This window comes from Apodemus sylvaticus, chromosome 3 (genome assembly GCF_947179515.1).
Source record: "Apodemus sylvaticus chromosome 3, mApoSyl1.1, whole genome shotgun sequence".
Classification (NCBI taxonomy): domain Eukaryota; kingdom Metazoa; phylum Chordata; class Mammalia; order Rodentia; family Muridae; genus Apodemus; species Apodemus sylvaticus.
This window is the reverse complement of record NC_067474.1, coordinates 147,059,881-147,198,141: the sequence shown is the minus strand read 5'-3', so window position 1 is coordinate 147,198,141 and position 138,261 is coordinate 147,059,881. Positions and strand designations below refer to the sequence as shown.

At 50.4% G+C, this 138,261-nt stretch overlaps 8 protein-coding genes and 1 pseudogene across 25 annotated transcripts in view; 5 read left to right on the top strand and 4 right to left on the bottom strand.

The window, feature by feature from the left end:
- The window catches only part of Pigv (phosphatidylinositol glycan anchor biosynthesis class V), a 13,945-nt gene extending 9,736 nt beyond the window's left edge, over window positions 1–4,209 (top strand). For 8 of the 10 annotated variants that reach the window (XM_052177637.1, XM_052177640.1, XM_052177642.1 and 5 more), the window contains one exon: window positions 1,154–4,209. In XM_052177637.1, coding sequence (XP_052033597.1) covers window positions 1,154–1,429 — 276 coding nt within the window. In that variant the 3' untranslated portion in view covers window positions 1,430–4,209. Of the gene's footprint in view, window positions 1–610; window positions 775–1,153 lie in introns of those variants that run through there. The other 2 variants (XR_007977120.1, XM_052177639.1) reach the window with 2 other exon arrangements.
- A 17,562-nt stretch (window positions 4,210–21,771) lies between these two features.
- Window positions 21,772–53,073, top strand: Zdhhc18 (zinc finger DHHC-type palmitoyltransferase 18). 7 transcript variants are annotated; one of them, XM_052177646.1, is made up of 10 exons: window positions 21,773–22,216; window positions 28,558–28,718; window positions 39,816–39,965; window positions 41,133–41,270; window positions 41,380–41,428; window positions 42,438–42,540; window positions 44,864–44,976; window positions 46,090–46,189; window positions 48,281–48,358; window positions 49,177–49,262. In XM_052177646.1, the coding sequence occupies exons 1-9, from the start codon at window positions 21,885–21,887 to the stop codon at window positions 48,320–48,322; spliced, it is 1,188 nt and encodes a 395-aa protein (XP_052033606.1). In that variant the 5' UTR covers window positions 21,773–21,884; the 3' UTR covers window positions 48,323–48,358; window positions 49,177–49,262. The 7 variants fall into 7 exon arrangements, with proteins under 7 accessions (XP_052033603.1, XP_052033606.1, XP_052033608.1 ...); XM_052177648.1 differs by lacking the exon at window positions 49,177–49,262 and adding an exon at window positions 48,850–48,931; XM_052177643.1 differs by lacking the exons at window positions 48,281–48,358; window positions 49,177–49,262 and adding an exon at window positions 48,850–49,150 and having other exon boundaries at window positions 21,772–22,216.
- Window positions 53,074–53,081: 8 nt separating this feature from the next.
- On the top strand, window positions 53,082–54,388 carry Sfn (stratifin). The gene has a single exon (XM_052177655.1). It carries the CDS (start codon window positions 53,082–53,084, stop codon window positions 53,934–53,936), a length of 855 nt encoding a protein of 284 aa, XP_052033615.1. The 3' UTR covers window positions 53,937–54,388.
- Window positions 54,389–65,998: 11,610 nt separating this feature from the next.
- On the bottom strand, window positions 65,999–71,333 carry Gpn2 (GPN-loop GTPase 2). Of its 2 annotated transcripts, none has more exons than XM_052177654.1 (5): window positions 70,844–71,333; window positions 69,841–69,997; window positions 69,039–69,199; window positions 67,741–67,871; window positions 65,999–66,354 (listed from the first exon to the last, which is right to left on the bottom strand). In XM_052177654.1, exons 1-5 carry the CDS (start codon window positions 71,183–71,185, stop codon window positions 66,282–66,284), a joined length of 864 nt encoding a protein of 287 aa, XP_052033614.1. In that variant the 5' UTR covers window positions 71,186–71,333; the 3' UTR covers window positions 65,999–66,281. The 2 variants fall into 2 exon arrangements, with proteins under 2 accessions (XP_052033614.1, XP_052033613.1); XM_052177653.1 differs by having other exon boundaries at window positions 70,775–71,332.
- Window positions 71,334–71,423: 90 nt separating this feature from the next.
- On the bottom strand, window positions 71,424–80,660 carry Gpatch3 (G-patch domain containing 3). 2 transcript variants are annotated; one of them, XR_007977118.1, is made up of 8 exons: window positions 80,197–80,660; window positions 77,212–77,633; window positions 75,543–75,717; window positions 74,788–74,847; window positions 72,936–73,060; window positions 72,586–72,713; window positions 71,749–72,079; window positions 71,424–71,467 (listed from the first exon to the last, which is right to left on the bottom strand). XR_007977118.1 is itself a non-coding variant. In XM_052177633.1 (7 exons), exons 1-7 carry the CDS (start codon window positions 80,645–80,647, stop codon window positions 71,863–71,865), a joined length of 1,578 nt encoding a protein of 525 aa, XP_052033593.1. In that variant the 5' UTR covers window positions 80,648–80,660; the 3' UTR covers window positions 71,424–71,862. The 2 variants fall into 2 exon arrangements, 1 of the variants encoding a protein (XP_052033593.1); XM_052177633.1 differs by having other exon boundaries at window positions 71,424–72,079.
- A 15,551-nt stretch (window positions 80,661–96,211) lies between these two features.
- On the bottom strand, window positions 96,212–99,634 carry Nr0b2 (nuclear receptor subfamily 0 group B member 2). Its single transcript, XM_052177656.1, has 2 exons — window positions 99,069–99,634; window positions 96,212–96,681 (listed from the first exon to the last, which is right to left on the bottom strand). Exons 1-2 carry the CDS (start codon window positions 99,619–99,621, stop codon window positions 96,440–96,442), a joined length of 795 nt encoding a protein of 264 aa, XP_052033616.1. The 5' UTR covers window positions 99,622–99,634; the 3' UTR covers window positions 96,212–96,439.
- A 7,580-nt stretch (window positions 99,635–107,214) lies between these two features.
- On the top strand, window positions 107,215–118,871 carry Nudc (nuclear distribution C, dynein complex regulator). Its single transcript, XM_052177652.1, has 8 exons — window positions 107,215–107,412; window positions 112,063–112,140; window positions 115,366–115,569; window positions 115,659–115,724; window positions 116,631–116,945; window positions 117,717–117,800; window positions 117,895–118,013; window positions 118,619–118,871. Exons 1-8 carry the CDS (start codon window positions 107,332–107,334, stop codon window positions 118,668–118,670), a joined length of 999 nt encoding a protein of 332 aa, XP_052033612.1. The 5' UTR covers window positions 107,215–107,331; the 3' UTR covers window positions 118,671–118,871.
- A 1,076-nt stretch (window positions 118,872–119,947) lies between these two features.
- On the bottom strand, window positions 119,948–131,114 carry Kdf1 (keratinocyte differentiation factor 1). Its single transcript, XM_052177651.1, has 4 exons — window positions 130,915–131,114; window positions 122,365–123,432; window positions 121,581–121,655; window positions 119,948–121,115 (listed from the first exon to the last, which is right to left on the bottom strand). Exons 2-4 carry the CDS (start codon window positions 123,398–123,400, stop codon window positions 121,036–121,038), a joined length of 1,191 nt encoding a protein of 396 aa, XP_052033611.1. The 5' UTR covers window positions 123,401–123,432; window positions 130,915–131,114; the 3' UTR covers window positions 119,948–121,035.
- Window positions 130,190–132,430, top strand: LOC127681423 (uncharacterized; annotated as a pseudogene).
- Window positions 132,431–138,261: the final 5,831 nt, after the last annotated feature.

Genomic DNA, 138,261 nt, shown 5'->3' with positions numbered 1-138,261 from the left:
AATTCTGTCTCCAAAAACTGGGGAAGGAGTGGACAGGAGCAAAGGGTGAGGGCTGTGTGAGGCAAGGCGGGGTGGGACTGCAGTCCTGGAGTGTCGGAGGGAAGAGGCTCTTGTTCGCTTTCCCAGGACAAGGGGCCGAGATGCATATTTCCATGCCAAAGCAGACCAGGCTTCCAGTTCTCCCAGCATCCCTCTGTCCCTCCCTTTCATGCCCTGCCCTCCCCAGAGGCTCCTCCCTATAATCCAGACCTTGGGGGGGGGGTGTCTGTCCATCTCTCTTCCTCTCCTCTTCCACTCTTTCTTTCTCTCTCCCTCCCCATCTCCCCTTTTCCTGTGACAGGCTTTCCTGGCCTTAGTCCTTGGGGCCAGTGAACTCACCTGAGTGCAGCTTCCCAGTAAACCTGCCTTGAGTATAATCTAAACTGGCGTGAACTGGCTCATTTCGCCTTTGGTGAAGAAGTAAGCTATCAGTTCTCTCAGGGAGCTTTCCCTAGTACAGACTGCCATATTGGCCTTTTATGGTGTCTTGAGCACAGGCATCTTGTCCAGGACTTAGGGGTGGTGGTGACAGTACAGGATCAGAGGTTTGATTTTGTGTCCAATTTTGAAGTTCTTGGCTGTCTCCAAGGAAGTCTTGTCCCTACACTGACCAGTTCTGACAGTTTGTGCTGTTCTTCGAGCCATGTAGTTAGGTGAGAGAAGAGAACCGTAATCTGTGTCTGCGACGGGATCAGCTTTGAAGTGACAGCCAGGCAAGCTCAAACTTTGAAGGAGGTGAGAGCGCTTGGAGACTTGGCTCAGAATTCTTGTGAGATGGGAAAGGTTGAACTAAGGACCAGAGACCTGCTGCTTCTCTCTGCTCTCATTCCTTGTGATAAGGAGCCTCTTCAGGCTCCTGCTTCCAACGCAGACTGCAGAGACTGTGGGTAAAATTAGACCACATAGACCTTTTGTATTGGTTGGCCCGTTACTGTGGTAATCACAGAGACTGATTATTGGGAATTCAAGGTTTGTCTGGCTAATGGGCATACATCATTAAGAGGCAGCTCTGCAGCTTTTGCTGACTTTGCTTTTCCAGTGGGATTGTTTTAGTTGTCAGGCCATGATTCGCCCAGTCGCATCACTGACGCTCCAATCCACATGACTTTTCCAGGTTCTCACACGATTTCTGGGCTCTGCCACTCCCATCATATACTGGTTTCCTGCTTACCTGCTTCAGGATGGAGAGCCACTGCTGAGGGGTGTGGACACGGCACCTCAGAAGCTGCTGAGGCCCACACCAGCACAGAAGGCCCCCAGGAACTGGGTCGTGGAACTCTTGTACAACTGGAAGACCTGCTCTCCAGTCACAAAATGCATTCTAGGCTACTTCCTGACCTACTGGCTCCTGGGACTAATTTTCCATTGCAACTTCCTGCCTTGGACTTGACCTGGAGTGTCAAGGGACAGACTGGAAGCTAATTTAACTCGGGGTATGAAAGCTCTAAGACACACTGGCTGGGACTGCCTGCACACCCCGGAGAATGCCCAGCAGGATCTCCCAAGTCTCTCTGGAGGCCAGTTAAGAAGGGAAGGTGTGAGCACAGGAGCCCCTCTCCTCCTGGGCAGGGCATTGGGGAGGGACTTCACTGCTCAGTACAGCTGTCTCAGATCGCCCTGGTCAGCAAGTATCAGGCAATCTTAAACCTACTACTGATTCATGTGTAAGTCTTTGTCTTTTTGTTTTTCAAGAGAGGGCTTCTCTGCATAGCCCTGACTGTCCTGGAACTCACTCTGTAGACTTGGTGTATGTAGGCTCCTCCTGCCTCTGCCTCCCAAGTGCTAGGCTGCCACCGAATGTGAGCCGCCACTGCCTAGCCGTTCCCAATGGCGGGTACTGCCTGCTCTAAAGGAGAGCTTTCTCAAGTTTTCTTTTTTAAAGATTTATTTATTATATTCATATGTGTGCACTGTAACTGTCTTCAGACACATCAGAAGGTGGCATCAGATCCCATTACAGATGTTTGTGAGCCACCATGTGGTTGCTGGGATTTGGACTCAGGACCTTTGGAAGAGCAGTCAGTGTTCCATTGTTCTTAACCACTGAGCCATCTCTCCAGCCCTGCAGTTTTCTTTCTTTTCTTTTCTTTTCTTTTCTTTTCTTTTCTTTTCTTTTCTTTCCTTTCTTTCTCCTTCTCCTCCTCCTCCTTTTTTGTTGTTGTTGTTTTCAAGACAGGGTTTCTTCTCTGTGTAGTCACAACGTGGTTGCTGGGAATTGAACTCAGGACCTCTGGATTGAACTTAACCGCTGAGCCATCTCTCCAGGCCCTGAAGTTTTATGATACGTGTGTGTGTGTGTGTGTCCGTGTGTCCTACAGACTATGAACATCTTAAAAACTCCTTTTTGTAATGAATTAGTTTTTCTGGAGGGGGGTGGTCCGGGGAGTTAAGGTAGGGTCCCTCTGTGCAGCTCTGGCAGTCCTAGAACTTGCTTGCTATGTAGATCTGGCTGGTCTAGAACTCAGAGATTCTCCTGCCTCTGCCTCCTGAGGGCTGGGAGTAAAGTCTGCTCCACAGGCTCTGCCAAGCTAGCTCTATGACGATAGGGGGCTGAGGCTAGAGCCCAGTGGTAAAGTATGTGAGGCCCTAATGTCAGTAATCAATGTCACTCGGTCACAGCACAGGGTCTGAGTCTTGGCTCCTGGTCCTCATTTTCAGCTGTATGATCTAACGCTACCTTCAGAGCTTTTACCTTCTCTGAAATTAAGGAGGAGACTCCTTCCCTGGGGTGTGGTTTAGGCCTTAAATCTTGAGGCTACCTTAAACAAAAGATGACAATCTCAATACCTGGAGGCTCACGCATGATCTAATCGGAAAGTCCTCCATTTCCTTTGATCGGCTGGAAACAGCCTCCCCACAACCCCTGGGAACAACTCTGAATAGACGCTGTCTTGGGTGAGTAATGACACCCAGTGCAAAAGGGTGACCCAGGATGACTGGTTTTCCATTCCTAAAGATCAGGCTTGATTGGTAGGCATGAGTCAGAGGCACCGACACCACAGCACTGATGGAGGAGCATTGTAGCTAAGTCCTCCCAGGTTGTCACAGTAGCATCTGCCCTGCTGCCTGGCTCCCTTTGGTTACTAACAGTAGTATCACTGACCAGGAGGAATGTGGTAACTCCTCTCTCAACACTCCATGAGCTGAGGCCAGAGGTGAGCAGAACAAGACCCTGTGCACACGAATAGACAGTGTCCCTACTGCGCAGAGCTTGGGCCGTTTTGAGCCAGGTAACTTTGACTCAGTGTCGTCATCCTTCTCACGCCCTCCCCACTGGGCCAAAACTTCCAATAAGCAGCATTCTTCAAAACAGATGGCAATCAGCAGTGGCTTCTGGAAAGCTGAGAGTTGGAATTTGGACACACTCCCTCCAACCGTGACAGAAAGCTCAACTTGCCAGCTGAAGGGAAGCTCCTGGCCGAGGCCCAGCACCCTCCGTGGGAGCCTCCAGCCAGCCTGGCCAACGAGCGTTCCCACCCATCACCACAGCACTAGCACAGCCAAGCACTTGGGCCAGAGTCAAATGCTACGGAAAATGTACACACAGATTGGGGCAGCCCTCTGCCTTCTGCCAAGACACCAAGTGCCCTTCTTGGCAAAAGACAACACTTCTCCCCATGTCCCCAGCTGGCAGAGACTGCTGTTGCTTCCCCAGCAGCTGCAGATCCTAGGACCCCCTCCCCCTCCCGAGAAAGTGCGTGGGCGGAGTGGGCGGAGCCGGGGTCCTTCGGTCTCTCTGCCTCACTTTGCCTCCTTTTGGGGGATAACCAGAAGCGATGGTTCCTCTCCTGGGAGGGGTGACTCACCCCCCACAGAGCTGCTGCCTGCCATCTCCCGTTTGGTCCCCAGAGCCTTCGCTCAAGAAACCCTACACCTGGGGACCCCTGCCAGGCGGCACAGCCACACCTGGAGAAGGCGGCCTCAGGCCTGGGAGGCTGGCTGCTTGGTCTGAGGGCCGGACTGACTTTATGACCAGCAGCTGTCCTTTTAGCGGCCTATTAACAGTCTTTAATAGTCTGAGGGAGGAACATGAAGGGCCCAAGGCAGGAAGCTTCCTGTTTACCCGAGGTCTGAGAATGCCGCAGCTGGGTTGGGCCGCCACGGTTTCAGAGAAAAGTCATTTCCTTCTAAGACCCTGCTAAAATACAAACCAGACACTCCGAGCACCCAGAGGTGGATGTCTTTTTGTTCTTTAATGAAGGTGGGGAAAGAGGAAGTTTTGGCGGGTCCCCCTGGGGTGGGGCGCGCGGAAGTCTGGATCTAAAAATGTAAAGTGTGGAGGCTTAAGCGATTTTAAATGGATTCTTTTAAACAGTCGTTTATTAATGCTTATTTTGGACTAAGGAAGGCCTAGCCACGCCTCCTGTCCTCAAGTGTCTTTATCGAGTTGCTGGCCAGCACACAGGAGCATTCATTAGGGAAGTGGTAAATTCTTTAAAAAGCAGCATTTTAGTGTGTGTGCGCGTGAACACGAACATCCTATAGGACACGTGGAAGTCAGAATTGCCCTCTGGTTGAGCTAAGTAAGTTCTTTTATTACGAGAGTCATGGGGATAAAACTAGGCATGCCAGGCTCGAGGGCAAGTGCCCTCACCCACCGAGCCCTCTTGCTGGCCCAGAAGTAGTATACTGAGGCATAAAGGACACTCTTTGTTATCTCTCTATATCCTTAATTTTCTTGGGTAAAGATGATGAATTAAAGGTTTAATTTGAAGATGGTGTCGTGCATCCGTGCTATCCCTGCCCTTTTGAGGTGGAGCAGCCTAATGCGGTGCACTCCTTCAATCCCAGCACTTGGAGGCAGAGGTAGGTGAATCTCTGTGAGTTGGAGGCTATCCTGGTCTACAGACTGAGTTCCAGGACAGCTAGGGCTACATAGTGAGACCATGTCTCAAAAAAAAAAAAAAGAAAGAAAGAAAAGAAAAAGGACTGGACAGTTGCCTCAGTGGTTAAGAGCCTCAAGTCCTGTTCCTGCAGGGACCCAGGTACAGCCACCTAGAGCTGTAGCTCTGCAGAGCCTGCACCGCTGTGCACATCCCCACATGGGAACACACATAAACACATTTTAAAATCTCAGGCCTAGAGAAATAGCTCAGGGGTTAAAAGTGTTAGCATTTTGTCTAGGCCCCACCCCTCAGTTACCTGGCAACGGTCAGGTGTGCCTGACTCACTATAAAAGGGGCTGCTTGCCCCTTCCACACTCTCTCTTGCTCCTGCCTTGATCCCTCTCTGTCCTCTGGCTCCTTCCCTCCCCTTCCTCCCCCTCTCTCTGCCTTTCTCTGTTTCTACTACCCTCTTTTTTTTTTTTTCAAGGATTGTATTTATTTTAAGTATGTGAGTACCCTGTTGCCTTCAGGCACACCAGAAGAGAGCACCAGATCCCATTACAGATGGTTGTGAGCCACCATGTGGTTGCTAGGAATTGAACTCAGGACCTCAGGAAGAGCAGCCAGTGCTCTCAACCACTGAGCCATCTCCCCAGCCCCCTCTACTACCCTCTTAACTCCCCTCCCCTCCCCGTGTCCTGAATAAGCTCTGTTCTATAATGTACCCCATTTTTGTGGCTGGGCCCTCGGGAAGGGAGGCCTCAGCATGGGCCAGCCGGCACCTCCTTCCCCCACCTCACCACATTCCACCAAAACACATTCCCTTTCCTTACGTGTTTATAAACAAGAAGTGCTTACTGCTCTTGCAGAGGTGAGGAGTGTGGTTCCCAGCACCCTTGTGGGCAGCTTCAGACTCCCCCCACCCCCACCCCGTAACTCCAGCCCAGGGTCTGACATTCTCTTTTGGCTTCCGTGAGCTCCTGAGCACGCATGGCATGGACTCACACAGATACATATATACATAAGAACAGTCACGTCTTCAGAGAGCTCAAAGCAGGGAATGTGTATACTATCTCTCCCATGCCCCAGTAGCTTACCTGTCACACCAGCCAGGTAAGCGCTGAGCCGGTGAGCCGCATCCCCAGCCAGAGTGACTACAGCAGACAGGAAGTGAGTCAGGGAGGAGCGCTCAGCTGGAAGGGGGCCAAGGAATCCTGGTAAGATCTGCCTTCAGAGCCAGCCCACTGTGGACTAAAGCTGTGTGAACCTGAGGCACGGGCTCAGCCTGTCTGCCCTCATCTGTGTTGTACCTAACTGGTCCCCGGAGTTCTTATCCATGAACTCAGTCACCCTTATGGTAGATGTTACTTTGGGTTTTTGGGTTTTTTTTTTTTTTTTTGAGACATCTCCTGATAGTCCTTATTGACCTTAGACTCTACACACCCCAGGCTAGCCCAGAACTCTCCATCCTCCAGATTGAGATTATGCATGTACACCACCACACACATCAGAGAGAGTTGAGTGGCACAGGTTTTTAATCTCAAAACCTAGAAGACCGAGGCGGCCAGATTTCTGTGAAGTCTAGGTAGACTAGCCTGGTCTACATAGCAAGTACCTGGATAGCCAGGCTTACATAGTGAGACTGTATCCAAAAAAATAAAAGAAGAAAGAAAGAAAAGAAAGAAACACTTGAAAAAAGAAATTGATCAGTACTGAGTGTTGTGTTTTATAAAAAGATAAGGGGGAGGAATATGTTTTGTGGAGGTGTGGGAGAGGGGTGCCTTGGCGGGCCCATGCTGAGGCCTCCCTTGCCCCTGAGGGACCAGCCACACACAGTATAGAATGGAGATTATTCAGGGCGGGGGGAGGAGTTGGGGGGTAGAGACAGAGAAAGGCAGAGAGAGAACAGAGAAGTAGACACCATGAGCACGTGGAGAAAGGGGGGAAGGGAATGAGAGGGGGAAGAGCAAGATGACAGGGGGAGCAAGAAGGCAAGAGAGAGAGGAGGGGGGTGAGCAGCTCCTTTTAATGTGAGTCAGGCACACCTGGCCGTTGCCAGGCAACTGTGGGCGGAGTTTAGACAAAATGCTAACACTGAGTATATTGACTTTTTCCATTACTTCCTAAATAACACAGTACAACTGTTTATATACCAATTCCACATTAAGTATTATAGACATATTTGAAAGATGCAAGAGAATTACTTACTTAGGTTATTTACAAAACCTATGTCATCTGTATTTTTGTGCCTGAGGTTCCCTTCATAGACCCTGGGGACAGTTCTCTGGGTCACTGAGGAGAGACTGTACAGAACATGGATAGGAATAATATAGTCGTACAGAATAGTTATAAAAATTAAATTTCGACACTTGGATAGCCTTTAGAACAATGCTAACAAAAAATAGCTGCATCTTGGAGCGTACTGTGCCATCGGCATTTCATGCGCTGGGACAGTGGACTCGGATTCTAGGACGGGTGGGGAGGCGTCCACACAGTGACTGCTGCAGCAGCGCTGGGGAGGGGAGAAGAGGAAGAAGGCACTGTGGGGCTTTGGGCAAATGGCTGCACCTCTGCAGACCTGTCTTCACATTGTGTGGAGCTCAGTCACCCTGGCCGAGCTGCTCCTCACAGTCCCTTGGAACTGGAACGGGGCGGGACTGGAGGAGCTATGCAAGGTCCTTTCCTCCCTGGGGACATCCAAGCCATTAATAGTTACTAGAGGCAGAGGGGCCCTGCCCACTCTCCCGTTGGCTGACCTAATTAAACTCATTGGTTCACCAGGCTAAGATCCTTGGCTTGCTGCTGGTGCTGTGTCTTCCTTGGGTAGGCAGACGTGTGCTCTTACCTCCAGGAGAAAGCTAATGTAACAGGCTGTCAGGACAAGGCAGCTTGGACCCCACAGAGTCATCATGCCAGCAAAAGAGTGCAGTGGGGAGCACACACATTGACAACATCATTGTCATTAAATGACCGGATACAAACAACAACATTCCTGGGGTGGGGAGAAGAAAGAAAGAAGAGCGGGGGACATAACTCATTCTATAAAGACACTTGCTGCAGGGCTGGAGAGACAACTCAGATGTCCTGAGTTCAAATCCCAGCAACCACATGGTGGCTCACAACCATCCATAATGAGATCCAATGCCCTCTTCTGGGGTCTGAAGACAGCTACAGTGTACTTGCATATAATAAATAAATCTTAAGGCCGAAGGGAGGGAGCAGATGTCCTGAATTCAAATTCCCAGCAACCACATGATGGCTCACATCCATCAGTACAGCTATAGTGCACTCATATACATAAAATAAATAAATAAAAAAGCCTCAAAACCTTTTATTTCATTTTGGGGGTACACGAGTAGCACACACGTGCAGTCAGTCGCCCTTCAGCGTGTATCACCTGGGACTGAACTCAGATCTCTGGTCAGGTGGCAGATCCCTTCAGTCAGAAACCACCCCACCAGGCCCCAATTTTTTTTAAAGGTTTCGGGTTCAATCCTCAAGAAGAAAGAAAGGGAGGAATAGGAAAAAGAGGGAAAGAAAAGGAAAGGAGGGGCTGGAGAGATGGCTCAGCGGGTAAGAGCACTGACTGCTCTTCCAAAGGTCATGAGTTCGAATCCCAGCATCCACATGGTGGCTCACAACCATCCATAAAGAGATCTGACACCTACAGTATACTTACATATAATAAATAAATAAATATTAAAAAAAAAGAAAAGGAAAGGATATTGAAGTGAGGTATTAGGAATGAAGATGAACAGAAGCTTGCCGCCACAAAAACACTTTCCAGAATTCAGGGGTTCATTTATAACAAGTCCTTTGTTGAGACAGGATCTTACTTTGTAGCCCTGTCTGGCCTAGAAATTAGTGTGTAGACCAGGCTGGCCCAGAACTCACAGAGATGTGCTTGCTTCTGTCTCCCTGCTAGGATCATAGCAGTGAGCCACTTGAGGTCCCACACCCATCCCCCCCTCTCCACACGAGTGCGCTTGCATACACACACACACACACACACACACTTGGGGGGAGAGAGAGAGGGAAAAGAGAGTTTCCAGAGATTGACTCTCTCCTAATACCAGTAGATCCCAGGGATTAAAAAAAAAAGCAGGTCACAAGGTTAGTGGCATCTTTCACCCCAACGAGCCATCTCTCTGACCCAGAAGTTTCTGTGTCGTTTACATTGTTGTCCAGGACAGGTTTGGGAACGGCTGGTGGGGAGTGGAGGGGGGTGGCAGGGGGGGTGGGAGGTGGGGGATGGAGAGGGGTTGGCTAGCGACCTTGGGAAGCCATTCCTTGTCTCCTGAGTGACTTAGCCGTGCCCTGGCTTCCCAGCTCAGGTACTTACTGAGGAGCACTGTGGTAAGGCCGGAGGACATTCCATTGAGCAGGACTGTCAGGTGGCAAGCGAGAGAAAGGTAGTCATAAGTAATTTCTTCGTTTAACCATGTTCCAAATATTGCACAGGACATAACTTAGGCTGAGAAATTCTTGGTTGTTTATCTGAAATTCAAATCCTGCACTTTTACTCGCTAAACCTGGCAGTCCCCGTGAGGAAGCCAGGCTTGGCCCGGCGCTCAGGAAGAGACAGTCTCGGATCTTTGCATGTCGGTGTCTTCCTGAGCCAAATACCTGTTTTTCCTTATAGAATACATTTACCCCGAGTCCCACATAGACTTGGTACTAAGCACACAGCCCCGCAGTCAGCTTCAGAGGCTGTTTCTGCTGGTGTGGGCGCACTAAACAAATTGTCTGCACTTCACAAATACCCTCAGTGTCCATGGGTAGAGGCAGAAAGGGTAGCGTTGGGGCAGACTTCCTTTCAGAACAGAGAACTGAGGAAGGGCGGGGCTTCGGGTCAAAACCTTTTAACCGCCAACTCAGGCAAAACAAACTGTCCCTGGGACTAGGGGAAGTTCCTTGATTCCATCGTGATTTTCCTATTGAAAGGAGTCCTTGGCCCATTGTCTGTTCTGACTCCTCCTTCCTGAACACGGAACTCTGGGAGTTGTTCCTTGACGACCCTGCTCGTGAGCACGTGGCAGAAGGGACTTGGGAGTATGGACCCCTTGGGGAACGTCCAGCTTTCGCCAATGGCTTCCCATATGAGGGTATATTGCTAATTTTAAGGTTCAGCCTGTTGGAGGCTGTGTGGAGATGGGGGTTAAATTTGCTTTTTAGGACCAGCAAGATGGTTCAGTGGTCACTTGCAGCTCAGCCTGATGACTTGAGTTCAGTCCTCAGAATCCACATGGTGGAAATTGTCCTCCAACCACCACATGGGCACAAATGTGAAGGGACACATGCAGACACACAATAAATAATTAAATGTAATTTAAAAAAAAGGATTTATGTGGGTTTTTGTGTGGGTGTGTGTGCGTGTGCGCGCACATTTCCCGAAACATGGTTTCTCTGTGTAGCCCTGGTTGTCCTAAAACTCACTCTGTAGAGCAGGCTGGCCTCGAACTCAGAAATCCGCCTGCCTCTGCCTTCCAGAGTGCTGGGATTATAGGCATGTGCCACCACTGCCCGGCTAAAAAAAGATTTATGTATTTATTTTATGTATATGAGTATATGGCTGCCTTCAGACACACCAGAAGAGAGCATCAGATCTCATTACAGATGGTTGTGAGCTACCATGTGGTTTCTGGGAATTGAACTCGGGACCTCTGGAAGCAGTCAATGCTTTTAACTGCTGAGCCATCTCTCCAGCCCCATTAAATGTAGTATTTTGTTTGGTTGGTGTTTTGTTTTGTTTTGTTTGTTTGTTTATTTCCAAAACAGGGTTTCTCTGTGTATCCCTGGCTGTCCTGGAACTCACTCTGAAGACCAGGCTGGCCTCAAACTTAGAGATCTGCCTGCCTCTGCCTCCCATGATTAAAGGCGTGCACCACTACTGCCCGCGTAATGTAATTTTTAACTGTAAATATATATAATCTTTTAAAATTTAATTATATGAGTATTTTGCCTGAATGTGCACCATAGGGATGCAAGTGCCCAGAGAGACCAGAAGAGGGTGTCGATGCTCTGGGACTGGAGAACAGACAGCTGTAAACCACCTTGTAGGTGCTAAGAATCAAACCTCCGCCATCTGGAAGAGTCGACTGTCCAGGTCCATATACATATTATAAATACCTCTATGCCGCTAATTGCTATGGCTATTTTTAGCTCTGTGCTTCCAAATCCTTTTTGCCCACCCCATTGTCTTTCCCAGCTATGAGATAAATACTGCTGCACAGAAAATCATGTAACTGCTGCCGGCAGCCTCAGTGTTAGGCTCTGCCAATAAGCGCCACGAGAGGGCGATAGTGAGGCCAGAGGAAGAAGGGCGGAATTGGCTCCTTCAACCGGCTTCCCGTTCTGTGAGGCCTTCCTGCACTTGCGGTGGAGTGAACACTAGTTCACAGCAACAGTCGCAGAAGCAGCTCCATAGCACCCCACCCGGAGATCCCAGCACCCAGCTAGTCTGGGAGCCCGACACGTGCAGAGACAGCAGGCAAGAGCGCCAGATGTTTCCAATGTCCGGAGGGCTCCGTCCAGCCCCTCCAGATGTCCCAGGCTCACTAACTCCAAACCCTTGGCGTTGCTCTCTGGTCTAGACAGTACAGATGCTGGCTGCTTGCCCATGTCTTCTTAATTTCGGGGGGGGGGGTGTATTTGTTTTCTCTTATCTGCATATGACTGTTTTGCCTGCATATAGACCAGGCTAGCCTCAAACTCTGAGATCCACCTGTTTATGACTCCCGAGTGCTGCGTGCTGGGATTAAAGGTGTGTGTCAGTATTCCCCGGTCAAAGAAAGGACTATTTTCTCACCAATATCATTTCAAATCGACAGGTTATAGTGATCATTAAAGAAGGGCTACTCAGTTTCATTACAGGCGTGTGCCACCACCTTCCCGCAACCTTGGGGTTCTGATCCTCTCGCCTCCACCTCCCAAATTCTGGGATTACAGGTGTGTGCCATCACACCTGGACCAAGGCAAGCGCTGTACCAACCGGGCTGTGCCCTCGGCTCTCCTAGCTTCAGTCTAGCTGGAGTCTGAAGAGACTAAGAGTCATCATGTGGTTGCTGAAAATTGAACGCAGGAAGTTTGAGAGCCACTGATCTAGAGTGTTCATGAACCTTCCAGGGCTTTATAGGAGGGTCCTGGCTCTGGACACCTCTCAAGGTTCATTCTCTAATTCACCTAGAGTGACTCTCAGTCCTCGTGCTGGTTCAATAGGTATGGCCCCATAGACTCATGTGTTTGAATGCTTGGCCTATAGGGAGTGGCACTATTAGGAGGTTGGCCTTGTTGGGGCTGTGGGCACTGCTAAGGTTTTTTTTTGCATTTGGTTTTTTCGAGACAGTGTTTCTCTGTATAGCCCTGGCTGTCCTGGAACTCACTCTGTAGATCAGGTTGGCCTTGAACTCAGAAATCCACCTGCCTCTGCCTCCCAGAGTGCAGGGATTTCATGTGTGTGCCACCAACCCCTGGCTCCCATGCTCAAGGTATGCCAGGTATCCCCCTGCTGCCTGCTGACCAGATGTAGAACTCTCAGCGACTTCTCCAGCACCATGTCTGCCCGGATGCTGCCATGCTTCCCACCATGACAATAATGGGCTGAATCTCTGAGATTGTAAACTACCCCAATTAAATGTTGTCCTTTATAAGAGGACAACATGCCTTGGTCATGGTGTCTCTTCATAGCAATAAGACCCTGACTAAGACAGTCCTACAGGCTGCAAGGCTTGTACTATTCATGGTAGGCACCAGCAGCCCCTTTGGCCTTGAGCACACCATCCTGCCTTAACCCAAGTCCAGGGGATATAGGCACTTACTATTGTGTCTCACTTGCTGTCCCACCACCTCAAGATATGGTCTCCCTGGGTGGTGGTGCACGCCTTTGATGCCAGCATACTAGAGGTAGAGACAAGCAGATCTCTGTGAGTTTGAACCAACCTGGTCTACAGAGTGAGTTCCAGGATGACCAGAGCTATAGAGAGAAATTCTGTCTCAAAAACAACTGACCAAACAAAAAGGTATGGGCCCATGTAACTCAGGCTGGCCCCAAACTGCTATAGAGCTAAGGCTTCTCTTGAGATCCTGTTCCTCTCCTAAGACTGCAGGCATGAGCCTTTATACCTTTACTGCATATTTTCTATGTCTAATTATGCTAAATACACCAATAGCATTATGTTACATTTGCCTGTAGCATGCAGTACAGTAACAAGCTATAGAGACCTTGGGGGCCTTGGAGGACTAGGCTATGCAGTATAGTTTAGGCACGTGTCTTAGAGTTTAACTGCTGTGGACAGACACCATGATCCAGGTAACTCTTTCCCCACCGCCCTCCGAGACAGGGTTTCTCTGTGTAACCCTGGCTGTCCTGGAACTCACTCTGTAGACCAGGCTGGCCTTGAACTCAGAAATTCACCTGCCTCTGCCTCCCAGGTGCTGGGATTAAAGGTGTGCACCACCACCGCCTGGCTTAAGGTAACTCTTATAAGGACAGCATTTAACTGGGGCTGGCTTTCAGGTTCAAAGGTTCAGTCCATTATCATCCATGGCAGCATCCAGGCAGGCATGGTGCAGGCAGAGCTGAGGGTTCCACCTCTTTTCCCAAAGTCAATCAGAAGACTAGCTTCCAGGCAGCTAGGAAAAGGGTCTAAAAGCCTGCATCCACTGTGGCACACCTACTACTCCACGGCCACACCCCCAAATAGTGCCACTTCCTGAGCCAAATAAATTCAGAGTACTACAGCGTGTATTTAGTTGTCTCACTTAAGGTTTTTAAACTTAGTTTTATTTTGTGCACGTGGGTATTTTGTCTGCATGAATGTCTATACCACATGTATGCAGTGCCCTCGAAGGCAGAAGAGGAGTGGAATTTCAGACCATTGTGAGCCACTGTGTGGGTGCTGGAAATTGATCGTAGGTCTTCTGGAAGAGCAATCAGTGTTCTCAAATCCTTTTTTTTAAGGTGTATTTATTTTATATGAATGCACTGTAGCTGTCACACCAGAATTATAGAGGGTTGTGAGCCACCATGTGGTTGCTGGGAATTGAACTCAGGACCTCTGGAAGAGCAGTCGGTGCTCTTAACCGCTGAGCCATTTAACTTTTAACTTTTAACTTTCCAGCCTCCTTATTTAACTTTTGTCTGTATACTAGATGTTTATTAATTTCTTTTTTTTTCTTTTTCTTTTTTTTTTTTTTTTGTTTTTTGTTTTTTGTTTTTTGGATTTGGGTTTTTCGAGACAGGATTTCTCTGCGTAGCCCTGGCTGTCCTGGAACTCACTCTGTAGACCAGGCTGGCCTCGAACGCAGAAATCCACCTGCCTCTGCCTCCCAGAGTGCTGGGATTACAGGCGTGTGCCACCTACGCCTGGCTACTAATTTCTAAGAACGGGTTCCCATAGTTAAATGATAAATGATTACATTTAAGAGCTGCTCTTGGAGCTAGAGAGCTGGCCCTGGACTTAAGAGCACTGGCTGCTTTTATGAAGAACCAAAGATGGATGCCAGCACCCATGTGACAGTTCATCACCATCTGTAACTCCAGTCCCAGGGTCTCTGACGCTCTGTCATGGCCTCTTCACAGGTGGTGTAGACACCACACATGCAGACAAAGTACTTGTACACATCACCCCCACAGACATGCATGCAGGCAAAAGACATGTACACATCACCCCCACTCAGAATCCTGATCTAGGTCATTTGACTCCGACCCATAGAGAAAGGTCTGTATGGTATGAAAGACCAAGAAGATTCCCCCAGAACCCCTCGATGAAGCTAGCAAGCCAGAAGTACACTCCATTCCAGATGTTACCCACTGAATTGTGTCTCCCACTTTAATTCATATATTAAATCCAAGCCCTTCCATGTGTGTCTGGAGACAGGACCTTGAAGGAGGTAATTATTGTTAAATTAGGTTATAAGGATGGCACCTAATCTTCCAGTTCTGAGATCCTCACAGAAGGAGGAGGCGGCTGGCATGTGGCACAGGTTTGTGGAGACACAGCCAGAGAGACACCCACCCCCCCACACACACACACACACCAGAAAGCAGCCCTGTGGCACCTCAGCCTTGAAGCTCTGATCCCCAGAACTAAGGGAGGCTCCGTGTGTGTGTGTGTGTGTGTGTGTGTGTGTGTGTGTGTGTGTGTGTGTTCAAGCCACGCCCCCCTGTGCTACAACAGTTCGCAGCTTCTGTCTAGGGGAGCTATGCCGTTGAGATTCCAGGTGATGGAACCGAATGCTTGGTCTGAGGATGAGGCAGCTAGATCGAGGAGATGACTGTGAACTGCTGTGAATTTAATGAAGCAGGGCTGCTGTTCTCGGTGCAGCACCACCCTTGCTGTCTGATATCCAGCTACTGGCTGGCGAAGGGTTGTTTTCCTCTATAAATTATAAGCAATGCCAGAGCTGTTTGCTTTCTACCTTGGAGACCATGATCAGGGTCCAAAGCTCACCGTTGTACTCAGAGCTCCATCAAGTCCTTGTGTTTCTGTTTTATCATAAGCCTGGACAGATGACTCTGCAGTTAAGAGCACTGGCTGCTCTTGGAGAGAGCCCTGGTTTGGTTTCCAGCACCCACGTGGTGACTGGCTGTAATTCCAATTCCGTGGAATCTGGCGCCCTCTTCTGGTCACCTTAGACATCCAACACACACAGGGAGCACAGATATGCATGTAGGCAAAACGCTCATACACATAAAACAAAAAAAAAAAAATCTGAAGCAGATGTGGTGGTGCATACCTTTAATCCCAGCATTTGGGAGACAGGGACAGGTTGATCTCTATAAGTCTGAGGCCAGCTTCAAACTGCAAAGCAAGTTCTAGGACAGACAGGGCTACAGAGAGAAACCCTGTCTTGAAAAACCAGGCAGCCCTTGAATTCACAGAGATCTGTCTGCTTCTGCCTCCCAAGTGCTGGGATTAAAAACCTGTGCCACCACTGCCCAGTCACCTTTCCTTTCTTAATGTAGCACATTCTCACACAGACCAGGCTAGCCTCAAAATAGAGGCACCCCTGCCTCAGCCTCCCAAGTGCTGTGATTATAGGCTCTGGCAGTGCCATCTGCCGCTTCTCTTTCCTTCTGCCTTCCTTAGTGCTGGGGATTGAACCCAGGTCCTCGGCATGCTAGGTAAGTGGCCTTCCTCTGAGTTCTACCCCTGACCCCTAATCTGTAGAAATCAGGATCTAGATCTTACACACACCAGTATGCAGGTGACATTTTGCTGAGTCTGACAAAATGAAAAAAGTGGGTATTTCAGATGCAAAATAAAAGTGTTAGAAATAAGTACCACCCAAAAAAATCTGATGAGTCTCCTTCTGAGAAGTATCTGGAGGCCCCAAATCCAGGCTGCATCCCAAGCTGCTCTTGAACCTAAACAGCCAGTAAATTCAATGGTATTTGATGTTTTCAAGTCAAATAGAAATGCTCTGTGGAGTCCCTCACAAGCCCCAGGTGGCGCGTCATCATGCAGAACTCTCAGATTGTAGAGCAAAGGGGATAAAGGCCGCTTGCCACCGGGACTGCTGATCTGAGCTCCATCCAGGGGACTCATCCGTGGAGGGGGAGAGACCTGACTCCCACGAGCTGTCCTCTGACCTCCACACGTGTGTTACAGCATGTGTACACACAAATAAACTAAATGCTAAGGGATAAAATGGAAAGAAACCAGGCGTGTGGAAGGCTTGATGGAACTTGAGTAAGCTGATGGTCAGGTCCCCTTCCGTCTCTGCTCCCTCTGCCGACCTCCTCCCCATGAGCTCCTTCTGTCGAAAGCCCGGTTACAGATGGCTCTGCACTGCGTGAGAGGGGACGGCTGTCACGTGACAGTTCCACTCAGAGGCGCTACTGAAGGACTGCGGTGGACTCCCCTGGAAGACTCAAAGCCCTCAGGAAAGAGATTTGGATTCCCCCCTCCGGGAGAGGATTCTTCAGCCGAGATTCTGGCAGAGAGTAAAGAGAATGCTCAACTCACAGCAAGGGGGAAAAGCTATAAATATCAACTGTCGCCTTGTGACCGCTTACAGAGAAGAGCACTGTGGGGGCAGCTTAGGTTTCCTTCATTTGTTATTGTGTGTGTGTGTCTAATTATAATTTACACATATTAGGCCAATGATGAAAGAATTATAATTATAATTGAGAACACAAATAAAACATATCATTTTCTCTTCATATCATGCAAATTTTTGTTGAAAATTAACTTTTTTTTGAGACAGGGTCTCACTGTGTAACCTAGGCTGTTCTCCAATTCACAGAGATCCTTCCTCTTCCTTCCTTCCTTCCTTCCTTCCTTTCTTTGGTGACTGTCACATCTGGGTTGCAGAAGCAGAGGGAGACCATAGTGTGGTCCATCCCAAGGCAAAGGTTATAGACCTGGGGTTTCCAGCTCCAGGAGCACAGTTCAGCAAGAAGCCGTTGGCACATGGGCCTCCTAGTGGTTCTGTTTGGGTTTTTTTGTTTTGTTTTGTTTTGTTTTTTCTATATGAGGTTTATTTATCTTATTATTTTTCAATTTTTTTTTTGTATTGAAGCTGAGGCTGGCTTAAAATTTGATATGTAGCCAAGGATAGCCTTAAACTCCTGATCATCCTGCTTCAGCTTCCAAAGTGACAAGATGACAAGTGCGTGCCGCCCTAGTTTTTGGTGGTGTTCGTGGTGGGATAAGATTGGGTCTTCTTATCTAGCCCTGTTTGCCCTGACCTGGGACATGCTATGTAGACCAGGCTGGCCTCAGACTCACAGAGATCTGTCTGCCCTTGCCTCCTGGGGCTGGGATGACCACGTGATCTCCATGTCATGATCCCCATGTCTGAGTAATGATTCTGTTTGCAGACAAGGTTTCATGTAGCCTGTGCCTCCAATAAGCCTGTGTGTAGACTGAACTTCCAGTCACCTCCACTCCTCAAGTGCCGAATTAGAAAAGCGTAGCACCACCGGGCGGTGGTGGCACACACCTGTAATCCCAGCACTCTGGGAGGCAGAGGCAGGTGGATCTCCGAGTTTGAGGCCAGCCTGGTCTACAGAGTGAGTTCCAGGACAGCCAGGGCTACACGGAGAAACCCTGTCTCGAAAAAAAACAAAAACCAAAACCCAAAAATAAAAACAAACAAACAAACAAACAAAAAAGTTGATCACATACCTCTAACATCACAGGATATCTATTATCATTCTAAAACATCACAGTGCGGAAATGCTGGACCAAAGCAAGACCAAAAACCAACTGGGAAAGCTTCAAACTCTGCATTTCCATGTCTGATGTCCAACTCCTGTCAGCTTTGATGACTGTGACACACTTCTTTCTCTTGGGCTGGTACCACTCCCTGTTAGCAGCCTTCCTCTGCAGGTATCCCACTGCTCTGACATCTCGAAAATCTTAGGGTCTCCAAAGCAACTTCAACTTTATAGCTTCTTGTTCCGATGTCTGGGATCCACACATGATCTTCTGGGCTCCTCTGAAGGGCTTGGGTCACATCTCCAGCTCTACCCTCTGTAGCGCTCTAGGCTCTGGTTGACTCTAGTCCACTGCTCCTGCTGCTGCTGGTGGTCATCCCATGGTACTGGCTTCTCCAATACACTGAGGTCTTCTGCTGCAACTAGGCTTCACCAATAACCTCTCATAGGCTCTCTTCATAGTGCCAAGCCCCAGCTTCTTTTTACGACCCCTTCAGTCCATCAACTGCAACTGAGTCTGCACCTTCACCAATGGCCTTCCCTGGCCTCTCATGGTCCTGAGTCTCAGCTGCTCTCCATGACCCCTTCAGGCCTTCAAAACAAGTACCACCTGGGTAACTCTTACACATTACCAAGTCTAGCCACAGCACAAGGTACAACCTTGGCTATCTCTGGAACACAGCTTCTTTGTGATCTCAGAAAACATTTCCCAGAAGATTTCACTTCAGTGATGCTGGTCTCTTCTTACTCACCACTAATTTATCTCCAGCTAACCAGCATCAATCGTCCCGTAGTTCCTTCTCCTCTTGATTATAAAGTATAAAGCCAGAGCCACATGGCCGAAGCTGCTGAGTTCTGCTGCTTGCTGGAGCTGGAACACGGCCCCCTCGTTCTATTTCATTATCACCAGCTTTCTGTTTTCTAACCTCCATGCTGCCTGAGCTTGGCTGTCCTGGAACTTGCTCAACAGATTGGTCTTGAACTCAGTGATCCACATGGCTCTGTCTCCTGAATGCTGGGGTTAAAGGTGTGTATCACCACGCCTGGAACTAAGCTTTTCATGGCTACTGGTCCTTAAGATCTGGATCAAAAGCCTGTGTCTTCCAGCCTCAAGATCTGTGTCAGAGTTATGACACATCATAACTCTCCATTTCTGGATTGTAATTCATTTCAGACAAAGTCAAGTTGACAACTGGGAATAGCCGTCACAATCCATTCCTTGTCAACTTGACACAAATCATATTTCATGTCCAAAGGATAACAATAACTGGGTAATAACACCTTAATATAACCGTCCCTTGTTCAACTGTAGACGCATAAACAGTAAGTTTAGCTGGGTGGGACCTTGTCCCCAAATATCACCACTCCCTGGTGGTGATAATATGTTTATCTCCTTGAACACAGATTCAGCTGAATTTCACTCCCTGGAACCATACATTTTGTATTTTTTTCTTTTTAAGCTTGCTCCTTTTCATCAAAACACTCATCATAAAGAGTAAATGTCGGCTGGAGAGATGGCTCAGTGGGTAAGGGCACGGACTGCTGTCCCAGAGGTCCTGAGTTCAATTCCCAGCAACCACATGATGGTTCACAACCATCTGTAATGGGATCTGATGCCCTCTTCTGGTGCATCTGAAGACAGTTACAGTGTACTCATACACATAAAAATAAATAAATCTTAAAAAAAAAGAGTAAACATTAGTAACCACACAACAAAATTTATACCAGACTCTTGAAACTTCCTTTGCTAATGCAATTAATCTAAATGTCTTCATTTTAGTCTCTGGCTGACTCTTCAGACAAGGGCAAAAAGCAGCCACATCCTTCACCAAAATATCAGTCAGACCATGTATTAACACTCTTGTCCTCTGAAACCTCTTGAGTCAGATTTCCGCAGTTTAAATTGCTCTCAGCAACAAAGTCTTCTGTATTCCTATGAGGATGGCCCATTAAATCCCGCATAAAGCATTCCACTGCTTTCCAAAGTCCCAAGGTCTACATTCCTCCAATTGAAAGCACGGTCAGGCCTGTCACAGCAACACCCCACTCCTGGTACCACTTCTGTCTTAGGGTTTCCATTGCTGTGAAGAGACACCATGACCAAGGCAACTCTTTTTTATTTTTATTTTATGTATATGAGTTCACTGTAGCTGTCTTCAGACACACCAGAAGAGGGCATTGGATCTCTCTCTCTCTCTCTTTTGTTGTTGTTGTTGTTTTTTGGATTTGGTTTTTTCGAGACTGGGTTTCTCTGTATAGCCCTGGCTGTCCTGGAACTCACTCTGTAGACCAGGCTGGCCTTGAACTCAGAAATCCGCCTGCCTCTGCCTCCCAGAGTGCTGGGGTTAAAGGCGTGCGCCACCACCTCCCGGCTCTCTCTCTCTCTTTTAAAGATTTATTTATTTATTTCATGTATGTGAGTATACTGCCACTGTCTTAAGCTGCACCAAAAGAGGGCATAGACCAGGCTGGCCTCGAACTCAGAAATCTGTCTGCCTTTGCCTCCCAAATGCTGGGATTAAAGGCATGTGCCACCACCACACGGCAAGGCAAATCTTACAAAGAAAAACCTTTAATTGTGCCCTCATTCCCTAGGCCAAGCATATTCAAACCACCACAGTGGTTAAGAGTACTTGCTGATCAATCATGGGCTTCCCAGTTTGGATCCCAGGATCTCAGCACCCACCTAACAATTTAGGTTTCCTACACATGCCCGTGATCGGCTCTGAGCGATGATCTGATACCTTCTTCAGGCCTCCGTGCACGTAGGCCTACCCTCTGTCTCCCCACGTGCACAGTCACACAGACACAAAGGAGCTGTCTTAGGGCAGGCAGAGCCTGATAGAGAGAGGGGTTGCCCAGCTTGTGAGGCCCTGGGTTGGATACTCAAGTGTCCCCAAACCAAAGCAATCTCTGTTTTAGCAAATGGAAGCTAAACTCTCCTCGTCAGGTTCATGGAGTACACAAGTCCTTCAGAGAAACCTCCCTGGTGAGTCCCGGTGATGAGCTCTAGTAACTTTGGGTGGAGTTTCAGCAAAACTCCCAGGCCTCCAGACATATCACAAGAAATAAGTTCCACCACCAACCTGAATGGTTTGCAAGGAGGCTGGTCCCCGTTTGACTGTCCAGATGACAACTAAGACTGCCTGATCTAGCCCTACGAACGAGCTTTGGGGGGGGGGAGGATACATGTAAAAACAATTTACTAAAATATTTGTAGATTTCCCACGTGAGTCCTAGGAAATAAAGTGTGTGTGTGCAGCTGAGACAGGGGCTCACTTGTAGCCCAAGTTGGGTGCAAATTCACCTTGTACCTCAACCTGCCCTTGAACCCTAACTGTCTCAAGTCACCAGGAGTCATAGGCCACCCCAGTAGGTTAGGTATGTTGTGAATACACCCACTTGAAAAAATCTTGGGGTCATTAGGCATGATCTCCATTTAGGGGTTTTCTAGAGCCCAGGGTTGGATTTAGGACAGCAGGGAGGGAAAGACTAAAGAATATTTCACTTATACCCCCTTAGACACCCGGAACTCTCAGAGCACCCTTACCAGCTTGCCCTCAGAATTGGGCGAGCCTGGAGCACCTGAGCTGTCCCTTGAATCTCTGGCAAACTCCTAAGGCAGGGTCTGGGTGCACGGGCGGCGGAGGGAGCGCTGGAGGCCGCATCTGCAGACCCAGGGCCGGGCGCGGGAGGCGCTGCGGAGCGAGCCGGGGGGCGGGGCGGCAGCGGAGGGGCCAACCCGAGCGAGCCCGCCCGCCCGCCCGCCAGCGCCGCGCGCGCCGCCGCTACCTCCGCTGCTCGGCCCGGTCCCGGAGCGGCCGGGCGCAGAGCCGAGGCCCGCGGCCGGCTGCATGAAGGACTGCGAGTACCAGCAGATAAGCCCCGGGGCCGCCCCGCCGCCCGCCTCCCCCGGGGCGCGTCACCCCGGCCCCACCGCGCCCCCTGCTCCAAGCCCCGGGCCCGCGCCTGGCGCGCCGCGCTGGAGCGGCAGCGCCGGCAGCGGCAGTGGCAGCGGCAGCGGCAGCGGGAGCCTGGGCCGCCGGCCCCGGCGTAAGTGGGAGGTGTTCCCGGGCCGCAACCGCTTCTACTGCGGAGGCCGGCTCATGCTGGCCGGCCACGGCGGCGTCTTCGCGCTCACGCTGCTGCTCATCCTCAGCACCACCATCCTCTTCTTCGTCTTCGAGTGAGTTCGCGCATCCCCACCCCCGCCCCCAACCCCAACCCCGGCCGCCGCTCCTTCCCCGCCCGCATCCGTGTGCCCTCGGGCCTCCGCCCGTCCCGGATCTCCGGAAAACCCCTTCTCGCCACCCGGACCTTGGGTGCCCCGCCCCGGTCACCCTCCGGTCCGCCTGCGGTCCTATCACTCACTGGCTGGTCCTTGCCTACCCCAGGCTCTTTCTGATCCATTTAGGCGCCTTTCGGTCCTGTCCTCAGACAAGTTTTTGTGTCCTTTGGCTGTGGACACCCTACCATGAATTTCCTAGGCGTCCTCTCAAGTCCCTTCAAGGTTCTTCAGGGTCCTGGCTCCCACACCCGCGTTCCCTCAGTCATGGTCACCCTAGGCCCCAAGGCAAACCCTAAAGCACGTCTGGGCCTCTCGGACAGGCCCCTCTCTCTCCAGCACTTTCCTTAGTTTCGCCAAAGCTTCTTCCCGACCCTCCCTTAGCTCCTTGGTCCTCTAGGTGTCTCCCACCCTGACTTGTCTCTTTCCCCTTTGGAGCATGCCTCGGTGGCGGTCCACCGTCAGGACAGCGACATCATGATCGGTTTCAGAAAAGAGACCTGAGTGCTTTTACACGACCGTGTCTTATTTGCCCCATGGGTTTTTGACCTTTTCCCAGTGACCTAGGGATGGCCTCCACTGTAGCTTCATTTTAGGACTGAAGGATGGAGGAGTGGCCGCTCCTGCATCCAAAGTTTCCACCCACCCTCCACCTCTAGCTGGACTCACCTGCCCTGTGACTCCTTGCAGGTACAAACTCCCCCACAGGGCACACCGGGTGAGCCCCACCTTCCCCTCCTACTTCTCTCTATTCTTTGGGCTTGGTTTCTTTTATTATTCAGTATGGTTATGAACTCCTTCTCTTGCTCCAATCCCAGCTCCACCTCCCACTAATTGTGTGGCCTGGGGGCAGTCATTTTACCTCTCCAAACCTTACTGTCCTCTTCTGTAGAATGGGGACTTTAATGGTACCCACTTCCAGCAGGGTTCTGTTGAGATTGGTATTCTGTCATGCTTACAAGCCTTTAGCTTTTTTTTCTTCAGATATATTCATCATTTATTTATTTATTCTTTTGTATCCAAACTTCTAGCACTTGATGTTGGCAGCTATTACTACCAAAAATCACTTTCCCGTGTGTGTGTGTGTGTGTGTGTGTGTGTGTGTGTGTGTGTGTGTGTGTGTGTAGGGGACATGTCATGATGAGGCTGTCCCAGCTGGGTGGTGGTGGCACACGCCTGTAATCCGAGCACTTGGGAGGCAGAGGCAGGCAGATTTCTGAGTTCGAGGCCAGCCTGGTCTACAGAGTGAGTTCCAGGACAGCCAGGACTACACAGAGAAACCCTTTCTTCAAACAAAACAAAACCAAACAACAACAACAAAAAAAAAAAAAAACCCGAGACTAACTTTCCAACCCAATTAACTGCAAGATGAAGACTTCCTTCCTTTCTTTTACAACGCTCCCCCCCCCCCCCTGAAAATGCTCTGCCCTTCCCCTGGGTCAGGAGTGGGAGAGTAGGTTCCAAGGTTCCGGGTGGTTTACACAGAGAATCATCGCTGAGATCCCAGCCTGAACCTCAGGCCAAGTTTCGTTTCCACCTCGCTATGACTGTGGCTTCTTGGGTGCTGTGGAAATGTTTTCTCCAGAGCCCTTAGGCCACACTCCGTGGTGCTCACACCCAGGCTTATGGCCTAGGAGTGCTCTGTGGTGCTTTAGGATTTCAGGGTGAGTATCTTCATAGCGGTACTGCATTGCCCGGAGCCAGGAAGGAGAATTCCTGCGCTTAGGGAAACAGACCAATCAATCACCTTGGCTTTTCTCTCCTCTTGTTACTTGGGTGGTGACTTTGGGGACGGGTTTGGTGACATCCTGTAGTCCTGCTGGGTGTTTTTGGGGTTGTTCCAAGGACTCGGAAGAGGAGCCAGTGAGGTGGACACACCTTTAGTGAGGACAAGGTTGGTGAGAGATGCTCACTCCTCGTTGCTCTGGGAAGGTCTTTGCTCTTGGGGGCGAGCTTTCCTGCTGCAGATCCTTTCGCTTCCCTGTTTGCTAGGAAGTTACGTCACAACCCACCAGGCTTCCCAGCTTCTACCCCACTTCCCATTCCACACAGCAGGCATCACCTCTTGACCTCAGACTTCAGGCCCCCGGTTCTCCCTCTGGGTTAGAGCCCCAGCTCTGATGATGGCTTCCTGAGGCGGCGGCACCCTCTTGTCCCCTTCCCCAGTCATCTTCTGCTGAGCTGTCCTCTCGCGCATTGGTCTGCTGGTTTTCTTCTACCTCAGGGCCTTTGTTTGGAGCACACTCTTGGTCCACTCATTTCAGTCTCTCCCTGTCTGCCTGCACTGTAGACACACACTTGCTTGGCCATCTCGTGCCTGTCTTTTCTTCGAGGACATAGGAAATCTCCACACTGCTGTGTATTTAGTACCCAGACCCAGTCCACGGATACGTGTGGTCAGTGCTCAACACAGCACGTGCACGGATCACTTGCTGGGAGTGTGGAGGTGCCAGCTTGTAATTATTACCCTGACTGGAAATCAGAGCCTGGGTCTTGGTGGTTCCCGAGGGCTGTACAAGTCCCAGGCTTCATTCCCAGGTCCCGGTTTGTGAGGGAACTAAATGAACTGTCCAGCAAAATAGCTAGGACCTGGCTTGGTCTGTTGGAGGGTTGGACCCGGAGAACTGTGTTGGGCAGAAGGTAGCCCACCAGGAGCCCCTGACTTCAGCAGGCTCTAGTCCTGAGGGAAGGCAGGCCTCTGCGGCCGGACTTCAGGAGCAGTATGCAGAAGGCCTGGTTTTGCTCCCTGCCTCTGTGGATCCCTGGCTGATAGATGCATCTCCCAAGCTGCAGCCCCCACTGTGTCGAATCCACTCTGGCTTCAGTGGGCTGGCCGCAGTCGGTGCCACAGACATCACAGAGACTGCTCCTGACCTGCATTGCCCACAGTGTTTAAACTTCCTAAATGTCTTCATCTGTGAAGTTTGGAGCCTGAGGTCAGAGGGTCACTGTGAAGATTTGAGAAATGCACGTAAGGTGCACAGCAGTGTAGCTAGCACATAGTAGCTCTCTTTGTGTCTGGCATTTGACAGGATCCCACCGTGTTAGTCCTAGCTGGCCTCAAACTCACAGAGATCCACTTGCCTGTGTTTCTGAGTGCTGGGCTTAAAAGTATGTGCCAGGGTGCCCAACAGAATTAATACTTTATTTATTTATTTATTATTTTTATTTTTTGTTTTTTTTTCGAGACAGGGTTTCTCTGTGTAGCCCTGGCTGTCCTGAAACTCACTCTGTAGACCAGGCTGGCCTCGAACTCAGAAATCCACCTGCCTCTGCCTCTCAAGTGCTGGGATTAAAGGTGTGCGCCACCACCGCCCAGCCGAATTAATACTTTAAATGTTTGAATTAATACATTATTGTTTGTAGCCCAGACTGGCCTGAAACCGTCAGTTTTCAAATGCCACGGTTATAGGTCTGTAGCATCATGCCTGGTTTATACGGCAGATATTGATTTGATAGTCATCATTATCATTATTGTTCTGATTATTACTTTGTGCTGCTGGGGATTGAGCTCAGGGCTTTGCACGTGGTAGGCAGCATTCTACCACCGAGCTGCATCCCCAGCCTGTAGTCTTATTCGTAACGACTTATTGACTGGGGCAGTATCTAGCACACAGTAAATCTTCAGAAGACAGCAGGAGGCGACTTAGTGGTAAAGTGCTTACCTACCGTGCACAAGGTTTGGTCTGTAATACTGAAAAAAAAAATGTGGAAGCTGCTTCCTCTCCGTGAGGGGAGCACTGCTCCTTTGATAGGTATTTCCTGGGCAAGGGATGTTGTCTGTCCCCACAGAGAAGCTCATTACTTAAAGACAAGCGACATATTCACAGACACGCAGGGTTTGGTTTGGTTTTGTTCTGTTGTGACAGGATCTTTCTCTATGGTCTTGGCCAGCCTGGAACTCGGTGTACAGGCCAAGTCAGCCTCGGACTCACAGGGATCTGCCTGCTTCTGTCTCCAGAGCACTGGGCCTAAAGGTGTGGGCTCCCACACCTAAATTCATTTATGTTTTTGTTACTTTGTCGGGTTTCCCCACCTGCCCACCCAGCTGAGGTCCAAACCCAGGGCCTTGTGCTTGTTAGGCAAGCGCTCTACCACTGGCGATAAATCTGCAGCACACGACACCCCGTGTGGCCGGTCTATGTTTACTGGGCTCTTCTTTTAAGTTTATAAGCCACTTGGTAGTGTGACTCTTGACATATGTATAGCCATTATTCCTGCTGTGGGTTTTTCTTTCTTTCTTTTTTTTTTTTTGTTTGTTTTTGGTTTTTTGGATTTGGTTTTTTGTTTTTTTTTTCCGAGACAGGGTTTCTCTGGGTAGCCCTGGCTGTCCTGGAACTCACTTTGTAGACCAGGCTGGCCTTGAACTCAGAAATCCGCCTGCCTCTGCCTCCCAGAGTGCTGGGATTACAGGTGTGCGCCACCACCGCCCGGCATTCCTGCTGTTTACTCAGAGTGTTGGCCAGGCACAAAAAGAGAACTCAGTAAATATTTGTGGTACAACTGAGTTGACTTATTGACTGACTGACTGACTGACTGACTGACTGACTGACTGACTGACTGTTTGACTGACTGACTGTTTGACTGACTGACTGACTGACTGACTGACTGACTGACTGGCTGACTGAATGACTGTTTGACTGACTGACTGTTTGACTGACTGACTGACTGACTGACTGTCTGACTGACTGACTGTCTGTCTGACTGACTGACTGACTGACTGAATGACTGTCTGACTGAATGACTGTTTGACTGACTGACTGTTTGACTGACTGACTGACTGACTGACTGACTGACTGACTGACTGTCTGACTGACTGACTGACTGACCTACCGAGAGTCAACATTGCTGGTTACTCAAGGGGCAGCCCCCTTAATTGGTAATGGCTTCCTGAAGTGCTTTGTCTGCTAACAGGATTCTGAGGCTGCCCTGCGTGCTGGGATCAGGTCTGGAGAGATGGCTCAGTGATTAAAAGTACTCGCTACTCTTTCAGAGGACCCAGGTTCAATTCCCAGCACCCATATGGTGACTCATAACCATCTCTAACTTCCATTCCAGGTGTCCCACATCTTCTGGCCTCTTTAGTCACCAGTTGTACACATGGTACATGGTCAGACGTGCAGGCAAAAACACCCATTCACAGAAATTATTAAAATAATAATAATCTTTTTAAAATGCTGAGTTCCAAGCTAGACATAGTGTTTTCTTTACATGATGTCCTAGCTCTTGGGGCTGAGGGAGGAAGATAGCTTGTGTCTAGGGGTTCAGAACCAGCGCAGGAAGCCCCTGTCTTTCTGTTTCCATCTGTGTCTGTCTGTCTGTCAGTCTGGTTTTTAACTACATTCCATTTATTTTGTATAAATAAATGTGTGTGTGCTTGTGTATGTGCCATGGTGCGAATATGTGGGTCAGAGGACACCTGTGGAGGGTCTTCCTTCTCATTCATCATGTGCGTTCCAAACCGAGGCCATGCTTTACATGCTGAGACAGCTCACTGGCCCGTTTTTTGTTTTTTTTTGTTTTTGTTTTTTTATTTATTTATTTATTTATTGGTTTTTTGGATTTGTTTTTTTTAAGACAGGGTTTCTCTGTGTAGCCCTGGCTGTCCTGGAACTCACTCTGTAGACCAGGCTGGCCTCGAACTCAGAAATCTGCCTGCCTCTGCCTCCCAGAATGCTGGGATTACAGGCGTGCGCCACCGCCGCCCGGCTTTTGTTTGTTTGTGTTTTGGCATTTTGGAGGATAGTGGTTAAAAGCACCCAACACTCTTTCAGAGGGCAGAGTTTCAGATAACCCGAGCTAGCCTTGAACTCACTACTGTAGCAAGGCTGACCCTGGACTGCTGACCCTCCTGCTTGCACCTTCTGAGTATGCGCACTGCCAGAAAAAGAAGGCTGGGTGTGGTGGGCCATGCACATTCAGGAGGTGGAGGCAGGAAAATCAAGAGTTCAAGGCCAGCCTGAGCTACTTAGAGGGTTTCAGGCCAGTTTGGGCTCTCTGGCAAGTTCTGGAGGCCGAATGGAGGAAGAGGGACTGCCTGCCAGGTGGAGTGAGGGAAGAGTATCTACAGATCGCAGCTGCCAATGGAGAGTCCAGGATTGGCTAGTAATGTCTGCCCTGGGCACTTGTGGGGAGTGGCTGCCCTCACCTCCACCGCACTTCAGGGAGAGGCACTTTTCTAGAATTACTGTCTGGGGCGGGGCCAGGGAGCCTGAGGTAACCGGAACTCTCTTCTATCCTAGCTGTCCCTACCTGGCCCGCACACTGACCCTGGCCATCCCCATCATCGCCGCCATCCTCCTCTTCTTCGTCATGAGCTGTCTCCTGCAGACCAGTTTCACTGACCCTGGCATCCTCCCCCGGGCCACCATCTGTGAGGCCGCTGCCCTGGAGAAGCAGATCGGTGAGGCTCTTCCTCCTGGCCCTCCTGTAGCGCCCTGCCGCCCGCCCGCCCGCCCGGCTTTCTCCTACACCCCTTAGCTGGGACTTAAGGATGTAGCAGTGAGCGAAGCAGGCTGGAGCTGACACTGAGAGGGCAGACAGATGGCCAGCAAGCGGGGAAACGAAGTAAGCCAGAAATGCAGGCTGCCGGCGGCGCGGAGCTGCTGCCCGCAATGCTTTAAGCCGCCTGTGTGCGTGACTACTTAATCTCCATAGGCCAAGAGTTAGTCAGTACTGTTACTCTGTTCCCATCCATTCATGAAATGAGACACAGAGAGGTTAAGCACATGGTTCAAGATCACACAGCTAAGGCCGGGCCGTGGTGGTGCACGGCTTTTATCCCAGCACTGAGGCGGCAGAGGCAGGTGGATCTCTTGTGAGTGTGAGGCCAGCCTGGTCTGCAAAGCAAGTTGCAGGACAGCCAGGGCTACATATTGAGACCCTGTCTCAGGAAAGCAAATGAATAAACACTGATGGCACAGAAAGTGTACAGGCCGTGTTTCAGACGGCAGCTGGCCCAAGCCCTGCTTTTAGACATTTATATATTGTTTCTTTTTTCCCTCCAGACTGAGTCTTGGGTAGTCTAGGCTAGCCTTGAACTCACTATGTAGCTGGAGATGCCTTCTTTTCTGCTCTGTCTGTCATCTCCTAAGTGTTGAGGTTATGGGCATCTCGGTAAATGTTTGTGTGCTTTTTTTTTTTAAGATTTATTAATTATTATATCTAAGTACACTGTAGCTGTCTACAGACACACCAGAAGAAGGCGTCAGATCCACTACAGATGGTTGTGAGCCACCATGCTGGTGCTGGGATTTGAACTCAGGACCTCTGGGAGCACAGTCAGTGCTTTTACTTGCTGAGCCACCACTCCAGCCCTTGTATACTCTATTCATTCAATCTTGAGACATTTATTGAACCCTACTGTGTACCAGATGCTGCTGACCAGGGAAATGAAAGAAAGCCACCGGAATCCCTGTCCCCCTGGAGGTCGAAGTGACAGTCCAGGGTATGAGGTAGGATGTTAGGGAAGAGACACAGGACCAGGGGAGGCCCAGGAAGGAGGTGGCCTCTGAGCAGAGGCCCAGGCCTGGGCAGAGGAGCCGGCGAGGGCCCAGCAGTGTCGGACGTGGCCTAGGAGGTCAGGACAAGCCCTGGATGCTGTGGTAAGAAGAAAAGTGTCCCTCCACAGAGGTAAAAGCGTAGAGGAGGGAAAGACTGGGTGCCTTCCTAGACTCTAGGCTGAGGAGAGAGCTGAGCCCCAGGCCAAGACCTTCATCTCCGCAGGCCCCACCCCAGCTCCTTCCTGCTGAGAAGTGACTCTCGGATGTTTGCACACCTCCAAGGTTTCCGGTCAGGTTGGCTCGTTGCCCTAAGAAGGCAGCATTCACACACAGGCGTTTAACCGCCTAGCTGGCCTGGTGAGATCTGGTGCCCCGCAGATGCCAGAGCCTAGCCATATCTATCCCCAGGAACCATCTTTACTGACTCCAGAGGGGCCAGGAGTGGGGTAGGGGAGTACCCCTCAGCTTTGCCTGTTCATACCCCTTCCTCTGCCCAGGATGGGGGCGGGGCAGCCACACACCCATGGCCTTCCTCTAGAAGCTGGCTTCCTTCCCCTTGCTCTGCAGACTGCCCCCCCGCCCCCCCCCCCCCACCATACACATCCTCCGAGTGTGCCGTGAGCCTCACAGCAGCCACTGAGTTCGCCTCCAGTCAGGCTGATCCTGAGACAGCTCAGACACAGGGGCCTGGCTACCTGGAATCCTCTGGCTCCTGAACTGCTTGGCTCAGAAGCAACAGCAGCCCCGTGTTTGCGGAGAGCTTGATTGCGTGTCAAGTACCGTCCACTGCCCTCCTTGCCGGTCTTCACATCTGCCCGTGTGCATGGGGGTGGGGTGGTGATCCCATTGGCCAGATGTGCCAATGTAGACGCCAAACAAGGGGACAAAGGGGAAGGGAGAGGAGGGGGCCCTCTTTCCACACTCCGGGCTTCGTGTGCAGGGACGGGACGGCAGAAGGATTCCTCCCTTGTATCCTTTACCAACGCTTTAGTGTCCTGTATCCTGGGCCAGACGTATGATGCAGACCCACATGCCTTCTTCCTTTTCTTTTCCTGGGCCTCATGCGGTCGTGATGAAATTATTCTTTGCTGGGGTGTACGGGCAAGGGCGATGAGGACCCAGGTGTCTGGGTCACCTTATCACTGGGTAGGAAGTTCAGTGGTGTTAGCTAAAGAAAGGGGTGGATGGAAGGATGAGAGGAATGGGGGGCTCCTGGAGGCCCCCCATGCTGCACTGGGGACGTGTGAGAGGGTCTGGTGTCTCCCAGGTACATGCAGTCTAGTGCTTGAAGAAGGCATTGGGTCCCCTGGAACTGGAGTGGTTATGAACTACTACGTGGGTACCGAACCTGAGTCCTCTCTGCAAGTCTACCAAATGCCCTTAACCTTTGAGCCATCTCTCCAGTCCCTCCCAGTATCTCCTGAGTGTTTTCCTTTAAATGGTTCCCCTTTTTATGAGACTGATCTACACAAGTTCTAGAGCACCATAGCAAGACCCTGTGTAGCCCCTCCCAAAAAACCAACAATCACTTTGAAGTATAGCCTGGTTGCTGACAAATCCCATAGGGGTCCCACATCATACCGCCTAATGGTTTGATGGTACCTTCTTAGTTTGTATAACTTTTATGTGGGGAAATCACCTTCAGACACAACGAGGCGATTCTTGAAATTCCCCTTACATGACATGGGACCGTGTATTTTAAAAGAGAAATTTATGTGAGCCAGGCTCACTTGCTCTGCCCCGAGGGTTACCATGTCAGAAAAAGCCAGGTTTCGGGGTTTCTGGCCATGTGGCTGTTGAGGCGGGTACACGGAGCTGTGTGAGGATCTCAGTATATGGAGACCTCCCTTTCGCTGGGGTGGAAGGCTGGAGAGAGAGTTGAAAGGGGAAGAACTTTCTCAGACCACGATTCACTGCAGGAAATGTCCTGTGGGGCAGAGCGTTTACAACACCAGCGGCAGGTGCCTCCCCCATTTTCTCCTGCTCCCGACACCCAAGGCACGTGGGACCTCAGCTCCTCTGGGCCTTTATGCCCTATCTACCCCCCCAAATCCCCCCCCCATCTAGGTGTTTCCCACCCCTGTTGAGCGGATGTCTGGTTCTATCTGGTACATCCCCACTTTCTGTTTTATTTTGGTTTGGATGTTCTGGGCTTGTGTGGCTCAGGCTCTGTAAAAATGCCCTTGAGCTGTTGCTCCTGAGGCCTTGGTCTCCCAAGTGTCCAGGTTATTATCCTGTGCACAACCACACCCAGTTCACATGGTACTGGGGATCAGACTTGGGCTTTGTGCCTTTGTGCGTGTTTAAGCAAACATGCTACCAACTGAGCTGTACCCCAGCCTGATTTTAAGTTTTGAGACTGAGACTCTTAGGGTAGCCAGCCTAGTCGTTCTACCTTCACCTCCCAGTTCCTAAGAGCCCAAGTTCGTGATGTCTTGCCTGGCTCTCTATGTCCTCCTCCTCCTCCTCCTCTTCCTTCTTCTTTAAAGATTAATTAACTTTAAGCTGTCTTCAGACACACCAGAAGAGGGCATTGGATCCCATTACAGATGGTTGTGAGCCACCATGTGGTTGCTAGGATTTGAACTCAGGACCTCTGGAAGAACAGTCAGTGCTCTTAACCGCTGAGCCCCCAGCCCTCGCATGTATTCTTGGTGGTGGCATTTGGGTTATTTTGTTTGTTTGTTTTCAGTTTTGCAAGACAGGGTTTCTCTGTGTAGCCCTGGCTGTCCTGGAACGTGCTCTGTAGACCAGGCTGGCCTCTAGCTCACAGATCAACATTCCTCTGCCTCCCGACGGCTAGGGTTTAAGGTGTGCACCATCACATCTGGCTCCTGTATTAAGAGCATAGACACCATCATCAGTAACCGAATAGCCATGGGCAAGGCTTTAATAAAAAACCTCTCATCTGCACGCAGTTTCACGTGTTGCCCATTTTAGAGGTGAGGAGGCGGAGGCTTCAGAAGGTTGATGAGCTTCAAAATGAAATCAGCCTGGTCCCAAGTCACGCCATGGTGTCAAGGGCGTTGATTCACGCTGCTTTCTGTGAGACCATACAGTTACAGCCTCTGTGTGAGTCTGCCCACAGGCAAAGGTCTTCCTGTGTCCCCAGGCCTTGCACTAACCCTGGCAGGTGCCAGGGGCTCCATCAACCTCTGGGAATGAACAGAGTGCTCATGTGGGGATTACAGTGAGCAGAAGTTGAAGGCGGGCTTATGGTTAACCTTTAGCTGTGCTAACAGTTGTGGAAACCAGTAGTAGATCACCGCCTAGCATGTGGTTCTGTCCCCAGCCCTGCAAAAGGAAAGGCCTCTTCAGTAACCCTGCCTAGTAGGGTGAAGTCCTGGCCCACACCAGTACTGGCCCCAGTAGCAGCCCCAGCCCTCAAGAAAGCCATTTTGTAACCGGGCAGTGGTGGCGCACACCTGTGATCCCAGCACTCTGGGAGGCAGAGGCAGGCGGATTTCTGAGTTCGAGGCCAGCCTGGTCTACAGAGTGAGTTCCAGGACAGCCAGGGCTACACAGAGAAACCCTGTCTCGAAAAAAACCAAATCCCCAAAAAACAAAAAAACAAAGCCATTTTGAAGGTGTGGAGGCCCCTGGCCCAAGCAGGCAGAGGGTGTGGGAGAGTCATTTGCCTCTCAGCCGCACACGCCTTGGGGAAGGCAGAGCCCCATTTAGTGAACTTCCTCTGTTCCTCTGAGCTTCCTGTCTGTCAGGCACCCCGGCCTGGGTGCTCACCACCTGTAGGCATCTCTTTTTCTACTGGGGGAAGAATGGGTCATAGTGGAAAGCTCAGGAACGTATCCTGGAGTCCTTCAGGCCCGAAGCGGTTCTTAGCAGTCACTCCTTCCTGCTTGTTTTCCCTCACAGGCCGAGGCCAGAGAATCCGAAGCCATCATGGGCATAGCAAGGCCTTGTCTCATAGGACCTGTACAACAATCGTGCTTTTCTTTATGTATAGGGATGCTTTGCCTGCATGGATGTTTGTGGACCGTGTGTATCTCCTGCCCATGGAGATCTGAAGAGGGCATTGACTGTCCTGGGCCCAGGGTTGTAGGAAGTCATGAGCCACCGTGGGTACTAGGAATTGAACTCAGGCCCCCAGACAAGCAGTCGCTGCTCTTAGCCACTGGGCTTCCTCTCCAGATGTTTTAAAATATATATTACTGGGATGTGCCAAGCAGACATAAGGAGTGAGCAGACATTTCTGGCTCCTGTCTATGAGTAGGCCTCTTATCTGCCACACCCGGCCTTGTGCAGTGCCTGTGTGTAGCGGAAGTGGTGAACAAGTGCATATGCCTTGGGTTCCCGTCGTCAGGATGACCTCGCCTGGCCTCAGTGGGCTCTGCATCATGTCTCCTCCCTGTTGAGCCTTAAAAGACTGAGCTTTGGGCCGGAGAGATGGCTCAGTAGTTAAGAGCACTGACTGCTCTTCCTAAGGTCCTGAGTTCAAATCCCAGAGGAACCTTGGTCTCTCCCACAAGGCAGGGATCCCTCACATGGTGACTCACAACCATCCCTAATGAGATCTGATGTCCTCTTCTGGTGAGTCTGAAGACAGCTGTAGTGTACTTATTTTTTTTTTTAAAGATTTATGTATTTATTATATGTAAGTACACTGTAGCTGTCATCAGACATACCAGAAGAGGGAGCCAGATCTCATTACAGATGGTTGTGAGCCACCATGTGGTTGCTGGGGATTGAACTCAGGACCTCTGGAAGAGCAGTCAGTAGTCTTAACTACTGAGCCATCTCTCCAGCCCAGTGTACTTATTTATAACAATAAAAAATAAATCTTTTTTTAAAAAAATCTTACAAAAAAAAAAAAAAAGCTGGGCGATGGTGGCACACGCCTTTAATCCCAGCACTTGGAAGGCAGAGGCAGGCAGATATCTGAGTTTGAGGCCAGCCTGGTTTACAGAGTGAGTTCCAGGACAGTCCGAACTACACAGAGAAACCCTGTTGGGGGGGGACTGAGCTTTTAGTCAGGAGTGGTCAACAAGCTGTCATTGATGGTAGCTGCCGGGAAGAGCAGGTGACAGGCAGCCTAGCTCAGGATTGCCCCTACAAGCCTACCCTGGCCAAACTGACCTCTGCCCTTTAAGCACCTGGGTGGCACCTGTGGGCCAGCTCTATTCCCTCTGATCTTGGCAGCTTCGCTTCCTCTGTGGCGGTTCTTGGGGAGGGGACTTCCCTACCAGAGACTGGAACAGGCTGCAGGGAGCTCCCTCCCTGCCTTGTGGGAAAGACCAAGGTTCCTCTGTGATCTCTGGGATCCAGAGAGATTTCCAGAAGGTTCGTTCTCTCAACACTAGAGAGGGTCTGTATCTGCCCTTCACTCCCAGATGGCTGATTCCAAAGGTTTCTTTGTAACTCAGTATGTGTCTGTGTGTTCCTATGGCAACAGTAACAGTGTTAGCTAATATTTATGAGGCTGGGCAGCCCTCAAGACATGGTAACTTTGTATCACCCTGGCTGGTCTCGAACTCCCAGACATCTGCCTGCTTCCGCTTCCCCTCTGCTTGAAGTAAAGGCATGGGCCACCACAGGCCAGCTTTTCTTTTTTTTTTTCTTCCGTTTTTTGTTTTTGTTTTTCCACACCAGACCTCACCTGACAGTGGTTTGCAGAGTCAAACAGGTCTCCGAATTCAAGGCCTGCCTCAAAACAATAGTGAAAAAAACCCCTTCTAGTTATGTGTAAAAGACCTGTATGAAGCAGATTTCACGTGTGCCTTGGACACCGCTGTCTAGACATGTCATTACATGTATGCAGATATTCCGAAATCTGAAAAATGCCCAAATTTAAAACTTTTCTGGTCCCCAGTAATTCAGGTAAGGGCTACCCAGCCTCCCCTGTGCTCTTGTTAAATGCTAGACATTGTGTTCAACCCACTTGGTAAATCCTTACCTAATTCTCCCAACAGCACTCTGGGATGGATTCCACTCTGGTTCATTATATCTATTTTATTTTATTGGTTTTTCAAGACAGGGTTTCTAGAGCTGTCCTGGAACTCACTCTGTAGATGAGGCTGTCCTCGAACTCACAGAAATCTGCCTACCTCTGCCTCCCAAGTGCTGGGATTAAAGGTGGGCACCGTGCTCCCCCTACCCTGGTCTATTCAGTTATTTTTAGCAAAGAACCTGAGTGATTTAATCGGCCTCATTCAGTAATCGCTTGGGCAGAGGTGCATACCCACATGTCCAACTGGCTCAGACGCCCCTGTCCAGACAGGGAGGCAGTGGTGGCAGGTAGCCAAGGCTGGGGCCGTGGGGGCCGTGGCAGGGGATTCGGGGTCTGGTATGGCGTAACACCAATAATTTGGGAAAAGCCAGGTGATCTATCTGCTGCAATGTTAGGCCCCTTTGGTCAGGACCAAGGTCAGTGGCTCCTGGGACTCCAGCCTCCCCAAGGCAGACAGGCTGGGACCACGTGACTTACTGAGGAAGAAACTGAGGTTCAGGTGAAAGGGCTTCCTGGGTAACAAGTAGAATCCCAAGAAATATTCAAACTCAGTGTTCTCTGAGCCTGCTCCTCAGCTGTCCTGGAAATGGCTGCCAGGGAGGTTCCTGTCCTCTTGGGGCTTTACAGCCTTGGGCCTTTCGTTCATCTGTTTGTCTGGGTGCGACAGCAGTTAAGGAATTTATCCAGAGCACCTGCTCTTAAGTGGAAGGGGCAGGACTTGAACCCCTAGCCTGCCTCAGACTTACAGCTTGCCTTCTTCCTCTGCTTGCTGCCTCATAGTTCTTAGCCGCAGGACCTCCCTTTTGTGTCACCTTGTCCCCCTGTCAGGAGATGTCATAGTCTAGTCAAGGGGAGGAGTCACCCACACACACTGCTCGTGTATGATCCTATCACAGCATCAAGCCGTGACAGCTGTGCTTGGTGTGGTTCGAGAAACAGGAGCCTGCAGAGCCCGAGAACAGCTGGAGGATGATAGGAGATGAGGGTGGGCCTTGTGAATCCTGGTGAAAGATGAAAACGGAAGGGGCGAGGGGTTCATTGGTGGGGAGTTCATGGGCGTGGAGTTCGTGGGTGAGGGACAGGAAGACCACAGCAGCGGCATCTTGTTAGGGAATGGATGAGGGAGAAAGGTTGGGTCCCAGGGTGCAAGGCTTCGAATACACCTACCTACCTGAGGGGTGTGTGTGTGTGTACACATGTACACCTGCACATATATGATCACAACACAGCGCTCTAATAAAGTCAGAGGAATGACTTGTGGAAATCTGTTCTTTGTATACGTTATGTGAGTCCTAGATACCAAACTCAGTCATCAGGTTTGGTGGTACAGACACCTTTACCCACTTTCCCAGCCCTTTTTATTTTGAGATTTTAATGTATATAGGTGTTTTGCCTGCATGTACACCATGCATGCGCATGCTCAGAAGCCAGAAGTGGTGTCAGGTCCTCTGGAACTGGACTTAGGGATAGCTTTAACCGCTGTATCGGTGCTGGGAGCTGAACTGAACGCTGGTCCTCTACAAGAGCAGCAAGTGCTTATAAGCATGGAACCGTCTCTCCAGCCTTGTTTATTTTTAGCATTTTTTAATTTATGAAGCAAGGATTTCTTTCGTAGCTCCGGCTGTCCTGGAACTCTGTAGGTCAGGCTGGCCTCGAACTCACAGAGATCTGCCTACCTCTGCCTCCTGAATGCTGGCATCAATGATATGCACCACTGCCCGGCTGTTTATTTATTTTTAAGAGTTTTATTTAGTCCATGTTAGCCTCGAATTTGCCGTGTAGCTTAGGATAGCCTTAAACTCATGATTGATTCTTCTGCTTCTGCCCCCCCCCCCCCAGCTACTTCGATTGCAGGCATGCCCAACCTGAACTTGGATACTCTTTAGTAGTAGGGAGAGATACTGGGGATTGAACCCAAGGAAAGTGCTTTACTTGAGCTACAACCCCCGCTATGACATGGGTTCAAATCCTGTTTTTGCTTTGTGCTGTGTGGCCCAGGGCAAGTCACTTAGCTTGTTGAGCTAAGTGACTCCCACAAATCCCAGCCTGCCTGTTCTTAATTTTCTGTTTTTGGTTGGCCTGCCTGCCTGCCTGCCTGCCTTCATTCATTCATTCATTCATTTATTTATTTATTTATTTATTTATATTTTTGTTCTTTGAGACAGGGTCTTTTTACACAGCCCTGACGGTTGTGGACCAGTCTGTCCTTGAACTCTCAGAGATCCCCTTGCCTCTGCCTCCCCAGTGCTTGGTTTAAAAGGGTGTGCCGCCACATCTGGCTACATACCGTTCTTATCTGAACACAGATCCATCACGGGTCAGTTTGCAGACTCTCATCTAATAGAACACGGAGAATTTGCAGATTTTGAGTAAATGTGTTATTTCTTCCATTAAAAAACTAGAAAGGAAAAGGTAGCTGTGACAGTTGGTTCTTTTGTTGCCTTTCTGTCTTGCATTGTAGTGAATAAACATGTCTTTTTCTAAAAAGAAAGAGGAGGAGGGAAAGAGACCCTGTAGTCCGGGCTGGCCTTGAACTCACAGTTGTGCTGCCTGCTTCACAGCATTCGGCATTACAAATGGGCATGTGCTACCGAGCCTAGCTCTGACTTGCTTTTTTGTTTTTATTACACTTTTATTCACTAGGATTTTATTTTTAATGATGTGTGACGGGAGGGAGGTGTGCATGTGACACCGGAAGTGGGTTAGACTGACGGGTGCTATAAGCCACCAGAGTGGCTGCCGGGAAGAGAGCTCAGATCTCCTGGAAGAGCAGGGCGCATGTTGGACTTCTGTCTTCCCTAGAACGCTGGCTTTGGGGAGAGGCCAGGCCAGTGGGTTGTAGATGCCAGAGGTCTTGTTGAACAAATCTTAGCAGTAAGAGTGGGAGATGGGGGCTGGAGAGATGGCCCAGTGGTTAAGAGCACTGCTCTTCTAGAGGTCCTGAGTTCAAATCCCAGCAACCACATGGTGGCTCACAACCATCTGTAATGGGATCCGGTGCCCTCTTCTGGTGTGTCTGAAGACAGCTACGGCGTACTTAGATATAAGTCAGCTTCATAGTGAGTTTAAAGCCAGCCTGGGGACACCATTCTGCCTGTTACTCTTATTTTACAAACTAGACAGCGAAGGCTCGAGTTCCGTTGAGTCGGCCTCCTCAGCCCCCATCCCCTGCCTTCTGCTACCTGTTCTAGAAAGGAAGTGCTCAGGTGCTTAGTTGCATTTTAAACATGTGAGACAGGAATCCATTTCCCTCACTGGTTGGTAAGCTCATAGGTGAGAGCACCCAGACACTAGTGACTGGACGTGAGCAGCTAAACTAGGCACAGTGTGAAGAACACAGTGGTAGGGGTGCGCTTGATGAATGGTGCTGGATGCACGTGAGCTCAGTCCATAGTAACAAACATAATAACGAACGTAACTCTGGAGGCAGAGGCAGGCAGGTGGCCACGAGTTCCAGGCCAGCCTGGCCTACAGAGTGAGTTCCAGGCCAGCCAGGGCTACAGACTGAGACCCTGTTTCTTTATTTGTTGTTTCTTTTTTTTTTTTTTAAAGATTCATTTATATGTAAGTACGCTATAGCTGTCTTCAGACACCCCAGAAGAGAGGGTCAGGCCTCATTAAGGATGGTTGTGAACCGCCATGTGGTTGCTGGGATTTGAACTCAGGACCTTTGGGAAAACAGTCAGTGCTCTTAATGGCTGAGCCATCTCTCCAGCCCCTGTTGTTTTTTTGTTTTTTGTTTTTGTTTTTTTTTTTTTTTAAAGATTAAGATGCATGTGACCTCCATAACCCTTCCCAGGAACTCTGTCCCTGGTGACCTTCTCAGGGTGATGGCCAGCAAGTGTGGTTGGCGCACAGCCTCATGCCCTCAGAGAGTGCGTTGTCCCTGCGTTGTCGCCCCCTCCCCCGTGTCCTCGGGCAGATTCTCCTTGTGTTGCCTTCCTGCCGCAGCCAGGCGCCTGTGGCGTCCAGCTATCTATAGAGGGCCCTGGGCCGTCTAGGGTACCCCCATTTTCTCTCTCCACACCCTCAGATAACACAGGCAGCTCCACTTACCGACCGCCCCCTCGGACACGGGAGGTGATGATCAACGGACAGATGGTGAAGCTCAAGTATTGCTTCACCTGTAAGATGTTTCGGCCTCCCCGGACCTCACACTGCAGTGTCTGCGACAACTGTGTAGGTGAGTGGGGGCCTCAGAGCCCTGAGAAACTGAGTCTTGGATAGCAGGAAGTCACGTGGGGGGCGAGGCAGGCAGCATCTGACATACGTAAGGGTTGTGTGGGAAGACTGTGGTATCTCTTGGCCCATGGCTGGCACATATCCTGTCCCACTGCTCCTGAGCATTGTGACAGAGACCTGGAGCCGTAACATGGAAGACAGGGTCATCTGACTGAGAAAGGAGGCAGGGAGGGTGGGAGGCTGGAGGAGCAACGCAGAGAGCACAGGCCAGAACTGAGAGCCCCCCCCCCTCGCTTGCTTTGCTCCCCTCACCCTGCTCCCCGGATGCTGTGCAGCTGGGTGAAGAGCCATGACCGTCCTCTGGAGGGTGTCAGAAAGGAGAGTCTGTATGACACCCAAGTAAGCTGAGCCATGGTGACAGTGCACAGTTCCCAGGGCAGTGACTTCATGGTGCTAGCTCAGCATGCCCTGAAGAGGAGAGCAGAGCAGGCACAGCAGGCGAGAAGTGGGTGACTCAGTGCCTGTTACTCATCTCTGCCAGTCTGCCCCACCCACTACCTCTCAGGCACCAGCCTTTGGCATAACGCCTGCAACGGGCTCATGACCCAGATTCCCACAGAGACTTTCCTTACCAGGGTGTGACTCCCACCCTCAGGGACTCAGCACTGGTGTGAGCTCAGTCCTTTGCCCTAGCCTCAGGTGGTAGCCCTGCTAGTTATGTAGCGGCCCAGCCCTCTCTGGACCCTAGGGCCAGAGCCGTTGGCACGTAGCCATTAAGGGGCCGTGGTCCGTGAGTCTGTGAAGCGGACACCGTTGGACTCCGGCAGGGGTCTGAGGCCAGTACATGGCTTCTTCAGGGACAGTGCTGTATAAAAGAACGAGAGAACAGGCCAGGAGACCTCTACCTAGTCCGAGGCCATAGGAGACTTCTTAAGGGAGTGGCTTTGTAGTTGACATCTGAAGGAGTTACTATGGAGCTAAAAGAACCCACAGGGAATGTGTCAAGCCTTGGGTGAGAACTGATGTGCAGGGACTGGGAGTAGGGTGTGTCCGAGGGAAGAAGGACCGGAGTCAGCTGGTGGGGCGGGGTAGTGCCAGCCCAAGGCGAGGGCTAATCTCCCGCGCGGTGCGACTGGGTACCTACGCTAATTCCTCCTTCCCTTTCTAGAACGGTTTGACCACCACTGCCCTTGGGTGGGCAACTGTGTGGGGAGACGGAACTACCGCTTCTTTTATGCATTTATTCTCTCTCTCTCCTTCCTGACGGCCTTCATCTTCGCCTGCGTGGTCACCCACCTGACCCTGCGTGAGTTGGGGGGAGCAAAGGGTGGAAGAAGGCTCGCCAGTGAGCTCAGCCCTAGCATAGGGCCCTGCTCACCCCACGGCCCCCTGAGCTCTGTCTTTCTTCTTCCTAGTTTCTCAAGGAAGCAACTTCCTCTCTGCTCTAAAAAAGACACCAGCAAGATATCCTTTGCCGGCTGGTCACCCTGGGTGGGGAATTGAGGTCTCTTCATGGGACAGGTCTTCAGAGTGGGATGGTAGGGCTATATCTGTTCTCTAGAGTCCACTCTACCAGATAGCTTGTCAAAATCCAGGCTAGCACTGACCCTGAATGGTTCCTCACCAAGAGGGCACCGAGAGCAGTCTCAGGAAAACATCTGTCTACAAAGGCTTGGCAGAGAGTCTATTTCTTTTTTTCTTTCTTTTTTTTTCTTTCCGAGATATGGTTTCTCTGTGTAGCCCTGGCTGTCCTGGAACTCAGTCTGTAGACCAGGCTGGCCTTAAACTCAGAAATCCACCTGCTTCTGCCTCCCAAAGTGCTGGGATTACAGGCGTGTGCCACCACTGCCTGGCAAGAGTGTATTTTGTTGTTGTTGTTTTTTGTTGTTTTTTGGATTTGGGTTTTTTTTTTTTTTTGAGACAGAGTTTCTCGGTATAGCCATGGCTATCCTGGAACTCACTCTGTAGACCAGGCTGGCCTCGAACTCCACCTGCCTCTGCCTCCCAGAGTGCTGGGATTACAGGTGTGCGTCATCACCACCCGGCAAGAGTGTATTTCTTAATTTAATTTTTGTTTATCCTGCCCTTGGGCAGTGGGGACATGCCCATGCCATGGCACACAAATAGAGATGGGGACAACTTGAAGTTCAAACTCAGGTCATCAGGCTTGGTCACAAGCTCACGTCGCCAACTGCACGCTCCTGAGGATGCCAAGCTCCCTGAACCATGCCAGGATCCTGTGGTTGGGATCCTCTCTGCCATCCCTAGCCCGGACCCTGCTTTGTCCCCCAGGGTCTCCCCCTGTCTGGGTTACAGAAGGTGACCTGCTGAGAAATGACAACTGGATCCACAGAAAGCTCCCTAGACCTGTCACTTTTAAGGGACATAGCTCCAGGGAAGGGCGAGTGACAAAAACTGAGTGCGTAGGGTGGGGGGTCCACCCTGTCCCACACGTGTCCTTGACAGGGCCCACTGTGCTGGAGTTGGTCATCTGTTTCTTCTCAATCTGGTCCATCCTGGGCCTCTCAGGGTTCCACACGTACCTCGTAGCCTCCAACCTGACAACTAATGAAGATGTAAGTAAAACTGGGTGTGCCTGGCGGGGCTGAGTGCAGCCTGCTGGGGGGGGGGTGAGTGCAGCCTGCTGGGGGGGGCCAAGCTGGAAGCCTAAGGTCAGACCCGGGGTTCCTACACACGGCAGGCCCTTGGTGTAGCACCTCAGTTGCGTTGCTCATAACTCCACAGAGGCAGTTAGCACACCAGGCTGTGCGCCAGCCCCTTGCCACTTAGGGGGTCTTTGGATGCCCTATGTCTCTTGGGGCATTACATCCCACTGTGACAGAATTGGGGTGCATACTGCCCATGGCATGACCAAGAGGTGTGGCCTATGGTGATAATGCTGGGAAGGGGCCAATCCAAGATTAATGGCAGAAATCATGACCAAGCCTTCACATCCACCTGTAGGCCGCAGTCATGACTGGGGTGTATCCACTGAGCGGCATAGTTAGAAAAGAATGGTGTAACGCTGTTGCCTCCGCCCTCCTGCTCACTGGAAAGCCACCCCAGCTAGCACCACTGAGGGCCACTGTCTCTGGTCCAGACATGACCTCCCCTCACTGTCCTGTCATCCTGTCACCTGTGTCTCCATGATTGTTGCATAACGTTGATCAGAGACCCACCATCCAAAAGAGAGCGGATCCGTGCCAGCTTGGCACGGTGGCGCAGGCCTGTTATCCTAACACTTAGGAGACTGAGGCAAAAGGATCCGTCGTTTGAGGCTCATCTGGGCTGTGTGGGAAAACACTGACTTGAGAAGAAAAAAAGGGGTGGGGGTGGAGAAAGAGAAGAAAGCAGCTTGGTTAGTGCGGTGGCACAGGCCTGAAATCCTGGCTGCTCTGGAGACTGGGGCAGGAGGATTGCTGATCCAAGGTTAGTGTGAACAGTGTCTCAAACACAGACTAAAACCACGCTGGGATGTAGGTCAATGGTGGAACACTTGTCTTCGCTCTTGGTGTCAAAAGGAGGGGGGTGGGGAGCCTGGGGAGAAGCCCAGTGGTTAGAGCGCTGGCTGCTCTTCTAGAAGACCCAGGAGTGACTCCCCGCACCCTCATGATGGCTTATAACTCCAGTCTGTGCTCTCACACACAACTCCGCCTGTACCTCTAGTCCTACATAACCAAGTGCCCTCTCCTGGTCTCCTCAGGTACTGCACACACAGGACACAGTCATCTATCAGGCAAGACCCCATATACATAAAATAAATAATAAAGATTTTAAAACAAGAAGAATAAGAAGGAGGGAGCCACCCCCAAGAAGATATACACATATTATCCCAATACTCAAAAGCTGGAAGCAAGAGATTTGTGAAGTCATGGTTGTCCCTGGCGATATAGAAAGTTGGAGGCCACCCCAGGACACATGACCCTCTTTTAAAAATAAAAATCCCATGACCTCTTGCTCTCATTTGGGAAAAGAAAACTGAACACGTTTGTTGGTCATTGATAAGGGCAGAAATGACGTCAGCCAGCAGCCGCTCCACCCCCACCTGGTTTTCTGGGTTCTGCAGGGGCTTCCCTTAGGGGTGCTTCAGCAGAAGGGACGCTGCAGCCCAGCCAGGGTAGCAGTTCTGGGTGATAGCCCAGCAGGTGTTTCCTGCTGAGCCCCTCAGTGCCTTCAGCAGGGAACTTCCCAGAGGCAGACTCTCAGTGGTCAGAAGCAACCTGCCCAAGATCAGGTGGTTGAGGGTCAGAGTGCCTCAGCCTGGTTTGTGCCCAGTCTGGCCCCCTCTTAGTTGGTGTGACAAAACACCATGACCAATAATAGCAAGCTGGGAAAGAAAGGGCTTATTGGCTCATTCCACACTTTAGCCATCACTGAAGAAGGAACTCAAGCAGGCAGAGGCCATGGAAGGGTGCTGCTTACTGGCTTGCTCAGCCTGCTTTCTTATAGAGCACAGGACCACCAGCGCAGGGGCGGCCCCTCCCCCATCAATCACTACAGGTTGCCAGATCTTAGTTGAGGCTTCCTCTTTTCAGATAACTAGCTTGTGTCAAGTTGATGTGAAGCTCCCCATCACAGGTGGTCAGTGAGGGAGGGGAGGGATGGTCTTCCCAAACACTCTCCTCTGGAGGCTTCCTTTTGGTTTTGTCTGCTGTGCTAGCTGGGGCCTGCTGACCTCTGCTGGAGAGCTGTCCCCTCCTGCTGTCTACCTGGTTCTAAATGGGTCTGCTTCCCTGGCCTCTAGGTTGCTGTTCTAGAAAGCCAGAACATGGAAGCAACAAGAGGCAGCTGTGACAGGCCCCACTTTAACCGCCCCCCCCCCCCACTGCTAGAGGGAGGGAGGGAGGGAGGAAGAGAGAGAGAGAAGGTAGCTGACTCAGGGCTTCTTTCTCTTTCCAGATCAAAGGGTCTTGGTCCAGCAAGAGGAGTGGTGAAGCCTCTGTCAACCCCTACAGCCATAAAAGTATTATCACCAACTGCTGTGCTGTGCTCTGTGGCCCATTGCCTCCCAGGTAAGTCAGGGCATGGAAGAGACCTCACAGGAGGTGGCCCCGCATCCAGAGCCCTCCTGGGAGTGCTGGGCCTTTGCAGGCCTTTCTCCCTGTGTGTGTGCACAGATTCCCTGTGCTCTCCACCCTCTGCCAAACGACTCAGAAATTCTGAGGAAGGCAGCCACTTGATCACATGTACTCATTTATAGAATAAAAGTAATGCCGAGAACCCCAGCATCGGAAGGCTGAAGCCGGAGGATTGCTTCATGTTCAAGACCACCCTAGCACCCAGTGAAACTGTTTTGAAGGATAAAAAAAGTACAAAATATTAAAAAGCCCTGGGCATCCTGTTTAATCCTGCTTCTCAGAGATAGATGCCACAGTGACTGTTAGGACCACACTTGGGTGACATGCTCTGCCTGTACAGGGTGGGGTCCCCACAGTGGCTCAGCCCTGCTGGGAAGCTCTGTGTCAGTCCTGACAGCAGGGGGCGCCAGAGCTCCAGAACAGGCGTTGACAGGCCGAGGGTGCTGCGGGGTTAAGACCTTCCTTACGCACTTGTGCCCTGTCTAGGGAGACAGGACACCGGGCCTCTGGCTGCCTCCAGGTCGCAATTGTTTTCTTGCTTTTCTCTCACTTGTAGCCTGGCTTCTTGGCACGCAGACAGCTGAGTCAGTTTGAGTTAGCCTGGGAGGTAGAAGCGGGCCTGTGGGAAGTTGGAGGTCATCTTCAAGTACTTGGGACCCTGTCTCAAAAAAAAACAAAAACATTTTGTCCTGTTGGCACATGCCCCAGAATGTCTTCTTTTAAATGTATTTACATTTACTCACCTGTATGTGCGGTGAGTGAAATCCAAGTGTGTGCGCGCACACACCATGGTGTGCGTATGGAGGTCTGAGGACAGACAGCTCTCCTTCTGTCCATGGGTCATTGGTTCGGAGTCAGTCACTTTGACCACTGAGCTGTCTCACCAGCCCCAGAGGGAAAGTCTCGACCTCCTGAATGGAAAGCAACTTCCCTCTGCTTTTCCCAGCTTTTCGAGGGCTGGGTCCTCCCTGGGAGGACTGACACATGGACGCACTCCCTGGTCCTTACCCTGGAGCTCTGATCTGTCTTGTCCTTATGTTTTGGAAGCCTGATCGACCGGCGGGGATTCGTGCAGTCTGATGCCATGTTGCCCTCGCCTGTCAGAAGTGATGATCCAGCCTATGGAGCCAAGCCAGACGCCAGCCTGGTAGGAGGCCACCCCTGAATGCCACCGAGTGCTTGTCACTGCTGCCCTACACACCTGCCTGCTGGGACCCTCCTTATGCCACCTGAGGGAAGCAGAGCTGCCAAAGACTCTTTTCCTATTTATTTCCCACCGTGTGGTTTTCTTTAAACTGTCCCATAGCTGTGCCCTCTGTTCCCCAAACCTAGGTTCCCACAGTTTAGGCCTTAGGTCCCCCCAGGCTGGTCAGTGGCAGGAGAGGAGGAGAGTCACAGCCTCTGGAGGCCACCAAGGAGACCATGCCAAGTCACTGTCTGTGCCCAGGGAGGCCCAGCATGGGTGAGGGCATGAACCCCAACCTGGAGTCACGCTTGGATCCTGGAGAGACAGGGCCTGTTGAGTAGCCAGCTCTGACCCGCAGGCGACAAGTGGGGACCCTTCCTGGGACTGCTTTGGTCTGGGGCTCCTACATTCCATTTGTGATGACCACTGGGGTTTTTTCTTTGGAAGGGGTTAGATGGAGATAGCCAGTAGGGTAGAGCTGGGGAGCCCGTAGGGTAGAGCTGGGGTACCAGCAGAGAGAGAATGGTCTCCCAAGACCAGACGAGCCATCCAGGCCCCTGCACCTCAGCTCCTGTAGAGTCCTGGGCAGCATAGTAGGATTGGAGACCTGGCTTGCCCCTGCCCACAGAGACTCTTTAAAGGATCCTTTCCTGTGTCGCCACCTCCCCCAATCCTTCCAGGTCAGGGCTAGAGGTGGGTAGGGGGGTTAGCTCGAGCTGGCAATACTTGAAACGGGTTTATTAATGATGGGTATTTTGCACAATTTTGTAGACTTCTTTTTTACATAGCCTTTTAAAAATAGGAGTTAATGTGTTACTATCTGTGTAGTGCCAATTCAAGGGTTTCCAGAAGGTTAGGTAGTTTAATACATTTATTACAGCAGATCTAGCTGGGAGGGACTGCGTGTATGTACACACATGTGTTCATGCATGCCCATGTACAGATCCGGCTGGCTCCCATGTCCCCTGGGCTGTTCCCTTTCCCCATTGCCCTGGGTTTCAAGAACAGCCTGGGATGTGGGGGACTGGGTAGGAAGCTGTGCTTTAGTAACAGCAGAGAGACCACCAGCTCCTGCCCTCTTCCCTTTCATAGAGTCCTTGAGTCTGTGCCGCCCAGCCTGCAGGGCAGGCTCCCAGCTGTGACCTGCCCCAACAAGCTGAGCTTAGGTGTGGTGGGTGGGGCAATGGCTCAGGGGATCAGCTGCCTGTCTGCAAGCCACACCCCCTCCAGGGTGTTCTGCTTTGAGTGTAGGCCCTGATGCTAGGGGCCTGGAGACCCGAGCATTTCTGCTAATCAGGAATGATAAAGGAAGAGCAGAGTGGTCCAGGAGGCCTGTGTGGGTGGTCCAGACACTTCCGGCATGGCCTCCTGCTGCTGGGAGCTGTAGTTTCTAATCAAAACCGTCTTCTTCCCCTTGGGCCTTCTGGTGGGCTGAAGCCCTTGGATCAAAGCATAGGAAGTCATTACCCAGTTACTTCCTTGCTCCCAAGGCCAGTGGGTCCCAGACAGAGCTGGGAAGTAGTGGGGTGCCCGGGGCCACTGGGAGATGGCTTCCCAGCCCTAGGCCATCCCCAGTGGCCCCCGGAGGTAGATAGGAAGGGGCTGGAGGACTCCCTAGCCTGCCGTTTGTTTGAGCCAGTATCTTTGTTCGCGCTTGTAATAAACCTTCTGTTTTTAAGAGCTGATTTGCTTTGGGTTTAGTTTTTGTTTGCTTTTATTTTGCTGAGTCCCTGGTCTTCAGCTTAGTCCTCGGGTCTTTGCTGGGAGGCCGAGAGAAGGCAGGCGGGCGGGGTGGGAGCTCTGTGGAGTAGTAGAGGAGGCTGTGGCCAATCCCCCTGTCTGCCTTCATCTTGTCTGCCTTCTGGCTTCTCCAGGACTCGGTGCCTCCTGAGTTCTCTCCTGCTGACCTCCCGCCCTGACCCCCAGTTATTGCTCAGCTTGTGTGAGACCCTAGGTCCCAGCGGGAGCTTCTCTGGTTCCCAGCCCCAACCCAAGCTCCTAGGCAGCCAGACACACTGTAACGTGGGCCCGCCTCTCTGGTATCTCCTCCAGGAGGACACTTGTCAGGACTTTGCCATCTCCTGCACAGCCTGAGGAGAGCTAACAGGCCTCCTTGCAGAGGGTTAGCTGGTAAGACCACGTGTCACGTGTCAGCCAGCAGCGTCCCATCCTCACCTCCTTGCCATCTCACTGTCTTCGCATGCCTCACCAGCCCCATGGAGTCCATCCGTCTGTCTGGTGTGTGGTGTGGCATGTGTGCTGTGCTGGCAGTGTCGGTCCCCAGGGCTCCCTCCCCTCCCCCAAGGCTCTTAGTCTTGTCCCACGTCCCCTGGGGCTAGGCTTCTTTAGAGCACCTGACTTTTCTGAAAGAAGGGGTGAGGCTGGGAAGAGTGGTCCACCTGCTCCCAGGGGCCTCAGTAGGGCCGAGCATCTGCATCCCGCTTCGCCCCTCTGCCAATCTCCGCCTGTGTTGTCTGCTGTCTTGAGCTTTAGCCCTTTACTGGGAGAGGCAGGTACTGAGATAGCCCTTGACCCACCGGGGGCCCTACAGGCTGCCCTTTTCCCCCTATCTGCTAATCCTCTCTCTTCTCCTTCTTTGCCATCCTGCCGGGACCATCCAGTGTGTGTGGGGCCTTAAGGACCTCCTCAGGACCACCACTCTCTGCCTCTCCAGGAGTGGCCTGGGGGGAGCCAGGGACCCGGCACCTCTACCTGCCCCAACGTGTGGCCCATCTGTCGCCATCTGTGCCTACAGGGTCCGTCTCGTCCCCCAGCCTGTCCTACTCTGTGCTCTCTAGAGCCTCTCTGCCAACAGCGGGCAGGCGCTGGGCTCTAGTCCCGAATCCCAACTCCTTGCTGACCAGAATGTAGAAAGCCATATGCAGCCTCAGCACAGTACTGCAACCCTGCTGAACTTTGCCCTCCCCTCCCCCATGCCCCTTCCCCAGATTTGTGAAGTGTCGAGACTCTTTAGGAATCCTGCCTTGCAGCCTCCCGCCAGTCAGCAGAGCCATAGGCCAGCCTAGCAGGTTCCTTCAGGAGTTCTCTGGGTGTTGACGACGCTGCCGAACAAGTTTGGGAACTGCTCTAAGCACAACGGGCCCGACACTGTTCCCACGCCCCCATCCCCCCCCAGAGGATGTGGAGTGTAAGCCTGTATCCTTGGCCCGAGGCACCAAGGGCTAGACAGCTCCGCACTCTTCCAAGGACCCAAGGGGAGCCGGGTCAGACCTGGGGAGATGAGCTTCGGGCGCAGGGCCTGCTCCCCTGCTGTCTGTCCACTACCTTTTGTAACAGAAATAAAGACTTCTCGCTTCATCTTGCCATAGTCTGGAGTGTGCTGGGCCACTTTCCTGTGGGATTCTGGGTAGAGTATTTAAGAACAACTGCCTCCTCGTACCCAGCAGGGGAGGGGGGGCTTGGAGAAGCCCTAAGCTGGGAGAATGCCATACCTAGGAGGGGGCTGCCAACCTCCTGTTACCAGTGGAGAGACCAAAGCCCACGGGCAGGAAGGGACCTGCCCAAGGCCTCTGTAACTCAGCTGGAATGCAGCCCTGTATACTGACCTCATTCTGCTCCATTTCCATAAATTCCACACCGTCTGCTACTCTAGACGGTCGGAGGGGGGCTACTTCACAGCATTGCCTTAGAAGAAAAAGGCAAACCGCTGAATCGCCTAAGCATCCTCTGGTGCCCCTTCCCAAAGGCAACGGGTGCACCGCTCTGAGCCACGTAACAGGACTCTTACTCACAACCAACCACAAACCCCTCTGGTCAGACTGTTGAATTTGATCATTCCGGAGACAGAAATTACCTAGGAAATTACTAGAAAAGAAAGGGTTTTGCCAGGTGAGGTCGGTTCTTTCTGACTGCAATAAGAATCCCTCAGGTTGCAGTCCAGTGGCCTAGAGAGGATGAGGAACACCCCCCAGCCCCACACTGGACTCCGGGCACCCTGGTCTCCTGTCCTGCTGAGTCAGGCGGCTGCTTCGGAGTCCCGTGCTCTGCCAGGGCCTGCTGCCTCCTGCCTGCCTGGGCCCCTGGACTTGGGAAGTAGAAGCCTGAGGCAAAGGGAGGGGACTGAAACAGGAACTGAGTCAGGCTGTGCAGGCCACAGCTGGTAGGAGTGTCAAGGCCTGGCTTCCTTGGAGGAGGAAGAATAGGGGTGGGCTGAGGGTCTAGAACCAGCCATAATCCAGGTTCCCAGCCTCGGGCCAGAGGAGAACACACCCTTCTTAGGCTTAGAAGAAGCTTCAAGGCTGCCAAGCCCCAACATCCAGGCTCTTAGTGTCCGGGTATTTCAAGTTGCCCCCAGGACTTGGGGAGGCCCTGGCCTGGCTGAGAGCCAAGGAAGGCCCTTCAGGGCTGAGAAGAAGTCTCCAGAAGGAAAGGGAGGAGTCATTGGCTAGTATGGTTAACAATTTGTCAGTTTGGAGAGGAAAACGTTTGAACTGAGGACCCCTTCTCTTCTGTGGACACCTGACTGGGCCACAGGGTAGGGATAGTTTATGATCTTTCCTCATTCCATAGAACCCAGCTCAAAAACAGGAACAGGGAGAGGGCGCTGAGATAGAGTTCTTGGAACCCCTGGGTACGACCCCAGCACCACTGTTAAAGCAAGCATGGCGGCAGCATAGAGAGAGCAGACTGGCCTAGAATTTAGATCTTCCTCCTGGCTTCTGCCTCTTAGGCTATTAGGATTACAGATGTGCACCTGTCTAGACAGGACTGGGGATCGAACTCCATACACGCTAGGCAGGGACTCTACAGCCAAGACACACTCCCAACCTGTGGTTTTCCACAGACTGGGGGCCGCATGTCTCCCCTGTAGCAAAGCCAGTCACCAACTGGAATGTCTCCTGTGTGAGTTTAAATGCTGAGACTCCAGCTGTACACCACTGTGGCCTTCCCTAACTTGATGTCTTAGTGTAGTTCTGTGTCTGTGCTGTGTGTTAAGCAAAGCACTCAAGATGTCAGGACAGAAACCCCATCTGCTTCCTGGGAAAAACCCATAAGATTAGCCAGGACCCTGAAGTCTCTCAAGAGTCCCTACTGTGGAGCCAGGCTGTGGTGCGCATGCCTTTAATCGCAGCACTTGGGAGGCAGAGGCAGGTGGATTTCTGAGTTCGAGGCCAGCCTAGTCTACATAGTGAGTTCCAGGACAGCCAGGGCTACACAGAGAAACCCTGTCTTGAAAAACAAAAAGAAAAAATGTCTGCAGTTCAGGACCATTTGTACCTGCATGGGAGAAAGAGGAGAAAGACTGAGGCCTACACAGAGAAACCCTGTCTAGAACCCCCCCCTTGTGCCCCCCAAAAACGAGTCCCTACTCTGTAGCACATTCTTTCCAGCCTGTCTTCAGAGTCTGGCCTACAGCTTCCCTCCTGGAGGCCAGGTGAGCGCTTGGACACTGAGGGGACAGGCACGGTTCCTTAATAGTCCTGGCTCAAAGATTAGACTGGCTGGGTCCCAGGGAGAAGGTTCCTTAGAAGGGACCCTGGACTCCCAGCTAAACTTTGGGTGGGGGTGGGGCACCTAAGCAGGAACATACCCTCAATGCCCAGGCTTTTAATGGGAGGGGGGCTTGAAAACATGGCCCAACCTAGCAGAGATGGAAAAAGGGATCTCCAACTCTGAGGAGGCCTCTCTCAGAGGTCAGGGGTGGGGCCTGGATCACTGAGAAGCTCTGGGAGTCCAGGGGGCTCGCACTGGCTAGAACCACTCACTGCTCCATAAACCAAAGTGGAAAGTGTCATTCCCACCTCCTTTCCTCCTGCCCTGTCTTCCTCCCCTGTGATGGCGTCCCCCCTGGGGGACCAAACTGGATGGAGCACCCAGGTGGCCTGCTTCCCAGCCTCTGACAGAGGTAATGTGAGTCAGGCAGGGGAGTGGGACAGTCAAAAAGCTAGGCCCCCGCCCTCTGGGAGCCCTGCCGTACCTGACCTGCCGACAGGCAGCTTGGAAGGGACGGTGACCTGATGTGGAGAAGCAGAGGGTAAAGTCTCAGACAAGTGTCAACAGGCCACCAACTTGAAAGGGAAAATTGTGCTGTAAGGAGGAAGGTGTCCAACAAACGTATTGGGTGACTAATTAAAAAGGCTGGGCTGGCGCGTCAGAGGCCGCTCGTTAAACACTTCATTAAGTGGCACCCTGACATGCCACCTGCGCACTCTGAGTGTTCATAGGGCATCATGGGGGGGGGGGGGGACTAGGACCCAGGGATGGAGCTGTCTTCAGGCTGACTCAGAAAGGGACCTGGTTCTCACTTCCAGCTAATGGTTCCCAAGAAGAGCCAAGCGGAAGAGGGGACACGGGGTGGGAGGGGTTTAAGGGAGCTGGCAGCTTGTGACCTCAAGCTGGTTCACCCCTTGAGACTCGACGGTTCCAACTCTACAGTCCTACAGTGCCGATTTGGGGGGTGGTTGCATCAGATCATGGCTGCTCAAGTTTTTGGGAAACTGTAAAGTTGTGCCTATTTACGTGAGTTCTCACCTGAGCTGTGCCAGCCTCTGTCCCAGCTCACTGGGCTCCGCCTGAGCTAAAGCAACCCAGTGGCTGAAGCCATCCTTGTCCCTGGAAGGACACCATGAAAGACAGTCTGATTTGGTTCATCCCAAACGCTCCTGCCATGCAGCCCTGAACAGCAGGGGGCAGTCTGGAGCCGAAAGGTGCCTGCGCGGGTGGGACCGGCCGCCAGGTTTCTCCTGCTGACAGTCCTGATGACTCACCCCCACCCCTCCCATCCCAGCCCTTTTACCTTTAAGGTAGAGCCGGAAAGGGTGTGGCGAGAAGAAGAGGAGGCAGGACCCAGGGCCCAAGCCCGCCCAGGCCACGCCCAACCCGTCGCAGGGCCATGCCACCCCAGCCAAAAGGCAGAGCCAGAGCAAGGGAGGCGCAGAACCCAGCGTTACTCTCAAGGCTGCCAGTTCGCCCGCCTGTCTGTCCATCCATCCTCGGAGTCATGGAGAGAGCCAGTCTGATCCAGAAGGCCAAGCTGGCCGAGCAGGCCGAGCGCTATGAGGACATGGCCGCTTTCATGAAGAGCGCCGTGGAAAAGGGCGAAGAGCTCTCCTGCGAGGAGCGGAACCTGCTCTCCGTGGCCTACAAGAACGTGGTGGGCGGCCAGAGAGCGGCCTGGAGGGTCCTGTCCAGCATCGAGCAGAAGAGCCACGAGGAGGGCTCGGAAGAGAAGGGCCCCGAGGTGAAGGAATACCGGGAGAAGGTCGAGACCGAGCTCAGAGGCGTGTGCGACACCGTGCTAGGCCTGCTGGACTCCCACCTCATCAAGGGGGCCGGGGAGGCGGAGAGCCGCGTCTTCTACCTGAAGATGAAGGGTGACTACTACCGCTACCTAGCCGAGGTGGCCACTGGCGATGACAAGAAGCGCATCATCGACTCTGCCCGGTCAGCCTACCAGGAGGCCATGGACATCAGCAAGAAGGAGATGCCACCCACCAACCCCATCCGCCTGGGCCTGGCCCTGAACTTTTCCGTCTTCCACTACGAGATAGCCAACAGCCCCGAGGACGCCATCTCACTGGCCAAGACCACCTTCGACGAGGCCATGGCCGATCTGCACACCCTCAGCGAGGACTCCTACAAGGACAGCACCCTCATCATGCAGCTGCTGAGAGACAACCTGACGCTGTGGACAGCCGACAATGCTGGGGAAGAGGGGGGTGAGGCTCCAGAGGAGCCCCAGAGCTGAAGCAGCCTCCGACCTCCCCGGCCCGCCTCGCCCTCCAGTCCCCCGGCCAGCAGAGAGGACTAAAACGGAGTGGGACTCTGCCCTGCCCAAACCCTGGGTGTTCCGCCACACCTTGGAAGGCTCCTTGGAAGGGGTGCAGCCAAGCTGAGGTCACCAGGGCTGGGGATCCCACTCTTTGTGGTGGGTGTTCCCAACCCAGCCCACCCCTGCTTTCTGCACTCCCCCCACTTCCCACCACTCCAGAACCCGTCCTCCCTCTGGGGCTCCCTCGGGCACCGGTTGCTTCTGGATCCTAGCAATCGAGGAGGCTCCCCACCCCTGTGGCTGAGAACTGGACTGTGGGAAGGGCTGTGTGTGTGTGTGTGTGTATGTGTGTGAGTGAGAGTGAATGAGAGGGGAACACGTTTGCTGGGTGTGGCCTTGTTACCACTCAATAAAGTTGCCCCGTGACACTCGGTCTTCTTCAGTTATTGGCCATGGGTTGCGAGTAGACTTGGAAATGAGTTAGAGAACCGGACTCTGAAACTCTGAGCTGGGGTTGTCCCTTGGGGTTGTCTGGGTGACCTGGAAGTGAGCCGAGCCTTTGGGTAGGTGCCGGTGACCTGGAAATGTGGGGAGGGTGACTTCAGGTGAGAGGCCGTCAAGAAAGTCCCAGCAGCGATTAGGCTCAGGTTAGGAGAGCAGGGGAGAGTGCGTGCAGCGGGCGGGAGCCGCGAAGTCCGGGAACTTTGGGGGCAGTGGCCTTAGAGACGAGCCCTTCACGAGTGGCACTGAGGACCTCACATTGAAAAGCGAGAAACGGTCACAAGGGCTCAGATATGAGCCGAGGGGTGCAGTCTGAAGCAGGGGCATGATGGCTCCATAAAAAAAAACAGATCTAATAAGGGAAAGCTGCCCAGGGCCAAGAAGAAGCCCGCTGGCGAGGAGCCGGGCGAGCTGGGTGGGAAGAGCCGCAGGGAATCCCGCAGAGCAGCCCACGGCCCGCGCACCCGGCAGGCAGCTACACGCATCAGCCCGCGGTACGCCGCGGCCCAATCACAGGACGGAATCTCCACAGAACCCGCCCCCGGAACACAGTTGACCAATAGGAGAGCGAGGGGCGAGTCATCCCGCCCCCGCCGGCTTGCGCTGCCCTTCGCGAAAAGACGAAGTTGCGTCCCCGCGGCCGGTGGAGCGCAGCAGGGCGGCGCCTTCCCGGTTTCACTCAGACAAGTTGCCACCCGCCCGGCCCGGGAGCTCGTCCCCCACCCCCGGGAGCAGCGGGACAGGGCGGGGCCGCGCACAAAATTTAGTCTCCGCCCTTTGAGTCATCGCTCACCTGGCGGTGCCTGCACCTGGCCGCCGGCTGAAATCGGCTGGAAAATGGCCAAGGCGCTCCTCTCCGGAGCTTCGGAGGCAGACCAGCGCCGGTCGCCAGCAGGCTTGGTCCCTGACTTAACTTTGCAGCCCGGAAAAACCATAGCACCTCCCAGGCCTCAGTTTCCCTTGTGTGTCGCTAAAGGCTGTACAGTTAGAGAAAATAAAAAGCGGGGGCACTCTGCTTAGGTCTCCAGACTTAGGCTTGAGGCTCTTTTGAGTTCTTCTTTTGAATGCTTCCTAGGCCGGGCATTTAACCCGAGCACTCGGAGGCAGGGTGGATCCATCCCGGGAGCTAGGGTGTGGCTCAGTTTATCTAACGGGGGGGGTCCGAGGGTGGGGCAGAAGAAAGGGATTAACTAAAGGAAGGGCAGGTGGGTGTGGGAGTTGGGGGGTAAACTCTCCAAAATATTACTGCTTAATTCCAACCTGTGTTAGGCCACCTAAGATTTATCTAGTATTTCTGAACCCTAATCAGAATAAGCAAGCCTCAGGTGCAGTCCCTGCCAAAGTTGACTTGGACGCTCACTGGGTCACCGAAGAAGGCTGGCTAGTTTGGCAGCAAGAGGACTCATTCAGGGAGAGAACTCAGCCCAAATTTACCCAAAGTTCCCCAGAGTCCACGTTTGGCCACGCCACACAGATGGTACTCTGCTCGTTACGGTCCCTCTTCAGGGAAGTTGCTGGACCTTTTTGGAGCATTCAGGGTCCTGTTTTCTCATTTCCTGGTGATGTGTCTGTTGGGTTTCAAGGTTCCAGAGCCACACAGAGTCTGGGGCAGGCAACTCCCCTCATCTCAGGAGGTGACCCGGTTTCTTTCCACTAGACTGGTCTGGTGACTTTCTCTTAATGGGGTAGGTCCTGGGAAAGGAACTCCTTCTGTGTCTCTCAGCGTCTGCCTGCTGTGTTGGCCCCAGACCCGTAGGACTGGATGGGAGCTGTCCTAAGGACTGTGCTGGGCTTAATGCTAATCAAGAGGAGATGTCCTGCACCGGAGGTCCTGAAACTCACTGTTTATTAGCACCAGGTTACAGCTGGTTGAGGCTGTAGGTTTGTACCAAAGTTGTCTCAGACCTTTTTGTCTATGACGTGGTTAAAAAAAATTATGGGGTGGAGAGATGGCTTGGCAGTTAAGAGCACTGTCTGAGATTGGTTTCCAGCACCCTCATGGTAGCTAACTTCGGTCTGCAACTCTATCCCAGGGGGATCTGATGCCGTTTACTGACCCCCATGGATACTAATACATTACACAGCTGGTGCACAGGCACAGCTGCAGATAAATCACCCATACAAATCAAAATCAATTTTTAAAAAGTTTTAAAAGATGGCCTTTTCCTGGTGTATATCTGATATTTAAAATCAAGCTGGAGATAGTGGAGCACACCTTTCCAGGAGAGCCCGGACAAGGAAAACAAACAAAGAAACAAACAAACCCTGTTTTGAAAACAAAAACCAAGCAAATCTTTCTGTCCAGCTGGGCTTGGTTCACACCCAGAGGCAGGTGGATCTCTGTGTGTTCAAGGCTAGCCTGGTCTACAGAGTGAACTCACCAGGACAGCCAGGACCACGGAGAGAAACTCCGACTCAGGAAAAAAGTTTTCAGTCCAGGCTGTCTGCCTAGCTGAATAGTCGAGTACTTGCTGCTGCTGCTGCTGTCCCAGGGGTCCTGAGTTTGGTTCCTAGCACCATATCCTCAGGCTCACGGTATTTCCAGCTCTAGGGGATCTTCTAGGATCTGTGGGCAACACACACACATTAAAATAAAAAAAAAATTATTTAAAATCTTCATTTCCAGCCGGGTGGTGGTGGCACATGCCTTTAATCCCAGCACTTGGGAGACAGAGGCAGGAGGATTTCTGAGTTCAAGGCCAGCCTGGTCCACAGAGTGAGTTCAAGGACAGCCAGGACTACACAGAGAAACCCTGTCTTGAAAAAACAAAAATAAAATAAAATCTTCATTTCCATTAATGGGTGCAGTGTGTTTTTTTGAGGTAATGAAATGTTCTAATTTTCTTTTTTTTTCCTTCTTGTTTTTGGACTTTTGGATTTGGTATTTTCTTTCTTTCTTTCTTTTTCTTTTTCTTTCTTTTCTTTTTTCTTTTCTTTTTTTTTTTTTTTTTTTGATTTTTGGTTTTTTCGAGACAGGGTTTCTCTGTGTAGCACTGGCTGTCCTTCCTGGAACTCACTCTGTAGACCAGGCTGGCCTCCAACTCAGAAATTCGCCTGTCTCTGCCTCCCAGAGTGCTGGAATTACAGGCGTGCGCCACCTCTGCCCGGCTTGGATTTGGTATTTTCGAGACAGGGTTTCTTGGTGTAGCTCTGGCTGTCCTGGAACTCACTCTGTAGACCAGGCTGGCCTTCAACTCAGAAATCCACCTGCCTCTGCCTCCTCCCAAGTGCTGGGATTAAAGGTGTGGCAACCACCACCTGGCTTACTTTTTTACTTTTACTTTTTTCCAGTTTACTTTTTTAAGTTCATTTTTATTTTATATTCATAGGTGTTCTGCCCGCATCTCTTGCCTGTCTGTGTCAGATCCCCTGGAACGGAACTAGAGTTGCAGACAGTTGTGAGGCACATGTGAGTTCTGGAAGTTGAACCTGGGTCCTCTGGTAGAGATTTTAACTTCTGAGCCATCTTTTCAGCCCCTACATCTTGGTTTCTATCGTCTGTCATAGAGCTGTGTAGATCAGTGGTAGAGAGTTTGTCCACCATGTGCAAATCCATAAATTCAAACCAGAAAACAAGAAATCTGAGCCAGGAACTGTGGCGCTAACCAACAGTCCCAAGTGTCTGGGAACTCCAGGTCAGTCAAGTCAAGTTGGTGAGGCATAGTCTCAAAATAAAATGTAAGGGCTAGGGAGATGTCTCAGGGGCGACGGGAGCTTGGATCCCCAGAAGCCCATGTGAATGCTGAGTGGGTGTGGAGGCCTGCCTGTAATTCCAGCATGGGGAGGCAGAGGTGGGGCTTCCTAGGATCAGGCTGACCACCTCTGCAAGCTCTGAATTTGATCAAGAGAATGTTCCGGTCAAGGGCGTGTGGGGACGGGTAGCACACACCTTTAATCCCAGCATTCTGGAGGCTTGAGGCAGTGGGATCTCAGTTCAAGGACAGCCTGATCTACAAAATAAATTCCAGGACAGTCAGGGTCACACAGAGAAAGCCTGACTCAAAACAAACAAAAACAAACCAAACAAAAGACCCTACCTACCTCAGTGAATAAGGGAGAAGGGTGAACCGAGATGACTCCTGAGATCCACCACTGGCCCCCACACATGCACAAATGCACACATACACATCACACACAAGCTTATAAAGGAAAACTAAAAATGTAAAGCATGGCTGAGGTCAGTGGAAGAGAGAGGAGAGAGACAGAGAGAGAGGAGAGAGAGAGACAGAGGAGAGAAAGAAAAAGAGGCGAGGTAAGAGAGGAGAGAGAGGGAGGGGGAGAGAGACAGAGAAAGAGAGAGAGCGAGCGAGCGCGTTCAAGCACCCAGATCAGATTTCTCTCTGGGACTTCCCTAATTCGATGGTTTTATCCTGTGTGCCTTTTCTTAGAGTGACTTCAGAAGTTTCTATGGAAGAACTGAGAACTTGGGGTTAAAGCCAGCTGAGCATGGTGACAATAGCCTTTAATTCCAGCACTGGCAAGTTGGAGGTGGGGGTATCAAAAATTTCAAAGCTGTCCTCAGCTACAGAAGCCAGCCTGGGCTACATGATATTCAATCTAAATAAATAAATTAATTAATAATAATAATAAATAATTCAAATGACACGGGAAAATTTGCAGTCTAAAATTATTATAAAAAAACTATTTTCTATGTTTTAGCTTTTTGAGATAAGGTTTCAGTCTGAAGCCTAGGTTAGCCTGAACTGTGTAGCTCAGGCTGGACTTCAAGTCATTCTTTTTTTGTTTTGTTTTGTTTTGTTTTTTCAAGTCAGGGTTTCTCTGTGTAGCCCTGGCTGTCCTGGAACTCACTCTGTAGACCAGGCTGGCCTCGAACTCAGAAATCCGCCTGCCTCTGCCTCCCGAGTGCTGGGATTACAGGTGTGCGCCACCACGCCTGGCTGGGGTCATTTTCATGTGTCAGTCTCTCAAGCTGGTTTCTGTTTTTTCTTTTTCCTAGGCAGGGTCTCATCAGCCCAGAGAGCCTTGAACTTGGTCTGCAGCAAGGGCGACTTTGAACTCCTTACCAGGCTGGCCCACCTCCCAGACCCTGGAATGGAAGGCATGTGGCTCCACCCCAGGGCTGCTCTTACATAGAACTCTCAGAGCAAGAAAGTCAAATTGGCTCTGACAATCCAAAGGTACAGGTGACAGCCACCAATATTACCTCAAACCCAACCAGCATCTTAGGAAAGACATCATCAGAAGGCCACTGTGGGTTCTTCCAGGAAAGCACAGTACTCTTCTCCAGGACACACATATACACAAATATACATATTTCATATGATTCCATATGTTTGCACGAAGATGGCTCTCCTGGCCAAGGGCTGCTTCTTCCTAGAGAGCAGGATGCAGCAATAGCCACAGTTGTCATGATGAATATGCACCAGGAAGGCGCTTGTCTTTATCCTCAGGGTAATCCACAATACCCATGACATCGTATGTATCTGTTTTACCCATGATGCACTTAGGGCTCAAAGCAACTCCATGACTTTACCCAAGGTTAGACTACTGCTTATGCTGGGAATGGAACAGGATCTGACTCTTGGGTCCATGCCATGGTCTTGGAAAAAACCACCACCAACAAAAAACAAAACAAAACAAAACAACCAACCAACAAAAAAAAAAAAAACTTTTCTTTTTATATTTATTTATTTATTATTTGTTTGTTTCGAGACAGGGTTTCTCTGTGTAGCCCTGGATGTCCTGGAACTCACTCTGTAGACCAGGCTGGCCTCAGAATCTGCCTGCCTCTGCCTCTCAAGTGCTGGGATTAAAGGGGTGCACCACCACTGCTGGGCAACAGTTATTTTCAAACTGTTCAGAAGCTGCCTCCAGGCAGGACCCAGGTGGCTTGGGTTTCCCGTTTCCACACACTGTAGCTAAAATAGCCACACATATGTCTGTTTTGTGTGTTAGGGTTTTGTCAAGCATGCATTACGATGTGCTAAATAGCTCCTGCTCTGGACTTCCCAAAAAACAAACAAACCAAAAAACCCAACCACCAAACCAAACCAAAAAGTCCCTCTAGCTGCTATAGGTCTTCTTCAGCAGAAAGGAGCCCTCTGGCGTCCTGTCGGAGCGGACCAGTTTCCAGCTCACACACCAGGTTGAGGTCTCCTGAACCTGCTTCTTTGTTCCTGCTCCTCCCCTCCAGGGGCCCACCCCACCCCCACCAAGGCTCCGTGTGGGGTGGGGAAGGCAGGTTTCTGCAAAGTACGACTCCCTCCCACGAGCCCACCTCGCTCCACCTCCCCACTGAGTCAGGAGCCGGGAATGTCTGTGGGGGCAGCAGACGGGTTTGCCACCCTGGGGGTGTCCGGGGCTGATTTCATCTCTCCTTTCCACCAATCTTCTCCTTACAGGGCTAGGAAATTGGAGTCTGTCTGGAGATAAGAGTGCAACCCTGGACTCTGGGAAGCGGAGTTCTTAAACCTGCGAGCGAGCGGGGGAGAGTGTTTAGAGCTCCGCACTCTGAAAAGAGGAGGGGGGCAGGGGGTTGGAAGACGGAAGCCCTGTCCACCCACCCACCTCCACCCGTGGTAAGGCTGACCTGTGACCTGTCTGACCTTAGAGACCTGCAGGTCAACATGGAAGCCTGTGGAAAAAGCATCCATTCCCATCTCCTTTGCTGTGTCTGACCCAGAGCTGTGTGAGCACGGGCTGAGGACACTGGCCAAACCTGAGCACGTGTGACCCCACAGGGCGGAGGGGAGCTGACTTGTGTAAGCTGCACTCTGATCTCCGCCTTTGATGTGTGCAGCCACTCACTCTCTCTCTCTCTCTCTCTCTCTCTCACACACACACACACACACACACACTATTGTTTTTCAAGACAGGTTTTCTCGGTGCAGCCCCGGCTGTCCTGGAACTGTCTATACCAAGCTGACCTCAAACTCAAGATCCAACTGCCTCTGTCTCATGGGTGTTGGGATTAAAGGTGTTCTTTTTGTTTTTTGACAGATCTCATTGTGTTACCCTGTCTGGTCTAGAACTAGGTATGTAGGTCAGGCTGGCCTCGAACATAGAAATGCCTGCCTCTGCTTTCTAAACAGACATTAAATGTATGTGCCAACAATTCTCTGAATCAGTCAACTTGCAGGAATCAGTTCTTCCCTCCACCAAGTGAGTACCAGGAATTGAACTCATGTCATCAGGCTTGGCTGCAAGCCCCCTAACCTCCTGAGCCATCTCACTGGTCCTTTTATTTTTTTTTTACTGAATTTGCTAGGTAGACATGGTCTTGTCCTCTCCATCCCCCTGCGTGTAACCCCACAGCACTGGGTTACAGGTTTGTGCCACCATGCCTGGCTTTGCTATGTTTAGGATGGACTCTCACGTTACCCAAGTTCATCTGCTCCGGGGCTTAATACATCTTTCTGCCTACGGTTCCACGATTCTGGGATTACAAACATCTCCAGTTCTGTTTGAGATGGTTTTGAAGAGGCATCGCACCCTCCACATGTGCCTCTAGGTTCTCAAGAGAACAATTCTATTTTTTAAAAAATATATATGTGGGGCTAGAGATGGCTCAGCAGTTAAGAGCACCAACTGCTCTTCCAGAGGTCCTGAGTTCAATTCCCAGCAACCACCTGGTGGCTCACAACCATCTATAGGGGATCTGATGCCCTCATCTGATGTGTCTGAAGACAGTGACAGCGTACTCACATACATGAAATAAATAAATCTAAAAAAAAAAAAACCCAAAACATTATATACGTGTGTGTGTGTGTGTGTATGTGTGTGCATGTATGTGTGTGTGTGTGTGCACGTGTGTATGTGTGCATGTGCGTGTTTTGCCTATATGTATCTGTGCACCATGAGTGTTTAAAGGCTTGCGCCACCACTGCCCAGACATAATTTTTTTTAATTTTATTTATTTAATGTTTGAGTGCTCTGCCGCATATATATCTGCCTGTCTGAAGAGGGCATCAGATCCCCTATAGATGGTTGTGAGCCATGTGGTTGCTGGGAATTGAACTCAGGACCTCTGGAAGAACAGTTGGTGCTCTTAACCGCTGAGCCATCTCACTAGCCCTAATTTTTATTTTTTTATTTTTATTTTATTTATTTTTTTTCCGTTTTTTGAGACAGGGTTTCTCTGTGTAGTCCTGGCTGTCCTGGAATTCACTCTGTAGACCAGGCTGGCCTCGAACTCAGAAATCCACCTGCCTCTGCCTCCCAAGTGCTGGGATTACAGGTGTGCGCCACCACACCCGGCTTAATTTTTATTTTTTTTAACATATCTTTTTTTCTTTTTCTTTTCTTTTTTTCTTTTTTGGCTTTTCTCTGTGTAGCCCTGGCTGTCCTGGAACTCACTCTGTAGACCAGGCTGGCCTCGAACTCAGAAACCCACCTGCCTCTGCCTCCCAAGTGCTGGGATTAAAGCTGTGTGCCACCACTGCCCGACTCTTTTTGGTTTTTTGAGGCAGGGTTTCTCTGTGTAGCTCTGGCTGTCTTAGAACTCTCTCTGTAGCCTTTCTGCCGATGACGATTTCCCTCCAGGAACACGCCTCTAGCAAAGATTCCTTCTTCCCTCCTCAGAAGAGAAGAGGAAACCTGCCAGGCGGTGGTGGCGCACGTCTGTCGGAGGCCAGCCTGGTCTACAGAGTGAGTTCCAGGACAGCCAGGGCTACACAGAGGAACCCTGTCTCGAAAAAGAAAGAGAGAGAGAGAAGAGGAAACTCAAGGAAAAGCACCTGGTGCAGAGCCCCAATCCCTACTTCAGCCATGTGCTGGCTGCTCCACTGTCCTGTCAGCCTACATGTGGACAAGCAAGGCTGACAGAAGGACGCTCCCTCAGGAGGAAGCAGATTGAAAGCCTCCGCTTCAAGCAGAGTGGGAGCCTTCCCAATAAATACATTTTGGATTAAAAAAAAAAAAAGAGCTCTCTGTAGTCCAAGCCAGCCACAGACCTACCTGCCTCTGCCTCCCAAGTACTAGGATTAAAGGTATGAAGCCCTACACCCAGCCATAATTTTCCTATTCTTACTAGGAAAGTCAAACATAATCTGAAGGTGGGTTACAGATGGCGGCCATACTGGAAAGCAGGCATTCCCGTACAGGCACATTTCTAGTCACACGAGATAGACCAGAAACCTAGACATCTCTCGCTTCCTGGTTTTTTTTTTTTTTTTTTTTTGGTTTTTTTTTTGGTTTGTTTGTTTTTGGATTTGGTTTTTGGAGACAGGGTTTCTCTGTATAGCCCTGGCTGTCCTGGAACTCACTCTGTAGACCAGAGGCTGGCCTCGAACTCAGAAATCCGCCTGCCTCTGCCTCCCAGAGTGCTCTGAGACAGGATCTCACTATGTGGTCCTTGTAACCCACCAGACCTGCCACAGCCCCTTCCTTTCTGTACTGAATGTTTCTCTTATCCCCCTGGTGTTAAGTACACCGACCAGTAACTCCTTTTGCTATCAGAAATTACACGCGTGTTTGTGTTTGTTTGAGACAGATCTGATGTAGCGCAGGCTAGCCTGTTCCCCCGACCTCCAACATCTGGAATTACATCCTGGGCATCACTGATCCTATATTCACCAAAGGGGGAAAATGCTTGCCATCACACCAAGATCTCAAAATCAGCTGTAGCTTGCTGCGCGCTCCTCTGCGGCCGCAGTGAATGCTTGCCCAGCCGAGCTGTAACGCTCCAAATGATGCCTTCAGTCCCTGCATGTGGTTTGCTCTGGTGAGTCTGATGGCTGTGGCTATTGACGCTGTTCAAAACAGACCCCGCCCTCCTCCCGAGACAAGCCATTTCCCAGCAGTCTGGGCGGCAGGATCCCCGGGCTCCAGGCCCCGCAGTTGACTCACACCCCAGGCTGTGGCTCCTGGCCTCAGTTTCCCTGGATTGCTCTGTAGGTACTCTCCCCCCACTGTGCTGGACATTAATAAGGGTGAGGCGCTTTGAACTCCTCAGATGAAAGAGGCTGGGGAAAGAGCACCCCGTTATTATCCCTCCAAAGCCAGGCGTGGGAGCGGGGCTGGCTGCCCCTCCTGTTCTCAGCTATGGCTGCCCACACTGGGAAGCAAGCATCAGCCACTTGTGAACAGACTTTCCTAAGCTGCATTCTCCCACTGCCTGCAGCACCAGCAACCCGCCACCGATCCGACCCGAGCAGCGCTTGTAGCCGCTTACAGCTGCCGCAGCTTTCCCTCTTGATTGGCCACGGCTCCCACAGGATGGTGGCTGTAACTTTTCATCAGGATGTATACCCGAGGGGCCACTCCAGAGTCAGTGGGCAAAGGGAGCTATGAGGAAACCAGTCTCTGACACTCCCTATCTTGTCTCTCTCTGGATTGCCATACGAGACATGTGAGGATTCTATATTTGCAGCCTCTTCGTAAAACGCCAAGCCCTGAACACATGTACTTGCATGCAACTGGTTTATAAAGTCTGAAAAAAGCCTTCTGACACAAGCGCCTCTTGGCCATCAGGACCTTCCAGTCTGGTTGTATGGGCAAAACTAAGTCTACATTGCCACCTACTGGTGGAAATGCAAATTACAGTTCCCCAGCAGCACAAACAGCACAGAGAAACATCACTGTTCCTAGACAACTGTCCTAATAACACGTTAAATATTTGTCCTTAAATAACTCACTTTGCACAAATCTTCTTTGGACAAGGGTTTCATACAGCCCAGACTTGTCTGAAACTTACTATATAGCCAAGGCTGGCCTTCAATTCCTCATCCTACTGGGTCCACATCTTGTGCTTGGGATTAGAGGCATTTACCACAATGCATACTTGAGATCACTTCATTTCTGAGGCTGGAGAGATGGCTCAGTGGTTAAGAGCACTGACTGCTCTCCCAGTAGGACCTGAGTTCAATTCCCAGCAACCACATCTGTAATGGGGTCCGATGCCCTCTTCTGGTGTGTTTGAAGACAGCTAGTGTACTTACACATAATAAATAAATAAATAAATCTTAAAAAAAAAAAAAAGTAACACCCTAGGACTGGAGAGATGGCTCAGTGGCGAAGACCACTGACTGCTCTTCCAGAGGTCCTGAGTTCAATTCCCAGAACCACATGGTGGCTCACAACCATCTGTAATGAGATCTGATGCCCTCTTCTGGTGTGTCTGAAGACAGCTACAATGTACTCACATACGTGAAATAAATAAAAATCTTTTAAAAAAGAGAAAAAGCACTAAATAAGGTCTGCGCGAGTCACCTGCAGATGCCTGAGCTGAAAGCTCACTGCTGGCACTGAGGAACTATCAAATCACGGGACGAGAGCCCAGCGCTCAGGCTGTAATCTGCCTGACCAGGCTGTGAGCCCAGGCTGTGAGACCAGGCTGTGAGCCCAGGCTGTGAGCCCAGGCTGTGAAGCACTAACCTGAACAAACAAAGGCGTCAGGCAAGGGCACCTGCTACCACATTCCTGACCTGAGTTCAACCCCAGAACTCAGGAGAGAACCAGCTCCACGCTGCCCTCTGACCCCACACATGTGCGCCTGCCCACACCGTGCACAGCACTTGCTTGAGCAACGCAGATCACACTAAAGAAACGCGATTCAAAAATGAAGAAACAGACTATTTGGAGGGACAAAGACATTTCTTTGTTCTCCAAATCCCTGGGTCCAGAGGCTTGAAGAAAATAAGGTCACAAAAAAGTAGAAAATAATCTCGTATCACAGCACACCCATCCACTGCAGCCCAGGTCTGTCCCCATCTCCTGGGGCCCCGAGCTCGTGGGCACCACAAAGGGCGCCTCTGTGGCTTCCTATTCAGAAGTCCTCTGCAGGGACGAGGCTTCCTCCCATGGACAGGGTTTTTGGGTCCAACCCTGCTGAGCTGTCCATGGCTGTCCAGGCCCCACGTGTTACAGCTGCATGGCCTCCTGCGCTGTGGTCTGGTCTGAGGATGCTAAGTACTTCTCCTGGATACCCAGAGTGCTGAGGGAAGGCGTGTTAAGGCTTAGACACAAGCAGAACAGGAGGGGCTGGCCTGAAGACCTCCATCCAAACACATCTCTTCTCCCCAGTGCCCACAGGTGGGCGTGAGCGGCCCCCCGCAGCCCTCCCCCGGGCTCCAGTCTCTTCCCCACACCGACTACAACAAAGGACCAGGCGCACGGTCCCCAGCTCCTGCGGCAGATGCTCTAGAGCCAGACCAGGGTGCTCAAATCCTATCCCCGCCACTCCCTTTCTCTTCTGCAAGGTCACATGAAGACCTGTGACCATGGAATGGATAGAGTCCCTTCCCCCACACCCGACACCTGGCACCCAGCAGGTGCTCAGTACCTAGAGTCCCTCATTCTTCCTACCAAGCAAAGAGTGCTACTCTTCTTGGACGCCGGGCCTCTCTCCTCCCTGTGTCAGGGACACAGAGTAGACACTGCTAACACTGGCGACACATGAGCCGTGGCCTTGGCTGTCTCACGAGGGACCGAATGTTCTACTGTCACTATTCTAGACACCTGTTCCCAAGGGCCTGACACAGGTATCTAAATTCCCATCCCCAGCAAACTGGGCAAATGTTCTGCCTCTAAGACCTAAAGGACCAGGCCTCTCAGACAGCGTCTGACCCAAGGTACACACAAATTGGTCAATCCCAGCCCCAAAGGCCCAGCTGCCTCTGCGTAGCTCTGACTGTCTGGGGCGCCCCCTGCCAGCTCTCATCTCTTCTATATGTAGGCCTGTCCCTCTCCACTCTCTGACAGCTCTGCCACCAACTCCTCTATACCCTCTCCCACATTTCCAACCAATGCCCCTTTCTCTATTTTCCTTTGTCATTTTTTTGAGACAAGCTTTTACTTTGTATCCCAGGCTAGCCTCAAACTTTTGGTACGCTTCCTGCCTCAGTTTCCCACTACTGACTTACAGGCTCAGGGCTGCCTCCTTTTTGCTCTCCCACTACACCTTACCTAGCAAGACTTTAAGCACTCTGCTGCCCCTCATTACACCCACCAAGTGCATTTTCTACACTTACAGGGCAATTCCTAAAATGTGCAGTAGCTCTCAGAAAGCCGGGAGGACGATCAAGATTAAGACTGGCCTGCACTCCACAGGCTGTGTCGGCCAGCTAGGGGTAGAGAGACCCTGTCTCCAAACACCAAAATAAATAAATCCTTCCCCTTGAGCTATTGTCTATCCTGGGCTATCCCAGCTCCCTTACCAGCCCCGCCTTCCTTCCTCCAGCCCCTTTTCCTTTAACTGTAACACAGAACGCAAATCGCACCCTTGCACTTCTCCCAACGGCCCAACGCCATTTCGCCCTTTCGTTTCCAGGCTTCTTTCTGGGGCCCTCCATTCGTCCCTTCCCGTGCTCCCCAAGGATACGAGGAGAAATGAAAATCAGCTCCCATTGCAGCAGACATCATGGCTTCCAGGCTTCGCTGCTCTTGAACCCCAAAACAGTAGCCATTGGCTTTATCCACAGCCTGTAAGACTCGCCGGATGCTGTCCTTGTCCTGAGCGGAGAAGAGAAGTGGCTCAGTGAGTGAATGGCTGCAGGGAGCTGCGCGGAGCCCGTACCTAATCAGCCTCCTCTAGCGCCACCTCCTGACTGCTCCACTGCTGAGCGCGGAGCCCGTACCTAATCAGCCTCCTCTAGCGCCACCTACCGACGGCTCCACAAGCACCTCCTTGGCCCAGCACAGCCCTGCATCCCCGTGGGCAGCTAGGCAAATGACAACTGCCCAGATTAGATTAGAAGGTCAGCTCCTCCGTGCAGTCCCCACCTAGGGCCTTCTCCTATGGGAGCCTCCCTAATCCCAGAAAACTGCCTCACTGCTCTCTTCCCGGGCCAAGCAGCCTTTAAGGTCAGAAGTGAGTGAGCACACCTTCGTGTGTCCTGTACCGGCTTCCTCATCCACACACGGCAGTGAGAACAGCCCACGTACGTCACTGAAACATACAGATGACCAGGCTGCTCTCAGTCCTCTGCACAGTGCCAGCAGGGACGGCTGTCTGTGGGGAGGGCTGGCACACTGTCACACGGCAGGAGCCAAGTGTGGTGTCAGGGCAGTGTACTCAGCCTTCCTAAGGCCCCACCCTTTGATCCAGTGTCTCGTGCTATGCTGACCCCCAGCCATAAAGTTACTTTGTTGCTACTTCATAACTGTAATGTTGCTACTGTTATGAACCATAATGGAAAAATCTGAAATGGAAGGTGTCTGCTATGTGACCCTCAAAGGGGTCACACCCCCACGTGAGAACCACTGAGTTAGAGGGGACGGTAGCTCAGGTTCCACTGAAGGAAGGACTCAAAGAAGACAATGTCTTCTGGGTTACCTCTGCATTAAAAGGATGAGACATGGAGGACGCAGGCCACCATGCAAACTCAACACAGCCACTCAGCTAAATGGACCCCTGTGTGTGTGTGTGTGTGTGTGTGTGTGTGTCACCTTGCTCTGGCTCTCTGGACTGACTCACTCATGTTCATTCACACATGGTGGGAAACACAGAGGCCTGGCGGTTCACAATCAGCAGGACTAAAGTCTTCCCTTTTTACTGGAATCACTGCTCCTGGTCCTGAAATCAAGCCAAGGACAGACCCAGGACGTCAAATCTCTCCACGCTCTTGGCATGCATGTCAGGGTGCAGCCCCAGGGAGGAGAGCTCTTCCTGTCGGGTACCTGGATGTTCAGAGGGATGAAGGAGACCAGGCTGTAGTCCTCGACAAGCTGCACTAGCTTCTCATTGAGCTGTCGGTAGTGACTGAAGAAAGGGTCAGACGCCAGGTGATCAAGCAGGTAGGAGAGGTCCAGGACCTCAGTGTAGTAGTCCAGGTTGAAGGCTGAGGAGAGAAGCCAGAGTGAGATGCTGCTGACACCAGGCTAAGGGCGGCCTCAGGCGGAGCAGCTGAGGGCACAGCTCAGGGACAGACACGTTTAGCATTTGTAAGGAGTGGAGAGCGGGACTACAGCACACTGAGAGAAGAGAGCCCCACAGCCTGGGCCGGGTCTTCTCTGTTGCTTTGTCATGATTTCCCTCAGCCCAACACTCACCCTGTGCGCTGCCCCTGCTGGCTCTCACCGTGCTCGGCCTCAGCCTCCCGAGCAGAGAGGAAGGGCACGAGCTGCTCGCAGAATCCCATTACACGCACTCACCAAGACACCTGCTGTTGCAGTGACACAATGTCACTGGAAAATACTGTTGGGCAGTGGTAGCGCATGCCTTTAATCGCAGTGCTTGGGAGGCAGAGGCAGGTGGATCTCTTAAGTTTTGAGGTTAGCCTAGTCTACAAAGCAAGGTCCAGGACAGCCAGGACTACACAGAGAAATCCTGTCTTGAAGAAAAAAAAAAAGCCCCATCTGCAGCTCGCATCTCTAAGTCAACCGTAGCATCTGGCACGGCGCACAAAATAAATGGCAAGGAGTCAGGAAGGCAGTGAGGCAGCCAGCTCCCTTCACGCTGCGGGCAGGGCAGGCCTCTTACCCAGCTTCCCGTAGTGCTCAATAAGGTCCATCTTGGAGAGGAGGTTGACGTGGGGAAGTTCCACATGCAGCATGGTGGCCAGCGAGGTACACAGCACTGAGATGAACTTGGCTGGGTCTGTACAGTAGTGAGAATCCACAAGGTGGACAGCAGTCAGCTGTGAGCAGAAGGCACAGGGTGAGAGGGAGACTGACCCGGCGTGGGAGGAGACCGCTGGGCCCTCGTCTCCCTTGGCAGACTGGTGGCCTGTGGGCCCAGTGGATCGTCCCTCAGTACTGATCTGCCTTTAATTCCTTGTACATGTGTGTGTGTGCTTTAACCATGTATGACAAGGGTTTACGGCCTGGAATTCATGATTTTTCTGCCTCCACATGCTGGGGTTGCAGGCCTGAACCACTTTCCTTGCGTCTTGCATTTAAATTCTAATAACCTACATCATGTCCTCCTCCCAGAAGATATGGGGCAATTTTACAATTTTGTTGTTCCTACTATTCTGGGGACCAAACGCAGGGACTGTGGCCTCTGCTTGTTAGACAAGATCTCTACCATTGAGCTAAATAAATCTCCAACACCTTTTCTCTGGCATAGAGTCACCGCAGTGGGCAAAGGGTTTGAACTACACCCCACCTGCCTCTCTACTCTCTAATTACACCTCTGCGCGCCAACTAGACAACCGCGAAGCCACTTTTCCGTGTCATCACTTCCGCTGTTTTTTAAAAGTCCCCAAGTGAGAACACATTCACTTTAGACAAGACAAAACTGAGTGAAAGGCCTTTCCCAGACCATGAGTCGGGGGCAGAGCTAAAATCCTATCTCAGAGGCTTTAGTTCTGCTTCAAATGTCACTCAGGCCCTATCTCGCAGTGTATCTGGGGGGCGTGGCACCTATCCGCCTCCCTGTCTCAGGGGCTCCATCTGCCCGACCCAAGACACACCCTGAGGTCCCACTGAGCCATCTGGGAGAAGATGCTGCGTAGGGCGGTGTGGTGCGTGCAGAGCTCCACCTGGCCGGGGCAGTCGAAGAGAAAGTAGTGGCCTCGCAGGGGCTCCAGCTTGGCGCGCAGCCAGTCCAGGTTGGCTTCCAGGTACTCCATGCAGTAAAGCAGGCCACCGTTGGGCCCCAGACGCAGCGCGTCCATCACGTCGCCCAGACCCACCAGCTCGCCCACGTCCACCGCACACTCGTAAGGTAGCCCTTCGTTAGCGGGGTCCAGGTTCACCACCGCCACGCGCCGCCCCAGCGCGCGCAGGAACTCACTCATGCCCAGGCAGTACGTGGTCTTCCCCGAGCCCGGGGGCCCGATCACAGCCTGCCCGAAGGCCGTGGTCAGGGCGGCCCCCGCCATGGCTGGAGCAGGCAGCCCACGGGCGCCTCCCCAAGCAAACCAAGAAAACCCAAGCCAAAAAACGAACAAACTACCCGGCAAGGAAGGGAAAAGCTCCGACTTCCGGATTCCGCCGGAACTTGTCTGGAGAGGAAGTCCCGCCTACGCGGCCGTGGCATAGGCTGCGGCTATGCTGGCGCGTGTCTCCCGCCGCCGTGTCAGTCTTGAGATTTCCCCAGGCTTCACTAAGGCAGATAGATTTCCATGCCGAGTAAACTGGTTTATTCTCGCGCAGGTCCGTTCCTAGCGAGTGGGTAGAGGTGGTTAGGGACCGCCGACCCTCTCTGGACCAATTCTCTGTTCCTTTTGCCTGGTTCATGGAGGTCTTCTTTAGACAACCCCCAAACCGACTTGACTGTGCCACAGGCCCTCCAGGTCCTCCATGTTCTGGGGCAAACCCAAACAAGCACTAGGGTTTGGAGACCAAGGAAAGGCCTTTAGGCACAAACACCCCAGGAGACGGAGGGTCTTTTTGTGAAATCATCTTTGAGGTAGAGAAACAGAGGACATGTTCAGGTCTGCACCTGCTGCACAGACTGCTACGTCCAGGCTCTTGGCTGCTTCAGAGGTCCACATGGCAAGACCTGGCTAGAGGGCTAGGTCCCTACAGCAGAGCGACCCTGTCCAAGGACGTAGGCTCACTCAGGCTCTGAAGGTTTGTCCACGGCACAGCTAGAACCCTTCACAAAAGTCATATCTGTCCGAAACTTCATGCTGGTGGGTGGCTGGCGCCGGAGCAAGGACTCCCTCTGGTCTTGGGGCAGAGGCTCATCATAGACTGTGGAAATGAGCCCCAAGCCAGTTCCACGGGGCCTCTTCAGTTGCCCAAACGGCTGTAACTTCTCTCCATGGTATCTGGATAAAACAGGGCTCTTGGTGAGAAGGCTGCTCTCTTCAAACCCCAGTAAAGAAGTTGGCAAGAGACAGGAAGTAACTACTACATATCCGGTCTGTCCTATCAGAACGGTCGCATGCTGACAGCACTTGAACCCAGGGCATTGCAGACACTCATTCCTGAGCCGCACCCCCAGCACCAAAGACAAAGCATTATCTCCGAATTCTGCTCTCCAGCCTCTGGAGAGCTCGTCAACTGTCAGGAACCTGGGACTTTCCATTCCCACAACAGACTCCCTTATGAAGGCCAAACTCAGACCCGAGGAAATGACTTCCCCAAGGGCCCCATGATCCCTTTATGTTGTAGGATTGGTTTTTAAAATGAGAATAAAGGACAGTGTCGTCTCTTTCTGCGTCTGCCCTGAAGCTGTTCATTTAGGGTGCCCACACCACTCCAACAGCAATGGCAAGAGGGAAACCAAAGAGTACAGCTGGATTATGACCCAGGGAGCCCCAGCTGCACTTACCCCAGTCCACGCTTGCATCTAGGGTGCTGGCCATCCCCGTCCAGGGCCTCAGGTGCCCCGGAGCACCGGCTGCCCAGGCCCCGGCCTTCGGCCCAGCCCTGGCGCTCCATCACCTTCCGGCCAATGCCCTGCAAAGGAAGCAGTGGGAGTGCAGAGAAGTGGCTCGGGCTCAGGTGTGGCACTGGTGCAGGGTCTGAGTGCCAGGGCAGGCTGGGCTGCGTATGAGAGCCTGCTTCAAAGGCTGTAAGGGATGGAAGGAGGGGGAATGGCGGGCAGGGAAGGAGAGGAGGGAGAAGAGGCACGTTCCTTGGAGCAGGACAAACGGGTTGTGGTCAGCCAGGCTCTCTTACCTTGGTGTGGCGCTCAAAGGCGCCGACTTGGCGTCCCATCACCACGGAGCCATCTTCCTGACCCTCGCGGAGTCTCCGTTCCAGGCGCATTTGGACAGAGTCACGGGCATCCTTGTCTCCACCATCTGAGGGAACACACCCCGTTTTGTATAAGGGTCCCTCTCCCCAGGAGGATGAGGTTCCTGGGGTCCCCTCAAAAGAGCTTGGGAGCTCAACAAGAGGAGGAAACACCGCTCTCTTCTTGAGATGAGGGACAGTGCAGAGAAGTCAGAGAATGGCACAGACGAAACCAGAAGCCAGGTTACTAGAGACCACTCAGCAGTCAGAGTGCACTGACCCTCTATGGACCCGGGCTCCTTTTCCAGCATGCACACAGCAGCCCACAACTGCCCAGGGCATCACTCCAGTTCCAGGGCATCTGATGCCCTCTTCTGCACTCCAGGGCACCGGGCACATGCTTGCTTACACACAGGCAAAACACATGCTCATATTAAGACAAAACTAATAAATCTCAGCTGGGCATGGTGGTGGCAAACACCTTTAATCCCAGCACATGAGAGGGAGACAGGTGAATTTCTGAGTTCAAGGCCAGTCCGGTCTACTGAGTGAGTTCCAGAACAGCCAGAGCTACATAGCAAGACCTGACTCAAGCAAACAAATAAACATCATTAAAAAAAAATCCTTATCTAAAAAAAAGGGCAAGGAATCATGGCATCCATCTGTAATCCCAGCATTTGAGAGGCAGAAGGAGGGTTGATTGATGTCTGTGACTTTGAGGCCAGTCTGCTCTACAAAGCAAGTTCTTGGAAGCAAGGACTACACAATGTCTTCAAAACCAAAACAAAATAAAAAACAAAAAATAAAACAAAATTCCAGGTTCTTTCTCACTTCAGAATTATGACTGACCAAAAGCCAAGCTTCTAACCAGTTAGAGTCTACTCACCCGGAACCCACTGAGGTGTGTTCTCACAGGCCCGCCACAGAGAGAGAATCCAGGGTCGGCCGACCGCTAGCACTTAACTACAGGTAGTGAATGCTCTCAGGTGCAGATGGTGAGTACAGTCAGCCTCTTTCTACAGGCTCTGCGCCTTCAGATCCAAGCAGTTTAAAACTACTCAGAGAACAACCGCATCTGAACCATCACGCACAGGCCCCCCCCCACCAATGTCCACCATTATTCCCTAAGTACAATATCAGAGCATCCATATTCGAGATAACATCTACACACAGTTTGTTGGTTCCTTCTGAGTTAGGATCTCACTGTATAGGCCGGGCTGGCCTCAAACTTGCAGCAACCTTCATATTTCACTTCCCCAGTACAGGAATAGGATCCCTGCTGTACATAATACCACTGTAGCTGCTGAGTAATTTTTTCCCCCTGGTTCTGGAGCTGAACCCAGGGCCTCACATAGGCTAGGAAAGTACCAGTGAGCTGGAGCTCCGCCCTTGATAACTTTTTTATTTGTTTTTGTTTTTCAAGACAGGGTTTCTTTGTGTAGCCCTAGATGCCCTGGAACACACTTTGTAAATGAGGCTGGTCTCAAACTCACAAAGCTCCGCCTGTCTCTGCTGGGATTACATGTGCTTACCACCACTGCCAGGCAGTAATTTTTGGAGAGAATTATTTTAAGTATGCATGAGGATGTGTAGGTCTAAGCAAGAATTACACCGCTGGGTGAGAAGGCACCTGCTGCAGATTTGGGGTCTATGGAGGTTCTAGAACCATCTCCCCTGTGCACACCAAGATGAGTGTACAGTGGTTGCCCATGGTCCCCTGACTGGCCTCTGACAAGCAGGAGTGGCTGGCCTGCAGCACGAGATCCTCCCGGGACTGCCACCCCTTGCTCGGTACCTCTGTCGTAGTAGACGCTCATATCCACGTCCCAGTCGTCGGCTGTCTGCTCATCAAAATCTACAGGGACAGAAGCATCGAGAGGCATGGGTGAGCGACTCAGAGGTCTTTGGTTCTTGGACTAGGGATCAGTCCCAGGATCTTGCACAAACTAAAAATGCTCTACCACCAACTCTATGTCCCACCCAGTGACTCCCAGATGTGAGTCAAGCTAAATCTAGAGTTAGACAAATATTCCAGATTCTAGTCCACTAATTCCTCATTCCAAAATAGGAAGACCAGTCTGCATTTAGATAGGAGGGAAGCCATTTCCTAGCTTTTCTTAAGCTGTCAGGAAATCCATCATGTGGAGCAGAGACCCCAACCTTGGTTTGACAGCCCTTGCTGGGCACCAACCTAATGGTCTGGGTCCTAAACATCCCCACAGACCCACGAGTTAAGGCTTAGTCCTGGGTACCATGGGAAGTACTGGGGCTTTAAGAGGTGGGGCTTCATTCACGCCCTCAAAGGGACTGTAAGAGCCACAGTTTCTTCTCCCTTCGCTCTCCTCTGCACCCCAGCCTGTGAAATGAACAGGCTTTCTGGGTCACGTGCTCACTTTGTTGTGCATGTGGCTTCCCCACCACAGGCAGAAGAGCCGACTGCCACAGCCTGAGACCTCGGCACTGAGCTAACCCTCTTCTCTTTAGGAATTAATCTGTCTGCATCTCTGGCATTGCCCCAGCACCCACAAGCCGACAGCTACCTGCCCTTACCTCCCTCTTCCTCCTGCCAGAACTGCGCGTCGGTGTAGAACACAAGGCCAGAGCCACCCTTCTCCCACTTGAGCTCAATCTCCTCCTCGAAGAGCCGCTCGGTGGTCCGCTCCTGCCCGGTCACGTCCTCATGCAGAGCCTCATGTCGCTCCCACTCCTCACCGCGGTCATCGTCCTGGAAGAATGGGAGGGAGAGGCAACCTGCATCTGACTTCCTAAAAGGACGGAGTTTCTGGGCCCAGGAGGGGACGTGGGACCTGGACCTCCACAGGGAACCTTTGGGAGGCAGCATATGTAGTCCTTAAAGCCCAGGCCACCCTGCTCGCTGTTCCGCTCTGTGCTTTTGGCCAGGCAGTTCCTCCCCGACTCTCTTTGCTTCTCTACTTGATTCCAGCCTCATGGTGAGCTCTGCAGCCTACACCAAGCCCACTGAACACGCAGCTCTCTCACCAGGGTGTTAATCAGTACACGGCAGTTAAGCCCTTCTCAATGACGTCATGACAAAGGGACAGGACAAGCTCTCCTGCTGGTCAGGCCCGTCCTATAACTGGGCTGCCGGAATCGTCCCAGTGACCCGTCACGTGAGTGCCATTACTCCATTTACAGGAGAGACCTAGGTTTAGATGTAAGGTGACTTGCCCACGACACTATGGCAAGGGCAGCAGAACCAGCAGGCAAACCCAGGTTGTCACCCCACACGGCCTTTCTGTGCTTTCTCGACTCAGCATCCAGGTTCTTAAAGGGCAGGAGATGGACAGGAGCACTAACCCTTGCTACAATGTGCTTAACCGCGTGTGGAATGACGGCATGACTCGCAGCTTGCCCCTCCCTTCCCCCCCCCCCCTGCATCCTGGTTAAACCCTAAGATGCTAGAGGAACCAAGGCCGCAGAGCTGTGAAGGAGGCCAGGCCAGGTATCAGGTGTAGTCAGAAGGGACCACACTGAAGCTCGAACGTTCAACCAATCAATAAATGATAAAAGGCTTCACAACAGATTCCATCTCACTTGATTCATGGAGAAAGGAGAGGAAAAAGAAACGCCTATTTTGGTGACATGGTGACAACGTTAAGATTGGAGGTTCATGCTCGGTGCACTGACTTGAGGGACAGGAGACCCGATGAAAGCAGAGGCCGAAGAAGCCTCACACGGGCTGCCGTCCCGACGCTACTCCTACTTCCTCACATGCTCTTGGGTAAATTCTTGTACATCTCTCGCTCAGTCCCTTCCATCTCTGAAAAGGAGACTATGTATGGAAGGCAATACATTTGGCAATCTTTTGATAAAAACCCTGGATATCTCCCCTCAAAAAAAAAAAAAAAAAAAAAAGCATCAAATGCGCACGTGAATGGAATTTTCTGTTCACTGTTGGAGAGCTTCTTCTCTGTGGAGGCACCTCAGTCACATACCTGGCAGAACAACCTTAGCCTGTCTTTTTTTTTTAAATCGGAATCTCATGCAATCCAGGCTGGGTTTGAACTCTATGCAGCTGAGTAAGACCTTGAACCTCTTGCCTCCACCCCTCCTAGGGCTAGGATTACCGATGTGTACCACCGAGCCAGGTTTATGTAGTCTGGGATTCAAACTCAGGGGTCTGTGCTTGCTGGGTAAGCATCCCACCGGCTGAGCTCCAAGCCCAGCCCTGGCCTCTGCCAAGTGCTACGCTACTCACATCCTCTGAGCCAGGCTCCTCTTCCTCCTGCGGCCCCTCGTCCTCGGGCTCATCACAGGAGCTTGCTGCTGGAGCTTCCAAGCAGGTTCCCTGGGGGATCTCCTCCCCATCTGCTGTGTACACATGCTCTTCCTGCTCCACAGTCTCTGAGTCCTCATATAGAAAGGGCACGTTCCCGTAGCGCCGGGAGGAGCCTGTCTTGGGGAACTGGAGCTGCAGCTGGGTAATGATTCGTGGTGGCAGTCGGCAGGACCTGATCAACTCTAAAAAGACCTGCAGGGGGGTGCCCACATTGCCGTTGGGCATCAGCACAGGTGGGTTCAGCTCTGGGAGCTGCCTCAGGTCGTCCAGGGTAAAAGCTTCATTCTCTGCCCTTCGACAGTGTAGCTCCTTCCGGGTCTTAAAGGGAAAGGACCCTAGATCTTAGGGAGGAGGGAAAAGACTGGATGTTAAAGCCCCGGTATTGAGCAATATTTGACCCAGAAGTAAATCACAGTTTAAATCTGTTTCCTATCAGACATGGGGGTATCTATGAAGTCAGCACACTCAAGAAAGTGAGGCAGGAGGACCCTGAATTACAGGCCAGTTAGGCAAAAACATAGTAAGACTTATTTCTTTACAAATAAAAGGCTGGGTGCCGGAGAGATGGCTCAGCAGTTAAGAGCACTGACTGCTGTTCCGAAGGTCCTGATTTCAAATCCCAGAAACCACATGGTGGCTCACAACCATCTATAATAGAATCTGATGCCCTCTTCTGGTGTGTCTGAAAACAGCTACAGTGTACTTACATATAACAAATAAACAAATCTTAAACAAACAAACAAACAAACAAATCTTAAAAATAAAAGGCTAAGAAGATGAATGTACCACAAGTTATTCTCTGACCTCCACACTAGTGTCATGTGTATCCTCTACCACACAAATAAACGTAACCCTAATGATTTGTCTGTGCATGGCCTAGATGTATATTCCTAGAGGAATACACAAGTATCTTCAACACTTGCTTCCCGATGACCAGCTTTTATTGGGACTAGGATAGAACCATTACCTCTCAACTATATCCCAATGCCAAGTTGTCATGTACTGCACATATCTGGTGTTACAGACACAAATGATTCTTTTAATGTGCACTGACTGGTGTTTTGCCTATATGTGTGTCTGTGTTAGATCCGCTGGAACTGGAGTTACAGACAGTTGTGAGCTGCCATGTGGGTGCTGGGATTTGAACCCGGGTCCTATTGAAGATCACCCAATGCTCAGCTATCCCTCCAGCCCTGATCATTTTTATTAGTTTGTTTCTTTATTGTGTGTGCACATTACAGTGTACCTATGGAGGCCAGGCTATAGCTTGCTGGAATTGCTTCTCTCCTTCCACTATGCGGGTTCTGAGAGCCAAGCCAGGTCTTCAGAGCGGCAGTAAGCACCCTTTCTTGATAAGCAATCCTTCTCGGTAAGCGCAGGATTGTTTTGAGAAGTCCATAAGAAAATGATGGACTGATCAGATATGGTGGCATACGCTCATAATTCCAGTATGGGAGGCACAGGCAGGAGCCCTCGGTTATTTTTGTTTATTTACTTCTGAGGCAGACCCTGTCTGGTCTGAAGCTAGACATGTGAACCAGGCTGGCCTTGAACATAGAAATCTGCTTGGCTCTCCTGGGATTAAAGGGGTTCACTACCACACCTGGTCCAAGGTCATCTGAACTTTCAGAGAGTCTGAGGTCAGCATAGACTGAGAGAGACACACAGAAAGGCAACTCACGCAGTATGCCTTGATAAGACACTGCTCCTAAAGACTCTGTGTAAACCATAACCTGCACGCATGCATGCTAAACCATAACCTGCACGCATGCATGCTAAACCATAACCTGCACGCATGCATGCTAAACCATAACCTGCACGCATGCATGCTAAACCATAACCTGCACGCATGCATGCTCGCACGCCTTTTTCTATGAAGACAGCCGTTCAGCAACTGTTCAACCTTGAGCTGATAACAGTTTCTCATTTTTATTTTATATATATTTAATTTTATTTTTGAGATGGAGTCAGAGCTACATAATCTTGACTGGCCTGGAACTCACTTTGTAGACCAAGCTAGGCTAGAAGTACAGAAATCCACCTGCTTCTGCTTCCCAGGTACTAGGACTAAAGGCATATGTCACCACTCCTGTTAATGACTTTTTGTTGTTGTTGTTTTTGTTTTTAGATTTGTTTTTTGTTTTTTTGAGACAGGGTTTCTCTGTGTAGCCCTGGCTGTCCTGGAACTCACTCTGTCGACCAGGCTGGCCTCCAACTCCGAAATCGGCCTGCCTCTGCCTCCCAGAGTGCTGGGATTACAGGCGTGTGCCACCACCACCCGGCCTGTTAATGACTCTTAAAGCCAAGGATAAACTGTTTCAAAATCATTTTCTCAAACTTCTCCATTTAGAACACCTGGCTTCCTTTACCCCACTTGTGCCTTGACCCCCTCTGCTGCCTACTGCATGCCCCCAGCTCTAGAGTTAACTGTTTCCTCTACAGAGCCTGTCTTCCAGTCGCTGGGTTAGATTAGAAGAAACCAAATTTCCTTTGTTTATTTCAAGATAAGGTTCCTCTGCGTAGCCCTGGCTATCCTGGAATTCGCTCTGAGATCCTCCTGCCACTGCCTCCTGAGTGCTGGGATCAAAGACGAGCCTTAGCGCGCCCAACTTCTACTTTCTTTTAAAGAAATCATGTCAGTGCAAAAATCCACCCCCTCAGAGAAATGGTCCTTAACAAGAATAAATCTGAAACTTATCTATATAAGTCTCAGTTGTTTTGCTTGTTTTACCTTTTAAGTCCTTGAGAAAAACTAACATGCAAACTGGGCTTACAATTTGTAGCTTTGTCTGTAACAAACTTAAGCTTCTAAACGGTGGTAACTAGAGCTCTAACCTATCTTTACTATCCAGGAAATGTGCCTCCTTTCCAAGGGCCCTAAGTCCAGTCCATTCTTCCTCTTACCTGAAGCCTCACTGGGTAGCCTAAGCCTGCGGATGTGACAGCGACCGGGAAGCCACGTCCCCTGAGAGTCCAGCCATCGGCGACCCGAGTACATGCGGAGCAGCCGCTGAGCTTGAGCCACTCCCCTCACCGAGACGATGCAGCAGCAGGTGCGGGTCTGGACCGCAGCAGAGTCCCGGGCGGGGACAGCGTGGCTATCGGAGGCTGTAGCCTGGGCGACCACCGGATCCTTAGCAGCAGGGTCGGGAGCAGCTCGGGCCGCGCCGGGACTCGCCTGCGGAGGGCCCCTCTCGGGCCGGTGCCGGTAGTGGAAACACAGAAAACCTCCGCCGCGCTGTTCCCGGAACTGGCTAAAGTAGCTCCGTAACTGAGCCGAGCGTAACACAGCAGGGATCCCACTCACTACCAGGTAAACCGCCGGCTCTTCGTCCAGCTCCCTGGGCGTCGCCATCTTGGACTGTCACATGATTACTTGGCGTCAACTCTCGCGAGAACACCACTTCTCAGACTCCGGAGTGGGCGTTCGGTGAACCGGGAACCTGTTTGGCCCTTCAAGCTTTGTTTCAGTTGCTCTTGGGACGGAACTGCGTGTCCAGCTTCACAGAAGATAGGAAACTCGTGCGATGGGCTGGGCTGTAGCTCGGTGATCGCTGGCCCAGCATGCGAGAGGCTCTAAGGAGCAACCAGTGTGGAGCACCGGGGTGCTGAGCGGGAGGTGGCGAAGTCTGATACAAAGCCGGACTATATAGTAGCAACCGAGCTCACGCCTTTAATCCAGGCACCTGGGAGGTAGAGGCAAGCATATCTACGTGAGTTCAAGACCAGTTTGGTCCACATAGTGACTGAGACAGGGCTACGTCGAGAGATCCTGTCTTGGGGCGGGGGATGGGGGAGATGAAGAGATGCTCCAGCCATTAAGAGCATTTGCTGCTCTTACTGGATACTTGGGTTGGGTTCCCAGCACCACATACGAGGCAGCTCACCCATCCGTAACTCGTTTCATCGGATTGGATACCCTCTTCTGACCTCTAGAGGGACCAGGCACATACGTGTTGCACATACATACATGCAGGCAAAGCTCTCATATACATAAAATTATCTTTAACAAAAAGAAAAAAATTTAAAGTACAAGTACATGCTTCGATATAGAAAACTATTCCCGCCCGGCGGTGGTGGCGCACGCCTGTAATCCAGCACTCTGGGAGGCAGAGGCAGGTGGATTTCTGAGTTCGAGGCCAGCCTGGTCTACAGAGTGAGTTCCAGGACAGCCAGGGCTACACAGAGAAACCCTGTCTCGACAAAACCAAAATCCAAAAATCAAAAAAAAAAAAAAAAAAAAAAAAAAAAGAAAGAAAGAAAGAAAGAAAGAAAACTATTCCCAGAAGCCATAGGCGATCAGATGGAAACTGTATAGCCTGCAGTGAACTACCTCCGTACAAGGGGTTTGTGGCCTTCACAGACAAACAGTATGGATCTTATGATTGTATGCAGTGCTCAGGGAGGCCAGAGAAGGGCGTTGGCTCCTCTGGGTCCATTTTAAAATTCAAAGCAAGTGCAGCTCTGCCCAAAATTAGGCTCTTCAACTTCCTGTCTGGGGGAGGGAAAGGCTCATGAGATCCCACCCCTCTCTAAGAATTTTTATACAGCTGATGGTTGATGTGGGTGTAAGCATTTCTGCTTAGATGAAAGGGTATCCTGGAACCAAGGGAAGTGGTGTCAAGTGCAAGGACAGCCTGGGGCACGGGAGCCCAGGAACCTTACAGCTCTGAGAGGAAGTCTCCTCAGCAGAAGCAATTGCACAGCCAAGCTCAGGAACCTCTGCCCCAGTCCACACCTTCGCTTCTTCCCTTCATGGCTTCTTGCAACAAGAGAAAGTCACACCAGGCACCAAATCTCATGAGAGAGATGTATTGGAGGGTCCAGGGTGGGGAGGGCTGGATCCAGGGATGCCCTCTGCTCCTGGGACAGGACAAAGGGCAGAGCTGTTGGATTTCTCAGGGGTGGTGTTTTCAGGGCAGAGGTTCCAGATGTAGGATTGGTGAAATCTCAAGTCCTGAGCTTGGGAGCTCCGAGATTGGTGGCTTTTTTCCACTCCCTTTGCCCTGCATCAGACCCATGGATTAGGGTGGGAAGTCCTTCCCAGCCGCAGCTGGCTTTGGCTGAGGCCCCATCTCTGAGGAAGCTGAAGAGGAGGTGGACAGCTGCTGTGGGACAGCTCTTGCTATGCTGTTTTCACCAAGGTCGAGGCAGAGAAGAAGGTGTTGCCACCGTGGACAGCTCTTCATAATGGCAGTAGGCTGAGGCAGGAAGAGTGTCACCGTGGACAGCTCCTGCTGAGGCAGGAAAGAAAATGCTACATTGAGGACAGCTCCTGTGATGGTTGCAAGCTGAGATGTCATGGTGCCACCATTTTTTCAAGAGCTGCCATTTTTGACAGCTACTGTGCAAGAATGGGGGGTGGGGTGGGAAGGAGGGGCTGATGGCCAGTTTGAAGCATTCTATCCTGGGTGGATAGTCCTTAAGACTCCCCAAGTAGCCAGGCGGTGGTGGCACACGCCTGTAATCCCAGCACTCTGGGAGGCAGAGGCAGGCAGATTTCTGAGTTCGAGGCCAGCCTGGTCTACAGAGTAAGTTCCAGGACAGCCAGGGCTACACAGAGAAACCCTATCTCGAAAAAAACCAAATCAAAAAAAAAAAAAAAAAAAAAAAAAAAAAAACAACTCCCCAAGTAAACAATGGAGGCCTGAGAGATAACTCAGTGGCTAAAGTGGCTAAGAGCCAGAGGACACAGGTTCAATTCCTTGCACCCACAGGGTGGATCACAACCACCTGTGACTCCAGTTTCAAGGGATCCAATGCCTTCCTCTGTCCTCTTGAGGGTGCCAAGTATGCACATGATCCACTGATAAACTTGCAAGCAAAACACTACCTACAAAATAAAAATTAGAATAAAATTTAGAAAAGTAAACAGCTCACGAGCCTCGGTTCCTAAACATACAAGATTCACAAAGTTCCTTGAGTGTATATGAGCACTAGGGACTGCTGGAGAGAAGAGACATTCCAACCTGTCCAGCTGCCTTCAAGTCCAGCAAAGAGATGCAGCTTTTATAACTCATGCTGGGGTGACGTTTCCATGGGCGACTTTTCAGTAATGCAGCTGACTGATTTTTGAGTCATCCATGCTCCTATAAGTAACCCCAATAAACTCATTGGTTCACCACACTGGGTGAATTGTTGCTGGTTAGTTTTATACAGACTTTGGTCTGTCATTGGTTTCCTGTCTAGGATGAGTAGACAATTGTTTTCATTTCCCTCAGAAAAAACAAGCCGGTCAGTGGTGTTGCACGCCTGTAATCCCAGCACTCTGGGAGGCAGAGGCAGGCAGATTTCTGAGTTCAAGGCCAGCCTGGTCTACAGAGCGAGTTCCAGGACAGCCAGGGCTGCACAGAGAAACCCTGTCTGGGGGGGGGGGACCCGAAAAAAAGAAAAAACATACTAAAGAGAGGAAGAGACATTTTCCAGTGTAGCCACTGGTAAGATGTCAATACTCCTGTACACACCCCTCACCCATGCTCCTGTAAAGGGCCTGAAAAGAAACTCAATAGTTCACTGAAAACAAAAACCATGAAAGTATAAAGGTTTAGGTACTGCAGAGATGGCTCTTGCAAAAGACCTGGGTTTGACACCCAGCACCCACAAGGGAGCTGACAACTGTCCACAACTGCAGTTCTAGGAGCTGCAAATGGCGCCTTCTGGTCTCCACAGGCACCAGACACATACATGGTGCATAGATATACAGGAAGGCAAAACATCCATATACATAAAATTAAAGATAAAGTATAAAGAGGGGCTGGAGAGATGGCTCAGCGGGTAAGAGCACTAACTGCTCTTCCAAAGGTCCTGAGTTCAAATCCCAGCAACCACATGGTGGCTCACAACCACCTGTAACGAGATCTGATGCCCTCTTCTGATGCGCCTGAAGACAGCTAGAGTGTACTCACATATAATAAATCTTTAAAAAAAGAAAGTATAAAGAGCAGCACCTGGGAAAAGGAAATGATCAATCGAGTGGGAGGGAGACAGAGATGGAAACAGAAAGGACAAGAATTATGGAAGTATGTTGTATACATTTGCAAAAATGTCAGAACAAGACTAATGTGTAATTAACATATAGTAATAAAACAAAAACAAGCAAAGCACCAGGGCTGGGGTGCGGCTTCATTTGATGCAGTACTTGCCCAGCATGCAGAAAGCCCCAAGGTCGATCCCCAGCCCAGCATAAAGCTTGCAGGATCTCTGTGATCCTGGCGCTTCAGAGGCAGGAGGATCAGAAGGTCAGTATCCTTTTTGGCTGTCTGACAGTTTTTTGATCTGTTTTGTTTTTGTTTTTTGTTTTTACAAAACAGGGTTTCTTGGTTGTCCTGATACTTTAGACCAGGCAGAGATGCACTTGTCTGTCCAGTTCTGGGATTGGCCCTTTACCACCTGGTTGTATAACTAGTTTAAGACCAGTTGGAGATCCTGAGACTCTGGCACAAAAAAAGAAAAAGGAAGGAAGAGAGAGAGAGAGAGAGAGAGAGAGAGAGAGAGAGAGAGAGAGAGAGAGAGAGGTGTTTGTCATGAGATGTTTTGACAGCGTAGAGCTTGGCCAGAGCCCTGTCACCCAGCACAGCACTGAAGGGGAAGGACCCCAGACTAAGTCTCCTGTGTTCCAGAGCAGAGTTCACTGCAAAGAATCAGTTCTATCGGTTGGACTTATGTAAGAGACATGCGCACACTGTTTACCCGTGATGAAACCAGACAGATTCCAAATTCCAGTTCTTTACCTCATAAAAGCTTAGTTGATCTTCCTAATTGTCCCTGCCCACCAAGCTTGGAATGAGCTTCCTTCTCTCCTTCCCGGAGTCTCGGACCTGGAGCCGGCTCTTCATCTTCCTCAAAAGCCCCTCACGGGAATGGGCTGGATTCAGAGCCAGTCTCCATTTCTGACCCCAACCACCCACCATCCTTCTGCTGCCTGCCAGCTTCCTCTCCCCTAGCTTTTCCTGGCCGGTTCTCTCTCTCCAGTGAAAGAAAAACTGTTTTTGCCCTTGTGACCTTGGAGACTTTGTTGCCAGGTCAGAGCCCTCCTCAAAGCTACGGTTCCCGAGCCCTGTAATTGCAATAGCTCCTCCCCCTTTTTAATAAGCCTTAACCCCACCCCCAGATTTGTTGTGTTCCTTTTCCTAATTTACTGGCATATGCCAGTATTCATAGCTGATGTGTTCACAAGGTTTTGTAAAACATTAGCATTTTGTACTAATAACCTCAGGTTTTTTTGAAGTCAGAAACCAGAATTGTTTCATTTTTATAAAGTTCAACCTTGCAAATTAAAAACAAAATTTAGGGATGCATAAATAAATATTCTTTAAATCAGGGAAAAACCCTCAGGGCTTGCACGTGATCTCGGCCTCAGGGAGGGTGAGGGGGGAAGTTTACTACAAGTTCAAGGCCAGGCCGGGCTGCAGAGCGTGGACCGGTCTCTAATGGGAGGTGGGGCGGGTAAGGTGAATGACAGGAAGAAAGCAAAACTCAAAGAAATTATTAACTGAAATTCAGGGTAGTCATTAGCTTTGGAGGCAAGGAGAAAGAGCCCTCGAGGCTGGTGGAGGTAATGACCGTTGCCGCAGTAGTGGGGGCCATTATGCTGTTATTTTTAATATCTAATAGATATAGTTTATAAAGAGTTTTTTGTTTGTTTGTTTGTTTGTTTTTTCAAGACGGGTTTCTCTATGTAGCCCTGGCTGTCCTGGAACTCACTCTGTTGACCAGGCTGGCCTCGAACCCAGAAATCTACCCGCCTCTGCCTCCCAAGTGCTGGGATTAAAGGCATGTGCCACCACCACCACCTGGCCTATAAGCAATGTTTTTTTTTTTTAATTTATGTTTTTTATGATATGCGTGTTTTGTCTGCATGCTCGTCTAAGCACCAGAAGAGGGTATCGGATCCCAATATAGACATTTGTGAGTCTGTGTGTGTGTGTGTGTGTGTGTGTGTGTGTGTTGGGAATTGAACTCAGGTCCTCTGGAAGAGCACCTTGTGCTCACTGAGCCATCTCTCCAACCCCAGTTTTCTTTTTTAAGTTCTTTTTTTAAAATATTTATTTATTATATGGAAGTACACTGTAGCTGTCTTTAGACATTCCAGAAGAGGAACAGATCTCATTACGGATGGCTGTGAGCCACCATGTGGTTGCTGGGATTTGAACTCAGGACCTTCGGAAGAACAGTCAGTGCTCTTAACCATTGAGCCATCTCTCCAGCCCTTTTCTTACATTCTTACCCAATTCGTGTACCCATTCGTGTACATACCTCTGTAAGCCAGAAGAGGATGTCAGACCCCCTGGAGCTGGGGTTACACGGGCTTTTGTGAGCTGCCTTGGTGCTGAGAAGCAGCCGCAGGGCCTCCTGGGAGCAGCTGTTAGCCACCAAGCCTTCCCCTCAGCCCCAGCTGTTTTTTGTTTTTGTTTTTTTTTTTATTACTTTATTTTATGCGTGTGAGTGTTTTGTCTGCCTGGCTGTTTGTGCACCATTCCCCGGCCTGGTATTAGTGGAGGGCAGAAGAGGGTGTGGGAGCCTCTGGATGGCCTCGCAGATGGTTTTGAGCTACCATGCGGGTGTTGTGAACGCTGGAAAGCACATGTTCTAGACCCAACCTCTAGAACACCACCACCTAGACCCAACCTCTTCGGCCCCACCAACATCATTTTTGGATTTTTTCAGATAGTGTTTCACTATGTAGCTCAGGCTGGCCTCCAAAGTGCTGGGATTAAAGGAGTGCACAACCACACTAGGATGAAAAAAATTTTTTTTTTTTTTTGGTTTTTTGGATTTGGCTTTTTTCGAGACAGGGTTTCTCTGTGTAGCCCTGGCTGTCCTGGAACTCACTCTGTAGACCAGGCTGGCCTCGAACTCAGAAATCCGCCTGCTTCTGCCTCCCAGAGTGCTGGGATTACAGGCGTGCGCTACCACCACCCAGCTTGAAAAAAACATTTTTAAAGATGTATTTATTTTATGTATATATGAGTACATGGTAGCTGTCTTCAGACACACCAGAAGAGGGCATCAAATCCATGTGGTTGCTGGGGATTGAACTCATGACCAAAAAGAAAAAAGGACAGAGTTTCTTTGTGTAACCCTGGCTGTCCTAGAGCTCTCTCTGTAATCAGGGTGACCTTGAACTCAGAGACCTGCCTCCCAATGCTGGAATTAAAGGTGAACATCACCATAACCAAGTCCTGCTGGGCAGTGGTGGCACACACCTGTAATCCCAGCACTCTGGGAGGCAGAGACAGGCAGATTTCTGAGTTCGAGGCCAGCCTGATCTACAGAGTTCCAGGTCAACCAGGGCTACACAGAGAAACCCTGTCTTGAGAAAACCAAATCCACAAAACCAAAACCAAACCAAAACAAAACAAAACAAAAAAAGACAAAGTCCTGCTGCTATGTCCAGGTTGCTAGGAAACTCATAGCAATCCTCCTGCCTCAGCTTCATAAGTGCTAGGATTAACACCATCAGGCACTTGTGTGTACCATCAGGGCCAACCTAAATAAAAAAAAGGAAAAAAAAAAAGAACTTTAATGACTCTTGATGTAATCGCTGGTGGGGATAATGTCATGTTTGGATTTTGTTTTTAGTACCATGTGTGCAAGATTTACATATAGGGGCAAACATGCCGTGGCACTCTGGAGGACAGAGGACAGCTGGTAGCATTTGTTCTCACCTTCCATCTTTACGTGGGCCCCAGGGATTGAACTCAGGTGTCCAGGCAGTACGCACCTTTTCCTCTGAGCCATCTCACCCACCAACCTCCCATTTTAATGTCTGGATTTCAAAATCTTTTTTTTAAAGATATATTTATTTTATATATGTGAGTACACTGTCACTGCCTTCAGACACACCAGGAGAGGGCATCAGATCCCATTACAGATGTTTGTGAGCCACCATGTGGTTGCTGGGACTTGAACTCAGGACCTCTGGAAGAGCAGTCGGTGCTCTTAACCCCTGAGCCATCTCTCCAGCCCCTGGATTTTAAAATCTGATAGAACTATGGATTGGTACAGCCACTTTGAAAAGCTGACAAGATCTAGTAAGCACACATAAGCATACCGCTGTCACTTGGCAGCCCTTATTCCGACTCCTAACAGATCTGTAACAACTGTGTATTTTAACATACGCAATGAGGGGCTAGGGAAATGGCTCACGGAAAAAGAGCTTGCTCTGCAGGTGTAAGGACCGAAGTCCATCTCCTCAACCCCACGTAAAAGGCAGATGTAACAGGTCACACCTATAACACCACTATACAGATCCCAGAGCCTTGCTGGCCATCCAGCGTGTTGATAAAGCAAGCTCCGGGTCAGCAAAAGACCATGTCTTTTGTTTTGTTTTGTGTTTTTTTGAGACAGGGTTTCTCTGGGTAGCCCTGGCTGTCCTGGAACTCACTCTATAGACGAGGCTGGCCTCGAACTCAGAAATCTGCCTGCCTCAGTCTCCCAAGTGCTGGGATCAAAGGCATGTGCCACCACTGCCTGGCAAGACCATGTCTTTTACAGCCAGGTCTACAAAGCTAGTTCTAAGCCAGTCAAAGTTACACAAAGAAACCCTGTCTGAAAAAGCCAAATTTAAATAAAAATGTTGATTAGACAGAAGAGGACATTCCAATATCAGCCTCTGGACTCTGTGTACACCTGTGCTGTTGAAGGCACCTGCATATATGCATATTCAATGAAAAAAGAAACACACAGGAATAAATAAATATGTAAACAACAGTCACTCAAGCAGTTGAGTTTGTAATATCCATAAAATGTGAAAGCAAACCATATGTTGATCAGCAGGATAACAAGTAAATGAATCGCAGCGTAATGAGATACATTGCAACAATGACAGTTAATAATACATACTTCCACACAGAGTAGGGAGACATAATACTGAGTGAAAAAAGATACTCAAGGAGCTGGAGGGATGGATGGCTCAGAGGTTAAGAGCACTGGCTGCTCTTCCAGAGGACCTGGGTTCAATTCTCAGCACCTGCATTAAGATCACAGTCCGCTGTCAGGATCTGGAGCCTTTTTCTGGCCTTGAAGGATACCACGGATTCAAGTAGTACACAGACACACATACAGACAGAACAGCCACAAACATAAGTAAAATAAATAAATAAATAAATAAAATGATAAACAGGAAATAGCAATGTAGACTCACAAACATGTAAGATGAGCAATCTCATTTATACGTTTTTTTTTTCTTTTTTTCTGTTTCTTACTTTTTAGAGACAGGGTTTCTTGTGCAGCTCTGGCTGTTCTGGAACTTGCTCTGTAGATGAGGCTGGCCTTAAACTCAGAGAGATCCACCTGCCTCTGTGTCCTGAGTGCCAGACTCAAAGTTGTGTGCCAATAGTGCCGGCTTCTATTCTGTTTCTTGAGGCTCTGACTGGCTTCAAACTCCCTATGTAAGTGAGGGAGACTTTGAACTTTACAACTTTCTGAAGAATAGGAAACCAAACTATTTGTAAAAGTTAGGCCGTGGTGGCATATGACTTTAAGCCCAGCAATTGGGAGACAGACACAGACAGATCTCTGTGAAAGCTACACAGAAAAATCCTGTCTTGAAAAGCCAGAAAGGGGAGGGGGAAAGGTATCATTTTTGACTATCTGGAGAGATGGTTCAGTTGTCAAGAGCACCGGCTGCTCTTGTGCTGGACCTGGGTTTGAGTCCCAGCACCTGGCAGGCTCACCACACCAGCTTTAGCTCCAGTGCCAGGGGATCCAGTGCTCTCTTCTGGTCCGCATGGCACTGCCCTCACAAGGTGCACAAACACAGGGGCAGATCATATGGGATAACGATTGCACTGTAAAAAGAGATTAAAGATAAATATTTTAGAAATATAAATAAAATCTAACAAGGTGTGATAACACCCACCTAAAATAACAACTCTGTGTGTGTATGTGCCTGTGTGCTCACATGCATGTGTACTTGTAGATGCCATGTTGTGTTGGTGACTGTGGAGGCCAGAAGAGGGCACCAGATCCCCTGGAACAGGAGGCACAGGGGTTTGTGAGAAGCCAGGCCTGGTGCGGGAACTGAACCCAGGTCCTCTGGAAAAGCGCCACACTCTCTTAACCACTGAGCCCTTTTGAAGCCCTGTCGTTTTCTTTGCTAAAATTTATATTTTTTCCTTTTACAGTTTCACACATGGATAATATAATATTCTTTGAACAAAGTCCATCCATTGTTCTCTCTCTCTCTCTCTCTCTCTCTCTCTCTCTCTCTCTCTCTCTCTCTCTCCCCTGCCGGGTGTCAGGGTAATGAGACATGGTTTCTCTGTGTAGCACTCTGACCTATGCAGACCAGGTTGGCCTTGGACTCACAGAGACCCACCTGCCCTGCCTCCTGAGGGTGCGCACCTCACCACCCTCTTATCCCCTCCCACCCCAACACCAAATCCTCCTCCTTCCCAAGCCTAACTTCATATTTCCATATATTTATTTGTGACCCATCGTATTTATTAGGGTTCCCTGCATGAACATAGGTATGTAGGGGATAAGTTTTATTTTTAATTTATTGTCATCAGGGGTGTTTGGACTGCACATGCTCCAGTGAGCATATGGAGGTCAATAACCTCATGAATTGATTGTCCTTCCACCACAGGCTCTCAGAGATTGAACATAGGTTATCAGGTTTGCACAACAAGCACTTTTACCCAGTGAACCATCTTAAACTTCTGATCCTCCTGCCTCCCGTGTGTTGGGTGATTGACGGGTGAATCATAACTCTGTTATGGTTCTAGAAATCAGCGTGGTGGGAAGCTTTGAGGAGGAGCATAGGATGTTTTCCGAGGTATTTTTGTTAGGTTTTTGTTGTTGGTAGTGGTAGTTTTGTTTGTTTGCTTTGAGACAGGGTCTCTATTATGTAGCCCTGTCTGTCTTAGAACTCACTATACAGACTAGGCTGGCCTTGAACTCTCAAAGACCCACCTCCCTCTGCCTCCCCGTACTAGAATTAGAGGTGTGTGCCACCAAACCCTGGTATATTGTAGTTAGATATTTTCCCCTGGGCTGAGCATTTTATCTCAGGATCTCATGTATAGTAAGCTATCATGTTACCTCTGACCTTACCCTCACCTTGTGTGTGTGTGTGTGTGTGTGTGTGTATCACATTGCATTGGGAGGCCCTATTTTAGACAAGGTCTCATATACCCCTGTCTGACCTCGAATTTGTTATATAGTAAAGACAGACTAACTTTAGATTGATTCCCTCCTCCACCTCCACACTCTGGGACTACTGGCATGAGCCACCACACCTGGTTTGCCATGATTCTTATAAAGTTGGCCCAGCTGCACCCTGCCACGAACATCAAGTCCCCTTTGTTGACCTTGACTCCCTTCAGACTGTTACCAGGCTCGTCACCAGATTCATTGGCATGCCCTTTCTCTGTTCTGTTTTGTGATACAAACCCTATTTGCCTGTCTGTCTGTGTACCAGGTGCTGTCCATGGAGATCTGCGGGGCTTGGGCTGCTCCCTCCAGCCCATGGGTTTTTTTTTTTTTTTAAAGATTTATTTATTTATGTGTGTGAGTACATTGTTGCTGTCTTCAGACACCTCAGAAGAGGGCATCAGATCTCATTACGGATGGTTGTGAGCCACCATGTGGTTGCTGGGAATTGAATTCAGGACTTTCCTTCTATAAGCACATGAACAGCCAGTCTTCTGCACCGTTTGTTGAAGGAGCTATCTTTTCTCCAATGTGTAATTTTGGTGTCTCTGCCACAGAGTTTGGTCTGGGTCTCTGGTCCATGGCACAAAACGCCTAAATCCCTTCCGATTTCCCAGGAGACAGTGCAATGTTTTGTTCTGCAGAGGCGACTCTCAGGTGGTTTCTCAATAGCTTTAGAATGAGTGCTGCTGCTTTGTTGGCCGGCATGCGGGAAGCATTCTGTCCATTCGGCAAGCATCGCTCGCCACCTTCTGCCGCCGCCTTAGCCCGTGGGTTTTTATTTGTTTCCCATTATGGATGGTTGTGAGCCATCATGTGGTTGCTGGGATTTGAACTCATGACCTCCAGAAGAGCAGTCAGTGCTCTTAACTGTTGAGCCATCTCACCAGCCCCAAATTTCGGTTTCTTTAAAAAAAAATCACAGAAATGTAAGGATGTGCTTTCCTTTTAATCCCAGGGGCTGCCGGGGACTGTCCGTAGCAGCTGACTGTGATTTGCCTCATGCTCTATCAGAGGTGTGGTTTTGCCAGCTGTGGATAGTTTCTGCGATTGTGTGATTGTGTGATTTTTTTGGAATTCAGGGAACTTTTCAGAGGGCATATAAATGCTAGCACCCCCTAGAGGGAGGGTGCGTGGTTGTGGTTTGTTCGTATTTGTGTTCAAAGAAGAAACAAGAAGAAAGAAATTAGATCCAAATCTGTCTCTCTCTCTCTATTTCTCTCTCTCTCCTTCCCTTTCTCCTATCCTTTATTTTATCTAGTGATAGGGGATGAAGGGTCAGGGTTAAAGAACTCATAAATTAGCAAAGACCAGGAACAAATCATCCCTCCAACTACTGTCACACGTTCAGGTCACTGTGTCATAATTACTTGGGTGTCTTCATTTGCATGGGAAGTGTCCCATTTGAATGGCATCCGGGCCCCATTCATTGAAACCTTTCCCTCACGTCCAGCAAAGTCTGCACTGAGTAAACATCAGGGGACACTGAGTGACACAGTATGTGGCTGGGGGGAAGGCTCGTGGGCAATCGCTATCCTCAAAGGTTCTAGGGTGCACACAGGCCCTGAGGGCAGGGTGGCTCATGACACAACACAGTCAGCTGACAGCTATTGGCTGCTTAAAACTGTGATCACATTAGCCTGTGATTTGGCTGTGAAGAGAGAGCCAATGATGGCCATAAGCTGTCATCCAAAACCCTGAGCTGCCCTGGGACCCCAGTCAGTCCCCAGTGAGCCATACTGGCTGAGCCTGAGGACAAGGACCCTCTCCAGATGCAGATGGTCAGTAACCGGTGGCTGAAGTGACCCCAGACTCACTCCAGCCTGTGCTGAGGGCAAGGATTCTGTCTCTAGAGTCACAGGAGTCTGTTCTGTGCTCAAGTCTCAATACAGAGTGACCGCCTTAGACCTTCAGAACATTCCATATCCCAGCTAGACCTGCTTCTTCTTCCTCTTGCTGGAAATGAGAGACAGACCTGTCCCAGGATGCTGGTCAGAGAGACAGTTTCCCTGCCCTGAAAAGCTCACAGCCAAGGCGAGTAACTACCCTCACTCCACTGGGCATGATTTATTCTTTCGGTTGGTCATATTTTCTTTATGTTCTTAGCATAAAAGTTTGCTTGAGAGCTTAGAGAGTGACCAGAGAGATGAGAAAACAGAAGTGGAGAAGGCTCAGCCTGTTCAGGCTTCTACAGCGTAAGTCTCATGGTCTGAGTCCCACCCCTCTCCCATTCCATGGTCCAAGGAAAGAACCAACTCCTGAAGGGTTGTCCTTGGCTGGATCTCCAAATGGGATCTGAAGCATCAGATGCGAACACATCTGTACTCACAGACACAGAATAAATAAAAAGTGTATATGGGGGAGGGGGGCGGCTGGAAAGATGGCTCAGCGGTTAAGAGAACTGACTGCTTTTCCAGAGGACCTGAGTTCAATTCCCAGCAACCACATGGTGGCTCACAACCATCTTTAATGGGATTCGATGCCCTCTTGTGGTGTCTGAAGAGATCAATGGTGTACCCATATATATAAAACAAACAAAAAAGGCCAGAGCAGGGCCGGAGGAAAAAACAAAAAAAGTGTATATGGGAAAGGTGGGAGAGCTCACACTTCCTGACTGCACAGAAAGAGCAAATATTTCTGAAAAGGAACAAAGTAGAGTTAATAAGAAAAACTATTTGGGTCTGGAGTGGTGCACACCTTTAACCTCAGCACTTGGGAGGCAGAGGCAGATATAACTCTGTGAGTTCAAGGCCAGCCCATCTACAGAGTGAGTCCTAGGACAGCCGAGGCTACACAGAGAAACCCTGTCTGAACACACACACACTCACATACGCGCGCGTGCGCGCGCACACACACACACACACACACACACACAAACAGGGGAACGCTATTTAGATGATGGAAGGATGAATTAAGTTGTAAGTTAAGGGAAAGATTAAGGCTGACATGGACTATTGAGGAGAATATGGCATGATACTTGGTGGCCTTGGAAGAGGAACATGAGAGGCAGGAAAATGGCCTGAGTATTTGAGGTGATGTGCTACAGTTAACTAATAATAGGCCATTCATTCCCAAACAGTTCTACCAACTGGGGACCATACATTCAAACACACGAACCTATGGGAGCCTTTCTCATTCAAACCACCAGAGATGGCTCAGCAGTTAAGAGCACTGGCTGCTCTTCCAGAGGACCCAGGTTTGATTCCCAGCACCCACATGGTGGGGCTCGGTCATCTGCAACTCTAGTACTGGGGGAGCTTAGGCTCTCTTCTGGCTTCTCAGAGCATTAGGCATGCACATAAAGCAGAGATATAGGCAGGCAGAACATCCACACACATTAAAAAAATAAAATTAGCAGAAGAATATGTACAGAGTGAAGGTATCCCCAAGCAATATGCTCATTCTTGGGGACACGGGCACATTGTACTGTGACTGTGTGGCTTGCGCACATATGTGTCTTTTGGGATGAGGGGTCTGCTGCAGTATGCGTTCCAGTACTATGTGAGCATCGTGTGTGTGTGTGTGTGTGTGTGTGTGTGAAAGAGAGAGAGAGAGACAGAGAGAGAGAGGAGAGAGAGAGACAGAGAGAGAGACAGAGAGAGACAGAGAGAGAGAGGAGAGAGACAGAGAGAGAGAGAAAGAGAGAGAATAGTCTATGTGGGTGACCCTGATCTGTGCATCTGAGTTCTGTGAATCCTTGTTGTGGATTCGGTGCTGTGTTGTTCTGTAATATGGACTCACGAGGGTGTTCTTGGTGCTGGCACTGGGTGTCCATAAATGGAGTGGGGGGAGGAGGCATGGCTCTAAGCTGGAAGCTTAGGGTCAGGCTGAGTGGTGACTCAAAGGCTGTTGCCCTGAGGGAATGACCTCTCTGAGAAATAATTAACTTGGGCCCCCGTGAGAAGGATCCAAACTGTGGAGGTGAGGGGGTGGGGCCCGGCCGGGCAGGAGGAGGTCTGAAAGTCCTATAGACAACTGCTGTTAGCATTTCCTCCTGCTCACCCTTCAGGTCAGTCACCCTGACCCAGGGTGACCGGGTCAGAATATTTAACAAACATTGGGGCACAGACATTAACCAATCAAAACAGATCCTAGCCAGGCTCTGAATGGAGCGGGGCTGGAGGCCGTGGACGGAGCAAGCACAGCCTCTCTGGTGGCCAGGACAGTGGGAATGACCGTGTGAGAGGAGGGTCCCAGGACTGGGTCATCAGGGCAGAGGGGCAATGGAAGGCTACTCCTGGGCTCGGGACACAGTGTTCTCAGGCTTTAGCTATTAGAGTGACCGTGCCATGTGCTAAACTCCTTCCACAGCAGCCCTGGCTGCTCAGGTCCCGGTGCTGAGAAAGCAAGGAACCAGTCTCTCCTGCCAACTGGGAATTCTAGGAAATGAAGTGGCCTTGTCTGTTTTGGGAATGGGGCATTTCTGTGACTAGCCACAATCCCGCTTCCTCTGAGGTGAAAGACTGCCTCTAGAGAACTGTAACCCAGAAGCTGATAATGTATGCTCTCCAGATGAGGAGAGAAAATACCTCTGCTGGGGAGAAAGGCAGGAAGGTGACAGGGTGTGAGAGGATACTTTCTGCTGGCTTCACAGTCAGTTCCAAAATAAACCTTATCCCCAGCACCGATGTCGACGTCACCATCTCTCCCTAAATCATCAGGGAGCTGGTCCTTCCCAGAGTTCCCTCCAGCAGGACTAAGGCACACCCTGAAGATTGGTAGGTCCCTTCCACAAGCAACTACAGTGTCAGCAGGTCTTACCTTTTATTAAAAAAACCAATAACTTAATTTAGTTCTATACAAAGTCAGGAGGGATTCTGGCCTGAAGTACAGCCTCCAGCTCCCATTCCTACCCAGGAAGGGAAAGGCATTTCGGCCCGGTTGGGAGCCATCAAGGACTTGCTGGACAGTTAGTAGTATACATACACTGTATCCAAACCAAGGAAGTCCAAGCCGGGGGCTCCCCTTTGGCGGGACCCCATTCTTCAGGTCACCTCAGCAAAAGCATGTCTTCCAGCAGTTCGGTGATGTCAACATCTCCGATGATAGGGCGGAAGAAGAGATCTACCAGAAGGGTGCAGGGAATGTTCTTGAGGGCAGAGGCCATGAGGAGGATTCGGGCCAGGCGGCCTTGGCATGCTGGGTACCAGGGCTCCAGGACTTCACACAATGCCCAGTGAGCCTCCTGCTGCAGATGCGCAATGTGGCAGGAGGCATGGAGGCCTGGCACGTCTGCGGCAGAGAGGGTGAAGAGGGCTGGTGAGCATCTAAGTCTGTGGAGGCTAGCCCAGGCTGTGAGGCTAGCCCAGGCTGTGAGGATGTCAGCAGCTCCCACCCCTCATATGCTGGGGGGCAACGCAGGGCCTTGTGAATGCTAGTGCATTCTAGGCAGACATTCTACTATAGGGCCGTACATTGATGGCCCCTTTAACATGCTAGTCAAGAGTTGTACTAGGGAACTGCAACCTCAGTCTTTAAAGACAGAGAAGTAAGATGATCGTTTTGTAGTGATAGGAATCAAACCCAGGCCTATAGCACATGAGGCAATCCTTCACTAATTAGTTATATACCTTGCACCCCCCACCCCCGCCACCTTGGAGGCCCCACCTACCGCCTACTTTTATTCATCCATTCACCTATAGAGAGGAAGCAGATAATGGGGATATCGTGACTAAGACTTGCGGGCTGGAGAGATGGCTCAGTAGTTAAGAGCACTGACTGCTCTTGCTGAGGACCTGGGTTCAGTTCCCAGCAACCACATGGTGGTTTACAGTTCCCTCTAACTCCAGTTCCAGTGGGTCTGACACCCTCTTCTGACATCTTTGTGACACCTCCCACATAGATGATGCATACATAATACATACATACATACATGAGCTCATAGACATAAAATAATTTATAAATATTTATTTTTCATTTGCTTTTTTTTTTCAGTGCAAGAGCTTTAATTTGTTGCTTTTTTTTTTTTTTTGCTTTTTTTTTTTTTCCCCCGAGACAGGGTTTCTCTGTGTAGCCCTGGCTGTCCTGGAACTCACTCTGTAGACCAGGCTGGCCTCGAAATCAGAAATCCACCTGCCTCTGCCTCCCGAGTGCTACAGGAGTGCGCCACCACTGCCCGGCCATGCTTTTTTCAAAAAACAGGGTTTCTCTGTGTAGCCCTGATTGTCCTGGAACTAGTTCTCTGGCTGGCCTTGAACTCAGAGATCAGAGTGCCTCTGCCTACCAATGTTGAAATTAAAGGTATATTCTACCACCAGCTGGCTAAATAAATCTTTTTTTAAAAAAATATTTATTTATTTATTTATTATATGTAAGTACATTATCAGACATCATAGGAGGGTGTCAGATCTCTTTACAGATGGCTGTGTGCCACCATGTGGGTGCTGGGATTTGAACTCAGGACCTTTGGAAGAGCAGGCAGTGCTCTTAGCCGCTGAGCCATCTCTCCAGCCCAGGATAAATAAATCTTACCAAATGCCGAACCAAACCAAATCCCAAACAAACAAAATAAAAAAACAAAATAAAACACCAGACCCAGGCTGCCTGGGTTTGAATCTCAATGTTGCCCCTTATTAGTTGAGTGACCTTGGATATGTAGTTTAATTCTGAGTGACCTTTATTAAATGAGTACTTTACTCTCTGTGCTTCCGTTTATTCATCTGTCAAGTGGGAATCATGACAGTTCCTGTCACCCACACTTATTATGAGGTTTAACCAAACCAATATTTGTTATTATATAATAATAATATAACATAATATAATAATGTAATTATTCAGCCCTTAGACTGAGTCCTAACATATGGTAAATGCAATGGGACTATTTGGAACTGCTGCTGCTATGTGACATCATACTTAACTTTCTTTCTTTTTTCTTTTTTTTTTTTAATTGGTTTTTTGGATTTGGTTTTTTTGAGACAGGTTTTTCTCTGTGTAGCCCTGGCTGTCCTGGAACTCACTCTGTAGACCAGGCTGGCCTCGAACTCAGAAATCTGCCTGCCTCTGCCTCCCAGAGTGCTGTTACTTTAACTTTCAAAGCCTGTCTCTTAGCTTCCTCAAAGCTATGAGGAACACTCTCCCATGCCAGGCCAGCTTGGCCTATGCAGTGAGTTCTAGGCTAGCCAGGGTGACATGGTGAGACTCCCTCTCAGTTCTCCCTGTCACCCCCATCTCTCTTCTGGCTTGACTTGTCAAGGAGCCCCGCTCCTATACTCTCTTTCTCCTTCTCTGTGTGGCCTCTCTGAACCCACAGAGGACCTTAACCTTTAGAACCTCACAGTGTAGCCTGGCCTTGAAGATATGGCTGCCATGCAGCTGTGTCTACCCTACCCCCTCTGCCCTCCCACACTCCCTAAGATTCAGGCCAAGTTTCCCAGGCCTGAGTTTCACCGTGGCAAAGAGCATGGCTTGGCCTGCACTCCCAGCCCTCCTCTGCCTCTACCTTGCTACGTGACCTTCAGATAGTTGCTTAACCTCTCTGTGCCTCTCTTGTGAGCTGTCTATTTGAGGCTAACAAGGCCCCAATGATACAGTGGGTGTCAAGCCCCAAGAAAGCCCTTTCCCCAGGATGGCTCCTGTCCCCTCCCACCTTGGCCACCATCCAGGAGTGTCTGGAAGCTCACCTGGGTTGAAGAGTATAGTACCCTTCAGGTATGCATACTCCGTGGGACCCAGCTCAAGGCTCCAGAAAGATTCCAGGCAGCGCTGCAGCCACTGCACAGCAGCCAGGGAGGGTTGTGGCCGGTCTGGTGACTGGACGCCCTGGGCCCCACTGCTGGGTTCCTCTAGCAGGATCTGTTTAAGTATACTGGGCACCGGAGCCTCTGCCACCTCAAAGGTCACAGTATCCTGGGCCAGCCCGAGCAAGAAGAGAGGGCCCCAGCAGCCTTCCAGCAGCCGCCGCTGATCCTCATGCGGCAGGTGGCAGAAGGAAGGCAGGTTTCTGAGGAAGGCTACTGTCTTCGCCAGGACATCCAAGGCCTCCCTGCAGGTGCGATGCGGGGCACACAGACGCACAGGCCGGTGTTGCTGGCACAGGCAGTGGCTGCGAGACGCGGGCGCAATGGGCATGCTCCTGGGACTGGGGCTGGGGCTGGGGCTCAGAAGTGCATACAGAATGGTCGGGCGGCCTGCAGAGCCCTGGCATGGGCAGACCCCTGCCTGGCTGGAGCTCATGGTTGGTATCTTGTTCCTGTTTCTTCCCAGCTATCTGGCTCTTTCTACTGCGAGTGCTATTTATATCCTTGATGGGCGGGAGGGGGACTGGCCAAACAACCTTGACTCCAGAAGTCATGTTCATTGAAAGGAAAAAAAAAACATACACACACACACACACACACACACCCGCATACACGCTGACCCTGGCAGGACTGGTGGGGAAGTGGTGGGGGAGGGGCACTGGAAGCTCCACGTGGCCTTGCTATCACTTTAGTCAATGAAGTGGCCGTTGCAGGGCACAGGGCCACCTGCCCACTGCCTGGATGCCCTTTATCGGATGACTCAAGTGTATAAACAGGGTCATTAACCCAGGCTGTACCAGGGCACCAAGGTCTCAGGTGTTCATGGCTGGGACCGCTGTTTCTATTGGTGCCCATTTTCCTGCACACAGACCAGGCTTCTCCCCGAGCCAAGGAGGCAGCGGGCGAGCTAAAGCCTTGAATACATGACCCAGCCTGGAAGTGGCTTATCTGTGGCTGCTGTGTTTGCCTAACCTTGGGGCTCTCTGCTCCTGTCGTCGTCGGTAAGGAACGGGCTGCAGGGAAGGGAGCCAGGGCCCTTGGGGGACTTTGCTCACTGTACAGTCTAGGAGGTCGCCCTCCTGTGACTCCAGTACAGGGGTTCCTTTGGGAGGAAGACCATTCAGAGCCCCTGTTCCCAGCCTGCATTCCTAAAGCTTTACAGAGGGCTGGACCTGCCCTTGAAAAACCGTGGGAATCCGAGGCTGACATTTATTAAGGACCTGGCCTGTTGTGGGTCGCGTTCCACTGCGATGCTGAAGACTTTCCGGTGAGAACACAGTCTTACTCTGTGACACTCCAAGAGATGAAGTGATCTGCTCAAAGTCACTCCAGTGGGAAGGGACAGGTGTGTGTGTGTGTGTGTGTGTGTGTGTGTGTGTGTGATCTCAAAGTTATTGGTGTTTGCCCCCCTGGATCAATTGTGCAGCTGAAGTGTGACTTTCTCAGAACTGTCACCTCCCCCCCCCCACACACACATACCTGGTCTGCAGGTATGGTGGCCCACATATGGTACGGGTAGAAACACGACTCTGCTAGCACATAGCTCCTCTGTCCTGGACATTTGTCTCAAGTGGACAGAGGAAAGGGACAAGGGACACAGGCCTCAGTCATGTCCGGTTCCTGACCTTGGCTAGCCTTGCCTGGCAGGTCTGTTGCCACATTCTTGGGCAACTCAGTGCTGTGGATAAAGAGAGATTTGGCATCCCCCGCCCAGGCATCTGGTGCAGGCTCCGCGCTTCCCAGTCCCGTGGGGCTGTCAGCTCCTGTCCAGTGTTCAGGGAGCTGTTCTCTCTCTCTCTCTCTCAGATAGGGTTTCTCTGTGTAGCCCTGGCTGTCCTGGAACTCACTCTGTAGACCAGGCTGGCCTCGAACTCAGAAATCCACCTGCCTCTGCCTCCCAAGTACTGGGATTACAGGCGTGTGCCACCACCGCCTGGCTGTCTTTTTTAATTTTGCTTTTTTTCCAGACAGATTTTCTCTGTGTAACCCTGGCTGTCCTAAGAAATTGCTCTGTACATCAGGTTGGGTTCAAACACCTACCTCTGTCTTCCTAGTACTTGGGTTAAAGGCCTGTACACCCTCCCACCCCCTCACCATCCCCTGACTCCCATGCCCCAGCAGAGCCTTGGTATCTTAGCCGAGATTCTAGGGTCTTCCTGAGGTGCTGATTTAAGGACAGAGCAAAGCCCCACAGAGATTATGAGATTGGCACACGACTCTCTTCATCCCCAAAGACAAGCAGGCACCCTGCATTCACTATAGTGGTATACAAGCAGGCACCCTGCGTTCACTATAGTGGTATACAAGCAGGCACACTGTGTTCACTATAGTGGTGTACAAGCAGGCACCCAGCGTTCACTATAGTGGTGTACAAGCAGGCATACTGCATTCACTATAGTGGTGTATACCCTCAACTCAGGCCTGTTAGAAAAAGAGCAGACGATCACGACTCAAAAGAAAGCCACGGTGAGAGAACAAATCCAAATCCGCACTCACTGACGGAGCTCAGTAGGATGGTCTCATCTCTTCCTGAGGACTGTCAAGGAAGATGCTTTGCTCTTCCTCTTAGTGTTGCTTGTGTTGTGCTGATGTCTCACTTGTAGCCCAGGCTAGTCTTGCATTTGCACTGTGTTGTCTCAACTTCCAAAGTGTCTGAGATATGCTGCTGTTTCTAATTTATTGGATATGATGACCCAAATGCAAAAATAAAAGGGATTTTTTTTTGTGTGTGTGTATGTGTGTGTGTATGTGTATGAAATGGACTTAGTTCTACCTTCCACCTTTCTGTGGGTTCCAGGGATCAGATGTGGGTAGCCAGGCTTGTCCAGGAGAAAGCCTTTGTCTGCTGACCCACATCTGTCCCTCACTCATTTTTTTACAAAGTTACTTATTTGCTTTGAGTTTTGAGTCAGGGTTTGATGTATCTCAGCTTCTCCTTGAAAACACAATGTAGCCAAGGCTAACCTTTAAGTCTTGGATCCTGCAGCCTTCTCCTCCCAAGTGCCGAGACAGCAGGTGTGGACCATGACATTCCACTCAGCATCCATCACACATTCATCAGTAAGGATGTCCTCCTTTCCCCCTCCTTTTTCCTCCTCCTCCTCTTCGTTTTGCAGCACTAGAGTTTTGCTTGTGTTAGATAAATACCCCACTGTACCACGCCCATGTCAATTAATTTCTTTTAAATTTGTGGATGTGTTTTACATGCATATGTATGTATGCGCAGTAGGTGCACGCCTGGTGCCCGCAGGTCAGAAGAGGGCTCCAGATGCCATGGAACTGGAGTTACGCGAGATCGTAAGCCACCCTGCGAGGAACCAAACCTGGGCCCCCTGCAAGAGCAGTAAATGCAAAATGCAATGACTCAGGCTGGCCTTAAGCTCACCTCCTAAGCTAGGCAGGCTTTGGAAGAGGGATCCACCTCCCCCAAGCTCTAAGGTCTATCAGTTATAAGATTGTATCTTATAGCTACTTGGTAGTGGTGGTGGGTTGTTTTTTGTTTTTGCTTTTCTTTTCAGAGACAGGGGTTTATTATGTAGCCTTATGTGTTGGCTAGTTTTATGTCAGCTTGATACAAACTAAAGTCATTTGACAGGAGGGAATCTCAATTAAGAAACCGCCTCTGTAAGATCAGGTTGTAAATAAGTCAGTAGGGGCTGGGCGGTGGTGGTGCACACCTGTAATCCCAGCCCTCTGGGAGGCAGAGGCAGGCAGATTTCTGAGTTTGAGGCTAGCCTGGTCTACAGAGTGAATTCCAGGTATATTCCAGGCTGGAGTATACCAGCCCTGTATAGCCTATACAGAGAAACACTGTCTGGGGGGTGGGGGGGAGGAGGGAAACCAAATCCAAAACCAAAACCAAACAAAAACAAACAACAACAACAAAAATAAGTCAGTAGGGAATTTTCATAATTAGTGATTGATGGGGAGGGGGGAGGCCCAGCCCATAGTGGGTGGAGCCATCTTAGGCTAGTGGGCCTGGGCTCTATAAGGAAGCAGGCTGAGCCAGCCATGATGAGTCAGCCAGTAAGCAGCAGCCGTCCACGGCTTCTGCATCAGCTCCTGCCTCAAAGTTTCTGGAGTGTCCTGTTTGAGTTCCTGTCCTGATGGCTTTTTTTTTTTTTTAAAGATTTACTTATTTATTATATGTAAGGACACTGTAGCTGTCTTCAGAACCTGGAAGAGGGAGCCAGATCTCATTACAGATGGTTGTGAGCCACCATGTGGTTGCTGGGATTTGAACTCAGGACCTCTGGAAGAGCAGTCAGTGCTCTTAACCGCTGAGCCATCTCTCCAGCCCCCCTCCCCCATGTCTTTCAAGGATGGATGTTAATCTGAAAGTGCAAACAAAATAAACCCTTCCCTTCCCAGCTTGCTTTTGGTCTCGGTGCTTGGTCCTTGTGTGGTGGTTTGAATGTGTTTGGCCCAGGGAGTGGCACTGTTAGGGGGTGTGGCCCTGTTGGAGGAAGTATTGTCACTGTGGGGGTGGGCTTTGAGACCCTCCTCCTAGCTTCTTGGAAATCAGTCTTCTAGCTGCCTTCAGAATAAGAGGTAGAACTCTCAGCTCCTCCTGCACCATGCCTACCTGGCTGCTGTCATGTTCTTGCCATGGTGAAAGTGAACTGAGCCTCCGAATCTATAAGCCAGCCCCAATTAAGTGTTGCCTTTTATAAGAGTTGCCCTGGTCATGGTGTCTGTTCTGTTCACAGCAGTAAAACCCCGACTAAGATACTTTGTCCTAGAACTCTGTACATCAAGAGACAGCCTTGAACTCATAGAATCCACCCACCTCTGCCTCCTAAATGCTGTGATTAGGGATGTTCCACCATGCCTGGTTTGGAGAAAAAAAAAAAAGACGGGCTGGAGAGATGGCTCAGTGGTTAAGAGCACTGACTGTTCTTCCAGAGAACCTGAATTCAATTCCCAGCAACCAGGTGGTGGCTCACAACCATCTGTAAAAAGATCTGTTGCCCTTGGGGCTGGAGTGATGGCTCAGTGGTGAAGAGCACCAACTGCTCTTCTTGAAAGTCCTGAGTTCAAATCCCAGCAACCGCATGGTGGCTCACAGCCATCCATAATGAGATCTGATGCCCTCTTCTGGTGTGTCTGAAAATAGCTACCATGTACCTACATATAATAAATAAATCTTTTTTTTTTAAAAAATGTCTGTTGCCCTCTTCTGGTGTGTCTAAAGACAGCTATAGTGTACTCATGCAAAAAATAAATCTTTTTTTTTTTTTAATAAGGCCAGCGTAGTGTACATAGTGAGTTTCAAGCCACTCAGGGCTACATAGATTCTGTCTCAAAAATTATGCACACACACACACACACACACATTTATAGTGGTGTGCATACAGACACCAGAGGCTAACTTCTGGGAGTTGATGCTCTTTTTCTGCTTGCATCATCAGACTTGGCAACAAGGGCCTTTACTTGCTGAGCCATCTCAGTGGCCCAGTGTCTGCATTTATATGGCTTTCAATCCACAGCATCCTATAGAGTAGCTTACAAAGTGTTACTCTCATCTGCACTCGTGATCAGATGACCATGTTGTCACCAATCGGGCAGCTAGGAGCCCAGGCAAGCTGGTGTCTATGTCCTTCTGATCTGCCACATTGTTCTGTGAAATGCTTTTTTATTTATTTATTTTTTATTTTTATTTTTTTTTTGCTATAATCTTTCTAGTACCTAGACTCAGCTAGTCTTCTGGTCTGATTCTGGGCAGGAGTGTAGTTAGTGGAGAAATCTTACCCTACCACGTGCAAGACCCTGGGTTCTATGCTCCACCCGAGTGAGGAGGATTAGAAAGAAGACTGGAAACCACATTTCTGGGAGACAGAAGATGTAAATACACAAGGGACAAAACCCAGTACAAACTCTATTGCATTGGATGGGAATTGGTGGTTGGCCCCGTTTCTTTAGTATATAGAGGTCAGAGAGAACCTAGAGGCTTAAGAGGTGGCTCAGCAGTTAGAGTACTCGATGCTCTTGCAGAAGACCAGGGTGTGGTTCTCAGCCCCCACATGGCAGCTCACAACCATCTGTGTGTAACTCCAGTTCCAGGGATCCTGCGCCCTCTTCTGGCCTCTGCAGGCACAATGCATATATGGTGCACAGGCGTCCATGAAGGCGAAACATTAATATATTTACAATCAAATTTAAAAATTATTTTGTAATCCCAGCACTCTGAGAGGCAGAGGCAGGCGGATTTCTGAGTTCGAGGCCAGCCTGGTCTGCAGAGTGAGTTTCAGGACAGCCAGATCTATACAGAGAAACCCTGTCTCGAAAAAACAAAAAACAAACAAAAAATTATTTTAAAAATTGAGTCAAAACATTTTTCTTTCCTTTCTTTCTTTTCTTTCTTTCCTGTTTTCTGTTTCCGAGACAGGGTTTCTCTGTGTAGAACTGGCTGTCCTTGAACTCACTCTGTAGGCCAGGCTGGTTTTGAACTCAGATCCACCTGCCTCTGCCTCCCAAGTGCTGGGATCACAGGCGTGCACCACCACACCTGGCAAAGATTTATTTTATTTATTATATGTAAGTACACTGTAGCTGTCTTCAGACACACCAGAAGAGGGCGTCATCTCACTACAGATGGGTGTGAGCCACCATGTGGTTGCTGGGATTTGAACTCAGGACCTTCGAAAGAGCAGTTGGTGCTCTTAACCACTGAGCCATCTCTCTAGCCCCTCTCTTTCCTTTTAAAGATTTATTTTATGTATATTAGTACACATATACATACTGTCTTCAGACACACCAGAAGTGGGCTTCGGATCCTATTACAAATGGTTGTGAGCCACCATGTGGTTGCTTGGAATTAAACTCATGACCTCTGGAAAATCAGTCCATGCTCTTTTTTTGTTGTTGTTGTTTTTTGGGGTTTTTTGTTTTTTTGGTTTTTTGGATTTGGTTTTTCGAGACAGGGTTTCTCTGTATAGCCCTGGCTGTCCTGGAACTCACTCTATAGACCAGGCTGGCCTCAAACTCAGAAATCCGCCTGCCTCTGCCTCCCAGAGTGCTGGGATTACAGGCGTGTGCCCCCACCACCTGGCCAGTCTGTGCTCTTAACCACTCAGCCATCTCTTCAGCCCTACAGCTGGATCTTATAGAGGCATTTTCTCAATTGTGATGCCCCTCTCTGATGATTCTAGCTCATGTCAAGTTGATATAAAGTTGATCAGCACAGCTTGGAACATGGAGATGACCCAGACCTGCAGCTCTCAGAGACCTCTCGGTCTCATAGAAGAGATGATTCCTGCTCTTTGGGGGTGTTCATCTGAAGTTCAACCCCCAAGAGTCCCTATTCCAAGGTGTGAGACAGCCAGGCTCTCTGGAAAAGTTTATGGTAATAATCTTACAGTATAGCACTCTCAGGTTTACAAAGTAATAAATTAATGTACTTGCGGGGAGCGGTGGAGAATCTTCAAGCGATATAAGCCTGTGATCTCAGTGCTTGGAGGTAAAGGCAGGCAGACCAGGAGTACAAATTTTTCTTTGTCCTGGAGATACCAGGCTTGTCTCAACCAAACAAACCATCACTTCTGCTACCAACAGCAACGACAAAACAAAAAACAGAAAAACTAAGGATTTCCAGACAGTAATGAAAGAGTATTAATCCAAGTGCAGTTTGTAAAGCCGTTCTATGCAACCTACAGTTTTGTGCTTTTTTTAAAAGTCTAGTGTAGTAAGATGTTGTAGGTTGTCCTTTTAGCGAGTGCTTTCTTCCCGAGTCTCACCTGCGGCTTGTAGGAGGAAAAGATTAACGGTACCACTTGATCAAAACTTCCAGCCCTATTAAGATGTGCGCTCAGAGCTTTCTAGAAAGCTCCCAGGTATCTGGTGACCATAGCAACTCAAGCCAAACTCTGCGGCCTCGAGTCCCGCCCACTACTTTGGGCCCGCGCCTGCTGATTTGCTCCTCGGGTTAGCCAATGACCGGCGAAGCGGGTTGTGTTCCGGGAGCTCAATGGGCATCGATGGGCAGGGAGGCGGGAAGAAAGCCGGGAAGGGCGGACCCGCACGGCCGGGCCCGTGCGTGTTTCCGGCTCCGCTGCGGAAGGCTAGCGAGGGGAACGGTTGGGCCCGAGCGAACCGTACCGAGCGCGGGCATCGCAGAGCGCGAGTGCGGAGCTCGGAGCGCAGCACGATGGGAGGGGAGCAGGAGGAGGAGCGCTTCGACGGCATGCTGCTGGCCATGGCGCAGCAGCACGAGGGCGGCGTGCAGGAGGTAAACGACGTGGCCCGCGCCGCAGCCCTTCTCCGCGGACGGCCGAGACCTCCCCCACCCCGGCCGCGCGGGTCCCCGGGTCCCCGCGCCCCAGCTTCCGGTCTGCCCACCCCGCGGGTGAAGGCTCGCTCCAACGCCGTCCGCGCCCAGCACCTAGCCCCCAAGAGCAATTTTCGTTGTCGCAGAGTGACCCCAGAGCTTCCGCACCCACTCTGCGCTCCACGGGTGTTTTCTACTTTCATTTTAATGGTTACTGTTTAGAGCATCCTTGATGGTGGTTATCCTCTAGAGCATCCCTGAGCCGACTCTTGTAGATGTAATCTGGATCTTACCTCAAGTGGAGCCTGCCAATCATACTGTGTAGGGTAGTGAGAGCCAGGGCGAGGTTAGCACGTGGTCTCATTTTACTTGAAAGTATACAGACTGAGGAAGTGAATTGGAGACCTGTAAGTTAAGCTTCCTCCTGGTCTAGCCTCAGTTACCTAGTTTGTGAGCTAGGTATACCTAGGAATACCAGTTTCTGGTTGTTTTTTTTTTTTTTTTTTCTTTTTTGGGTCAGGGTCTTGCTCTGTATCCCTGGCTTGCCTAGAATTTGCAATATAGACCAAGTGACTTCCAATTCAGGGTCATCCTTCTTCCTCTTGTCTTCCAAGTTCGGGAACTTGGATGTGGGCCACCCTGCCTGGCATCTTAAGCATTATCGTGTACCAGATACATAATGAGACAGGATCCTGCCGGGCGGTGGTGGCGTACGCCGTTAATCCCAGCACTTGGGAGGCAGAGGCAGGCGGATTTCTGAGTTCGAGGCCAGCCTGGTCTACAGAGTGAGTTCCAGGACAGCCAGAGCTATACAGAGAAACCCTGTCTCGAAAAAACCAAATCCGAAAAACAAAACAAGCAAAAAAAAAAAAAAAAAAACACCAACAAAAAAGAATGGCTAGCTTGGTCTATATAGCAAGTCCTGAGACAATCAGAGATATGTAGTAAGACCCACAGATATAAAAACGCCCAAATAACCCTTGGGTGATGTTGAGTGACTAGACCTAGTTCACACAGTGGATGTGTAGCTTATCAGCCACAAAGATGAGTTTGCACAGGTGCTGTTACATTATTTTTTTACCTTTTTTTTCTTAACAGAAATCCTGGGAGAGGGGGAGAAGTCTTTGGCAGTCTTCACAGATACTCCATACTACAAGCTCTCGAGGGTCAGAGAGTGACAGGTTTACCCAAAGCTAGACCCCAAATCCCCGAGGAGATAGGCTCCTGCCATCTCTCACTGGGGACGGGTTTTCAGTTAGCTTTCCATCACTCTTTGTTAGAGTGACTGTTGCCGTGGTGAAACACGAGCACCTTGGTGAGGGAAGGCTTTATTTCACTCCCAAGTCCATAACACAGGTCATCATCGAAAACAGTGCGGGCCAGAACTGGAGGCAGGAGCTGATGCAGAGGCCACGGGCACCATTGCTTATTGACTTGCTTAACCTTTCTTTCAGAACCCAGGACCATCAGCCCAGGGATGGCTCCACCCCCTATAGTCTGTGTTCACCCATCAGTCACTCCTTAAGCCCTAGAGGCTTGCCTACAGCCTGATTTCTCCCCCCAACCCCCACAGGATTTTTCTGTGTAGCCCTGTCTGTCCTGGAACTCTGTAGACCAAGCTGGCCTCGAACTCAGAAATCCGCCTGCCTCTGCCTCCCGGAGTGCTGGGATTAGAGGCGTATGCCACCACCACCTGGCTACAGCCTGATTTTTATTGAGGCATTTTCTTAATTGAAGTTCTCTCCTCTCCAATGACTTTAGCTTGTGTCAAGTTGGCATAAAACTGGTCGCTACACAGGCTAAGTCTTTTTCTTTAGGTGTCTGTGTTAATCAAGGACTTCTAAATCTCTTGAAGTGGGAGAGTGCGTCTAATCTGCAGATGTGAACTTTCTTGTCTTTGTGTCCCTAAGAAGACTCAATACAAAAGTTTCTGGGATGAATTCACTGTGTTTCAGTGAATTTAAAGTGTCTAGACGTAGGGATTGTACCCATTAGGATAAGTTCTGGCTGCAGACTCAGAGCCACTCGCTGGGGCAAACAGGAGTGATTGTGCTCACTGGGGCCGGCACTGGCTTGTGCTTTTTCCCAGGGTTTTGCGTCCTCAAACACTCAGCTCAGGCGCTCGTTGTCCCCTCTTCTGAAGCTTTTGCTTCTTCCTTTCCCACTGTGATGGGCAGAGCCTGAAACTATGAAGTAAACATTTACCCCCTTAAGTGCTTTTCTCAGGTCTTATGGGTTTTGCTGTTGGTTGTTTTTTTTTGTTTTTTTGATGGGGTTTTTTTGCTTTTTTTATTTTTGCTTGCTTTTTTTTTCAATCACAGCACAGGGATAAATAACTAAGCTAGCACTTCTCTGGGGAAATGAGACAGGTCCTACTGCATAGCTGAGGGCTGACTGTAAATCCACGATCCTGCCTCAGCCGCCTCTCAGCATTTGGATTCTAGGCCTGTGCCACCACACTCAGTTACCGTTCTCATTCAAAAAATTAGGTGAGGTAATGCACACTTTGAATTCCAACACTTGGAAGGCAAAGGCAGGTGGGTCCTGGGAGTTTGAGGCCAGTCTGGACTCTCCAGTAAGACCCTGTCTGGAAAGCAACAGCTCTGAGAGACGGCTGACTTGATAGATGGCTAACTTGAGAGCACGTCCTTCTTCTCTTCTAGAGGACCCGAGTTTGATTCCTAGCACCCTACTCTGGCCTTTGTAGGCGTCTGTCTGTCTGTACCTATTAAGAGCTTCTTTTCTCCTTTTTTTTTTTTTTTTGCTTTACCCGTGAATGTTTGCCTAACTGTGTGTGTGTGTGTGTGTCTGTCTGTCTGTCTGTCTGTGTCTGTGTCTCTATGTGTGTGTGTCTCTGTGTGTGTTTGTGTGTCTGTGTGTGTGTCTGTGTGTCTGTCTGTGTGTCTGTTTCTGTGTGTCTGTGTCTCTGTGTGTGTGTGTCTCTATGTGTCTGTGTGTTCCTGGTACCATGAGGCTAGATGAGCAAGAAGAGCTAGCCCATCATGGTTCAGTCACCACTCTGGTCCTAACCTGAGGGCTGGCAGGCCAGGCCTCTGTTGTTTCATTTGATCCGAATAAGGCCTGAGGATAAGTCCTGCAGAGTTCGGACCATCTATAGCAGGTCCCTAGCAGAGCACATCATCCCCTAAGGGTCACCCCGCTTAGCCTTGGGTCCACCAGTCCTAACTGCTAGTTACTTAGCTAGGATTGTTTCTGCCATGAGATGGAATCTCTTGTCCCCCAAGTCCCTTCCCTTTAAGTGCTAGGATTATAGGCATCCCCATTGTACTTGTTTTTATGAGTTGCTGGGAGACCGTGGCTTCCAGCGTGCCACGCGAGCACTCTACCCGGGGGCAGGGAGGTTGAAAGAGTGGTTCTTTGCTTCTGCTGTGCGGATTCTGGGACTAGGACATTGGTGGGTGCCACCGAGCTATCTCAGCTGCTTCCTTGTTTTTGTGGAATGATACCATAACTCAGTATGCCTGAGATTGGCCCTGTAGCTAAGGCTGGCCTCGAACTCTGATCCTCCTGCCTTAGCCTCATCATGCTGGCATTATAGACATCTGCCACACTTTGTTGTTTGAGACAGGATCTTACTATCCCTTGTCAACATGGAACTCACAGAGATTCCCACCTGCCTTCCAAATGCTGGATTTAAAGTGTGTGCCATATGTCCGTCCTTCTGTGCTCTTGATGGTTCAGGCTGTTCTTGAACTTGGAGTCCTCCTGCCCCTCTTGTGTGCTTGAGAGGAAGGACACCATGCCTAGCAGCCCCTTTATTTTCTCTTTGAGGTGGGGTTTCTTTGTGTAGTCCTGGCTGCCCTGGAATTGGGTCAGTAGATCAGCTGTCTGGAACTGTGACCTGCCTGCCTCTGCCTCCTTAGTCTGGGGGTAAAGGTGTGTGCCACCACACTCAGCTTCATGCCGAGCTTTTTAGAAATTATTATTTTTTTACTTTTTTTTTTTTTTTTTTTTTTTTTTGAGACAGGGTTTCTCTGTGTAGCCCTGACTGTCCTGGAACTCACTCTGTAGACCAGGCTGGCCTCTAACTCAGAAATCCACCTGCCTCTGCCTCCCAAGTGCTGGGATTACAGGTGTGCACCACCTCGCCTGGCTAGAAATTATTTTTGAGAACAGGTTTCATTGACCCAGTTGTTAAGATGGCAGACATGCACAACCATGTCTAGTTCACAACCCAGTTCTTTGCTCTTAAAGAGCCGCGCGCTGCGGCTTATGTGTGAATGACAGCTTTCAGGAGTCGTCCTTTCCTTACACTGATTCTGGGCAGCGGGACACTGAGCTGTCTCTGTGGGCCCTTTGGCTTTTCTGTCTGGTGAGGAAAGCTTGGTCCAGGCATTTCAGATCACAGATGTTGTGTCTGGTGCGTCCAGCACCACTGTGGGGGGACGGAGCGTACACACACAGAAGATGGGCAGACTGCAGGCGGCGGGCGGGCGGGCGGGCGGGCGGGCGGGAGGCAGGCAGGCTGCTGCTCAGGTGGGAGGTGCAGAGTAAATGCTCAAGTTCAGATTCCCCCATCTGGGGAGCTGTCTGGAGTTGAGGCCCCCACCCTGAGCCCCGGGGCCTCAGCCTCTTCCTCTTGTCTTTCAGCTTGTGAACACCTTCTTCAGCTTCCTTCGACGCAAAACAGACTTTTTTATTGGAGGAGAAGAGGGGATGGCAGAGAAGGTGAGTCCTGGGGACCCCTTTTCCTTCGGCGGGTCTGGAAAGCCCACTGGCCTTCCCAGGCCTGAGCAGATGGGGCTGGGGGAGGGACTGTCGTGACCTCCGCCCCCTCGGTCCTTTTCCCGTGAGTTTCTTTCCTGTGGTTCCTGACCAGTGTAATGAAGTCAGCTGTCCCAGTTTATGGAAGAGGACATTGGCTCAGGGACGTTTTACTTTCTACTCTGCAAAGTCTCGAGGCCACCCTGAGCTACAGTACGAGATTCCCATCTCAAAAAAAGAAAGCAAAAGTTAAAAAATTAACAGGCACAATAATGCCTCAGGCCTGTAATCTCAGCACATAGGAGGAAGTTACACAAGATTAGGAGTTTGGGTCACCCTTGGCTATATGGTCAACCTGCGGTATATTATATTCATTAGACCCTGTGTCAGACAACTCTACTACCTCTTTCCCCAAGTCACAGTGAGCTCCTGCCTCAGACTCATTAAAATGGTTCCCATGGGAGAACAAAACAAAACAGGAAATGTGTGTGTGGCGCTACATACGGTTCCCGGGGAGGCTTAGGCAGGAGTATGGCTTAGGCCTGCATGAGGTATAAAAAGAGGTAGGAACAACAGGAACTAACTGTTCAAAGATGTGCAGAGGTTGGAATCCCTGGCCACAGTCGGTGGCAATGTCAGGGCGGCTCCTCAAGTATAAAAATAGAATCACCACTCTCAATAGTTCCGATTCTGGGCAAAATTGGGAAGACTTGCTTGCACACACCTGTGATCCTGATAACATTATTCTACCTTCTTCTGCCTCCCAAGTGCCCATCAAAAGATGTTAAAAAGCCCAGTCCTTTGCCATAGCCTTTAGGTCCAATACTTACTCAAATTCAGAAAAGAACTCTTTGGACTGACTGAGCTTGTGGGAGTGCTTTTCCTGTACTCTGAATTTTCAGTTTTATTGTAAAAGATACTTGGAAGCACTCAGGAGGCAGAGGCAGAGCTCTTGGTTTTGAGACCTGCCTGCTTAGTCTGGGGGTAAAGGTGTGTGCTACCACACTCAGCTTCATGCCGAGCTTTTTAGAAATTATTATTTTTTTACTTTTTTTTTTTTTTTTTTTTTTTTTGGGACAGGGTTTCTCTGTGTAGCCCTGGCTGTCCTGGAACTCACTCTGTAGACCAGGCTGGCCTCGAACTCAGAAATCCTCCTGCCTCTGCCTCCCAAGTGCTGGGATTACAGGTGTGCACCACCACGCCTGGCTAGAAATTATTTTTGAGAACAGGTTTCATTGACCCAGTTGTTAGATGGCAGACATGCACAACCATGTCTAGTTCACAACCCAGTTCTTTGCTCTTAAATGTTATTTATTTTGTGCGTGTGCACATGTGTTTGTGTGCGCGCTGCGGCTTATATAGTGAGTTCCAGGGCAGTTATCTGCGTGTGCGTGTGTGTGTGTGTGCGCGCGCGCACACCCACCCGCCCAACCACCCAACCACCCAACCAACCAGGGGTGAGTACCAATGCACTATGCATAAAGTAGGTCTGACTTTAAGGGCTGAGCAAGAAGAGTCAGAGTCAGCAAGGGGCAGGCCAGACGGAAGGACCTGGGCGGAGCCTGAGTGTCGCGGGCTGTGGGCGGAGGAGTGGGCTGTGCTGCCAAGGCTGCCACCTCTGTATTCTCCCACCCCAACTCAGGGGTTTGTGTCCTAGCTGGGGGCTTGCGGCAGTTTACAAGCTGAGAAAGGGCAGAGGCCTGGTCTGCCAGTAGGGCTAGAAGACAGAATCAACGGGACCCATCCTGGAATGTCCCTGACTAGACAAAATTCCCCCATTGTTACTGCTTGAATGTGTTGCTGACCCTGGGTGTGGTCAGGGTCTGTTCTTGTGCCTTTGGGTTGGTTTAAGTGGCTCTGTGGTCTGACCTGCTAGACTGGTGGGACCATTCCTGTCCTGTCAGCTCGCTGTGCTCACCCACCAGGCCCAGAATACCTCACCCTTTCCCACCTCCCAGTGTGCAGCTCCTGCAGTGTGTCAGAACCAGAGCTCGGCTCCAGGACCTCCAGCGTCTGCCCAGGCCACTGCTGGTGTGTCCTTTGGTGGGAGGGGTCTGAGAAGGGTCAGAGGCTGCTCTAGCTGGCCTTGACTTTGCCCTGTAGCTCTTCTCTGCCCTCTCTTAACCTCCATGACTAGGAAGTAATAGGATGAGTGAGTTGTGACATGATTTATGGGACTGGAAGAGGGGAGGGCCCTTGTTCCTGCCCCTCGTTGGCCACCAATTGTCAGATGGCTTGAGTTCAAGGTCCCCTTGATTACAAGCTGGGGACAAGGCTCTGTGGTGGGGCAGCCTCAGCTGCAGTGCTTCCTGACGCTGATTCTCTCTACAGCAGATGCCTGGGTGTTTCTTTTCCCTCACTCCCGTCATTCATTCCCCTTATTGCTGGCACTTGGGTGTCTTTTACCATTACAGTGTGCAGCTGTCGGGGTGGGAGTGACGGGTGGAAGGGTCACAGGTGAATGAGAGTCTGGGGCGTTTGGCAGAAGCTTGGGTGCAGGAAGCCAGTGGGTGACTTCCGTGACTTTGTCCTCCCTGCAGCCTAGGTACAGAGGTGCTTGGAAGACGGTTTATTGAGCACTGGTCACGTGAGGTGTGGGCTCTGTTTCAAGTGTGGGAAGCTACAAAGTTGCATTTTCTAAGTCTGTTCAGAGTCAGCTGAAGGTGAAACTTGAGACATTTTTGCTGGTTCTGGAGACTGGCCAGTGAATAAGGCAAAAACCTCATTCTAGTGACAACAGCATAGGCCCTGGCTGCATTTAGAGAGATAGCTCAGGGTCCAACTCCAGACCCGGGACAGGGGCTGTGCAGTCAAAGCACGGGAGCTTGCTCAGTGGGTGTGAAGAACCTGAAACCAGGCTCCTGAGTTACAGATGAAACCAGCTCTCCCCTTGGGAGGGGTCTAGCCTGCTGGTTCTGACTGTGGATTTAAGTGCTGCCATCTGGGGCTATGTGCCCAAGATGGATGTAGGCAAGAAAAGAGGCAGTCGGGGAACAGGAAGTATGGACCTGGGTACTCAGGGAAGGCTTCCTGGGGGCATGGGAGGGGGGCGAGCTTGAGTTCTGCTGGGCACAGAAACCCCCAGGAGCACAGCCTCACCAATGTGCAGCTGTAACACTGGGGTGGGTAGTGTTCTGTCCCTAGGCTTTAAGACGCTGTCCCTGCTCGGATGCCTTCTGTCCTCCTTAGCTTATCACGCAGACTTTTAACCACCACAACCAGCTGGCACAGAAGACCCGGAGAGAGAAGCGAGCTCGGCAGGAGACTGAGCGTCGGGAGAAGGCAGAGCGGGCAGCCAGGCTCGCCAAGGAGGCCAAGGCAGAGACCCCTGGGCCACAGATCAAGGAGCTGACTGACGAGGAGGCAGAGAGGCTGCAGCTGGAGATTGACCAGGTGAGGCTGGGCGCCCCTCCTCCGCCCCACCCTGACTGCATTGGCCCGGGAAGTAGGGCTTTGTTGCAACTGTGTGTCCCCTGCCACAGAAGAAGGACGCAGAGAATCAGGAGGACCCGCTCAAGAACGGCAGTCTCGAGTCGCCGGGGAAGCAGGTGAGAGGGGAACCGGCCTGGCAGCAGCTTCCGCCCTTCTGCAGAATTCCCTCCTCCCTCCCCTGTGCCCAGTCTGGGGACCCTTCCATATGGCAAAGCCCCACCCAGAGACATGGAGGGAAGTAGAACAGAGCCTACTGTGTACGGTGGCTATGATAATCATATTAACCATTAATTAATTGATCACATTGTCATGATGATGATGATCTGAGCACTTGGTGGGCTGAGGCAAAAAGACTGATGCAAATTTGTACTGTATAGTGAGAACCTATCTCAATAGAAATTAAAACAATATTTTCTTATAGCCTAGGCATAGTGACACGCCTTGATCCCAGCACTCAGGAGCTAGAGCCAGGTGGATCTCTGAGTTCCAGGATGGCCAGGGCTATGGTAGCAATAATAATAATACTTTTTGATAACCCTACTGGCCTTAGTCTTGAGTCTTGGGACAAGAAAACCCACAAGTGGGCTGAAAAGATGGATCAGTGGTTAGGAGCACTTGTTGCTTTTGCAAAGGACCCAGGTTTGGTTCTCAGCACCCATGTGTTGGCTCACAATGGTCTCTAACTCCAGTTCTAGGGGGTTCTTCTGAACTCTGGATACCGGGTATGACATAGTGCAAAATACTCATATACTTGAAACATTTATTAAAATGCTCCCGAGTCAGCAGGCACCGTGAAGGGTGGGCTGAGGGGCAGTGGCTCAGCTGCGGCCTCTGTCACATGGTATAGTTTGAGCCCTCTAGCAGAGACCTGTGGGGACCTGTGGTTCCCCAGTGGCCCAAGGTGTAGGCCTGCCACGCCCAGCCTGCCTGCCTGTGGTTGGCATGTCCAGCGGCAGTTCTAGGCCTGGCCTGGTGGGAGTCTGCTCTGTCGGGTGAATCACTGAGCTTCCCTGACTGAGCAGGAAGCTGAGGAGGAAGAAGACGAGGAAGATGAGAAGGACAAAGGAAAGTTGAAGCCCAACCTAGGCAATGGGGCGGACCTGCCCAACTACCGCTGGACCCAGACCCTGTCAGAGCTGGATCTGGCGGTGCCCTTCCGAGTCAGCTTCCGGCTGAAAGGAAAGGATGTGGTGGTGGAAGTCCAGCGGCGGCATCTCCGGGTGGGCCTCAAAGGGCAACCACCAGTGATTGATGGAGAACTCTACAATGAAGTAAAGGTGGAAGAGAGCTCGTGGCTCATCGAGGACGGCAAGGTGGTGACAGTGCATCTGGAGAAGGTACGGGCAGCCCGTCCTGGCCTGGGTGCTGGCTCCCACTGCCTGCTGCAGGCCTTGTGGGCTTATTCCTCACTCTGCTCTTTCTAGTCAGGAAACAGCTACGGTTTACCTGTGTACCTCACTTGGCGTATGATGGGCAGAGTCGGGGTTGAGTAGTCCTGTACCCACGCCCGTTCCTTTCCATCAGCTTGCACGTGGGTTCTGTTCCAGATGCCTGGACACCTGCTGTGCTGGGCACTGTTCTAACAGCGAACAGCATGTAGAGCAGTCTGCCCCCAGAGAGCCCTCATGTCTCCCACTCTGCTTTCCCAGAGGTGGGATATTTACTCCTGGGGTGAATAAAGGTGGTGTCTGGAAAGGGCAGAGGGCCCGTGGACGGACACTTCCCCGGGGCGGACGGTAGCCTGTGCGGCCTCTTGGCTGCAGCTCGCTGGCCTCTGCCCTGCACTTGTCCTCCTTGCCAGCATCTCCTTTCTTAGTCTCTGCTCTTTTTTCTTCCTTCCTTTACTTGCTATGCCTTAAGGCCGGCCCAGTTGTTACTCCAGTTTCCCATTCCAGCTGTTTTCTTGCCCCAGTTGTTTGATTTGCAACTGTTGGCCTCTGTGTTGTCCCCAGCTGCTGGGCGGGCAGAGGCCTGAATCTTCTGTACCCCTGGTCCCAGCACAGGCCTGCATGGGCCTTGGATACAAGATGTGGATGGGAAGGAGTTTAGCTCTAAAAGGGTTGAGCTGTAATTCCTAGGTCAGAGTGGTTCTTCCTCCTCCTTCTCAGATCAATAAGATGGAATGGTGGAACCGCTTGGTTACCAGTGACCCCGAAATCAATACCAAGAAGATTAACCCTGAGAACTCCAAGGTGAGCCCCAGTTGGCCAGGGAAGCTTTTCTGTGTAGCTCCAGGGGGGTAGGCAGGCCAGTGCTGTACACATTCCTTTCCCTGTCTGTCCCTAGCTGTCAGACCTGGACAGTGAGACTCGCAGCATGGTGGAAAAGATGATGTATGACCAGAGGCAGAAGTCCATGGGCTTGCCCACCTCTGATGAGCAGAAGAAACAGGAAATCCTGAAGAAGTAAGCACCTCAGGGATGGGGAGGGGGCTGGGGGCTTAGACCTGGGTGACAGCAGTGCGCCACTAAATGGGACTCGACTGCCCTGCCCACTAGAGACGTTCGTGCTTCTGCCTGGGCTTGCCTGCCCTGGCCATTTGGTACTGTCACTGCAGGACAGACTAGGCTGTCTAAGAGTAGGAAGCAAGCCGGGCGGTGGTGGTGCACACCTGTGATCCCAGCACTCTGGGAGGCAGAGGCAGGCGGGTTTCTGCAGGTTTCTGAGTTTGAGGCCAGCCTGGTCTATAGAGTGAGTTCCAGGACAGCCAGGGCTACACGGAGAAACCCAGTCTTGGAAAAAAAACAAAAAAAAAAAAAAAAAAAGAGAGAGAGAGAGAGAGAGAAAAAGAAAAAAAGTGCAGGAAGCCATAAGTGACCGGCAGTCACTGCCACCTGCTGGAACCCAGGGCCGTCGCTGGTGCTTGCCCTTCAGGCCTTAGGACTCAATTGCAGGCAGGCGTGCCTCTGGGTTTTTCAGGGTTCTGAGGAGGTCGGGCTTGGTGTCAGGAAAGAGGGCAGCTCAGGGCTGAGGCAGATAACTGAGACCAAGCTTCTCCTTGTGCCTCCAGGTTCATGGATCAGCACCCAGAGATGGACTTCTCCAAGGCCAAATTCAACTAGCTCCTGTGCGCGCCTTCCTGACCTCTTGCAGTTGAGCTCCTAGCCTCTCAACTTCCTTCCCTGGGACCTGGGAACCTTAAGGCTGGGCAGGCACAGCACTGCCCAGGTGTGGGCTCTAAGGATTGGCTGGAGAAGGGCTGGGTCTTCGGGGTATTGTCCTTGCCATTGTCCTGTCACACATTAAAACTTTACCCTCTTCCACCTGTGTCCCCACCTAGACCCTCCATGGCTGCTCTGGGAGCTGGGATTTTGGCTTCTAGCTGAGTTGCTGTGTAGCATTCACCCTGCTAGGGCTGGTGTTTGACTCTGGATCTCAGTTTCTCCTATGACTTTAGGGAGGACTATGACAAAGGATTTGAGTTTCAACTTACATAGTGGTGCACAAGTGCCTGCCCACCGAGCCACCTTACCTCACGTGTGCTTCTGAGCGAAGGTGAGTTTTCCTGGCTACAGATTCCCATCAGGAGCCAAGGTCCAGAATTAAGTATTCAGACTGGACTGTGCCAAAGCCCGGAGAGTAATCAAGCCCGGGTGACGCTGCCAGGCGTGGGTGGAGGGGATAGCCCCGTGGTTTGTCTTCATCTGTTCTCAGAGCTACACAGAGTGAAGCGTCAGGGAGGTACCTGTGCTCCACATCTGGCCCGTGGAGCATGTGCTTCCACCAAAGGGGTGGGGCCAGTGCACAGAAAAGTTAACTACACAGCTGTTTTGATAGAACTTATTCTGGAAATGCAAACTACTTCACAGAATAGTTTTGTAGTTAGGGATGGTTGTGAGCCACCATGGGGTGCTGAGAACCAAGACCGTCCTCTGTAAGAACAAGTGCTCTGAACTAGCAAGCCAGTCCCTGCGCCCCTCCTTCCCTTTTGAGGTAGGTGTTGGTATATATCCTGGTTAGCATTGAATTCAGCAATCCTTATTAGTATTCTTGGTGGGATTACATCATGCCCCTTATTGTGGTGCTGGAGATCAAAGCTAGAAGCTCACACACATGCTAGGCAGCAGTATAGACACCGCCTGGTTATTTTATTCATGCCCCAACCCGGATTATACAACAGCACCCAAGAGAAGAGACCAGTGTGACTGCTGCAGCTCTACCTGGGTCCTGGTGAGTGTGTCCATTAGGAAACTAGATAAATGGTAGTTACCACTTCCCGGAGGATGCCTAGAGACGGTAAACAAGGGCTGCAAGGAAGAAGCTAGGAAAGGAGTGGTCACTGGGCTAGCTGAAACTTTTTGTTGTTGTTTTGGTTTTTTTTTTTTTTTTTTTTTCCCCCCGAGACAGGGTTTCTCTGTGTAGCCTTGACTGTCCTGTAGACTCTGTAGACCAGGCTGGCCTTGAACTCAGAAATCCTCTTGCCTCTGCCTCCTAAGTGCTCAGATTAAAGGCATGTGCTACCACTACCTGGCTAGCTGAAATTTTAAGGTGGGTCTTTGTGGTACTGGGTTGAAGAGCTGCCCAGGCGGACTTGAGACTTACTAGTGGGCTGTGGACTTGTAGCTGTGACTGTAGCTCTGTACAGACCCAGCCCCTGTAACGAAGAGCTAAGGGCTCTGGACCAAGCTAGCCCTGGTGCCTGAACCAGGGGAGCCTGCCTCTGCTTCAGGAGCCCAGCTCCTAGGTCTGGTGCCAGTTGCCAGCTGCACAGACATCTTAAACACCGGGCTCTGTCTAGTTGCCAGCAAGAGTGGGATGCGGTGGGTGCTGTGTTAGCACGAGAGGTACGAGGGTGCTGCCGGTGATAACTGAGGGTAGCTAGAAACTGTGTGTGCGGGGGGAACAGGGCAGTCCAGGCCCTGTACATGGTTCTTTTCTGAAGCTAGTCTCTTTGCTTCTACCTCACTCTTGTATTTCACAATGCTGGACCAGATTGGATGCCTATGTCTTATGCAAAGTGGCAATCAGCAGCGGACACAGGGTGGACTATGTAACTCTGATGACCAGGCAGGTGTATGTACTTGCAACTAGAGTCATGTTAATAGAATAGCCAAGACCCAATATGAACTGCTTATCAGTATAGCAAGTGGGCACTGCCCACAATCGCAGAGGCCATGATGTCCCCAACCCACCCTACTTAGTTCCCATAATTGCTTAGGGTATCCTGGGAATGGAACTGGGAAGCTTCCCAAGGCTTTGCTTTCAGGCCACAGGAAGAAGCAGGCCCAGTCAGCAGTCAGTCCTGCTGGAGAGCAAAGGGTGTGGACACCACGCCCTGTGAAATGTATGTGGGCTAAGGTAATTCAACAAGAGCAGAAGCCAGAGAGCTCACTGCCTGGGCTCAGTCTGGCCTCCACACAGGTCCTGCTTCCTTCCCCCGCTGGCCATGCTTCTTCCAAGAGAGGCTGTGACTGCTGGGCCAGTGGGTTAGCAGTACACCTGTAGCAGGGGCGCCCCCGAAGAGTCCGTGTCCGTGCCCTGGAATGAGTCTTGGCTGGCTGGGTACCCTGGTTGGAGGAGGAAGCAGAGGCTCAGAGAGGGGAAGGAGCTCGTGCAGGGTCTGTATATAGTCAGGGAGAAGCCTGCTGAGATGAAAGAGCAGGGCTATAGCCTGGTCAGCCGTAACAGCCTGGCAACCCACTCTTGATGCTTAAACTCCAGCTGTTGTCTGTAAAAGGGTAATGACCTTGCTCCTAGGGGTTGTGAAGGCCCAGAGGACAGCGGTAGAAATCATATAGGGAGTTTGTAGATGCAGGCTGGATGGCCTTTGGCCACCGTACTCCCCAGATCACTTCTAGCTGTATTCTAGGAACCTCAATTCCAGCCAGATTCCATGGTTGCAGTGAGTACACGGTTGCTCGGGCCTTTTTCCATTTCTGATCCCATCCTCACCCACCCCCAAAAGAAGCTGGAAGGTCATCTGAAGGGCACCTAGTGTAGTTTCCCACCCTCTGGTCAGGTCAGGACCACACCTGGGGCTCCATATGGCCTCAGCTTCCTGGCAATGGCATCTGCGGTCGTCTCCTGGGAGATCTGCACTGTCAATTCTAGGGAGGAAATATGAATAAACAATCATTTCATATTCTTTTATACAGCTCAGTCCCTCTCCCTACTGCAGCTCAGTGAAGGAGGGTGCTTACTGTACAAGAGGGTAGAGAAGCTTAAAGCAAGAGGGTGTGCATAGGCAGGTGGGATGTGATGAGGCCAGATCAGCCGTGCAAATTTGTGCGTGCGCGTGCGTTTGTTTTTGTTTTTTTGTTTTGTTTTCGAGACAGGTTTTCTCTGTGTAGCCCTGGCTGTCCTGGAACTCACTCTGTAGACCAGGCTGGCCTCGAACTCAGAAATCCGCCTGCCTCTGCCTCCGAGTGCTGGGATTATGGGCCTGCGCCACTACCACCAGACTGCGTGTGTGTGTCCCCGAGACAGGGTTTCTCTGTATTTTTTTTTTGGATCACCCCCCACCCCACCCCCCTCACCCCCGTGTGTATTTTAAAGAGAAGGTTTCTACCCCAGGCTGTCCTGGAACTCCTGACAGACCTTTTCTCAGCCTCTGGAATTCTGGAGAGAATTCCCTGTGACTATCCAAATTCTTGTGCTTTGGGCCCTTATTCAGGCCAGGCCTGGGAGCTGCTCTGTCAAGTCATAGGGTAGGGAAGGAGCTTACAGATCCATGAGTGCTGGCTAGCTGAGGGGAAGCCCACGAAGACCCAGCCCAACCTTCCTGTAGCTGGATCTTCCCTACTTAGGCCCACCTACCGTCCTGGCTGAGGCCAGAGCCCACCATGGTCTCATGGCCACTGTCGGGGGCAGCAGCAGGGGCAGGAGAGCGGGCTGAGCGCCCCTCGGAGGTCTGTGGGCGGGAGCGGCTTTTGCGGGTACTGATGCGGATGATGCCTCGCACCAGGCGGCCCTCGGCGTCTTGCTCATCCAGGTGGTAGTCTTGCGTGATGCTGCTGATCAGGTCTGAGATCTTGCTGGTCTTCTCCAGGAACACGGTGTCCGATGTGCACTTGGCCAGCTCATCAATCTGGTGTACACTGAACAGCTCTGTCAGCTTCTTGAAAATGAGCACGTCGATCTCCCGGCTCGACATGGAGCCACTGCCCATCTCGGGCAGGTCCAGGTCCGATTCATGGAAGGAGTAATACTCCTCCGAGCCACGGGGGCTGCTGGTGAAGGTACTAGGCAAGCTGTGCCGCATGGGAGGAGGCTCCGCCAGGGGCTCCTTGCAGCAGGAGTCCACGTCAGGGACTGGGGAGGTGGCATGGCGGTAGGGGTAGACAGGGATGCCCTTGAGCTTAACATCAGGGTAGCTGAAGCTGCTGCCCATGCTGGTCTTGAGCCTCTGTCCATCCCGGCGGCTGGGGGGTGCACGGTCCGGGCTGGGGGGCACACCATTGTGTTCCTTGGCCCAGGCGGCTTCGGCAGATCCTTCAATGGGGTCTCCAGCAGATAAACAGGGGCTGCAGCCCCGCACACAAGCCCCACAGCGCTGCACGCAATCCCTGCAGCGGCGGAAGCAGAAGGCAGCCCTACACCAGTCCCAACCCCAGGGCCGCCAGAGGAGGCAGCAGGTTGGGGGCTCGTTGGGTGGTTCCGCAGAGCCTGAAATGAAGGTGATACTCTCCGGCCCGTGGTGGCCAGGGTCCTTAGGGTCTGGCCTCCGCGTGCGACGGCCTGGTGGGGGCTGGGAGCGCTCATCATTCGTTTCCAGGCATAACTCTGTTGGCCTCTCCCAGGGCCCCAAGCGTGGAGGCCCAGATGATGGGCGGGGCTGTCCCGGCCTGGGCATGGCTCAGAGCATGGCTTGCTGCAGCCAGGCACCTGCAGGGGAGAAGCCAGGAGGAGGTCAGGGCCAAGCTCCTGGGCTGACCTGAGAAGCCTGTGAGGAGGATGGAGGAAGCATCCCTTGCAAACGCTGAGCTCTTCTTGTCCCAAAGAGAAAGTTCTCTTTGTGGTCTAACTTAGGCTTTAAAATCTCCTGGACTTCTCAATGAATGGCTATTATTGAAAACAAAATATAGAAAATTACAAGTGTCAGTAGAGATGTGAAATGATGTTGGTATCATGGGAAACGGAACAGTTCTTCAAACCTGAAGCATGCAGGTGGGGATGGAGCATGGCCAGCCTAGCCACCTGTCACTCTAGCTCCAGGGATTCTTGTCTTCTGCTCACACTGCACAACAATCAGAGCTCTGCACGCCTCATACACATTACATATATTTTAGATTTGTTTTATGTATATGAACATTTTGCTTACATATATCTATGCACCACACATAGTCTGGGGCCCAAAGTTTAAATCGACAGAACTCTTAAAATTGTGATAAGGATGCTAGCATGCAGCTCTCCACAACCGGTGGCTTCTGGGGGGTGGGGGGAACAGGAAGGGAAGGACTCAGTTTTCTTTAAGAGCCTGGTCAGTAGGAGTTTGACCATATGCCAGTGAGCACATGGGCAACATACACTGGACTTATGGGTTTTCTTCTTTTGGGCATCAGGGGGGTCACAGGAGGAGGACCAGGAAGTGAGTGTGATTAGGGTGCATCATGTGAATTAACAAATAATCAATAAAAATATTACACTGAAATAAAAAGAAAAGAAAAAAGGGCTGGAGATGTGGCTCAACGGTTAAGAGCACTGAGTTCTGAGTTCAATTCCCAGCAACTACATGGAGGCTCACAACCATCTGTAATGGGGATCCGATGCCCTCTTCTGGTGTGTCTGAAGACAGCAATAATGTACTCACATACATGAAATAAACATTTAAAAAAGAAAAAAGGGTTAAAAACTTAAAAAGTACATTAGTGAACAAATGGATTCAGAAAAATGGGATATCATTTAGCCCTTAAAAAGAATGACATTCAGCCGGGTGGTGGTGGCGCACGCCTGTAATCCCAGCACTCTGGGAGGAAGAGGCAGGCGGATTTCTGAGTTTGAGGTCAGCCTGGTCTACAGAGTGAGTTCCAGGATAGCCAGGGCTACACAGAGAAACCCTGTCTGGAAAAAAACAAAACCAAAAAAAAAAAAAAAAAAAAAGAATGACATTCTTTTGTGTTTCAACCTGGATTTAGTCAGGCAGTGATGGCACACACCTTTAATCCCAGCACTCAGGTGGCAAAGGCAGGAGGATCTTTGTGAGTTCCAGGGTTACACAGTGAATCCTTGTCTCACAAAAACAACAAGACATGGATGAACTTTGGAGACAATCTAAATGAAGTACACTACACAGAAAGAACAAATACTCTGCTGTTTAGCTCATAGGAAATATACACAGCTGACAGTTTAACAGATGGAGACCGGCGGTGTGGTGGGTGCTGGGGCTGAGGAAGAGGACCATGGAGTTTTGTTGAGCGAGCACACAGTTTCAGCTGGAGACAGTATCATGCTGTATCACAGCTCTGGAAATGGCATGGATGTATTTAATGCCACAGGATGGTGTGCTAAAAAATGGCATATAGAAATTAAAATGGCAATTTTAACGTATATTTTACCACAAACAAGGAAAGCTCTCCAGAGACCTTGCTTCTGAGAAGTGCTCCATCTTCTTACTAAGACATCTGCTCACAGATGCCTTTCTGTCTGACTGGCCAAGAACATCACCACGATCCTTCCTTCATACCCTTCCTCTCAGATATGGGAAGGAATAGGTCTCTCATCTCCTCCTAGATTTTTCCTCCTAAAAACATTTACCATCAAACAGGTTTCTCTATTTGGAGAGGGAAGGAAGGTTTCATCAAAATAAGAGGGTCATGCAGTCAGTTTGGCCTCAAATATGCTAGGGAGCCCAAACTACTCTTAAACTCCTAGCCCTCCTAACTTCCTTCTCAAGTACTGGGATTAAAGGAGTATACTACCTTGCCTGGGAAAGTCAAGCACTTTTGGTTCCTTGCCACAAAAATAATCTTCATAGACTAGAGAGATGGCTCAGTGGGTAAAAGCACCCACGAAGACGGATGTGGTGTCGAGCACCTGTAATCCCAGCATTCCTAAGGTGAGAGCAGACAGAGGGAACTGCCTGAAGCCTCACAGGCCGGTCAGCCTGGGGTACACACCACAGCGCAGTGTAGCAGCAGATATAAGGGACCTGCTCCAGAGAGGTGGAAGGTGAGAACTAACTCTCAAAAGTTGTCCTCAGAGTCCCACAAGTGTGTACTTTCAAGTGCAGACATGCACACAAAATATATAACAATGAACAAAGAAGAAAACAGTCTCTTAAAATAGTACCGTTGTTCTTCATTCATCTTTTGATTTGTTTGCTAGGAATCCTGGACCCATGACTTTCTTCCGCTGATGAACGCTGAGCGTGGCCAGGAGTCAGGCAAGGCAAAGCAATGATAAATGAACTTGAGGGTTCAGTTTTCTAGGAACGCTTCCACGGCTTAAGACCTGCCTGAAAACCTAGCACGTGGGAGACAGAGACAGGACTAAGAGTTCTGGGTCATCCTGCACTACAAAGTTAGTTCTAGGCTAGCCAGCCCAGTTTATGAGATCTTTGGGTTTGGTTTTGGTTTTGGTTTTGGTTTTTGGAGACAGGATTTCTCTGTGTAACCCTGGCTGTCCTAGAACTCACTCTGTAGACCAGGCATGCCTCGAACTCAGAAATCTGCCTGTCTCTACCTCCCAAGTGCTGGGACTAAAGGCGTACTCCACTATTGTCCACTCAGTTTATGAAATCTTATTTAAAAAAAAAAAACAAAAGCTGGCCAGGCATGGTGACATGGTGACTCGCAATGTTAATGCCAGCATGGGGGAAGCCAGATGTTCTCTGTGAGTTGGAGGACGATCTGGTCTGTGTAGTGTGTCCAGGGCTGTGTACTATCTGAAAACAACCCAAACCTCCCAGGAAGAAGCTTGTGGGACCTGAAGGAACATCTGCTCTCAGAAGAGCCACTGAGGAACCCTGAGGGCTGATGCAGTCCCATACGTACGCAGGAGGGCCTTAACCACAGCGGAGGCTTTGCTGGGCAGTAATTGTCCTTAGCCTGCATTTTGAACCATCATGTAGGTGCTGGAAAGGGAACTCAGGTCTCCTGGAAGAGCAGCCAGGCTCTTAACTGCTGAGCCATCTCTCCAGCCCGTTAGCCTGTGTTTTGAGATGCTGACCCTTTATCCTTGTAGACTGATCTAATCACTGAGTCCTTTGGGCTCTTCAGTACTATGAAGGGAGCAAAGCCGTGGACACCAGGATATCCAGCTTCTAGTTCCCATTCTGGCCCTTATAAACTGTTTGCCTAGGGCTGGCGGTGGTGGCATACATCTTTGATCCCAGCAGTCAAGAGGCAGAGGCAGGAGGTTGATCTCTGAGCTCAAGGCCAGCCTGGTCTATAGAGTAAGTTCCAGGCTAGACAGGGCCATACAGAGAAACCCTGTCTCAGAAACAACAAATTAACAATATATTGCATGCCTTGGGCAAAACAGTGCCACCTCCACAAACAGCAGAAGCCACTAGTGCTCCTGCCCTGCCCTCTTCTATTTGCTGCAGCCAGTGACAGATTTAAGCCCCACAAGGCTAGAGAGATCTCCCAGGTGCTGCTTTAAGCAAACTATCAAAGGCTATGTCACCAACAGTGAGATGAAATGACATCAAATATAGGAAGGACACACTGTGAAGTATTCCTGCCTGAAACACATACTGAGATGTGACCTTGAGGAGAGGGGAGACAGCCTGGCTTCAGAGACTTGCCATCTAAATCCAGTGTGGTCTGCACAGGGCCAAAGATCAGGAGGAAAAATGGGGAAAACCAGTGCAAATAGAAAACATCATATGTTTATATGTAATATATCTATCTAATTTTATAATTATTTTGTTTTTTTAAGACAGGGTTTCTCTGTGTATCCCTGGCTGTCCTGGAATAGATTCACTCTGTAAAACAGTCTGCGGTCAGATCCACCTGCCTCTGCCTCTCAAGTGTTAGGATTTACATACAGCTCTATGTATGTATGTATATATGTATGTATGTATGTATGTACATATGTACATACATATTTGAGACAGGGCTTCACTATGTAGCCCTAGCTGTCCTGGAACTTGCTAAGCTGACTGGGGTGGCCTTGAACTTAGAGATCTACCAGACTTTACCTTCTGAGTACTAGAACTCAGGTGTGCCAGCTGAACCAGATATCCAGCCCCAGATATATTTCTATGAGAAACAGAATAGCCTAGTATCACTGCTTAGGATTCAGACACAATGGTTCTTAGGGGTAGAGGGACACATATCTGAAGTATGAACATCGGTGATTTAAACCAGCCAACCAGCACGTGCCTAGACAGCTCATGGAGAGACAGGGAGGCAAGGAATATGTGTTGTGCTGGATGAGGACACAGGATTTCTTCCTGAAACTCTACAGTCTTCTCTGGGGCCCACTCAGCTTTCCTACTCCAAGGACCTCAAGGCCTCTAGCCAAATGGGAGCCCCTCTTTCTGTACTCCTCTGCTGAGATCTCTTGATGACTGAGTTTGCCTTGTAGCCACTGTTTCAAGATAAGCCTGTCTCCCCAGGAACTATCATGGTCCTGAAGGCCAGCCCAGCCCCCTTCCTGCCCTAGGCCTAGCACAGGGCCAGGTTTGGAAGGTCCTATCACGGCACAAACACACTCCATGTGACTTTATGGTAGGGTAAGACCACTGGGGGAACAGACAAAGGACAGACTCTAGGCAGATCAGAGCAGGGACCAGCTGCCTTAGGGAGCAGCGTGTGCCTGTGTGAGGGTACCCCATCTTTAGAAGTGTATAAACAGAAGGAGGTGATCTCTCTCTGAACACCTCCCACCCTGATGCTCTGTTTTTTTTTTTTTTAAAAAGTATACAAATTGTATTAAGTGACTTTAAAGTTCTTCACAATTGAATGTGGTGGCACACAGCAGTCATCCTAGTACCATGAAGGCTGAGGCAGGAGGATCATGACTTTGAGATGAACACATACTATATAGCAAGACCTTACTACAACAAAACAAAATGTTCTTCACAATCCAGAGGGAGATAACTAAATGTTTGCCCTGATTTGATTAAATGTGAGTTTGGACATGAATTCATTCAGTCATTTAACAAATACTGAGCACCCTACACTCTACAGACAAAGTGGTAAAACAGACTAGACCCCTCACCCCAGTAGCTTCACCTCTTGTGAAAGTGACTGTAGGCAGCTTACCTTACCTTAACTATGCTGCCTGTAATAAATCTATTAATTCTCAAGGCCTTGTCAGTATTATTCCACTCTACTGAAGCACAAAGGTTAAGTAAGTTGTCCAAAGTCACACTTGTTTCTTAAGATAGGCTCCTAGGTGTCCCCGGCTGGCCTCAGACTCACAGTGTAGCTGGGAATAAGACTGACCCACCAATTCCCCCGCCTTCACGAGTGCTGGTTTATGCATAGCCGAGGTCTAATGCACATTAAGTGACGGCCAATAGAGCTATATCCCCAGGCCTCCACAAGCACACTCCTCTCCCTAGTTCTCAAGAGGATTCCTCTACTACCACATCCCATCTGTGGCCTTGTGAGGAAAGGGCCAGTTAAAGCTGCCACCATGAGCTGGCACCTTTGGAGGGCTTGTATCTGGAGTCCTACCATCCATCCATCCTCTGCACCTGCACTCGTCCGTTCACTTTGTGGTCTGTAGGAGTGTCATGGTTACTGACACCAGCTGGGTAGCGTTTCCCTCCCCACCACCCAGGGTGGAGGGCTGACTTCTCTTCCTTACTTTTGTATCCAACTGTGCTTAGCCCTGGGAAACAGCAGCCAACGGCCTAGAAACTGGCTCTAGCCAGAGGGGGTCCACAGTGTTCAGTCCTTACAACTGCCATGTGAACAATTAATTTACTGCACACTTCTGGAATCTGATGCTCAGAGAAGAGAGGACAGATGAAGTCAGCAGGCTGGGGAGGAACAGGATTTGCTGTGCGGTAAGCTGGGCCCGTCACCCCATGCCACATCTCCAGTTAGGGACAGGAGGAGAGAAAGGGAGCAGGGATAAGCCAGGTTTGGTGGCTCCCTCAGGTAATTCCAGAACTAGAACGGCTGAGGCAGGCAGATTCCTTGAGTTCAAGATCAGCCTGGGCTACCCAAGAGAGACCCTCTCTGAAACGCAAACAACCAAGCAGCCAGCCTTCCTGTTTGTGGTATGGCTTTGCTCAGAGTCCCTTCACACCATCCATCTACACCTTCCTTTCCCACTACTGTCCCTGGTCCATCCCTCCTGCCAACCCAGTGACACTGCTCACTTAATTTAGTGGGACAACTTTTGCCTCTATTTTGGCCTGGGACAAGACTCTTGGTTCCACCTTCCTTACCTTCCTCATCTTTAAATAGGTTCATCTTAGAGTAGTGAGGTGGCCCATGTCTGTAATCCCAGCACAAGACATGATGATTAGGAATTCAAAGTCATCCTTGGCTACATATTGGGTTCTAGTCTAGCCTGGGCCATATGAGACCCTGTCTCAAAAAGCAAAACAAAATATATATTAAATTAATTAAGTAGAATTACAAATAAATAATAAACTAATGTGACATAAGATAAAACTGGAAAAACCTCATCTCTCAGAAGGGGAGAGATTAGTGTCCTTCTAACCCTCTATGGAGGTATGGGGTTTGGGGGTGGAGCTCCATGTTTAGCGAAAGCCTGGGAAGACACTCTCTTGGTATTCTCTCACTCGGCGACATTTGTGATGCCTTAGGGTCTGGTGGCCCCAGAACTCTCTGACTTCTCACTGCCTTCGCCTTTCTGACAGTCCCCGCAAAACAGAGACAGACAGACAGACAGACATTCAGACAGACAGACACTCGGGGGCTCTCCATGGGCCCTCCTCCCTGCGTCCATAGGACGAGCCGGCTGCAGCAGCCTCTGCCCAAGCAAACTTATGGTCAGCAAGCCGCGATCAGCTCCGTTCGAGCGCAGGGTACGGTGCAGCCCCAGCCGCTCTCCTCTGCAAGCAGGAGCGGCGTCCAGGCGGCAGGGTACGCACTGCCGTCGGGGCACGCACGGCCTCGTTTGTCACAAGCGCCATGGCCCGCGACTCCCGACGCTGTTCCACAGCACGGTGCCCGGTCCTAGCACTCCAGGCCTCCCGGCCCGCCCAGCCCCGGGCCCATTCGGGCGGCTCCCGCCGGCCCGGCCCGCGCACCCCGGAAGTGGACGTCGGGGCCCGAGGAGCAGGGCCCGCGCCCCGCCGCCGTCCAGGCGCGGCCTCCAGGGTCACCCACCCGGGGCTGCACCGCTCCGCGCCCCCGCGGACCCGCGCCGGACTTACCTGCCCAGCCAGGTGAGCCGCCTCCGCTCAGCCCTTCCCCCGCCCCCCTCGGCACTCACCTGGGGCGCAGGTAAGCGTCTCGCGGGAGCGCCGCACGGGTCGCCGCTGAGGACACACTTCCTGACTCCGCGAAGCGCCGCCGCGCACCTGGCCAAAGCCCCGCCCAACCTGGCCTAGCTCGGAGAGTGAGGCCCGGAGAGGGGCCGTCTGGCCTTGGCGCTCTGGTTCCCCGTCTGCGCTCTAGTTCAGGGTCCTGAATGTGCTGGGGAACCTATGGGGCGCCTACCAGGCCTCAAAGCTCCCAGGAAGCGGTCCCTGACCCCTGAGTCCCTAGCTCTGTCATATGGAACAATTCTCTGGGCTCTTTATTATAGTTCCCAACAGACTGTTGCTTTCCTGTCTTTTGTCTCCTCCTTTTAGCCTCTGACCTTGAGGGTAAGGTCTGGTCTTGTTTCCCTAGTTCAGGGCCTGGCACATACCAGATGCTTAGCAAATATTCTTAACTGTTTGAATAGCTAGGCAATGATCTGTTGTCAATCTACATTCTTACTTATTTAGGGTTCTCCTTTTACATGAAATATTTTAATATGGATGGATGTCTTGCCTACAAGTACATCCGTGCACCACTTGCTTGCCTGGTGCCCACAGAGGAGGGCATGGCATTCCCCCGGAACTAGAGTTACAGTTTTGAGCTGCTATACAAGTACTTGAGAATCGAACTGTGGACCTTGGAACTTGGAAGAAGAGCAGCCAGAGCTCTCCGAGGCTGAGTTCTTCTCAGTCCAAGTGTCAACCACATCCTATCCTGCTTCTAGTCAAGATCAGACTGGATCAGGTATGTTCCGAGGGGCGCAGCTGTGGACTGTTTAGGTTTTCTCATGTATCCCAGGCTGGCCTCTAGCTCCCTCTGTAGCCAAGGCTGGCCTTGAACACTTGTTCCTTCTTATTAGTTTTTTGCAAATGTGCAGCTGAAAACAGGAACATCAGCTTGCAGAGACCTTGAGCCTCGAATAGGGTGAAGGATTCAGTGCTGTGTGGCCGGCCCTTCGGGCCATGCAGAGAATGGCAGAGGGGACCAAAAGCCACTTCCCTGGGAAGGCCTCACAGGAGGCCAGGGCATTGGGTGGCAGATGTCAGGGCTGACTCTACCCTGAGCATCTGCTCTGCTTACTAACAGATGAGTAACTGGACGGCAGTGCTGACTGACATGAGTGTTGAGGAGGTTCACTAAGGCCCGTGCTAAACCCCTTATTTCCACAGTAGTATTCAACCTTCCACCAGTCTGTGAGCTATATATACATCTTGTTCATGGTAGCCCCATGGGACCATACAAATATCACTGACAGGAGATAAAAAATGTGGGAAGTAGGCGGGCGGTGGTGGTGCATACCTTTAATCCCAGCACTTGGAAGGCAGAGGCAGCAGGCGGATTTCTGAGTTTGAGGCCAGCCTGGTCTACAGAGTGAGTTCCAGGACAGCCAGGGCTATACAGAGAAACCCTGTTTCGGGGAAAAACAAAAACAAAAACAAAAAAACCACCAAAAAACCAAAATTTTCAGAGAGAGAGGAAGAAGGAGGAGAAGGAAAAAGGAGAGGAGGGGAGGGAAGGGGAGGGGAGGGGAGGGGAGGGAAAGGGAGGGGAGGGAAGGGAAGGGAAACAAGCAAGGTGTGCTGCCACAGCCTGTCATCCTAGCGCTTGGGAGGCAGAGGCAGGAAGGTTAGGAGTTCAAAGCCATCCTGGGCTATTGGAGACTGTCTCAAAACCAAACCAAGCAACCAAGCAAACAAAAAACATTGTTCTTGGTGGCCTCAAAAAGGAAATGCAAACACCACTGACAGGAGATACAGAAGTGCCAAAAATTCACACAGAGCAATCTTTATAAAGCGTAGGAAACAGATGGAGACCTGAAGTGTGGCTTACTGTGCTAGTGTAACACCGAGTATGAAAGGCCAGTCCATGAATCCATACGAAAGGAGTCCTCCTCATACAGTCCAAAACCAAACAGAATTGCTGTGTTTAGGCAAAATATTAGGCTGAATCATATGACATTGCTGTTATTTGGGCCACTTTGATCTAAAAAAAAAAGTAGCAAATTCATTTGGTTCAGCCTATTTCATAAAACAAACAAGCAAACAAAGAAGACTCATTGGGGCTGATGAGATGGTTCAGTGGGAAATGGTGCTTGCAGCCATAAGGTCTTCACACCTTCCAGAGTTCTACGGATCAGATATGACGAAGACCCCCAGAGGACTAGATTCCAGAGAATTAAACAAAACTATATCTTGATGATACTAAAATTTTGTTTTGAGATTTATATATTACAGAATATACAGCCTTGGTGAATTTCCTCGCCAGACATGATGAACTGACCTGCTTGAACTCCTGATGTCCTGGACTTCAGCCAGATCCAATCAAGACACAGACATCAGAGACTAATCAATCCTATTTTCCCTACCCCCTACCTCCATAATATCTCAACACCCATATTCAGCTTGAAGAAGTTGTGAAGAGTCATCGACCCTGTTCCCTGGGCTTTGGGGCTGGAAGTGGTTATAATAGGTTGTCTTTCTAGGGAATTTAGAAATGGTCATAACTGGAACAGGGAGGAAATGGCTAGAATTGGTTGCCTAGCCATAATCTCATTTGGTAGAAGTCTTTATAATTGTTACTAAGTTTAAGTCATAAGTTCTTATTTGGTACAGAATTCATTTTGATGCAAAATTAAAGTTTTCATTGGTATAAAGTTCTTCTGTTGATATTAAAAATTTAAAAGCACAGGGCTTAGACCCAGTTCTTCTATTGCTGTTATTATGAGATGTTTAAGCCTGTGAGTTCAGGGCCAAATAGCAAATTTATGGCTCTGAATTTATTGTTAGGGTGTTTTCAAGGTTTTAATTAGAAACAGCTGAGAGTAGTTAACGAAAACAGTCCAGATTTCTTTACATAGATAGTTGGTTTTGAAAACCGTCAGAAATCCACAGAATGTGACATTTAATGCTATTCACTTGTTGAGACAAATCTGCTCCTAACAGCTCCCCATTCGTGGACTCAAAGAAGCAGCTGGGCATCTCCCCTCCAGGTGAGGCTGTGCATTGTGGCCACTGGGCAGAAAGTGCCAATCTCTGCTGCAGACCTGTACGTTCTTGAGAGGACACAAGTTACAGGTTAGGACAGCTTAGTTCTGCCAAGACAGAATAAGCTAGTTCTTGGTAATTCCTGTGTTTCAAAGTCTGTCAGAATATCCTGGGCCTGCAGGCTGAAGACTGATGCTCCAATTTCCTGACTTACTGGGGCCGTATAGGTAGGCAGCTGCCTCTACGAATTGGCTAAGTTCTGGAAGCTGTGTTAGGCTTCCTATGTTTTCAATTAATATCAGTCATTCTTGGATTTCTGATGGGGCTGAAAAACTATAGAGTCTCCTAACCAACCCAGGATTTTTACTTTGAGTGGAACAGATTTGAGAGGATGGTTTTCAGGTGGCATTCAATCTAAAGCCAGGACATAAGTCAGATACAGAACCATGGTCTTTTTTTTTTTTTTTTTTTTTTTTTTTTTTTTTTAAGCTTTATTCATTTATATGTAAGTACACTGTAGCTGTCTTCAGACACTCCAGAAGAGGGCATCAGATCTCATTACAGATGTTTGTGAGCCACCATATGGTTGCTGGGATTTGAACTCAGGACCTTCGGAAGAGCAGTCAGTGCTCTTAACCGCTGAGCCATCGCTCCAGCCCCCAGAACCATAGTCTTTAAGGATAGAAGACAGTGTTCAGTTTCATTGGCAAAAATGTTGGACTGGGTGTTAGGTCTATCTTCTACCTTATAATTTACAAAATAGTAATAGTTGTGCTCAATGTATATTTTGAGAGAAAGTCTTTTTTTTTTTTTTAATGAACAGAAATTGTGAAATGTTGCAGGATTTTCCATGTCCAATCACGTTAGGGCAGTGGAAGGCCTGTGACTGAACAGGAAAAGGAGGTGGAGCTAGGAGTTGGGGGGGAGAGAGGTTACAGGAGAAGAGAAGGGAACCGAGATGGACCTGTGTGGCATTTACTAGTCACAAATAGCTAAGTGTTTATAAAGTTAGAAATATTGGGATAAAGCTTTTATCATTATCAATTGGCTCAAATTACTGTATTGGCATCTTGTAAATTGTAAAATTATTTGTTCATCAATCTGATTAATTAAGCTTTTAAGAGTTTTGTTTTACTTGGTTACTGGAATGTGGGTCTGCCAATTACAGGGGTTTATGGCAGAGAGAGAACAGAGCTGGGATGCTGTGGGTGCTAGCCAGGAGAGAACAGCTCTCTTCAGTGAGAACAAGCCAAGCAGGACCCTGCCAGGACATGGTGTTGAGGCCTGGCGGGGCAGGAGAGATGGCGGGTCCACTTTTTCAATATTTCCCACAACCCAGCCAAGCCTGATGTCCTGAGTCCCAATCACGGAAGACGAGAACCGTGGGAGTTGTCCTTGGACTGCCACACATGCTTCCTGGCACCCCCTAAATGAATAAATCAATAGGTAAATGAAGTTTGTTGGTGGTAGTTTAAATCTTTTAAGTTGTTATTAATTCTGTGTCTATGTGTGTTGGGTGTATGCATGGGAATGCAGGTACCCACAGAAGCTAGATGCATTAGAGCCCCTGAAGCTGGAGTTCCAGGCAATTGTGAGCTGCTTGACGTGGGTGCTGGGAATCGAACTCGGGTCTTCTGGGGGAACAGTATGTGCTCTTAACTCAGCTATCTCTGCAATCACTGCTTTGAGACAGAATCTTACTATGTAGTCTGGCTATCCTCAAACACCCAGGGACATACCTGCCTCTGCCTCCCTAGTATTGGGGTAAAAAATGGACATCACGGGGCTGGAGTGATGACTCAGTGGTTAAGAGCACCAGCTGCTCTTCTGAAGGTCCTGAGTTCAAATCCCAGCAACCGCATGATGGCTCATAGCCATCCATAATGAGATCTGATGCCCTCTTCTGGTGTGTCTGAAAATACTTACATATAATAAATAAATAAATCTTTAAAAAAAAAAAAGGTCTGTTGCCCTCTTCTGATGTGTCTAAAGACAGCTATAGTGTACTCATGCATAAAATAAAATTTTTAAAAAAATGGACATCACCACACTCAGGTAAATAAATTTTTTTTCAAGTGAGAATGATAACTAAGTAGGGGGCACAAACATATAATCCCAATACGCAGGAGGCTGAGGCAGGAGGATCATGGGTTTACGGCCAGTCTCAGCTGTTTAGTGAGATCCTGTCTCAAAAGAGCAGGTGTGATCTTATTTCACCCACAGAGTGCTGTTTTAACTACTTTCCTGTTGTTGTACTTTAGACAACACAAGGCAGGGGACTGAGATGAACAGCTTGAGGGAGAAAGGGTTGATTTTTGGCTTGAAGTTCCAGGGTTTGGCCCATGATAGTGAAGCTATAGAGGCAGCTTGAGACAGGGGGTCACATCATATCCACCGGAAGCAGAGAATGATGACCGCATGGTCAGGGTCCCAGCCAGGGAATGGGGCCGCCCACGGTGGACAGCAGGGCTTCCCATCCCAGTTAACCTGACCTCCAGCTGATCTCTCACAGACATGCCCAGAAGCCTGTCTCCTAGGCGGTTCTAGATCTCATCAAACTGAGATTAACTATCACAAATCTTGTATGAAGTGTTTTTAAAATAAACTCAAGGTCACTGAGACTCAAGTAGATACCTGTTCATTGTTCATTGTAACATTTTTCACAATTACCAAACAGCCCAATGTTCAATGAGAGATGACTGGAAAAGCAATATATATGAATATTGTTCAGTCATAAAGAAGAAGATATTTCTGATTTTACACCATGTTACACCATAGATGAACCTTGAAGACATTTATGTTAAGTAAAATAAGGCATATATATTAGAAAGGGCAAACACGGAGTTCCGTTTCTGGTCTGGTGGTTTTCGATTTTTGGCCTTCAGTAGTCGCGGTTGGAGGGCAAACTGAGCCAACATGTTGCAGAATCTGCTGGCCTTCGTCAGATTGCCCAGAGGACCATCAGCACCACTTCACGAAGGCATTTTGAAAGCGAAGTTCCAGAGAAACAAAAGCTGTTTCAGGAGGATAATGGGATGCCCGTTCATCTGAAAGGTGGGGCATCTGACACCCTCCTCTACAGGGCCACATTGGCTCCGACAGTTGGTGGAACAGCCTATGCCATCTACCTGTTAGCTATGGCTGCGTTTCCCAGGAAGCAGAACTGATGTTGTCATCATCCCAGTCTTCACATGGTTCAGTTTCATCAGTGCTCGATGCACCAGGAATCTGATGAGTAACTGAGCTCTTCTTTGGGGATCAATATTTATTGATGTGTATTTTTTTTTTCGAGACAGGGTTTCTCTGTGTAGCCCTGGCTGTCCTGGAACTTACTCTGTAGACCAGGCTGGCCTCGAACTCAGAAATCTGCCTGCCTCTGCCTCCCAAGTGCTGGGATTACAGGCCTGCGCCACCACCACCCGGCTTATTGATGTGTATTAACTGCCACCAATAAAGCAGTCCTTAACCAAAAAAAAAAATAATAATAATAATAAAAATAAAAGGACAAACACGCTGGAAAGTGGCGGTGCACGCCTTTAATCCTAGCACTTACTTGGGAGACAGAGTCAGGATGATTTCTGCGTTCGAGGTCTACAGAGTGAGTTCCAGGACAGCCAAGGCTACACAGAGAAACTCTGTCTCCAAAAACCAAAACCAAAATCAAACAAACAAACAAAAAAGAGGACAAACACTGTATGTTTCCACAAAAATGAAATATTACTATATTACTGTCTGGGCATATAGCTTAGTGGTAGAGTATCTGTCCTCAGTGCATCAGTCAGGCCCTAAGTTCAATCCTCAGTACTGCCTAAAATAAAATAAAATGAATATGTGAAATATTAAGAATAGTCGAATCCACAGAGGCAGAAGGAGTGGATTCAGTGCTAGATTGGAGGTCATGGGCAGCTATTGCTTCCTAGGTACACAGAGCTTGTTTGAGTGATGAAAACATTTTTGAAATAGAGGTGATATAATACTATAAATGGAGTTATTGCAGTTAAAGGGCTACTTCAAAGTGCTTTAAGGGGGCAGTGGTGGTACATGCCTTTAATCCCAGCACTTGGGAGGCAGAGGCAGGCAGATTTCTGAGTTCAAGAGGCTAGCCTGGTCTACAGAGTGAGTTCCAGGGCAGCCAGGGCTACACAGAGAAACCCTGTCTCGAAAAACAAAACAAAACAACAACAACAAAGTGCTTTAAGGGCTCTGGGGTGATGGATCAGAGTGATAGCACTTGGTGCACAAGCCTGAGTGCCTTAGTTCAAATCTCCTCCTCTGGCCTCTGCATGCACACGGAGGCCTGTTTCCTAGGCAACTATAGATCTCATTTATAC

Excerpts from the sequence above, each read along its gene's own strand:
- Zdhhc18 (XM_052177643.1), top strand. The coding sequence starts at position 21,885 with ATGAAGGACTGCGAGTACCAGCAGATAAGCCCCGGGGCCGCCCCGCCG. Across the intron at positions 41,271-41,379 it reads GGTCACCCACCTGACCCTGC|TTTCTCAAGGAAGCAACTTC; the intron begins GTGAGTTGGGGG and ends TCTTCTTCCTAG. Across the intron at positions 46,190-48,849 it reads CCAAGCCAGACGCCAGCCTG|TGTGTGTGGGGCCTTAAGGA; the intron begins GTAGGAGGCCAC and ends GGGACCATCCAG.
- Nr0b2 (XM_052177656.1), bottom strand. The coding sequence starts at position 99,621 with ATGAGCTCCAGCCAGGCAGGGGTCTGCCCATGCCAGGGCTCTGCAGGC. Across the intron at positions 96,682-99,068 it reads TACTATACTCTTCAACCCAG|ACGTGCCAGGCCTCCATGCC; the intron begins GTGAGCTTCCAG and ends TCTCTGCCGCAG.
- Gpatch3 (XM_052177633.1), bottom strand. The coding sequence starts at position 80,647 with ATGGCGACGCCCAGGGAGCTGGACGAAGAGCCGGCGGTTTACCTGGTA. Across the intron at positions 75,718-77,211 it reads AGGAGCCTGGCTCAGAGGAT|GACGATGACCGCGGTGAGGA; the intron begins GTGAGTAGCGTA and ends CCATTCTTCCAG. Across the intron at positions 72,714-72,935 it reads CCTTTGAGCGCCACACCAAG|GGCATTGGCCGGAAGGTGAT; the intron begins GTAAGAGAGCCT and ends CTTCCTTTGCAG.
- Kdf1 (XM_052177651.1), bottom strand. The coding sequence starts at position 123,400 with ATGCCCAGGCCGGGACAGCCCCGCCCATCATCTGGGCCTCCACGCTTG. Across the intron at positions 121,656-122,364 it reads CTCTGGCCTCAGCCAGGACG|AATTGACAGTGCAGATCTCC; the intron begins GTAGGTGGGCCT and ends TTTCCTCCCTAG. Across the intron at positions 121,116-121,580 it reads GAGGCCATATGGAGCCCCAG|GGTACCCAGCCAGCCAAGAC; the intron begins GTGTGGTCCTGA and ends TCCTCCAACCAG.
- Nudc (XM_052177652.1), top strand. The coding sequence starts at position 107,332 with ATGGGAGGGGAGCAGGAGGAGGAGCGCTTCGACGGCATGCTGCTGGCC. Across the intron at positions 107,413-112,062 it reads ACGAGGGCGGCGTGCAGGAG|CTTGTGAACACCTTCTTCAG; the intron begins GTAAACGACGTG and ends CTTGTCTTTCAG. Across the intron at positions 117,801-117,894 it reads TTAACCCTGAGAACTCCAAG|CTGTCAGACCTGGACAGTGA; the intron begins GTGAGCCCCAGT and ends GTCTGTCCCTAG.
- Sfn (XM_052177655.1), top strand. The coding sequence starts at position 53,082 with ATGCCACCCCAGCCAAAAGGCAGAGCCAGAGCAAGGGAGGCGCAGAAC.
- Gpn2 (XM_052177653.1), bottom strand. The coding sequence starts at position 71,185 with ATGGCGGGGGCCGCCCTGACCACGGCCTTCGGGCAGGCTGTGATCGGG. Across the intron at positions 69,998-70,774 it reads TGGCTCAGTGGGACCTCAGG|CTGACTGCTGTCCACCTTGT; the intron begins GTGTGTCTTGGG and ends TTCTGCTCACAG. Across the intron at positions 66,355-67,740 it reads GCTGATTTTCATTTCTCCTC|CACTCTGGGTATCCAGGAGA; the intron begins GTATCCTTGGGG and ends GCCTTCCCTCAG.